The sequence below is a fragment of the Hemibagrus wyckioides genome, linkage group LG06, assembly GCF_019097595.1.
Source record: "Hemibagrus wyckioides isolate EC202008001 linkage group LG06, SWU_Hwy_1.0, whole genome shotgun sequence".
NCBI lineage: Eukaryota > Metazoa > Chordata > Actinopteri > Siluriformes > Bagridae > Hemibagrus > Hemibagrus wyckioides.
Genome location: NC_080715.1, coordinates 24,784,262 through 24,890,377, shown reverse-complemented (window position 1 = coordinate 24,890,377; position 106,116 = coordinate 24,784,262). Strand labels below are relative to the sequence as shown.

The window sequence follows — 106,116 nt, the reverse complement described above, 5'->3', positions numbered from 1 at the left end:
CCACCATACTCCCCACCGTCATAATGGGCTTAATTTCAAAGCAGAATGTAATCTATCCCCAGTAACCTAATAGGTTAGATTAGATTAGATTGCTGTTACATAATACATTGAAATATTCAGTGTCTTTACAATCCATGAACAACATTTAAGCAAGGTGACTGCTGATGACCAAAACGTACACTGTTTGTGTTAGTAAGTCGGTAGTTTGCTAACACAGAGAAACTGATCAATTGCGGTACAATAAATTAAGTCCATTAAATAAAATTACTTCAGAAAGATAAATCCTATATCACATTCTGACACGGGGTTTTCATTTGCTAATTTTAAATACTATTAAACAAAATAATAGGAGTCATTGTTTACAGGAGTAATATAATATAATAATATAATAATTTATAATCACACTTTCCGGTGTCACCCAAAAGAGGATGAGGTTCCCTTTTGTGTCTGGTTCCTCTCAAGGTTTCTTTCTCTTACCATTTAAGGGAGTTTATCCTTGCCACCATCGCCTCAGGCTTGCTCACTAGGGATGATTTTGTCTAACATTAATCTAGGACTTCTGTACTTTTGTATTATACAAACAAAATTAAATTGAATTGAATTGAAATTGAGTAATTGACAATTGCAATCAAATTAATTAACAAATTAGTTTGAAGAAAAAAAATGTTCAGCTTTTTTCCCTCTTTTTAACATTACTTTATGTCGTATAGTATTTATTAGACAGAGTTGCACTGCACCAAGTTGCTACTTGGAAATCCTAAAAACATATAAATATGATTATGATTGATTTCATATAAATAAAGAACACCATTCATGCTTAACTTGCAAAATGTCAAAAGTTTGCTTATTTACAAAAAAAATATTTTATATATATCCTTTTAGACATGGCTATATATATATATATATTTTTTTTTATTATATATATTATTATTATTATCATTATTATGTTATCAGCTACAATTATTTTGGGGTAATCTGCATACCTAACACAAAGGCCTTTTAATATTCTTAGTTTAAATGCAGGACAAAGTTGTATCCCTGTTAGAAAAACACGAAATTTTATTTTGAAACAAAAAGTGTTACATTTCAAGACATAATGATTATAGGCATGACTAATGATAATTATTTTTGATGATGCCTTATATCTTGGCTTCATTCTTCTGAGACTCCCAATACATCCAGTTAAAGACTATGATAGTGAGTGAATTTTTAAACATCACTGATCTAAAGACTCCTAAATCAAGACTAATTTCCATATGCTTATCTGGCCATTATTGTGCCAATTGGACATGCAAAGATGTGAAAAGAAAGCAGTGATGCAAAGGTAAAGAAAGAAAGAAAGAAAGAAAGAAAGAAAGAAAGAAGTAGGGATTGATGTGGGTGGATACAAGGCAACAGGATTAGTTCTACAGATCACCACCAGTACCGGTCATCATATGGCATGTTGCAAGAAACACACACCCCAAAGTGATGTGGAGTCTGCCCACACACACTCTCTCATTTCCTGGTTATCCATCCACATCTTATTAGTGCATGCTTTGTAGGAAAACTGTTGCATGCCCTCTAATCCACAACACACACTTTCACACATAATTTGTTTAGGTGAAACAAAGAATTTAAACAGCCATATTGCAATAACATCTGATGCTATATGTTGTTATCATGGTTTTCTAATAATACCATTAATGTAGCAAAAATAAGCCTTATTTAAATGCACCAAACCTTTGCATAAAGAATTTATGTCCCCCTGGGATAAAAATGCTGATGTTCAGGGGTCATTTCACATAAAAGTTCCCGCTGCACCATGGACTAAGTCTGGATTAAATATCAATCTCTTCATTCATTTCAGCTGGTTGTTTGAAGCTCTTACTTCATCTCTGTGCTGTTTTGTTCATTCTCCCTCCTGCAGGGTGATCTGGTCTCCCAGAGAGCTGTAATGCCTTTCTTTCTGTCACTTGTTCTGCTTAAGGGTCAGGCAGATGCAATCTTCCTGCCTGTTACTTCACACTGCGAGGAAGACCTGCTCTCAGCCCAGGCCGTTTATTTCCCCAGTTCCCAGGAAAAGTGTGCTTTGATGGGGTGTCTTCTTTACTGTGTCACTTCATCCATATATCCACTCTCTTCCCACAGTCATGCAGGGGGCCTGAGCAAACAAGACTCAGGGTTTTTCTCAATTTGTTTGGACAAAATGGGGGGATTTAGGGCCTACTGCCACTCTCACAGGGACAAGTGCTAAGTGTTTGTGTGCGAAGCTGACACAGCAAACACACACACATACCTTGGACTTCCTCACTCAACTATGGGCTGCTTGCCTTCTCTCAGCAGTATCACACCACCTGCCCTTTGACAGGCTTTAGCCAGACACTTGCTTTCTTTTCCACCCTCTCTTCTAACCTAGTCCAGCTCTTGTGTGGATATGTGGCTTTCATGTGCTCTGGTCAGCAGTGTCTGTTTGGAGCTTTTGCCTGAGTTGAATTGTGTGTGTTAGTGGAGTGAGAGGCTGGATGCACTAGCAGGAGTGTGAATAGGCTAAGGCCTCATTGCATTAGTATGAGAGGACCAGTCAATCAGGGGCCAGCCCAGGGCCTCAGACCCCGCAAACCTCTTGGCATCCTGATCAGCGGATTAGTCAGCATACTGCTCTGGGTCAAGAGCATGCCAGTCGCTCTCTCTCTCTCTCTCTCTCTCACTCACACACAGAGCACTTCTCAACCTCATACATTTGTGCAGAAGTGGCCTGTGACATGCTGGTCTGTGGATTAGGCCCAGTGTGAAAGCTTATATTCCTCATTCTTATTCTGATTGGCTTATGCTGTTGAGTGTCTGTCCTGCTACAGTTTAGCTGTCCTACACAGTATGCAGAGAAAGAGGACTATTTTTCTCATGACATCATGTGCAACCTAATTTGCCTACTGATGCATTTTAGGCCAACTTAAGTTTCTATGACATAGTAATGAATTAAAGTGATTTTGATGGTGACCAAGGTTGAAGGTTCTATTAATACTAATAGACTGAAATCACAGTTATAACTTCCGAAAACAAAACGTCATTTTACAGTGATTCTGTTTTGCATGTAGCTCAAGGAAATAAACAAAGGAAAAATGCAGATTATACTTTTCATGAGATGACGTATAGATGACTCCTGTTTTATTTCTGAGTGTAAGTTATGTTGCGAAGTGTAGTGCAATTCTCTATCCAGTCATGTGTTCTAGACAATCAGCAGCTGGTCAGTGGATTTGGCAAAAACTATTGAACCCCGGAACTGGATGGGTGAGAGGGCGGGGAGGTTGATATGCCCAGGGAAGTGTGTCCTGTCTGCTTGTGTAGCCCTGCTCTGACCCCTGGCCAACCCCCCCATGTGCCTCAATAGTGGGACGTCGTGTTGCTCTCAGCATGATGTCCCAGCATCCTCTGCATGTGATGGTGGGAGGCGCACAGTGAGGGGCCTTTGGAGTAAAGAAAGCAGGAGAGGGGGAATTAGCAGCTAAAATAGATGCTCCAATCTCCATATGCATGCTGGTGACAAGTGTTATACAGAGAAACCCGGGACCAATACGTGTGCAAGGTGGCCCAATGCAGCGCGGCTCTGAGGGGGGTTTGGGCAGCAGGGCCTTTGGGGGAGTGGGCAGGGGGTCTGCAATATTGTACTAATTCACGAAAGAGACTCACTATCAAAGAGAAAGACACACGATAATTAGCCAGGGCTAAGAAGGAAAAAGGGGGGAAAAGAAAGGAACAAGAAGAATAGAATAATAGAAAGAGAGGAACAGACTTTGGTGATTTTGACGTGTAAATGGCGTGTTGAGGCGTTGATTAGCATATGGTTGTTTGTGCAGCTTATTCATAAGGCAAGCTGAATGCATCCACTGTGTGGATGTGACTTTCTCTTCCTAACTACTTTTCCAATCTTGTGCACCCCTTCTCATACATCACTTTTTTTTTTTATTTCTTTGTGTTGCACCAGTCACTGTTGCCTTTTTCTTTTATGCATTTGAATATTAAAAAGCTAAAATATTACTGAAGCCTTACAATAGGGGAAAAAAACAGGGATTTTACTCTTTGATACCAAAAAGACGACAATTTGAAAAAGTATGAATGCATATTTCTATTTATTTAATATAATTATAATATTGACATAATAATAAGATTGCTGTTTGAAAGCTTGCTGCAGACAGCGAAAGCATTGATTATAGACTAACAAGCCGAAGACTACAGGCTTTACTGAGTAAAAAGTATGTTTAAATTTAAACATAAAGTAAGAACCTATGTGAGCTAATATGCAACTGAATGTCTACTTTGCTAATTTAATGAAAATACTCACTAATAGTCGTGCAACATTAGCATATTTAACCCGGCACTTCCCAAAGTTTTTTAAGCTGTTGTGAAAGTGTTTATTGTTTACGTTTAGTTCCTGTCACTGTTTCCTTGACTGAGCTCTCGGATTCCAGTTTTGGGACTGGAAGTGAGCAGGGCCGCAGACCCAGCGTGGTGCCTCTCCTCTTTTGTGTATGGGTTTCCTCATGCCAGCTTTCTGCTGTCACATTAGTGCATGTCAACCTCAAAGTCCCTTCTACACAAGCACACACACTCAGATAGACTATTTAGCCTATGTGAATATCTGCAGACACGAAGCAGTGGGTGCTCATTTTGTTGTTGAACTGATGAATAATCAAGCATTAAGAATGATTGCACTGTGCACAATTATTGATTCCCTTTTTTCCTACATGACTCATGGCCTGAATTGTCAAGTGTGATTTGAGTTTCTTTGTATCTGTTTGTTTATGTGAGAATTTTAGGGTTTGTGTGTGTGTGTGTGTGGGTGTGTGTGTGGGGGGGGGTGTTTGAGGGGCCTAGATTTTTAGACATGGTAAGGAAAATCTGACAGGTTTGACAATTGACATTTGCCTGGTCCCCAAAACTTTTAGAGGCATGGTTAAAAGGTTAGATTTTCATGACAGTGGAAGTTTCTCAGAAGGAAAGTAAGACAAGTGTGCGTGTATGTGTGTGTGTCTGTGTGTATGTGTGTGTGTGTGTATGTTTGCCCTCCCAGTGTGATCTGTCTGGCTAGCAGAATGAATGGTCAGGCTGTTTCAGGTCAGAGTTCATAACCATTTTGGCCAGAGAAGGACAGCTCTCCATCTGGCAGGGGTTTTGCCCATGAAGGTCAGAGTCAAGGTTCAGGGGTTGAGATAATGTAATGTAGTAGCAGTGGATGGTTTGGATATGCACACAGGTGTGTGAGTGTGCCTTTCAGAGTATCACACAATGTCTAAAAACACTATTATATATCAGAGATATCCACAATAGTCCAGTGCTTGTATGCCTTTATTTATCTATCCTTTAAGCTATCCCTCCTTCACTTTTTTTTCTGCATTACAGTCCAGTATTTCTGGTGGCAGAGCTGTATTCTTGAAACTGAATAACCCAATCACACATAACAATACCTGTCAAGCTATTTGACCATTTACAAAACCCATTGAACTGAGCTCAAACTCTCTCCATCACTCTCTTCCACTCCCTCTATCAATATTCACCAAGTATTGTAAAGAATATTTAATTTTAACATTTTAGAGAGAAACAACCAACCTTATTCTTGGTATTCTTTTTTATTTTTGCTGAAACCTCTCTCTCTCTCTCTCTCTCTCTGCCTGTCACAGCAGCACAATGTCAGTGCATTAGTATGCTAATGAGGCGGGGGGTGACAGGTGGCCCAATAGACAGCTCAATTAAGCTGCTCGTTAAAGGCCAAGCTAACGAAGCAGCCTGCACTGCAAAGCCCCAACAAACAATGTGACTGTGCAGGCTACAAATTGGTGGGGAGTGCTAGTGTTTGAGTGGCTGTCTGTGCGCGTGTATGCGTGTTTCAGGGATAGAGGTTGAGAGAAACTATTTCTGTGTGTGTTTGTGTATGTGTGTGTGTGTGTGTGTGTGTTTGGAGTGGTAAATGTTAAAAGATTACTGAGACCGCATGTGATGGACGTGACTAATAATGACTAATAATGACTAATAAGGCTGCCTGTTGGGAGGTAGTCCAACTAACCTGAACTCCCCACCACTGCTGCCACCCCCCACCCTCAACCACCCAAAAACCCACATACCTGACTCTTAGCTGACACCTCATTCTATGCATGAAACTGTAGTAATATACATGTTGAAAATATTGCCTTCCCAGGTTTCTATGGTATTAACATGAGGATAAATAGTTCCATTTTTTAATATTATATATTTTTATTATATTTTATTAAGAACAACCTGAAATTAAGATGGATCTCTTTCACCTCATTAGTTTCTCATAAGGCCTTGGTTATATTGTGCAGGTTCAGCAGTATCAATCATGTAAAAGTGAATAAAATCTATAGAATTTTTCCTGTCTATCAAAATAGACATTTCCAAACAAACAAACAAACAAACAAACAAACAAACAAATAAATAAATAAATAAATAAATAAATAAATAAATAAATAATTAAATAAATAAATAAGTAAATAAACAGTCTTTCACGATTAACAGCAGATTAGTGTTGATTTAATAATCAAACCATAATAGGAAAAATTAAATATAAAATAAATAAAATAAAATAAAAATAATTCCTAAAATAATGTGATATTAAACAAGAAAAATCCATTTTAATTTTTTTTTAATTCATATTTAAAATCAATAACATGTTGATGAAGATCTACTGTATCTGACATACATATTATTTTGGCCTGGGAATGTTTGCTGAGCTGTTTTCATGTCAGGGCTCATTAGACATTTGGCATGATGTCTCAGTAGCCATGCTTTGCTTATTGTGTGCAAATAAATGTGTAACATAGACACAGCAATCTGTGTGTGTGTAATGTGAGGCAGGTAATGTGCTGGTGTGCTCAGCGAGGCATGAAATGGCAGCAGTGGGGTGTGTAAGTGTAACATTGCTCTTCTGTCTGCCTCTCCTGGTGTTGTGGGGATCAGAAGCACTAATGGGGTTGCGAGGGCCCCGACAAATGGGGTTATGTACGGAATGAGACAAAACGACAAGGGCCAAAACAGAGGCGGTCCATTTGCCGCAAAGCTGGCCGCTTCATGAATATGTTAATCTGCGTTTACCCAAATACGTGCTTGAAGAGTGAGAGGAGAAGGACGACCGCTCTCGTTAATTAATAAAGGACAATGGGGCTTTAATGGCTGCATTGTCACTGTGGGAGATCTCAGGATGAAACCTTGAGAACGAGGAGGTCAGAGATATTGAGATCAGGAGGACAGTGATGGGCAAAAAGAGAACGAGAGAAGGGTTCTTCACCTTAGATGACAAAAAAGGTGAACCCTAGCAGACATGCCATGCTGAAATGAATGGAACAGCACTGGGGTAGACAGAAATGGCAGCAGTTAGTTAGACTAACAGACAGGATCGAGGTTAAGGAACTGATCTCTGTCTGGAGGAAAAAATGAGAAGAGACAGGGGCCAGCTAATTAGATCAGGAAACTGCTTCAAGTTTTGTTTATGACAGTAACACCCAGAAGACACTTAACAACAGGACGCTTTTGATCTTCACTGGACTTTGTGACTGCATGGTCACAAATATGCTATGATTTTGACAGCAAAGGAGAAATAAAAGGAAAGATGGAGGGGAATTTATAGGGGTTTAGGAATACAGGTGTCAAAAAGAGGGAAGCTTGAAAGCATTTATTGTTTATAAATTTGTTGTTATAAATGTATTATGTATTACAAGCTCCTTTGTTAAACTCTGTATGCATCACAAGTTTTTATATATCATGATGTATTCATGGAAGGTTCAACCACAGAAAGACAAGTGACATTCAGGAATAAAAGCATTTGTGTTTCAGGAAAACAAAGTAAGTTAGAGTTTCCACAACGGAAACCATGTACGTGCAACATTTCCGCAACAAGTAATGTAATGTTTTGATGCAAAAATACAGTATATTAATTATCAGTATACTGTGTTTTTTTTCTACCACAATAGAATAGCAAAATAAAGGTTTTACCATTACACAATTCAATTTCCTGCCAGATTAACATATATTCATTTGGCAGAGAAGTTTTTATAACTAACTAACTAAACAAACACTTTAATATGGTCAGGTTTTAGCTTATTTCTCATTAGCTTGTGACAAATACACAATGCATTTTGACAGCTTGAAAAGAATCAAAATAAAAGAGGTTGTGAGGTCTTTTCTTTTTTTTATAAACCAATCACAAACTTGTCCATATGACTTCAGTGAAGCTCAGTGAACTGGAATACTAATTTCTGATTCCTGAATACTAAATCCTGACCAAATACAATACCTATCATTTTCTAGCTTAAAAGTGAATTTGCCTATTGCTTTATTACAGTGTAATAAATTATTATTACTATTTTTTTTTTTTTAATTGTATGCCCTGTGTCAACTGGAAAACATATTAAGTAACTCTCAAGGTCATGCACGTCATATGCAATTATTAAATCAAATGTAATTTAACAAAATTAGTACTTGCCAATCTTCAACATCTCTGACTTGTTCTTCCTTTCCCTGTTGTCCCCCCTCCCACTCTCTCCTCCCTCTGTGTTATGACATGGTAATCTGTGTCCCCCTTTTGGTCCCTGAATGGACTTTTGAATGGGCAAGTTTTCTGCCTACATGAACCTATTGGAGGTGGATCAGCCATATGCCCATAAACATGCACACTCAATGGTAGAGGCAGACACCAACAGGTCCTTTCTGATACAATGAGCTAAAGGCACGATGGGGTGTATCTCTTAACCTGAACACCACACACACACACACACAGAATAACCTAACACAATTTTACATGCCACCCACACTGCGATGGGGTGGTCTTAATTTAAAAAAATAATAATTTCATCTCAGCAGGGGGGTGTTTGTGTATGTATGAGAAGAAGTGGATTTCTTCATTGCAGATAGATTTCCATTTCTTAAAATCTTTTAATATGATATTAAACCAATTACAGTGCATAAGTAAAGAGCATAGGAAATAATGATTGGATGAAGTGTGATACAATAGTTATACTAACTTGTTCTTTGGAAGCTATTGTTATCAGTGCTGAAAAATGTACTGAGCTTGAGAGAGAGAGAGAGAGAGAGAGAGAGAGAGAGAGAATGTCTATTGTTTTTGAAGGAGACCAATCTGTTGCAGTGGTGGGTGTAGTCTTGTGATGGAAAAAGAGCATGTTAAGTGACATATGTGACTCAAAAGAACAATAGGATTATGCTCCTTTTCTCGTTCTCCCAGTTTTTGGACACTGGGATTATCATACAGAAAACGAAGCCTTGAAGCCAGTAAGCCTCCCTGCTGCAGCCGATTCCCTCGTTCTATAGATGGGGAGGGAGGAATGGTTTAAGGGTGTCCCCTGGAGAGTGGACCACCACCAGGATTTCCATATTCATCAGAAATCAGAGCTCTTAAGACATGCTGACTATGTTTTTAGTCATGTTCAGACTCCAACCATCATTCTCACATCCTCTTTTAGGTTTTACACACACACACACACACATTTAAAATTGAAAGTGACACACAAATTGAAAACAGTGATCTTTTTCATTTGAAGATTTTCTGTCACTGTCTCTTCACTCTAATGGTACGCAATGATTCCATATATTTATAAAATACCCTTTAGAAAGTAACATCTGTGCTTTCATAGGTGTTTTTCAGAGATACAGTGTGTGACAAAAACAATGCATAGCACATATTAGCATTATATATATAGACAGATATACTGTCCATATAGAACATGCATTTATAATTTCTTAAAAATAGTCTTTCTTCTTAATATTTTTATAGCTCTAACCCTAACCCTAAATATTGTTGTTGCACTTAACTACAATGTAACTTTGAACACACTAAATGCTCTTGCATTTTACGGATGCTCTCTGTGTGTGTGTGTGTGTGTGTGTGTGTGTGTGTGTGTGTGTGTGTGTGTGTCTGTTAGAGAGAGAGAGAGAGAGAGAGAGAGTGAGTGAGAGAGAACTAGAAAATGAGGATGGATAATGATGAACTCATAGAGGAAGTGTGAAGAGGGCAAGTGAAGGTTATCAGAGGTGAAAGGGTGTAGAAAGTGTCATGGAGAGTGTGCAGCAAAATAAGAGGCACTTGTCTGGCTGAGGAGTGTACAGGCAAGCAAGGCAGAGAGAGAAGGAGAGAAACAAAAGATGAAGAGAAAGTGAGAGTGATGGAAGATGCCGGACCTGACTGCTGTGGAGCTCATCGGTGTCCTAATTGATGAGGTCACTTGGAGGGCTTCCCCAAACTCAGGGCATCCCGGAGAGGTCATAACCGGGTTAGGCTGAGGTCAGAGTGCGCTTGTAAGGGCAGCGCAGTGATGCTGTGACATGTGACCCTCTTCTTTCTTTTCGTCTGTGATGCTGAAACATGATAAAAGTGATCTTGTGTGCTTAAATCAATGAGTATCAGGGTTGCATGCCATTAGGAATAAGTAATACATTCTTTTGTGATTGAGGTTTTCACCTTAAAGTAATCAGTATCAGCATGGCATGTTCTTGTTGTTACAGGCTGTCAGAGCCTTTTATTTTCACGGTGTTACCATTTTCTCCATATTTCATAAACAGGTGGTAATGTGGGAGGTGTGTTTTCATTCATATAACAGGCGTGGCAGTGTATAAAAGCAAAAACAAGCAAATACTATGGAGAAAGCTCTATGGAGAAACTTTTGTGCATATTTTCTTTTATTTAGAGAAAGCTTTTAAATTAAAGTGATTTATAATATAACAGAATATAAAGCAGAATACACACTTACACTTTATTAGGAACACCTGTACACCTAATCATTCATGCAATTATCTAATCAGCCATCTGTGTGGCTGCAGTGCAATGCATAAAATCATGCAGATACAGGCAAGCGGCTTCAGGTAACAGGAACATGAAAAACTGGATGGTAAAAATGTGATTTGATTTTGACTGTGGCATTAATGTTGCTAGACAGGCTGACAGAGAGGCTACAGTAACCATTCGGTATAATTGTGGTGAGCTGAAAAGCATCTCAGAATGCACAACACAGTGAAACATGAGGTGAAGGAGATCAGGAGAATTCTGTCAGCCAAGCTGAGTAGTGCAGTGCTGAGGCTGCAGTGGGCAGAGTGGGCTCACCTAAACTAGACAGGTCTGATAAATCTGAACTTCTTTTGGTACACACAGATGGAAGGGTCAGAATTTGGCACCAACAGTAAACCTGCCTTGGGTCAACAGTCCAGGCTGGTGGAGGTGGTGTAATGGGGTAGTGAATGATTTCTATTCACATTTTGTTCCATTAATACCAATCCACCATAGCTTGAATGACACAGACTATTTGAATATTGTTGCTGAACATGTGCATCCCTTTTGCAGCCACAATTTACTTATCTTTCAATGGCTACTTCTAGCATGATAATGCACCATGTCACAAAATAAAATTAATCTCAAACTTGACTTAGGAACATGATACTGAATTCACTGTTCTTTAGAGGCCTTACCAGTCTCCAGACATGAATCCAGGAGATCACCTTTGGGATGTGGAACGGAGCAAAATCTCATCTGGAACAGATGAGGTTTTGATCCTGCAGTTCCTGCAGATCAGCAAAATCTGCAGGAACTGCATGAAGCAGTCATGTCAACATGGAGCAGAATCTCAAAAGGGATGTTTCCATCATCTGGTAGAATCCATGCTGTGAATAACTGAGGCTGTTTTGAGAGCAAAAAGAAGGCTCTGCCTTGTTTTATAGTGTTTTATTGAAGTGCTTAGTGAGTGTAAGTCAATCACAGAGCTGTTACATGAGCGAACAGTGCTGAATGACTAAAGACGTTTTCACACTTGAGGCACCTGAGGCTGTTGCCTGAGTGTGAAAGGGAACCAGGGGACAAGTCTCTGGTTGATGTTGGGTTTTGCTTCAAGTGATCATGTGGGAAAACATCATGTTATGTCATTTTATTAATTACTCATACCCATAATTCAGGGTAATAGTGGCAGGGAAAAGTATGCTGTGATCTGCAGAGGATGCTGAATAACATTTCAATATGGGGTGAAGATGATATTCAAATGTGAAATCATTTTAACTTATAAGAATGATGAACTATTATTGCATAAAATTGGCTTTAACTGTAAGGTTGTGTAACAAAACCTAATTAAATACATAATAGGTAAGGTTAATAATAATAATAATAATAATAATAATAATAATAATAATAATAATAATAATAATAATAATAATAATAAAATTATACCCCTTAATCTCTTATTTTGCAAAAAAAAGAGAGAGAGAAAGAGAGAGAGAGAGAGAGAGAGAGAGAGAGAGAGAGAGAGAGAGAGAGAGAGATAACTGTGTACACAGAACTTCAGTCTGGTAGGAATTGTTAGAAGATTTCCCCCCCAAAAAAATAATCTTAGTTTTTGCACCAAGGGTTAATCAAGATTAATAAAGATATTTGCAGTAAATATAAATGATCAGGACTCTTATACAAACCAGTATTTATGAATGATTGAATGAGGTAAGTGTCAGATAAAGACAGGCTGCAAGGATGCTAGTGCAGTTAAGACAGTTTATTCTGAAAACCAAACGGTCCCAAACAGTCCCCACAGACTTCTAGAGAACTGAGCATATACCACACAATGAGTGAAATGAAATAGAGTCCTGTGACTGTGAATGCATGGTGATTAAGAACAGGTGTGTGTGTGTGTGTGAGCATGAAAGTGGAAGCATCAGTGTTCTGGTTGTTGGAGTCCAGCTCAGCCGTGTTTGTATGAGAAATGGAGTTTGTGATGCTGATGGACCTGACAGTAAGCTTACTGTATATATTAGTGGTAGCATTATAATAGTGATGCAGAATAATAGTGGTAGATAACAGTAGATATTCAATCAAGTACACACAACTGTGCTTGGGTCCAAAACCACACATCGTATAAGTCTGATGAGGCCAAGTTACTATGACAGACAGTCACTCATTGTTTTTGCATTTTTCATCATGCATAATCAACATCTGAAATCAATATAAGGAAATCATCTCTGAAATTGAAAAAAAAAAAACTAGCAACACTACCAAGCAAAAATCTAATGAGAGTGCACATACTTAATATACAGAATAATATATAATATATATCATGTAAAAATGCTCAGGTGTTTGGGGTTTGATTCCTGCCTCCACCTTGTGTGTGTGAAGTTTGCATGTTCTCCCTGTGCTTCTCCCTGGATGTTTTCTTCTAAATCTTCTGGTTTCCTCTACCAGACCAAAGACATGTATTGTAGGCTGATTGGCATCTCTACATTGTCTTAAGTGTGTGAGTGTGTGTGATTGTGCCCTGCTATAGGTTGGCATTCTGTCCAGGGTAGCCCTCTCATTGTGCCTCATCTCCCCTTGGATAGTCTCCATTTCCTAAAAATAGACAGATGGATGGAGGTGAAAATACCTAATTTCCCTATTGGCTGTATATATTTTGCATTCAAATGCCTGAGATGAGCAAATAGACAGATGAAACAGATTCACAGTGGAGTGAAAAAGGCAAATTAACACCTAAATACAAATAGATTTTAAGCAATTACTATACATATTAATATAATCTTGTGATATTGATATTTGTAGCATAGTAATGTGGGATACCAGCTTTTTTGTACGATACCGAGTTTTTCCCCCCAGCCAATTTCTAATATGCTGAGATATTACAATTATAGAAATAGACAAGGCAGATACTTTGATGTGGTATGTTGAGTATGACTGTCTACAGGAGACATGAATATGTGTTGGTTAGTTGGCTTTAGTTCTACAGAGACTTAACTGTCCTTTGATCGTATTGGAGAGGTGACCAAGAGTGTTCTCTATATCCCATGTCCGAGTGAGGTGTGTAGCCCAAATTCCAAACTGAAACTGATGAATGTATTTATAGGTGCTGATACTCTGGCAAGCAAACACACACACACACACACACACCAATGTGCATGCACAGTCAAACTCAGTAATTACACCCTATAAAGTCTTTCGCACTTCTCCCTCACACCTCATTACAGGTCTAAATGCGCACACAGTCCCCTCATTACCGACTACTTGCTAAACATACACACACACACATACACACACATACACAAAGTCACACGCATGCACACTCTGACACAGTGTCCTCATTACCACCTGCCAGTTAAACAAGCAAACACTCAACCTTGGGTGTTAACTTGCTAAACTGTTTGGATATGTGTGTGTGTGTGTGTGTGTGTGTGAGAGAGAGAGAAAGAGAGAGAGAGACAGAGAGAGAGAGAGTGAGAGAAAGAGAGAGAGGAATTTTTCACCTGACATTTGTTCCCACCTCTAAGGGAAAAAAAGTTAAAAACATATATGATACTATAATGCTGCTTTGAGTGTGTGTGTGTGTGCATGTGATTAAAGGGTCACTGTCACACAGTCCTTTTGCTGCCTGGTCATGAGGGTTTTCTCAATCTGGATTGCATCTTAACAATAATTTATTATTTATTATATAATTCATTCTCTCTCTCTCTCTCTCTCTCTCTCTCTCTCTCCCTCTCCCTCTCTCTCTCTCTCTCTCTCTCCACATCTCCACATCTCCACATCACTGTGTGCAGCTGTTGGTAGTGCTGTATGTGTGTCTGTTTGGTATACATCAGCTTCTTAATGCTGTCTGTGTTTAACATCTGATTTAAACTTGTTCCCTCCTCGTCTGTCCATCCGTCCATCTGTCTGTCTGTCTGTTTCTCTCTCTCTCTCTCTCTCTCTCTTTTCCTCTGCCCATCCCTCCTTCCTCTGCTTGTGTTGCCCTCCACAGTGCTGCAGTGTGCTGCTCTCAGCTGCAGGGTCTTTGTTTATCAGATGCTGGCATATCCCCACTGGAGGCATCTCTCTCTCTCTCTCTCTCTCTCTCTCTCTCAAGGTGAATGTGTGAATGTCAGCTTTAGGTGCCAAGGAGAGCAGATGGGGTGTTGAAGAAGAACAGAGCAAAATAAAAACAAATAAGATGCCTGATGGGAATTCTAACTAACTGCTTAGGGTTCTGAAAGTATATTAGACTTCTAGTTGGATGACGGAATACGTCTGCAATGTAATGCAATTTGGTGTATTTTCAGAGAGTTTGACCCTGGTATTGAAAGCCTGCTTATGTAACATGCTGAAACATTTAAAACTAGAGAAACAAAACCTTTATTCTCATCCACATTTCTAATAGCCATGACCCCATAATGATCAAATTAAATTTGGTTAGCAGCTCCCCAGCTTCAGGAGCACTATGCTCTATGCAAGACATACACCTATTATTAACTGTATGTACTGTATAAATGTATACATTTTTTTTATATGTGAATTCACCACTATGCCCTAGGAAACATCAGAAAATCTTTAAAGAGTAGTGTGTTTCATGTTCATATCATGTTAATGAATGTGGTCAAAATGCAGGTAGAGTTTTCTATGAGCTTTACATGCTCTGACACAGCAAGCAAAACATATGATTTTGTGGAGGCACAGCATCAATCACAGATTACTCCAAGTACACACACTTAAAAAAACAGCACTCTGATGCAAAGTATTGTTCATGTGTTGCACCAAGCCTTGTTCTTGAACTTGTTTTTTCTCTGGCTGACCTGACTGAGCCTGTTATTGACTCTGATGCTCCCTCTCTCTCTCTCTCTCTCTTAAATTTATCTGTCAGATTCCGCAATAAACACTTAATCTGCAGCGTTCACTGTTTCTGATGCCTGACACTGTTCATTCTGAATAATGTATTCATATTTAAATACGGGCAGTTTTATAACTCAAGAGCCTTTATGTAAAATGGCTTATTTTAAAATAAACATTATTCACTTCACACAATGACAAAATCACACTATAAGAGCTTATGTTTCCTTCAAAGTCTTCCATGGCTAGAAATTATCTATTGAAAACATATAAACATATATTTTTCTTAGTCCCCAAGAAAACTACTGCTACTCATGAACATGCCCTATTTCTCTGGGTAATAAAAATACATATAAATACATATAAATATTCTTTTGTAATTTATCACAATCATATTAAAATGGCTTGTAACCTAAACAAGTCAGGTAATCCATTCAGCCAAATATTGACACGCACACTAAAACACTACAGACAAATTAAAGATCGGCCAACAACGCATGTCTGTGGACTAGGAGAGGAATCTGATATACACAGAGGAAACTCCTTAAGCACAGGTAGAACATGTAAACTCCAGACAAACACACGGCAGAGGCCAGAAATGAACCCCAACCTTGGAGGCGCGAGGCAAACATATTAACTACTAAGCTACCATGCCCCCCAAGTAAAATAAAGGATATAATAATACATTATTTCCTGATTTATTTATTTATATAAATAATGCCATCAAGCACATACAGCAGCATAATGAAGATATCTAGAGAGACATTTGCCAGAAAGAACACACATGAGCATATATTTTATACTGACACACCTAGACAGTGATGATGCTGAGGGTGGCAACAAAGAGGACAATGATGACTGCTGAATTGAACAACTGAGCTTGCTCTTAGGGTGTCCAGGTTTAGAAAGAAGAATGGTTAGAAATGGACAGTTTTCACAAAAGAAGACTAATAATGGTTTTATAAAACATGTTCATCCAGAAAGCATCCTATTAAATGTAGCACCTGTATTTTGGACGTTTCAGGTATGGACAGCATTAGTATGCTTGTCCAGAAATATACGGCTATATGGCTACATACCAAAAAAAAAGCAGTTATTTAAATATGTAAATTATTTAAAGTATAAGTAAAGTATTTAAATATGTAGATTGCTGAGGTATTGGATCATAGTGGATTGTTGAGGCTTTGGGGCTGTGGTCCAGGGTCCCAGCTACAGATTTATTGCAGCATGAATTACCAGAATGTTTTAGCCAAATCCTGTTAGTCTCTGCCAGGAGGATAAGACTTGGTCATTGATTGGGTGTTTAAAAAAATAAACCCAAATATATACAGAAATTAATGCAGAAAATGTTTAACAAAATCTATGCTTGGCATTGACTCTCTTGTCTTTGAGTTTGAATCTTCAAGAAAACCAGCGGTATGAATTGAAGACAGAAGTCGACATGCACAAACCGTAGAATATAATGGAGTTTGATATGGTCTATGGAGGAATGCACCAAGAGCCCTATACAAGTGGCTTCAACCTTGTTAAACATTACAGAAAGGCTCAGTGGTGTTATTCACAACAGCTGAGAGATATATTAGTTGTGGGAATTTGTTATATAATAATGATAGAAACAATTTAATTAAAACACTATTTTAGAACAATTTAAGTTCCACTTATCAACCTGTTCTGCTCAAAACAACAATAATACTGACCTATTAATGATTTTCATGATCAGATGATTTTTCTTTTTTTAAAAAAAAAAAAAAGATTAGGTTTGATTACGTAATTTGATTACTATCTTTATCACTGATGTACTTTATGTGAAACACAAACCTTTTACATTATGCTTTCTCCCAAGTGTATTCAGGGTTCTAAAGAATAAACCTCAAAGACAAACAGATTGTGTGTGTGTGTGTGTGTGTAAGAGTGTATTTGTGTTTGTCCATCCTCTTAAAGGTACTCCAGGAGAGGAGGGTGTCTTAAAAAAAACACAAACCTGCACTCTTCAGCCTGAGAGTGGTTTGTGTGTGTTTGTGTGTGTGTGTGTGTGTGTGTGAGAGAGAGAGAGAGAGAGAGAGAGATTGTGTGATCAAATTCAGGCATGCTGGGCCAAAGCAGGCAGTAAATTATTTGCTTGTATTGAAAGGACACAGTATTTATTTATTTCATTGTGCGAGGTCTAGGGGCTGAAAAAAGGGGAAAGAAGAGTGTGTGTATGTGTGTGGCATCTTTGGTGGTCAAGATTGCCCCTTTCTCACCCTAATATCCTGTCCCCCCTCACACTCATCGTGTCCACACACACACACACACACACACATACACACACACATGTCCTTAGAGTCCAGAAGCCTCCTCGCTAATTAACAACACCTCAGTCCCGCCTTCTCTTGCATGGCAGTAAATATTCCCACACACACACACACATCCATATCCCAGATACAAGCCCTCCATTACCCCCTCTCTATTCTTTTCCTTTTCTCTTTTCTGGTTTTATCACCTCCTTTCGTTTTGTCTTCAGTGCTACAGCCATCAATCATCCCATTAACCTATCATGTTAGGGGAAACTCTCGGGAACGCCTCCTCCCCTCCCCCAACCCCAAGCATCATCCCACACTCTCATCGCTATCTCTTTCTTCCTCTTTCCTTCACACACACACATGAACAGAAGTTTTAGGAAGTGCAGTCTTGCCTTCTACACCTCACATTTTTTCCATTTCTTGCCAGAGCACCTCTCTCTGTCTCTCTCAAGTAGACAGTCAGGTCAGACTGGGTCCTGGCCTGTGAGGGTCAGAAGGAGTTGGGTGGAGTTTTTGGGGAACACTCTGGGTGGTACGCTGGCCCCTGTAGCAAGCACAATGCCCCCTGTGTCCCCATGCGACTCATAGCCTTGTTTTACAACAGGGGAGGAGACGCCTTCAATGCCCCAATGATGTGAACCACCCTGAGCCTATTCACGGTGACAAACGGGCTCCGCCGCTCCTAACACACACACACACACACACACACACAGACAACAGTGTACCCTGTATGCATGCATACCTCTACATCTGTGCATGATGACCACATATGCACACGCTACTGACACATGCCGATACAACTACTAGTGTATGCTATCCATCCATTTTCCCCTGACATTCTCATTTTGCACCTTTTATTTATCTCTCACTCTCTCTTTCCATTGCTCTAAAGGCCCCTCTTTGGCTGGCTCTCAGCAGGGCTGAATTGGTGTTGCTTTAATTCAATCAGCAAGCTCTTTTCTTTTGCCGCTCTTTGGAGGCCTCAGCAGCCAAATGGCTTGATGACAACGTAATTGCAAAAGAATTGAATGAGGGCTGCCGCCAAAGAAGAGAAAAAGCTCACCGACATTCTCCTGCAGTGATACACATGGTGACACATACACTCTAGACTCCTTTTATCCTACCTCTTTCACAAGATTCTGAATGTCTAGAGTTGAACAGTAGTTTTAAGTGTAAGACACCTGTACTGTAGGAAAAGAAAAACCTATGATCTGTTAAGAAACATTGGCTACTCTATGACATACTTTAGTATCATCGGACTTCCTTTAGACATTGTTGCAAAGCATTTATGAAACCGCTAATGAGCAAGCCAAGCGGAAAGGTAAAATGCCACACGAAATGATAGTGTTTTTTAAATTTTTTGAGGAAGCACACAGTTTAGGAGCTATCCTGAATGAGAACTACACAGTTTCTGGATGAATCCCTGATTTGTGTCATAACTTCACTAAGAGAGGTTGTATTGCTGTTTGCTAATTGTCTTTAAAGTAGCTTTATAAACAAGCCGTGCCAGCATGCTGCTTATTTTAATGCTTCAGGTCTTTGCTAGAAGCATTTACAATATGCATCCAGCCTTAATTTTCTCCTTTTGCTTGTTGGTCTGAATATCTTGTACTCTTCGCATTTATGCAGTTCTACAGCTCTGTCATTTGGCTCAGTTTCCTACCTCGTAGGTTATATCATCAGCTCAGGTCACCAAAAATGCTGTTCATTTTTTGTTCAGTTCCTGCACTTGGATTGATTAAGGGTTGCATTTTTTTTTCTGACTCCATGCTTGTGTTCACTTGGAGCTAGACCAAGACTCAGACACTTTCTGGCCTGTGATTTTGGGCCACACCCCATACTTCTGATCTGTTTCAGGTTCCAAGTTTATATTGCATCATATAAACTTCATATGCATAAAGCATGCTTAAGCATCTATATACCAAGAAATTCTTATGCTACATTAGTACACTTCTGCCTAGACACAGTGCAAAAAATGATGTAAACATTGTGTACAGTCAGAAAGTAGCATAGCATGAGATATTGCACATATTCAGTACTATAAATTATTAAGATAATATGGAGGGTAATGCACATACAAAGATATTCAGAAATATAGTCTGATATGAGTAAAGTAACATGTATCTGGCTGACCAAACCATGCCAAGAGCAGAAATGCAGCAGGGTTGAATTCAAATGCTACTAAATACTTATGTAATATAATGTAATACTTGTAATGCATATGTAAAAACACCTGTAGAAGAAACATACCTAAGGAAACCCATTGCAACTGGAAAGTCAAATTTTATGAAAATTATAACTAAGCTCAGGTCATAGAGAAGAAAGGCTCCCAATAATAACTGTTAAAAAAATACAAGTTTTTATGTCTGAGAACATTGTGAGCCTTAAAAAAGATTTAGCAAGCATGCAACAACTTATAGTCACAGCAAGCGTTACCTAATGCAAGGCAGAAGGAAGAAAATGTACACGCAATTGACTCGATGGTGAAGTAGCAATAGATTACTTCACATGGCATTATATATCAGTGGACATTTTCAGTATTGTTCAGATCTAGAGTTTAAATCCTCGTGAGCTCCCATACCCAAGCTTTGGAGTATCTTTCAAATTGAAACATCTGTGCAGATGGGTGACAGTGGAAGAGTGCTTACCAGTGTGTCCAGAGACATGTAAACCCAGAGAAATGGGGTGAGAACAAAGAGCTAAGAGCCACTTGGACTGGACACAGCATACACACGCCTTCCCATTCACCTCTTTCTTTTGTCCGAGCCCCAATATTGCTCCATCTCTTGACTGCTGGATGAAACGTTGGATGGGGCTGCAGCCCATCTGTCTGGTTAAAGGCATGTGTGTGTGTGTGTGTGTGTGAGAACAAGAAGCTGGAGAAGAGCGGGAATGTAACAGGTGGAAGAGGGGCCATAACAGTGGGGGATTATGATTCATATTCATATTAGCAAAGCGTCATGAAGAATAATTACTAACGTCTTACTGATTTTTTTTTTATTCCTATAAGTTAGCTGTTATCTCTTAGAGATAAGAGATAGAGTTAGAGTTATCTCTTATCTTATCTCTTTAGGTGCAAGGTTCTTTATTCCATACTATTCATTTATTAAACTCATGTGATGTAGTGAAATTGTTTTCCTTGTCCAACAGTACAACAAACAGAACCAATAACAAACTAAGGACATATTCTCAGATAATAAAAGTAGAACAATGAAATAAAATCAAGTATAACAGTCAAATAATACAATATAATAAATATATTTTATACAATATGTATAGAATTATACAATGTGCAAAAAAATTTCCCTGTAGTGCTTTGTATGTCGATCATCAAACTGTAATAATGTTAATCATATTAAGTTTTATTAACTATCCTAGAAAGGTCTATGGGGGGTTTATGGATAAGCCTAGGAAAATAAATTGATGGCATTAATAAAGGTCTGAAAGAATTATTTGTAATTTAATTATTTAATCAGTACTTTTGCTTACACAAGCCGAGATGAGTTTACATTTGGAAATTAATGACCTAATATGGAATGATATATAGAGTGAGAGAGAGGAAAAGATGCACTGTTCCTGTAGGATACTAGAAGAGAAAATAGTGTTGTGTTAAACCAGTTGGGCTACAGAGGGTGACACAGAGGGCAGTCCTCACCCACAATCACCAGCCTACTCCAAAAATAAAACCAAAACCTGCTACTTCTCTGCATGTCTGTGAGTGTGTGTGTGTGTGTGTTAAAAGCAAAGCATAAAGCTGCCAGCCCCCTCGTTAGGCATTACGTGTGTGTGTGTGTGTGTGTGTGTAAGGGGGGAGTGGTGGAATTTTCTCTTTTCTTGAATGCTAATTGCAAAAAAGACAGTATTGATTTTTAATGTGAGCTGCTTTCATCCTGTTCCTATACCTTTTACCATTTTCTCTCTTTGTGTGTGTGTGTGTGTGCATGTAGCTCCAAATTGCAATATTTTGCACACATCTAAACATGAAATGCAAATCTCCTTTCCTATTAAAAGTTTTAAAAAAAGTTATTAAAAGCTTATAAAAGCCAAATACTTCCACACTCCTCAATTTGAATGATTTATATTCATGCGATTAATGCACACATTCCATGCATCTTGCATCAAGAAGTAAAAGCTAGTTAGGCAATTTATTCACTCAACAGTTTTGCCATGAGACATGGTTATATTCACAACTTCACCACACACACACACCCACCCACCCACACACACACACACACACACCCTCCTCCCAATGGGATCAGGGGAGCAGGTTGTGGAAACATTTGTAACATTTGGTGAGAGCAAATCCCACAGCTTTCTCTTGAAAAGAAGTAGCCACCTTCCTTCTAAAAGGAGCTCTCGTTCAGCGGACCCCCTCTCTCCCACACCAGCCTAGAACTCGCGCGCCCTTCACACCCCTCGCCACGGCCCGCAAATCCCCCCTTTATCCGCTGGCAGCCAGATGGGGTGGCAGGAATAATAGGCAGAACCCAATGAGCCCCATTCAATTTGTTCGGGCATGTAAAGGAGCTTGTAAGCCGCTCCATTTGAGCAGGGTGTAATAGTAGCCAAGGGAGCGGAGGCTACGTTAAGACTTAATTACCTACTAATGGTTGTTGTAGGGACAAAATCCCCACCACTCACACTCCCATCAAATCGGGGGGAGGGGGTGATTGGGGAGAGAGAGAGAGAGAGAGAGAGAGAGAGACAGAGACAGAGAGGTTAATGTCAGATGTAAGTTAAGCATGGAGTAGACAGGTACCTTTACATATCACAATTCTGTAGCAATAGATCATGAACTTTACCAAGTAAGAAGGAGAGGGCAAGAGAGAGAAAGAGAGAGCAGAGAGAGAGAGTCTTCTGTAGGCTGAGAGAGAAAGTTCACTCCTTTTCCTCCCCCTTTTCTTCATTTCTTTCTTTTTACTTTGGAGGAAGATTAGCAGGATTAAGAATGACTCACATATGCTCCTCCTCACCATTGGTATTCACAACAACACAGGGCCAACTGCCACCCAAACGGGAAAGTGACATAGAGCTGACTAATTGTGCTAGACATCACTAGACATGCAGACACTCAACATACTGGAACAGATTGGGTGAAAGGTGTATTAAGCAATGTTCAAGTAACTAAAAAGATAAAATAGTGGAATATTGTGTTCAAAAGGATTCAAATGAATTTATACAAATTATTGTTATGGTTCTTCTTGCACTCTCTCTCTCTCTCTCTCTCTCTCTCTCACACACACACACACACACATGTGCATGTGCCATTATCTCATAAATGTAATTGGAAAAAGAGAGGTCTTGATTGAGCCAACATTCAGAATTAACACTCATTTCAAGCACCATCTCAACACACTGCACTCATCCACCTACAGGTGGCAAAAGCTCTCTCTATTTCTCACTTTTCTGTATCTCTCTTTTTCTGTTTCTCTCTTAATGGAAGAACTCAAACTATACAAATTGCTTGATTAGATTAGCAGTATATGTGCTAATGTCTTCTGTCTTTAACGTGTCCATTTTCTGCACCTGAACTGTGAAGGTTGGATCTAACATGCTGGCTTGGTGCCACTTTTATACTATTATGGAGTTGTTTTTTATTTCTTTTATTGTAAAATGTGAATCTTAATTTAACAATAATCATTTTTATATTAAAAAAAATCAAAAGGACTGATAATTCTAGAACTTTTGTATTTTGAACTTTTACAGTATTTAGGAACCATACTATACATATACACTTTAGTGCACTGATCACTGAATACACAGTTCATATTTGGAATAAACATTACATATGTGCACTTGAATATGATAACATAATAATGGACAAACTCTCTGAAATAAATGTACTAAAATGTACTTTGCCTTTATCTGAGGCAGTACCATCAAGCAGGATACCTTTGGTATTTATCTTTTACCTAGGAAAGTGCATATGGTGTTCCTTTAAGTAGCTTATGAAGTCCTTAAGGTTCAAATACGTACATCAACTTATTAAGCTTTCCATCTAAAATGTGGATTTTAATGATAAAAATCATGCCCCCTTGATGTTACTACCCCAGGCAAGGAAAAGTAAAGTTTGGTATCCCTATTTCTGGCAGTGATGATAAAACCAGTAACCAAGCATGGCCAAGTATGACTTTCCGACATTACCTGAATCATAAATTTCATTAAAGTGTAAGAAACACTGAATTTCATACACAGTGCATGTAAAGACAGCCAGTTTTCCAAGGTGAAATGTTGTGGTTCGTGTCCTTAATTAGACAGAGACAGCATCCTCAAGCAGCCCAGGTTAGTGGACTTCCTGTTGGTGTGTAATTGCTCCCAGGGCAGTTGCATCCTCTGATGTACTGAATCTTCTCCCAGGCTGACATTTTCCCATAATCATAAGTACTGCAGCCTGACAAACAGCCTGCTTTTTCCGGTTGTTCGAATTCATCGTTACGCTAATCCAGACAGCCGCGGCCTATATTACAACTCGGCCTCATTTAACAGAGTAAGATTACTGGAATCCATAATGAACAGATCCGCGATTAGACGACTTCTCTCTCAGTTTTAAGCATCTCATTAGCATAAGCTCATCACCGTGCATAAACATGCAAACAGACGGGTAAAAGAGCTGCAGTGGTGAAAACAGCCATACTACTGAACTCAGGTTAGGAATAGTGAGGACCTGTATAACGCATATGCAAGAGGAGCACCTGACTCAGTGAGACACTTCACAGCAACTCACAGGAACTTTTTTTAATGTGCAGTTTATGCAGGATGATGCTGCAGGCTCACTCTGCACTTTTCACCGTCTGATGCTGGTTCAGCGTTCACAGGAAAGAGTCAACTGCATGATGAGTTCATGTTCTTGTGTGTTTTTAAAAGATAATTGTAATTTCAGAAATGAACATCAGAAGTGACAGAAGCGCAAAGCATAAAAAAGGAAGGATACACTAATATTAATTGCATTGCACTGGGAATATGATGATAGAATGCTGAAATAATCAGTTGGATAATAATGAGTTTTCTGAGATATCACTGTTGTGTTTAATAATTCAGCTGATTGGTCACTGATAGTATCAAACATCTTATTACTACTGCTATGCTACTAATAAGAATGTTTCTTCGTATTATTATTATTATTATTATTATTATTTCTATTGTTTTGTTGTTGTTATAATATATTGTGATTAATTTTGTATTATTATTATTATTAGTACTAGTAGTAGTTGTTGTTGTTTTATTCGTTGGAGTATTAGGAGTTTTTTTATCTCTCTGTGTCTGTTTGTATGCCGCGTGTCCATATTGTCCATATTGTGCTAATTGAAATATGACGGATCATAACCGTTAACACAGTTTTGCACGCTTCAGTTATTAACGTCCTAAATGCGTTTTAACGGCTGAAATTAGGCGCGCGCGCCAATCAGTGGCTGGGCAGTAGCGGGGGGTCACGGGGTTAAACCAAGAAGCGGCTCATTCACTGTGCACTGCAGGTGTGTGTGTGTGTGTGAGAGAGAGAGAGAGAGAGAGACAGAGAGAGAGAGATGGTTTAACCATACTATTATTATATATATCATTTTAAAGTTTTAGTACATCAGATTATTACATTACATTACATTAGACATTTTATTATATGTTATATTATATTTTTTAATAATCTGCTTTGTGTTAACCTCCACTGTTATTTTTTTTACTTCCTTTTTTTTCTTCCACTGTTAAATTCGATATTCAAATGAAATGAATTGAATTGAGTTTATTCTATGTTTAAGCTTCTTGTAAGCTTGTCTAATCGACACTGTAACTACAACTTAACAAGTTTAAACTGAATATTTTTACCCGGTAAACTTTAAGCACTGTTTTAAACGCTTTGTACACATTGGGAGGTTTCGCGCTTTGCCTGAGCGACTCTTAATGACTGACTCCACAGTCTGTCGCTTTGCTGGTTCGTAATCTAAACCTAGCCGCTCGCTCCCGGGGTGCCATATGCGAAGTGTGTCTAATTTAGTTAATGAAGCCTCGTTTCTTTGTAATGACATCAGACTTGAAGACCCCCGCCCCGTGCGAGCCTCCTCCCCTCCCTGCGCCTCGCAGAGACCCTATTGGTTGTGCATGGGCCGTCGGTAAGGAGCTGACACACCGTCCCCGCTGACTTCCCTCAGGTCCGCTATAAAACGCGCGCGTCACTCTCCTGACGGGTCAAACACTCCGTCCAGACTGATCCGGAATAACAAAGTCAATACCGCAAGTTGTACTTGCACGCGCTGCACCTGCTTTCGGTAAGTTGTTCAACTAAACCGTTATTTAGTGAAGATGTGGAAAGTTTTACCAAAGTATTTACACTGCGTGGTTTTACATTTAAATTCCCACTCGGGTTTTTGTCTTGTGTCAAATTTTTTTGGAAAGCGTAAGTAACATGTCACGTTAACCTTGAGAGAAACTTTAGGTTTATGTACATGAGCATAGCTGTTAATTTATCAGTAATGAGACGTGTTTTATAATTCATTTACAATTTAGGATTTTTTTCTGGTTTACACAAAACACTTAAGTAGCACACTTGCATGTATAAAATCCAGTTAAACTTCACTGCAACTAATCACTAACTTAACCCAAGTTACAGTGTTAATGTTACTGAGGATGATGGTGTTTAATAATGAATTAGACGTCTTACTGATTTTTTAAACTTTCTGTTTCCACTTTTAGACATTGGTTTCTAGATCTCCTGAAAAGTAGTTGACCTATAAGACATGGACTCCGATACCAGCAGAGTGTCCAGTCGGCCCTCCTCTCCGGAAGGAGATGATTTGTTCCTCTCTGCGGTGAAGAAATCAGCGGGTTTCTCGGGCGCAGTGTCTTCTACGCAGAGTGACTCGCCCCCTGAGCTGAGCGCGGACCTGCGCGGCCTTTCGAGCGGCGACGAGAACGCGCTCGCCCTAAAGATGTTCTCCAAGAAAGATCGCAAGCTTCTGTCCGAGAGTGAACTACAGAGCATCCGCCTGAAGATCAACAGCCGCGAGCGCAAACGCATGCACGACCTGAACATCGCCATGGATGGTCTGCGCGAGGTCATGCCTTACGCGCATGGCCCCTCGGTTCGCAAACTCTCCAAGATTGCAACGCTTCTGCTGGCGCGCAACTACATCCTCATGCTTAGTAACTCGCTCGAAGAGATGAAGCGACTCGTCAGCGAGATCTATGGGGGCGGAGGTGGAGGCAGCAGCGGTGCCCACCACGCGACCTTCCACCCGTCTGCCTGCGGTACACTGGCGCACGCTACAGCTCCACTGGCTAGCCATGCAGCAGCAGCAGCAGCTGCCGCCGCCGCTGGATCTCATCCGGTTCACCATACTCTGCTTCCTCCAACCGTGTCCAGTGCAGCCGCCTCTCTACCAGGGCCAGGCCTTTCGGCCGCGGCTGCAGTCAGACCGCATCACGGACTCCTGAAGGCGCCGTCGGCCGGGGCGAGCCCTCTCACATCGGGCTTCCAACACTGGGGCGCGAGCATGCCGTGCCCGTGCAGCATGTGCCAGGTCCCAGCGCCTCACGTGTCCGCCATGAGCTCGGTCAGCATTCCGCGCCTGACCAGCGACACCAAATGACTCAAGAACCTTTGTTAAACCATGCGGATAAATATTAAGACTTTATATTTAGAGACACTTAAAGACAATTCGTGGTTTGACACAGCCTCATACACTTCTTCGTGCCATAATCGGCTTTGTCTCCAAAAATAAGTTGCGGGTGAATTGGAGCATTAAGAAAGACAGCTCAGTGACACTAACATAGATGTTTTTGCTAACATGTTAGCTGAAGTAGGTTTTACAGCAGGGTACATTTATGTGAGTCTATTCTGTCTCTTTCAAAAAACAAAAAAAACAACATGGGGAGTATAACCCAAACCTTGGCGATACGTGTGTAAATAAATTTGTAAATATGTAGTGTTTGTACAGTATGAGAGCTTCTATATTAGTTTTGGGGTAAATTCGTTTACCTGAGACTGAAGTCGTATTGCACCTGCTCATCTCTCCCATGTCTTTCTTAATTTCCCTCTTTCTCCCTCTTTTATTTCCTTTTTCTTATTTTGCTCCTGGTTTATGTTGTCACTGTCCGACACAAAGAATGGTCATTTTTATTTTTTATAAAAGTGTGAAACGATATTTATTTACTTATTTTCGATTTTATGCTAAATGAATGAGGAATGTACTGAAACTGTAAATGTAGTTAAATAAAATAATTATTAATAATTGCACCTTTTTTTTTTAGTCAACCAAAAACCATCATCTACTCTGAGACATTAATCTGCGCTTCTGACTCTTAGGCTCACACATCACTCAAAACGACCTAAAACGTATTATTATTATTATTATTAGTAGTAGTAGTAGTAGTAGTAGTAGTATTGTTATTATTATTATGTTATTACAATAATAATATCTTATATTACATATTATTAATATTATTATATTTTATTATTTTGCAATAGAGGCTTTATCTGAATATCCAAGAAAAATTGAAAGCACTAAATTAAATGATGGATGAGGGTGAGTCTAGTAACAAATTGAGGGTCAACGAAGCTGTGGTCTTCGAGGCAGACATTATTTGCGCAATTATGTTTATTAAACAAATTACAACTGCACCATCACGCATGAAATTAAACATAGATTAAATTACAGAAAATATAAGCAAGCTATTATTATTATTATTATTATTATTATTATTATTATTATTATTATTATTATTATTATTATTATGATTAAATGTGTCTAAAAATTATAGATCTCATAATGCAGTTTAACAAATACTCAAATCACACCCGACCACAAATATTAACTTCAATAAAGGGATCACTCAGTAAAATGTTTGCAAATACAACAATATCTTTCAATTACAAAAACATTTATACAATTACTTAAATTAATTTTAGATATAGCCAATGATTATATACATAGGCAGTGAATATTAAATCAGTCCATTAGTTCGGCTCTCCAATAAACGAAGGCAACATCATTAAATTAAAAAGAGAAAGCACAAACAAAAGGCATATAAGTAAGCATTCGGTAGTATGGCTAAATTATATAATAATAATAATAATATTAATAATAATAATAATAATAATAATACTTATTATTATCATTATTATTATTATTATTATTATTATTATTATTATTATTATTATTATTATTATTATTATTATTATAATTTAAGTATATAAGTATCAAGGCGGTGCAGTGTTTTTGCAGTGGCCTCACTGTGTATAAGAGTTTCATAAGATCTGTTTATGTATCTATCGTTATTAATCCTCTGAAAGTTAACAGAATAAAGAGCAATAAATAAATAAATACATAAATAAACAAAGCACAATAATAAATTATTTAAAGTCCAGAGGAAGCCAGAAATCACATTTGACTTGGTAAAACACAGAGGAGGCGAGCTGAGAGAATAAATCCAGGAGGATCTAGTGGAATACATAACTAAACTACAACAGCTGGATAGCACATTTTCTCATCTTTTACAATGTTTCCAATGACCTTTTTAGCTGGAACGATATGGAGATAAGATGGAATCTGAATATTCATTTTTTGCATTTGTTTGTTGTTCCTCTGTGCCTAGATTAAAGGATTTCTGAGCACAGAAAATCCTTCAACCTCCAGAGTGCACTGAGTTTGAGTTATGGGAATATACATAAATCTCAGTTGGGCTGTTTTTTTTTATTATTTTTTTTTTTTATTAATTAATTTATTTTTTGTAATTCTGGTAGGCGTGTGTTTTCAGAAATGCGTTATAAAATACCATAACCTGTCCTCATTTTATATGCTTATTTAATCCTAGCCTAGACCTAAATTCTCAGGAATAAGATAGCTGGTCCGTGACCTAACAGAGAAAAGAGAGCATCCCCCAAATAGACCAAGCTGGAAGTTTATCTCGTTGTCGTTATTTGTTTTCCAGAGCTAGTGGAAAACTGTTCCAGTTACATCTTTCAGTAAATAGAGGCGGAAACTCCAGATCCTTAACAGGTAGTTAATTGGTTAATGCTTTCTGTATTCGGGCTATGACAATAACAAGTGCGTAATGTATCTGAAGGCATAAAGCATTGGAGGTTTATGAGTTTGACTCCATATTAAATTGAAGCAAGAGGTCTGCTAAATGTCTTGTCTCCCTTTACAAACATCTGCTTGTTAGCAATCTTCGCCGCCTAGCCCATTTGCTGAGCGTAAAAATGCAATTATCCCGAAAAGTAATGAGAATTACACGCTATCGCGTTTCCAAATTAATCACCGCGCGCCTCCCCCGCCGAGCCACCGTACGCCCTCCACCTTAATAACGTCTCTCTCTCTCTCTCTCTCTCTCTCTCTCTCTCTCTCTGTTCTTCACAGCCTCAGTGCCAATTAAACACTGACACACGGCCAATGAGCCAGGTACCGCCGGAGAGTGCGCAATTAACCGCAAACGAACTGCGTTTCACTGCATAAATGAAGGAGCACAAAGTGCTAATATTAGATTACGCATGGCCGAAATGCCGCGAATGTGTCGTACGAGCTGATGCCTCTACTTAGGCCGTGTTAATTACAGTGTTTGTTGATTGGTAGAATAGTAGTATGTGATTGTGCTGGGTTTGCGTGATCTCTGTGGACCAGAGGAGTAGGCTCTGCATTAAACATGTGAAATCTTTGTGAGGTTTTTCACAGAATTATTCATCCACGAATGCAGCGATGAAACTTTTTATAAGAGATAACACTAACAGAACTTTCAGAAAAGTATTCTGCACGTGCCATGAAATAATCACTCACACACACACACACACACACAGTACCTGTGCGTACACAGGTATATATAATAATAAAAAAAAAAACCACCTGTTGGTGTAGTGGTTTGCTTCACGCAGCTCTTATGTTAGAGAAAAGCATTAAAAAGTAACAAAAAGTTATACATGTATAAAATATCCTGCTGACTTAAAACAATGTAAATTATGTTTGCTTGACTGTGTTTTTTATTATGAATAATTTGCTTGAATTTTTTTTTTTTTTTTAATGAAATGTTGTATGTTACTATTATGTCATCAATCATCCATCCATTTTTCTGTACTGCTTATCCTACACAGGGTCCCAGGGCACCTTGGATCCTATCCCATGGGACTCAAGGCAAGCACAAGGCAAGGGACAAGGTGCCATCCCATAGCATGGCACAATTGCACACACACTAAAGACAATTTAGAGATGCCAATCAGCCTACAACACATGTCTTTGGACTGGGGGAGGAAACAGTCATACCCTGAGAAAACCCCAGATGCATGGGAAGAACATGCAAACTCATGCAAGCCCCCAAACTTGGAGGTGTGAGGCAAATGTGCTAACCAATAAGCCACTTTACTATTATGGCATGTTAATGGGTATAATTGAAACACTAAATGATCATCTCTAAAAAATAAAACATAATGTTATTAACAAAATGCTTGAATAATAATTTGTGAAAGTCATCTTACCTGACCTGACCTAATAAACAATTTAATTAATTGACTTGATTTGAAATATTTAATTTCAGTGTTTCATTCAGGTATAACAAAAAAATGTAGACAGGAAACTACTTGACAGATTTTATCATGCCTATCAAAGACCATGTTCCACATTTGTTGATATCGTGAGAAGACAATGGATATGACATTTTCAAATTAAATGAATGATTGAGATTATTCCCAAAATCAGTCCATTTTCCCTTTATGGATCACAGTTATATTAGGCATTTAACAGTATTTACCATCAGCTTTTACATATCATGGAAGACTGTGTACTATTCTGTCTGTTGTCCATTTAGGGATAGATTTAAAGAGTAAGGACCATTTTCAGTCATCGCCAAGACAGCAGTCCTAACAGATTAAACTGACAGATTGTGTTTTTTACTGTTTGAATATTTATGGTGGGTCGTGTGTGTGTGTGTGTGTTACATTTCTCAAACCCATTTTTAAATCCCTGGTCCAGTCCAGATGCAGGCTCTTTCACACTTTGGTATGTGTTGGCGCAAAGGATTAGAAAGACTTGGCGCAGTGCAAACACCAAATGAAAGAAAGAAAAGAGAAAAAATAAACAAATAAAATAAAGTGTTTCTGTAGCTTTGTAGGACAATCGGCATTGTTTAAGAGAGGATTATCTCTTTATTGTGGTTTGCAACTCCAGTTCTATTGGGATTAGTACAGTGTAGGGATGTGCTTGATTTATTCATCATTTTTACTATTAATATTATTCAGTCACTATGATCATGCCAAGAAACCATCATGAACTGAGGTGGTGTGAATGTGTGTGTGTGTGGGGGGGTGTTGATACAGTAGCCATATGAGCACTCTTTTCCCTGGGGAGGACTAATCGTCTTTCTCGCTCTCTCTCCTTCATCTGTTCTTCCTTAAACGGCACATGGCATGGACATGTTCTAATACTAGAAGATATAACTGGGAGTTCAGGAAGTCTCAGTAATGCTTCTAACTCTGTATTTGTTCCAAACCAGCTGTGTGTGTGTGTGTCTGTGTGTGTGTCTGTGTGTGTGTGTGTGTGTGTAAGGTCATGAGTAGAGGTTATGTGTGCATCCAAAGGTCTATGATCCAAAGCCAACAAACTCCAATACATGATGGATCAATGTGTTTACTGAACGCTTCAGAGCCACAAAGACAGATGGAGAAGAGAAAGATGGACAGAGAGAGATAAAGGAAAGTATAAAAGAGAGAGAGATGGAAAGAGAGAGAAAGAGCTGGGCATTGAGAATGTTTGAGCAGTTAAAGAAAGAGGGGATAATCCTGTAAGAGCAGTGAACTCTTGGATATTCATGACTGGCCAAGTGTGGACACTCTATGAAAAGAGGACATGTCCTGGTCACAACACAACTTCAAAGAGCACCATGGGAGCTCCACAGGCCACTCTGTGTGTGTGTGTGTGTTTGTTACAAGACCTTTGTTAGTGGCTGTCTGGCTTAAACCATTCAGAGTGGAAATGATCTGATGAGTGTTCATCCTTCTTTGAGAAAAGCTGCACCACAAGTGTATGTGTATAAGAGAGAGAGAGAGAGAGAGAGAGAGAGAGAGAGAGAGAAAGAGAGAATGAGTGTGAGTGTCAGATTATTCCCGTTTGTTCTGAAATCGGAGCTTTTTCAAGCATATGCTTCTGTCTAACCCTGAGGGAACATACATGCTAACCTTTTGCAACCCCAAATTATATTAGCTATAACTTTCTGAGCTCATCTTCCAAAAGTAACTGTTTCACTTCCTTAGAAGTATAAAATACATGAAATAATCGGAATTTGAATGATTTGAAGTTGATATAAATTGATGTATTGAACGTATATTTAATATGCTTTTAATTAAGGAAGGGTAACAACATAATATTTCACAGAATTAAAAAAAAATCTGACCCAAAGAGAAAGGCCATGCAAATACACAGTTAGATTTAGTGTCTAATTCCAGTGAAATAAATGAATCAGTGAAATTAAAAGTTCTTAATTTTGGAAGAACTCTTTATTTAAAATATGGTATTGCGTTATATTGATTATATGGCAAGTATTTTACAAATTATTAGTCTGGTTGTTTGCATATTGGTCATGCTGATCATCACTATATGTCTTTAAAGAATTTCTTTAATGATTAAATGGCTGAATATTATTTGCAGTATTATTTTTAATATTATTTTAGTTATATACACATCCACAACATATACCATAAATAAATTTTAGTGTATAATAATAAACTGGGAAATAAAGAGTAGTGCTACCACAAATGTTTGAGCTTGCTTGCATGAAGTTTATTATTAAGCAGCTTCAGTCTTTCCATTCCAGTTCAGTGCTCATTGGAAAAAAGTTAATGTATACACTATATTGCCAAAAGTATTCGCTCACCTGTCTTGACTCGCATATGAACTTAAGTGACATCCCATTCCTAATCCATAGGGTTCAATATGACGTCGGTCCACCCTTTGCAGCTATAACAGCTTCAACTCTTCTGGGAAGGCTGTCCACAAGGTTTAGGAGTGTGTTTATGGGAATTTTTGACCATTCTTCCAGAAGCGCATTTGTGAGGTCACACACTGATGTTGGACGAGAAGGCCTGGCTCTCAGTCTCCGCTCTAATTCATCCCAAAGGTGTTCTATCGGGTTGAGGTCAGGACTCTGTGCAGGCCAGTCAAGTTCATCCACACCAGACTCTGTCATCCATGTCTTTATGGACCTTGCTTTGTGCACTGGTGCACAGTCATGTTGGAAGAGGAAGGGACCAGCTCCAAACTATTCCCACAAAGTTGGGAGCATGGAATTGTCCAAAATGTCTTGGTATGCTGAAGCATTCAGAGTTCCTTTCACTGGAACTAAGGGGCCAAGCCCAGCTCCTGAAAAACAACCCCACACCATAATCCCCCCTCCACCAAACTTTACACTTGGCACAATGCAGTCAGACAAGTACCGTTCTCCTGGCAACCGCCAAACCCAGACTCGTCCATCAGATTGCCAGATGGAGAAGCGCGATTCGTCACTCCAGAGAACGCGTCTCCACTGCTCTAGAGTCCAGTGGCGGCGTGCTTTACACCACTGCATCCGACGCTTTGCATTGCACTTGGTGATGTATGGCTTGGATGCAGCTGCTCGGCCATGGAAACCCATTCCATGAAGCTCTCTGCGCACTGTTCTTGAGCTAATCTGAAGGCCACATGAAGTTTGGAGGTCTGTAGCGATTGACTCTGCAGAAAGTTGGCGACCTCTTCGCACTATGCGCCTCAGCATCCGCTGACCCCGCTCCGTCAGTTTACGTGGCCTACCACTTCGTGGCTGAGTTGCTGTCGTTCCCAAACACTTCCACGTTCTTATAATACAGCTGACAGTTGACTGTGGAATATTTAGGAGCGAGGAAATTTCACGACTGGATTTGTTGCACAGGTGGCATCCTATCACAGTTCCACGCTGGAATTCACTGAGCTCCTGAGAGCGACCCATTCTTTCACAAATGTTTGTAAAAACAGTCTGCATGCCTAGGTGCTTGATTTTATACACCTTTGGCCATGGAAGTGATTGGAACACCTGATTCTGATTATTTGGATGGGTGAGGGAATACTTTTGGCAATATAGTGTATATGATAGCTATCAACTTTAGTAAAATGTTAATTTGATGATATTCTGGTGATTACACAGAGATAAGAGAGCAACTGCTATTAGTGTTAATAATAGAGTTTGCAACAGAACAGTAGTTGGGTTGACGGTTTTAAAGAAAATAATTTACCCTGTTTCTCAATCCACAAAGTTTATCATGATTTATTGTTGAACAATTTGTAAAATACAGCCTCTCTTTATTTATGTCTGTGAGGGCTTCTTCATGGATGCTTGAATGACAGCAGAGCCCAAAATTGTAAAGCATCTCCCTTTGCTTGTCCATAATTTATCTTAATTTCTTTTCATTAATCCTGATCAGTGTCTGAGAACTTGAGACTCATCACACCATGCTGTCTTCACCATCCACCCAGCTAATGATCTCCTTACATAGTTCAAAGCACTGGTTACTGTGACTTGATCAGTATACAGCTGTGATGGAGATGGATATACAAATGGCAATAAAATCATGCTGTATAATATCAATAATATTTTGGAATTTTGACAAAGTGTGCCGAATCACTTCGTCCTAAGTAACTCTCCGCCTATTTCCTCATGACCTTGGTTATGGGCATGGTATGGTTCCGGTTTTCCTTTTCTTGTTGAATTGCCTTTTTCAATGGTGCATTCCTTTGCCAGTGTGTTTTCTGTTCAAGTGTCTATTCTTTATTTCCATCTGTCTCTTAATGCTTGTTCGCTCATCTGTAGACCAGCCCTTCTCATCCATCATATCTTTCACTCTTCTTTTACCTCCCTAACCTTCCTCTTGCCCCCTTTGCACAGAGTGTGGGAGTAAACTGCCATGCACATACACACACAAATGCAAACGAGAAACTTTATTAGAAGATACAGGGTTGACCAGGGCCCTGTGTGATTACTTTGCGGCTGTGTTAAAGATGTCAGTGTCAGGCAAAGATTCATCACTGTCGGAGTCTGGATGAAAAAGCAGTCTGCCTGGGGATAACTTTTTGATCTCTCCATATGGATAGTATAAAAGAACTTAAAATACCAAACCTTTGTGAAATGTTTTGACCTATAAGTTTATAAGAAGTAGATACTTTGCCGGGCAAGATATATTATGTCTGCACTCAAGAAGAAGATGAATCATTAAAGTAGTACATAGTCTTGTCTTCCAAACAGTGTCCACCAGTGTTGATGCTCAAGCTCAGTTGTAAGATGCACATGTTCCTTGAGTGAGAGCTCTCATTAGTGAAATATGACACGTCCAGCAGCTGTCACTGAGTAGTTAGTGACAGCTCTAATCAGTGTGTCCTCAGCAGGCTATGACTAACTGTGAGTGTGTGACAGCAAGTTTTTGATTTGGGATCTGCTGTGACGACTGTGCTTCGGCCATGGGGACAAAAGACCCACAGGTCATCCCTCCCTGGCTCCTTCTCCATCTGAGTAGGCTCCAGCTCTGCCCAGGCCAACATTTCCCACAGCATGCTGAGAGGCACAATGCCCAGCCTTCAACCCATTGGTTCCGCTCTATTAACAGCTTGTAAACTTCTCATAGCTATGGCCCTGAGCCTGAAGCCACATAGCAAACTAAATTTCCATAGATCTGATGTTGTCCCCATCACTCACATACTCTTTTCCCCAATCTCTACCCTTTCTCCCTCGATTGAAGGGTCTTTTTTTATTTGCTTTGTGTCTGAATCAACCGTCTGACTTAGAGGCCCTGTGGTGTGTCTCTGCACCTGTCTCCCTATAGAGCTGGAAATGAGAGAACATAGTTGTTGACATCTGTTAACTTCTCATTAGAACTTTGCTTTATGCAGGTTATCTGGTGCACAGGACAGCTCAGTACAGCACACCGTGTGGCCACAAGCTGGCGAGGGCCCAGCAGCCGGCGGGTGAGTGAGTGCAGCCGGCATTTAGCAGACGCTCCGAAACGTCTGTGTCCTAGCTATGAATATGGAAACAGACGTTCTCTGTTTCCTTGTTGTTGATTTCCGTGTGTTATCTGTTTTGACCTTTCAGATGGTAGGAAAGGGAGTTTGCATTAACTGTCAAACTTCACAGAACTTCTGTGAGGCTGGTTGTTTGTTTGTTTGTTTGTGCATTTGCTTGTATGGAGTAATTAAGCTGACAGAACTGGCAGCATAGCATTTTTGCAGCCATATGCAGGGCATCATTAGCCAAATTCCATAGCCAGTTTTTTAGAAGTTGGTGTAAATCTTGCTGCTGGACTGTGCCACATTCAGAATCCTTCAATGGGTAAATGCTGCCAGCATAATTAATTTGTTCTGCAATTATCCTGTTAAAGTGAGATTTACACTCACTTTAGCAATAGAGCTATTTTAGCAATTAAAATAGCTGCCTATGGACTTAAATGGTCTAAATAGAATAGATAGAATTAGTTTCTCTTGTGTTTTTGTGTTCTCTTGTGATCTTTATATATGCAGGGTTTAGGCCATTTCAGTCAAATCCTGGTATGTCCTTGGTATGGTCTACTTAGACAGATGATGTAGTGCTACATACATATGATGCATTCTGCATAACTAGACCACTAAATAAAATAAATGGTGGACTCATACACAATTTTTAAACAGATTATTTATAATAATTATATAGCAATTTATGTTTTACTGGCTCTGTGTTCTCCGTGTTTGAGTAGCTTTGATAGCTTCTACACTCTTCTGGCAATGGTTCATATAATTTTTCCCTAGCCCATATATGTGACCAATAAATGGAAGGTTTGTATGAGAACATTTTCAGCGCTACACACCATCCAGCCAACATTTTTTTTAATTATGTGCTAAAAAACTAAAACAAGTAGCAAATGAATTAAAATATCAATTTCAGTTTCGACTTGGCAAATAAACTTAAAGGTGTGGAAGCTATCAAGCACATTGTTCTGGAAGGTAATATACAGAGGATATCCGTTTTGAATAGTTTAAAAAAAATGTGTGCACGTCTGCTAGGGATTAGATTTATAAATGCACTTGTCTGTTTAAGACCAGCCAGCAGTGCCCTGCTCATCCAGGCATGCTGTAATGTTTAATAGTGTCCACAGGAAACAGGCTTGGTGTGAATGAGCTGATTGAAGCTCCAGGTGCAGCTCCAGAAACCCAGGCCTGGCTGGCCAGCTTGGCCCAGCCGGAGCACACCGAGAACCCCACAAAGACGGCCCTCATGTCCCTGTCTGGCTCCAACGGGCCCTAACCCACAGCAGCCTGGTGATAAAGGGGAGCAGTGGATGCTGGGGGCAGGGGTACGGATGTGATCCCCCCACACCACCCCATTCAGCCCCCGCAAGCTGGAAGGAAGGATGGAGAGAGTGGAAGGGGGGGACGTTGTTGTGGGTGGACACCAGGTTCTTTCTTTGCCCCTCTTTTTCATCTCCTCTCTCTGTCTCTGTGGCAGTGCAGGTGTCCCTTTCTGGCCTGTCCCTCGCTCCTTCTTTCTGTTTCTGTTTCTTTTCATAGACGCACACACAGACATGTATATACACACACACACACACACACACACACGCTCACACACAAAACACACACAGCGGACAAACACCCAGCTCTAATCCATCACAGGCTGGCTTTTATAGGTTAGATTGTAGAAAAACACACAGCCCCCCACACACACATCTATATAATACAGGCAGGTTGTGTTCTGTTGCTCTGCAGGTGCCTGGCATGGTGATTGCTCTTTTAATGCAGTTCCTGTCTCTGCTCATGTGTAAAAGTGTGTGTGTGGATGCCATAATACCATTCACCAGTCAGACAGCACCGGTTGCTCAAACCATTTGCTATAACCTCCTCACCATTCCCATCCTTTCATTTCAAAAACACTTCCTTCATTTCCTTGTTTTGAACATGTCATCATTCACTCGTTCTCTCTCTTTGTAACTTCCCTTAAGGGGCAGGATCATAGACAGAATGTCAAAATAGAGGATGCAACTGTTTTGTAGCTTTTTGCCTTCAGAGGAGAGGGGGAGAAGACGAGTTAATTACAGCATTAGCTCATTACCTGTGTCTTCTCTTCCTCATTTGCTCCCTATGCTCTGAGAGAGTGTGGTTCAGCCAGATAGAGACTGCGTGACAAAGAAGTCTACTAGGATAACTGTCATTCTAGCACTAAAAGATCAGCTAAAGGATATCATCTTGGAGGATCATATTTTATTTGTCTTAGATTCCTATATTTTATTCATTGATACAGTATTTTTTTAACTGGCTACTCAGTGGATGAGTATGGACTTCAGAAACTGCTTCACTGGAGGGTAAGTTCTCAAAACGTTATTGGATTAATCTAAGAGGAAGTGTTTAAGGATCAAGAGTTATTGCTTTCCCGGATTGACTTAGACTCTCCTGGATCTCTTGCTGTGATCTAGATGTGCATCTGACTTTAGTGAGCAGATCATCGGTTTGTGGTGCAAGTGTAGGTTTGAGCCTTTGAGACTTCAGAAACATGCAGCCTGTGTCAAGTTTCAGGTGCAAGGGACAGGGAGAGGGCACTTTTCATGAGCTCATGCCCAGATCAGGAATGGTTACAGGAGCAGGAGGATCAGGTAGTAGTTCTGGGAGTCTTCATAGCCCGCAGAGACACCCTAAATTTCCTCGAGAGCTCAGCCTGGAAGAGCAGCAGGAACTAAGACGGAAAATCAACAGCCGTGAGAGAAAGAGAATGCAAGACCTAAACTTGGCCATGGATGCTTTGCGGGAGGTAATGGTACCATACTCTTCCTCCCCAACCTCATCCTTGGCTGCAGGAGGAGGGCTGCAACACCCTTATCTACCACTTGGAGCTTCTCCGAATGGCCGCCGTCTTTCCAAGATCTCCACGCTGGTCTTGGCTCGCAACTACATCCTGCTCCTTGGCTCCTCCCTCCAGGAGATGAGGCGGCTGCTAGGTGAGGTCAGCATCGGAGGGACTGTACCGCACCTGCTCCTGACAGGAGGGTGGCCATTTCTGACTGGGCCAGGACAGCTCTTGCTCAGTTCACCAGAACAGTCACTTGGACTGACCCAGTGTTCTTCATTGCCACTGAATAGTGCTCTGGCCCCGGAGGAGTCTACACCATGGGGTTCACGGGGAGTGGCAGGGACACCACTCTGCCCCTGTCGAGTGTGTCGGGGACCCAGAGTGGTGCATTCAACTCCTACATCTCGCTTCCAGAAATAATTTTCAAAAACTTATGAGTGAATGACAATAATTGCTCATTTGAAAAAAAACAAATGTTATTATACAAGCAAGTTAGTTATTCTCTCTTTTTCTGGTTTTCATATTGACTTTCCTGTTGACTTTTTTCTTATTTTTTTCTTATCTTTTTTCAACTTTTATTTTGTGAAAAATAGTTTTTTCTGAATCTGAAACTCAGTAAAATAATATTATAAACATTTTGACAAAATATACTTGCTTCAGAATTGAACTGTAATAGATCCAAAATCTGACAGTTAGTTAAATATGCAAAGATGCAAAAATGGCAGCTTTTTATGAACTTGATTATGATTATCCTCTTTCTAATACAATAAAAGTTGCTGAAGAAAGATGTGTGTATGTATTTTTGTGTGTATGTGTGTACTCCTGAAGTATAGAGCTAAATAACACCGTAGATATCCACTATAGTCTTTTCAATATTGTACAATTTCCTCCATCCTCTTTTTGTGCCCATTTCATTGTGTGTGTGTGTGTGTTATCCTCATATAAGTGAATGCAAGACCTAGCAGGTTGAAATAATTACTACAACCCTCTTCATGCAATAAGGAGGTGCAGCTTACAGGAACACTATAACCGTCTTCTAACCCCCAGTCTTACTTCTTTATCCCACCTCAAACCTCCATTCAGTCCTTCTAAATAAAACCCCAACATCAAAACCTGCCCCCATAATTGCTGCACACTCCTTCTGTTGCTCCCCTCCCTCCTTCATCCCTTACTTGGAGAGGTAAAGGGCCGTTTAGCTGGGCTGGTGTGCTGCATACTCATTACTCATTACACTCTCCTCACAATACGTTCAAACGCCCAGAAAATGTGTTTCCATCAAAAGAGTTCGCTCTGTGAAACTAGAAATAAGCACCCAAGACTCTGACGTCTAGCACCCCAGTGGTAAAGAGCAGCCCTCTTTTCACTCAGAATAGAAAAGGAGGCAGCGGTGAAAGCGAAGACAGTCCCAGCTCTGGGACAAGGGCAGTGTGCATGATAATGCTGATCATAATCATAATAATGATGATAAAATAGTAGGAATAATTGGCCCAGTGGTGAGAGGGGGATTATCTCAGACCAGCAAGTAAAAGAGGGCAGCAAGCTGAATGGAGGGAGCCTGTTACCCATAGGGTGAGACAAAGAGTGAGATAGATGTCATTAAGCAAGATTAGGCCTAATAGAGCTTTATTTTCTTACAAGGGACAAGAAGGAGGGGGTGGCTAAGAAGTGTGAAAGATCAAAGATTCCGACTTGAAACCTCAGTTCTTGCAAGGACTCACATAGATACACATTAACTTGTGCTCCTTTATATTTACATATAGCTGTCCTGATTTGGATTGCTTTAAGTTTTACTCTCTTATTCAACTCAGACCTGTCTCTCGTTCTGATGATGCAGAGCTTTATTGTCTGAGGGATGTAGAGGTCTTCGCTCTCTTTCTTTGTGTTCTGGCTTTAACTCCCAAGCAATGCTCAATTCAGCCAAAACAAAGACAAGCAGGCAGGAGACAGTAGAACAGGGCCAATGCCAATATGTCATTGGTAGCTTACTTATATATGACTGACTGCCTGTTTATTGTATATCATAATAATATAAGTGTATCATATATTACAAAAGGGTCAAAAGGGTTTGATTCATTCATGGAATTCAACCATACAACTTTCTGTGTGAGTTGCAACTACAGAAATGATAACATTAGAAAGAGTGCATTAATATTGAGATATATTGGAGATATATTAGTATCAATAATGAACACCTTCGGTCCAATCATAATTGACCTTCAACACAACAAAATATTTTTTAATGAAAAAGGCAGAGCCCATCCAGGCTTTTCAGATGTTTTAATAACTGAGCATGTTCATAATTGGTTTGCAATAACTTCATATGTCATGCAGATTTTTAATGCAGTATCGTAAAAATGCATAGGTTTATTTATTGTTCTGGATTATTTACAACTATTTTACGTCAATTCACGTTTGGTTTAACTTTGTAAATGTGTGTGTGCACGTAGTTGAAGACTAATTGAGGGCCATCCATCGTTTGGCTTTTGGGTGAAAGAATGAGTGTGAGAAGGCATCCACTCCTCCTTTCAGAGCCGCTGGGCATTTTGAAGATTTATATCTCTAGCCTTGGATTCTTTCTTTCGTTACTTCAGTAAAATCTCCAACCTCCCACTGCCTCAAACAGGATGAGAAAGTCTTCGATATATCACCGCTAACACATACATGTAGAAGAGGGAAAGGCACCAAAAGTGAATGTATTTCTTTAAAATAGATTATCTTGATTAGCAATTTCTTAGAGGGCTGTTGAACGACTCACAGATTAAGCCAGATTTAAGCCTTTTCTGGAGATAAGTCCTATTGACAGTGTAGGTTGGGAATCCTCTCCTCTTTTTCTAAGCTTTTCTTTTTTCTGTACTGTAATAAAGCCTCTCCTTCTTCATCTTCTTTTTGTTGAAAAAGCTAGTCTTATAGCTGTGATTTTTTCTTTCCCTCCGTTCTCTCCTCTCTTCCCCTCTGACTATCTTTCCACCTTTTCTCAGAGTCATTGGATACAACGTGGGGAGTCTCGGGGATAGGAAATGCTGAGCAATAAATTTGAGCATGTGAATAGTAAGGGGGGAGGAGAAGGAGGAGGAGGGTGGACCTGCAGGCCCTGTTTGTTTCCCACCCCTCTTATTTATCTCTTTAACTTAGCACCTCCTGTAAAGCCCCCCCCCCCACCCCACCCCACCCTTAAATTCCTGACCACAGCACAGCTCAACCCAGTACATGCACTATACTGGAACTAGTTATGACCCGTGTCATTTACCCTCCACTTTGCTCCCAGTTCTAACAGACACACACACTCAGATTTCCAAAACCAGTTTTTATAACCCAGTTTCCCCTGTGGATCGAAGTATAGCATGGAAATAAACTGGCTTAAAACTAAAATTAATTCAGAATTGTGAATATATTAAATCTCTTGTTTTGTAAATCACATTGGATGGATTGAAGACAAATGTTGTTATTGTTAATAAACCTAATCCACATGCCTTAACATCATAAGCATCAATAGTGCCAATTATTTAAATCTTTATGTCATTCAAAGCATAATTTAAAATGTGCTTGAATATTATAATGAGATTCTTAAGTGTTTCAGTGTTCAAACTGTCTACTATGTGGAGAGGAAAGCAAACACACACACTTTTCTTGTGTCCATTCTGGCACAGTTAACCCAGCTAACGTGAAGAGAAGAGCAAACACACGCACACTTACTAACACACTTTCCAGCCTGGGTGTCTCTGTTGGCGTGGCAATGACCTGTGGCTCCCAGTTTGACCTGTTTCCCTGAGATTGCCCGAGGGCAGCAATGCCAGTTAACACATCACAGAGCTTGGCCTCTATTCTCACTCTCCCTTTTCTTCCATGCTCCACTCTTTTCTCTCGGCGAGCCCCCTTTCACCCTGGCCGTGCAGCTGACAGGGAACAGGCCGCTTTCTTTCGCTCCCCTTCTCTCACTCCTCTGTTCTCTCTCGGCTTTTCTTCCCCTTCTTTTCTGCTTAATTGAGTTGTTTGGCAGACAGGCTTGTCAACCCGCCGCCACATCGTGGGGAGTCTGTGTGTATGTGTGTGTGTGTATGTGTGTGTGTGTGTGTGTGTGTGTTGGAAGACACTGAGCAAGGGTTAGCTGGCCTTTGTGCTCCTCTAGACGGGTTAGTTTTTCACAGTTAGTGCTGCTTGGGTAGACATTCTACAGGGACAGAGTTAGGATGACAAAATTTTATCACCAAATTCCTAATCCAGTTTTAGGGTCTTGTAAAATTACTAAGACAATACAGCCTCATCGGCTACATTTTACTCTCAGAACATTCCATATACAAGTCACAGTTAGCTTGTTAAATGCAAATTTAGTAATGATTAGCCGTATGTTCCTAGTGCAATTTATTTATAGGGAGCAAAGCTCTCACTTATATTTACAAATTTACAAACATCTTTTTAATAGGTGCTAATGGAGCTTGTTTAAAATAGTCATCTATTAGTATTAACTATTAATGTCTTGTTCAGTTGCTTCTTTGCTTTTTTTTTTTTTTTAACAAAATACACTCATTTTAATTTGTTGAACTTTAGAGCTTTTTTAAACATAGATCCTTTCCTTCAAGCATTCCATTTTATTTGCTATCATTAGCTGTAAGCTATACTTCACTGGAAATGCATACTGTATTAGAAAAGAAAACATGAAGTAGAGAGGCATATTTTATGAGGTTGCAATGTATTAATATAAGGAATGTCACAAATCGTTGTCAATATCATAACATTCATGAAAGGTTGATCAAATTATTATTTCAGTTGCACCTGAAATGTCAGTAATGATCAGTGACTCAGTATTACATAAGCCTGTCACCATAAACTGTACCAATTTGAGAACAGCAGAAGAGTTTTGCTTAGGCTAAAACACATAATGAACCAATCCCCAAGAGCTTACCCTAGAGGTCCATCTCATTAATAGGGTCTAGAGAGAGAAAGAGAGAGAAATAAAGAACTCAGCCTAGCAAACACCATCTATCTCACTTCCCTACAAGTGATTCCCAAACAGCATTAGCTATATATCTCACTTCACTATAAGAGCTAAGTAAATACAATAAGTACCGGTAGGAGAAAGGCACAATACAGTACTTGAGAGCATCGTAAACAGTTAGTGTGTGTGTTTGTGTGTGTCTACACACCATAAGACAAGAAGTCACATTTTTTACTGTAATAATAAGCTAGGTAAATAGATTAGTCAGTGCAAATGCATATATTTTTTTTATGTCATTTTATCTAAACAGGTAGGGTGTTTTTTTTGTACATAAATAGCTTATATAACTTATATAAGTGTGAGATATTTTCTGCTCTGTTATCATTGTACAAATTTCAGCATTTCTAATTTAAAATTTAATTAATGCATCTTACATTTTGCCTGTTATACAGTTCAGAAAATATACACATGGATTTTACTGACATAGTTTAATTAAACATAACCTAAAATAAATAATAAAAATGAAGTATTTGTGATTTCTATTTCTTAAGTGAAATTTTAGCACAAAAAGCTAGATTTTTATATGATTATTAAAAAGTGGGGGAAAAAATATCTGTAATTTTGGGTAGACAATTTAGTCAATTAGTAAATTTTCATGTCAAAATGTTTTATGAAACTGTACTATTTTCTAATGATTTCTATTATTATTATTATTATTATTATTATTATTATTATTATTATTATTACCACATTTGTAGTTTTAATTAGTAATTTTTTTAATCTAAAACCTAAATTGTTTTATTATAATCATTATTATTTTAAAGGACACGAGTGAAGTGTATGAGTGTGTGTTAGTGAGGACATGTTTGTGTGAACGAGTGATGCTGTAAGTGTGAGTGATGCTGTCCTGCCCTCCTCGTTCTCCCTGGTGCACTCTGGTGCACATCAGAGATGGAGACAGCAAAGGGCAAACGGTTTCTGTGTGTGAGTGTGTCATTTATAGACAAGGTCTGGACTGGAGCCACTTTACTTCAACCTTCTTTCACACTCCACCATTCCCCCACCTCCGCCCTTCCCAAACATGTACACCTCTTTTCTCTTCTGGGGCAAACTGACATCAGTGCCAAACTACACACACACACACACACACACACACACCCTCTGGAGTTGTACTGACAGCAGAACTCAGCCAGAAGGCAGACAGACGTTGTGCTGACCAGCACAAACCTGAAGACACAGCGGCCCAAGGGCAGTTGCAGGGAGGGAAAGAGGGAAAGTGAGGGAGGACAAAGAGAGAGAGAGAGAGAGAGAGAGAGAGAAAGAGAAAGATGAGAGGAGCAGGGTCAGACCTTCTCTTCTCCAGCCTGCTGGAATGCCAAAACCAGCCGGCAGGGTCAAAGCATGATGCTCAGCAGAATTCATAAATGCGGCCGTCCTCTTTAACTGGGCCACAATGTAAATTACTCCCAACTTTACAAATTATGGCGTGGCTGCACATTTGTATAGACAAGATAGACTGAATTGTTTTAAAGTGGTTATAGCGACTTAATTAACATGTGTAATAATTCGTTTACAGGCATTTAAAGAAATCAATGATGGTTATCAATCTCTACCTGTAAGAGACACAGGGTTTTTTAAAACGAATAAACGACACAATGCCTTTTTTCTCGTGTTTGACTCTTTCACTAACAATCGATTTTTGGTTAATAAAATACTTGTAAAATCTGAATATGAAGAATACAGTAAAACCATTTCTGAATTGCACAGCTGTATCAGGAAATGACATAACTGTCAGGACAAGTACAGTCTAAACATTATGTGTTTTTCTTTTATTTTCTATTACATTTTCTGGACATGCATTTGTGTTAACATTTAAAAATAATTAGGCAATCATGTTATAGCATATCCATAAAAATCATTTTCAAAACTATCAAAGAGCTGATAATAAAGTTACTGGCATTTCTATTGATGGCTTTGATATACAACAGCAAAAATAATACATCCAACCATTAAATTTCTTCTATGTTTGCAGACACAGCAACTTGCCTTGACCAAAGATCATTAATTGTCAACGAGAGCTGTCAATTTCCAGCTACTAAAGTGACAGAGTCCAGTTGTGACTAGATGTCGGCTTGACCAGCGACACTATAAAGTTAAGAATAGTTTAACTTTATGTAAATATATAGTGACTTGGTGCAGCAACTACCAATGGGAGTGAAGATTAAAGAGCATACATTATATATGGCAAAGAGCACACACTGCTTTTCCTTCATCTTCTATGATATGATGCAGATATTCACCGCTGAATTTTAAACACAAATCTTTCCTTTTAGAGGCCAAAAACTGATTTGTTGTCAGCAGTAAAGCTAGGTGCATCATCGACTGATGAGCATTATTCTATGGCAATATATTATTCGGCCTATACTTTTTGCTGACATGCAGCGATACAATCTGTGTATGTTTGAATGTAGCATCAGACTGGTCAGATGTAGAGCCTCCTTACATTCCTACATAACATTACATATTTTATCTTAATGGCTGTTTACTTTTTTATATTTTATGATTAAGAGTTGACCATCTGTCAGGATCATGTTTGTGAGTTTTGTAAGATCATGTAGTGATTCTTCATGCATGTGGAAAAGTGAACTGTTAAAAGTCCTGTTTTTTTATATTTGTTATTTCTCCCAAAAAAACACAAAATATATACAGTATATAGTGCTTAGTGTCTGGTGTCTGGTGTCAACCTAAAAATCATAATTCACATAGTATATGTGTTTAATATGCAGCAATGCCTTCTTTAAAAAGAAAAGCAATTAATAATTTCTAAAAAACAATCTGTGGAACTGTTCATTTGTAGTCAGTTTCCATAACTAGGTAATCAATTCTGACCTTCACGTACAATTACTGCATTGTTGCCATGCTTAGGTGAAAGGCACAGAATGTGGTAGGTGTCTTGATGTCCTTATGCATACGCAAGACTCTGAGCAAAAAGGGTGGTGTGGGTTACAAAGTGCACTCTGTTAGACGGGGTATGGTCACTCTCTCTCTCTCTTTTCTTTCTCTATTTCTCTCTCTCTCACACACACACACACACTCATACACACAGCAACACACACACAGGTCACTCCCGGTCTCTGCAGGTCAGGTGCCGCTTGGCTCGCCTGGAGCCTCATTTACATGCATTAGCATACTGACAGAAAGCGTCAGAGAGTTGGAGTTGACCCAAAACCAGAGAGATAGACAGAAAGAGAGTTTGTGTGTGTGTGTGTGAGAGAGAGAGAGAGAGAGAGAGAGAGAGAGAGAGAAAATAGTTAAAAAATAATAAACAAAAATTAAATGACTAACGCTGCATTGAGTTTTTGTTTTTTCCATACAACAGTAATAGAAAGAACTTGTGAAACCTTACTGCATGTCATTGTCCTGTGATGAATTCAATATGATTGAAGTGTTATTTAATATCTCTCTCTCTTTCTTTCATTCATTTTCTCGTACTCTCTCTGTTTGTCCTCTCCTGCTGAGGGACACTGATGTGTGTTTACTGGTGTTGTGTCTCTGTGCAGGGAGGCTTGTAGCACAGCGAGGGTCTCACACAGGTGTGAAACACACACACACACACACACACAAACAGATTGTCCTGGAATGATAAACAGAGTATGAATATTAAAGAAGGTATAATTGCTGGAATACAGCTTAATGAACAAGCCAAAGAATATAGACCAGATTGTGAGAGGCTCGGCAACTTAAAAATACAAAGACAGAAATATAAACCAAGATACCAACACTGTAAATACAATAGGCATCATGGATCACGTTTCATCGAAAGAGAGAAGGTTATATAGCAAACATTATTTCTTTATATAAATAAAAGTGCATTCTTTACAGAACAAGGAATCATGCACATACTTTCTCAGGTTGAAGTTACACCAATCAGGTGAATGTTTTAGAAAATGCTTCCTAATAAAGGTTATAAATTCATTATTTTTTTCTTAAAACTAACATTTTTTCATTTTTCCATGTTACCCAATTTTGTAACAATCCATATGAATGCTACTCTTACCCATCACATGTGTATTAATCAACCTAGAGGAACAGAAAACTTATCTTCAGCATGTTCTATATGCTGAATGTCATAATATCACAAGCATAAACTGCATAGAAACATATCATGCACTGTAAGTAAGTCTTGGAATAAAACAATAATTTTTACCTCATTTTTTAGCATACTGAGTGAAGCTAGCTTCAGGTGTAAAACTGTTGTGCTTTACAGCATTAAACTGATTAAACTTAAAAGGTTTATGAAACTAATTTTATATGTTACAGTAACATGGATATCATACAGTATCAGGATTTCCAAATGGATCATTTTTAGATCATAAGTTCTTCAGGTTTTCACACAAAGATCATACAAAGATTACAGAGAGAATACAATGATTTCTTCTGATTTGTTGAATTTTTTTTTGTGTGTCAGCCATTCTGTATTCTAAACATAAGCATTAAAAAATACATAGATAAATAAATAAATAAATGCATTAGACATTAACTATACGCTATCTATTGGTCTGGAGGATCTAATTTTCCTTAAAATGGACTAATATCATCTGTTTCTAAGCGCAGACACCGTGAAAAGCACAACCTTTCTGCATAAAGTGAGCTAAATTAATTTATTATATATTAATCTTATTCAAATAGCATAGTGGTAACCTCTACCACTGTGCTATTTGAATAAGATTAAATATAAGCTTGGTTAAAATATGTTAACCCAGAATATGGCACACAGAGTGAAAGTTTGATATGTTGCTCTGCAACATATACCTGTGCAGGGATGATATTATTTACTAAATATAAGATACTGCAGATACCTGTATGTTGTATGTGGAAATTTTTCTGTGAGGCTGTGAGGGTTTGAATTACTTTGAATTTGATCTGTTTTAAATACACTCATAAAATTCGGTTAAAATTAGAAGAGTTGTAAGTGGCTACGTCCTCTATCACTATGTTGTCACTTTAAATGAAGGTCTTTTAAATTATTCTCATTATCACTTCAATAACGGTTACATCTACAGTTATAACAGGTCTATGACATTTGTGTTAATTAAGAATCATCCCAGTTTACTGCAATTTAAGCTCCAGACAAGAGTAAGTCAGAAGAAAAGTTTTTGAGAGATGATGTATTGCTGCCACAGTGGACTAGGCAGACAACCATCTGTCTACAAACTCCCACAGTACAAACATTGTGTTATGGCACTGACTCACACACAAACACACACACACACACAAACACCCACATGCACCTGACAGCACAAACTATTACATCTCAGCTTGAAGTTTCGCCAGAGGCCCAGAACAAAAGAGGGCATGTCCACCTCGTGCGGTGATATCATAGATACTTAGGGCTCTTCTTATCACTCTCTTTCTCTAACACACACACACACACACACACACAAACTGTTTGTGGGAAGCACAATAAGATCTGGTCACCATACAGCGAGGCTGACAGTAGAGTATTGAAGAGCTATTGGAGAAGAGAGAGGCCTCTGTGTGAAGGAGAACAGAGAAGAGATGGCATGTGAGGAGGAAAGACAGACAAGGACAAGAAAGAAAGAGAGAGAGAGAAATAGCTGTCAGACAGTCCTCACATACTGCTTTTTTGAGCCCTCCATCACTAAGATGCTCATTCTGAATTGGTGTGTGTGTGTGTGTGTGTGTGCACGCATACGGGTGCAGGTGGTGTCTTGTTGCCAGGGGGACGTGTGGTGCAGTCTGGGGCTTTTGGTCCCCTCACACCCTGTTCACAGCTGTGTGTATGGGAGAACCTGCTGGAAAACACACACATCCATACACAAATCTTCCACTTTTGAGACTTGACAGGACTAAACTAAACAGAGCTCCTCTGTCTCGTCCTTACATCACACAGAATGCTTCAGACCGCACACAGTTGACAAACAGTCTTTATGGACATGGGTCAATGATCCAGTTAAGACATCATGCGCAGAAGCTGAAACAGATTCAGTCATTCAGATAAATTCAATTTTGGGACATCTGATTTAAGCAAGAAATATTTTCTGTCTAAGTGAATTTTATTTCTAGACACATGTCTCCTTTTGACCAGTAAAATCAAATTTAGTCTTTTTTGTCTGCATTTCTTTTGTCATTTGCATTTGATAAAATGTGGAAAATCTGAGACAAATAGATCAACATGACAAAAAAAAAAAAAACCTGGTTGGGGCCTGGAGCAATGCCGCAGTGACCCACAATTTTACATTAAACCTTTTTTTTTTCAGAATACCTTCAAGACTTTGTGTAAAACTTAATCTATGGCACAATTTTTACATTGTCAGTTACACTTAAAAATATTGAAGTATACTATAGTTTCCTCTGAAAGAAGTACAATAAAAGTAAGTTAATCTGAAATTTACTTGGATATACTAACACGTGCATTAGATAATGTTGAAATGAGAGCCAAATAACCTTAGTGTGCTTTTAGATGTACGATTAATAATATGGTTCTAAAAAGATTTGCTATTTATTAAATACATCTAGATTAGATCCACATATTTCTATTAACTATCATATTAATATTTACATTATATTATATTAATAATGATTGTTTCAGCAAATTATATGTTTGTGAATCCAGTTGTATGCTTGTGTGACTGCAAGCTCAAAAGTTCTAAAAGATGTGGTGTTTTTATGTCTCAGAAAAAATACCAGCCCAGGATTTTAAACCTCATGTGATTGGAGAGAACATGCAATATTTTTTATTAGTTTTGTGGCTAGTTTTGTGTACTGATGTTATCTTTAGTGGAGAATTCAAACATAAGGAGAAGGTGTAACAAATGCAGTGGGAAAATCTATCTAAACACCTTTCCTTACATAGTAAATGTCACAATTTGAATAAGGTGGTGAAATTACAAAGTGTAACTGACATAAGCCTAATCAAATTTGTTTGTAATCAGAAACAACTTGCCAAAATGTTCCTGTGCTGCAGTCAGGATATCTTCAAATGCAATTTATCTCATTTCTTTTGATTTTTGGAGTAACCACACCAAATGCCATAACTTGCAGTTGAGATAAATGAAAAATTCAGAAAGTTCAAAAAAGCCTGTAGATTTCAGGACAATATCTAGTTGGAAATGTCAAAATTTCACTATGTGAAGGGTTTTCCCAGGTTTTCACACTGCTTAATCCACTTACAGTATATGTCTAAAATTATTTGTTACTGCTCTGCAAACACACAATGATATCATTAATATAGCAACCAGTGTGGATATGTGAGCAAATATAACAACAGTATGAAAAATTTTGAGAATTTTCATTCACAGTTGGTCTCTAGTCGTGTGTGATGCAGATTTAAAAAAATAAATAAATAAACCAGATTTACTCTGCTGTGTGAACAAAGTCAAAGATACAACTAGTGACTTTTGGTAATCTGATCCTCTCTACAGATATTGACTAATAAATCACCGAACATCAGTGCTGGAAATGTGTAACAATGAAGAATTTATTATGACAATGGAGGACGAGGAGTTTGGGGTTGGATGGCTCACTGCTACACATACACTCAATTGCAACAATAACAAGGCAAGACACCAAGTCTACAGGGCTTAATTTCCCCAGTGACCCTGTATGTCCACACACACACATATATGTATACATGCACATCCAGTATAAATGTTGTTAGGTGTGATTCTGTGCTTAAATTCTAATTCTAAATCTCGGGGTGTTTACCTCCACTAATGAACTGCTCTGACTCGGCACAAGAGAGTTAATTTAGCCACTGGTTTGAATGTGGTTTGTGTGTGTGTATGTGTGTGTATGTGTGTGTGTGTGTGTGTGTGTGTGTGTATGTGTGTGTGAGAGAGAGAGAGAGAGAGAGAGAGAGAGAGAGTGGAGGAGGTGTGCAACATGGGTTCATTTAGCAGAAGAAAATTGGCAACTCAGTGGCTATGACATTTACAAGCAATTAAGCGCTGGTGATGGAAGAAAAGAGGAGAGAATGAAGGATGGAGGATAAAAACAGGGAGGATACCTGTGACCTGTAGCTACCTGATCTTCAGAAAATAGAAAAACTCTTTTGTGGGCAAATACATTACAAATGTGTGTTAGAGAAGACTTTTGTATCTGTTTGAAAGCTATTTTTAATTACAAATAAATGTGTCCATGTGATTCCTTGCCTAATTTCATGGCATATATTATAATGACCCCTATTTTTCTAGCCACAAATCTTCCTTTGCATAGCTTATCTAATCTAAATAGCATCTAACAGCTAAAACAGGTGCAGGTAATTCTATTTCTATTTTTATTGAAACTCTATTTTTATTCTATCCTATTCTGTTTTAGTCTACTTTAATGACACGGCCGTAAAAAAACAAAAAAAACAAAAAACATTTCACTGAGTGAGTATGTGCTTTTTTATGTTGTAGTGTGTATGGTTGTTTATGTGACAAAAAAAATTGAAACAGCTAAAACATCTAAATAGAAACAACTAATAGTCAGCAAACATTTGCTAAATCTTAAGCTAGCGTTTATTATGATTGCCTTGTTCTTAATGAATTGACTAAACAAAACAAGTCTTTTACAATTACGAATACAGCCCAAGCAATACATACACTATTCAGAACTGACCAGTATTTTTTAAACATTATGTAAATTCTTGAAATAACTTTGAATAAAATGTTTAAAAGTGGCTGACATGAGTGATCTGAGTGTAAATAATTTCACATTGTATTATTTCAGCAGATTACAGGGTGATTTTTTTTTTTAAATAAAATGTTTTAGACCAGTGTTTTGTATTTTAAAGACATAACAATTATGTACTTAGTCTTTAGTCTTATCTTCATTATTTCAATTTATTCACTGAACATTAATTAATTATAATTAATAATTACATAAATCCAGGGTTTTGTATTTTTCTTTCTTTACAAGTATTAAATAGTCACCGCACACTAGGGGGAACATATGGGGTAAAGTAGTTGCCCATCATGTGTTTCATTTAACATTACATGGGCAAGTACAACATAATCAGTGAATTGTTGTATGATTGAATCAGAACATGGCACCATTTAATCAGACAGTCTAAAAGAGGCTCCCTCCACGCATATACACACACACACACACAAAGTGAGCATACAAAAACATGCGCCTCGTGCCCGAGCGTTACTCAATACATTGCGGCTGACTATGGCGCCCGCCTCCATCAGCAACAGCTGCTGTGAAGCGATGATGTCGTGCGGCACAATACGGCATGTGAGCGCCTACAATGGCGGTAGTGTGCGGACACCATGCTGTCACGGCCAGCTCTCCGACTCGCACCCCTTTCTGCTCAAACTGTTGTGCTGTTTGTTTGGAGGTCTGTATTGGAGGACCCGGTTCCCCCAGTGGCCCCTGAAAAAGGAGGAGGCTTGTGCATTCACTGGCCTGCAAACACACCACAATGCAACATACAAGGGGGGGAAGTAGGTCAGAGGAAGGTGGTCTGCAGACGTGGAGTGTTATTTTATCACTGCTTTTAGGACTGAAAAATAATTTCTGGCGTTCTTGGTATGATGGGTGAGAACGATGAACAAAGAACTGTGGGGTCTCTTGAACCACTGTTACATTGTAATCTTGTTAAATCCTCCTCGATTATTACCTACTGTGTTTTGATGCCCATTTCTAGACCTCTAATGAGCCATAGGTGGCATCTCTCTCTCTCCTTTTCATTCTTAGGTCTCTCTCTTTCTCCCATGGGTTCTGCAAAGGGGACATGCAGCACAATTTTTAATTGTGTCTTCGTTATCATAGCACCTGAACTCTACTGGCTCATGTCTCATCTCTCTCTAGTGCCTTTACAGAATATCTTGTTTGTTTCTTGCTGCAAAACTAATTGCCACTTAATGACATTACTGTATTGGCTTCAGAGTAATACACCATTTAGAGATGTCTTAGCCTCCCAAACTCCTGATACAAGAGTCAATATTTAGTCTTTGAGATTTAGATCATTTTTCATAATTTTTCTGCAGTTATATTTGATCTACTATACTACTTATATAAGTTTATTGTTTTTCTTTTCACAGCTCATTTTTCTTCAAATTTGAATATTTTACAGGGTATGGTCCATCTCGTCTGATTGCCTCTGTCTAATTGTGATCATAATGCACTGCTTACTGTCACAACTTGGGAACAGCCTGTCCACAGACAGACTGGCCTTATCTTATCTGCCCCAAAAGACTATCTCACGCACCTCACAGCTACACACATATTCTCTTTGCCCCCCCAATCCTTCCCAGACACCACTATCCTCACACACACACACACACATACACACACACACACACACATAAAAACAGGAAAGTCACCAGGGGCCAATGAGGAACCATGCTGTGACAGTGTAGCTAACAGGCAGTGTTGGGAATAGGCATTCCCAGGTTAGGAGACTATGAGAGGTATTGTAGAATAGAGTAGCTAACAAGGCCAAACTGGGAATTATAATGTGCAGCAGTGGGAAAAGGGGACTGGTGGTGGAACCTGACTGCGAAAACATGGTTAATTATGTGTCTATTTATGAACAAGTGGGGAAATGGTACTTGTGCTAATTTATGTTGCTGTTCATTGATTTAGCAAAGGTCTTTATGTTTTGAGTTGTCAATTCTAATAACAGAGTAGATGAAATGCATAAACATATGGTGAAATTCAGTTTAAATCAAGAAAATATTCAATATGAATTTGAATACACAGCAAAGGGTTGTCCATAGGGTAAAGTGGAGGTGTGAAAGCGTGTGTAAATTGTCTTCATTTAGCTAATGAAGCGAGATGGTATTGTAAACATAAAATCCTTCTCAGCCTCCATCTAATATAGCAAAGAATCAAACAGTGAAATTCAATTATCCAGTTTTGTAGTGCATAAAGTTTCACAAGTAGCCTACAGTCCCCAATATGTGTCTAAGTGCTCTGAGAATAAGTGTTTCTGCACTGTAAAGAATATAAAGCAGCTGTATATAACACAGATCCTGACCACAGCACAGGTCTTATGATCAGCTGAGCAACAATCATAGCAGAGGTTTTTCTTTTTTATTTAGATGAACATGTAAACAAACTTTATTTAATTAATTTATTTATTCATTCATTTATTTATTCATTTATTTTTTTTTTTTACTTTTATTTTTTACATTTTTACACTTTCTGATTACAGACATTCTTGAGACATTCTCAAGCTCTTCATGACAACTTTTATGTCTGCTTTCCGTCTATATTTGCACACTTCCTTGCCAGATGCAAACTCTTTGCCAATTTAATCATTAAATACTAATTTTATACTAAACACTGAAAAAAAATACTGACAATTTTACAGTAATTTACGGGCTATGTGGTTGCCAAATATTTTACTAGTAAATAAACAGCTGTAAACATTTGCTGTAAACTCAGAAAAGTATTGTAATATTTTAAATAGTATAAAATTACAAATAATCCAACACACTGGGCTACTTGATGCAGGCCGCAATTGAGCTGAAGATTAAGGGACTCAAGGAGACAACCATAGCAGTTTGGCAGTATTAAGATTTGAACTCCTGAACTGCAAGGAGCCATAACACCTCAGCCACTGTAAATAGCACAACTCGCTATAGAGAGAGAGAAAATTAAGTAAAGTTTTCCTGACAGAAGTGGAAGGTTCAACCCTTGAGTCTGGCGCCTTGGACCACTCGTCCATCCTGACACTTAAAAGACTGCTCAAATGATTCTTCAGAGATACTGTAAATTTGTTTTCCAGCTGGCCGTTAGGTATACTTTTATACACGGATCAGGCATAACATTATGAGCAGTGACAGGTGAAGTGAATAACACTGATTATTATCAGTGCAGATTATCAATTGCAGATATTAATCAGCAAGTGAACATTTTGTCCTCAAAGTTGATGTGTTAGAAGCATGAAAAATGGGCAAACGTAAGGATTTGTGTGAGTTTGACAAGGGCCAAATTATGATGGTTGGATGACTGGATCAGAGCATCTCCAAAACTGCAGCTCTTGTGTGGTGTTCCCGGTCTGCAGTGGTCAGTATCTACCAAAAGTGGTCCAAGGAAGGAACAGTAGTGAACCGGCAACAGGGTCATGGGCGGCCAAGGCTCACTGATTCACATGACGATCAAAGGCTGGTCAGGGCTGTTTTGGCAGCAAAAGGGGGACCAACACAATATTAGGCAGGTGGTCATAATATTATGCCTGATCTATATATATTGCAAATTCAAAGACTTGTCTGTTTGTTTCACAAAATATAATAACATCACTCTCAGTTATTATTATTGTTTTATTAATCACATTATTACATTATTATTAGTAGTAGTATAATGACAACAGTAAATAGTTTGTATATTTGTGTATGCATAATCCATCATACTCTGTGTGTGTGTGTGTGTGTGTGTGTGTGTGTGTGAGTGTGTTGTGTGTATTTTAAGAGCAGGTTGACTGCGGTCTGTTTATTGCCCCATGGGTAAAAACAAAGGTCGTAGCACAGTTTGGCACACTTGGCACAGGCACGTATGTGTGTGTGACTGAAATGAATATGTTACAGTTAGGAATTGGAGTGTGTGTGTGTGTGTGTGTGTGTTTGTGCGTGTGCTTTAACTTTGTATGTTTGGTATTAAAGGTGGAAGTATAAGCAAGGTTTGTCTGTTTAATGCTGTGTGTATGCCTGTATGTGTTTCCTGTGTCTGTGTGTGTGTGTGTGTGTGCGTGTGTGTGTGTGTGTAAATGTGTATGATATCAAGGCATGTGGTAGCCTCAGTAAGGGGTCTTGCGGGGCCTTCAGTCGGACAGCTGGAAAGCCAATCTGTCCTCTTTTTCGGCCGGCGACGGCAGGGCACACAGACACCCTGTACGACTTGAGCTGTTACACCTCTGCCCCCTTGCACACACACACACGCACACCCACACCCATATCCACACACACACACACACTCTTGCAAGCATCCGGGAGCAGGCCGCAGCCAGGGGCTGACAGCTCGACACAGTCCGCTCAGCATGCAGACAGGGTGGGGAGGGGTAGAGGGAGACCTAGGGGAGAGACTGCAGACCTGGAGGACACCATTACTGCAGTAAACAGCCAGGCAAAGTGCCAAAAGTGAAAGAGAGAAAATATAAGCTAGAGCCACATAAGTGCTAACAAAACAGTAAATGGTATATTGCCTGGACCAGAAAAGGATAAAAGACTATCCTACAACATTACTTTACATTATATCCTGCAATCTTGCAATCTTGCACTTTATGGTGGACGAAAGAAAGACTGAAGCAGGAAGTTTTGTGTTCCACACTTTTCCACTGAGTTAGAGAATAATTATAGCATTGGCATTACTGTAGACAAAATGTAATTAATATAATATTTATTAATGCCCTTATTCTAGTAATTGAAAGGTTTCTCACACAATTTCAGACTGAGGATGTCTTTGAAATATATAATAGATAATTTTCATTAAATTCTTATCATTCATACTTCCAGCATATAGTATCATAATATAGGATTTAATAAATCATTCCCTACCAAATCAAGTCCCCAGTTATCAGATAATACTGTTATGTCAGTCTCTTACCTCTGCAAAACACTCTTGAAAGGATGGAAATTGCATGCTTTATTCAGGATTTGTTGTTCTTTTGCATTCAGGAATTTTTATTCTGTTTCTATATCACTGACACAGTAAAGGTATCTGATTTTTATGTGAAACTACATACTAGTATTTATACTACTACTTATGTTATACAATGCAAAACATATTCATATTTGACCCATTTACTTTGTCCTATATGTGATATGAATATCAAATTAAAATCATGAGGTCAGATCCAACTTTTACTTCGTGAAATAAAAACTGATTAAGACAAAGGGTTAAGATCATGGTTCGATGTAAACCAAACTGTGTTTAAGAAACATGAAACATTTAAAGGAAACTCCTATAAATATAGTGATGCAAAGTGTGTGTGTGTGTGTGTTGTACATTTTTGACATTAACTGACATGTTTTGGGGTCATGCCAAAGGTGTGTGTGTGTGTGTGTACGTATTTTGGCAGAGATAACCATGTTTTCAGAATGAAACTGGCACCATCTGCCTGAGGGCCCCAGTGATGGGATGTCCTGAATCCTCCTGCGCACCATATACAGACGCACTCAGCCCCCTACAGTGTGTAAAATACAGCTATGTCAACTTTAGCTCATTAATTAGATAGCCTTAAAATTTAACTTAAAAGCTTGTATGTATCTATATATAGAATATTATTTAGTGTCTTCTGCACTTGAATGACCTCAGAAGCAGTCATTTGAAGTTGGGGATGAGGCCATTTTCAAAGTCCATGCTTGTCTTTTATTTAATAAGTGATAAGTGAATATGTCTGGATGTTGATTGATCTAAACTGTACTGATCTAAATACTTGTATGTACAAGTATATTAAATTTACTTTAAGTATTTTAAAGAGTTGTTACTTTGCTGCTGATACTGTACAAAGACATGTTGATTTAATTTCACTTGCTGAACTCAGAGTTCAGGCTTCTTGTACTTAGAAGTCAGAAATTAGAAATTGTGATTTACAAATTATTGAAATGCATCATATGTCCAACTGCCCAGGTTTAGGTGTGTGTGTGTGTGTGAGAGAGAGAGAGAGAGAGAGAGAGAGAGAGAGACTGTGTGTGTGGGTGTGTGTGTGTGTGTAAATTAGTAATGGAGAAGGACTGTGTGATCTAATGCGTAGTGATCAGAGGTGACAGGCAGCTGATGGTCTGGGTGACATCACTCACATTACTTCAGCCAGTGCAAGCTTGATACAGGCTGTTAGCATGCTGCACTCAGCTGATCATGTGGCTGACGTCTCTAAAGGGCTCAACAGTCACACACTCAAACCCAGCTTTAATGTCAATGTAAGAATTTCTGACTGTTTCTTTCACAGAATTGATCATTTTTGCACAACAGTGACATTTGTAGGACATGATCATATTCATTAAATCATCGGATAAAAATTTGTCGATAAATAAAGGCATTAAACCTGTAAGCTAATATGTGCAAGTGTATTATTCAAAGGATTATTATTCAGTACAAAGCAAGTGACAGCATCTAGGAGACCCACATGCAAACATGAAAAAATATCCAAGTAAAACTTTAGAGTACTTTAACCAGTATGCCACACATATTCAATACAATGCAATACATATTCTCTATAGAGAATATGTATTGACCTATAGGTCTTTATTTTTAAATAAATAAATGTTGCATTAATGATAAATCTATGGTCATCTTATTGTGGCATTAAGTGTGAGCAGAAATGCACATGCGAATGTTTCAGTATATCTTGTCTTTGTATTTTTTCTATTTTGCAAAGAATCTAAATCAATCAATGTTTCTTTTAATGATCAATTGTAATTTCTCTCAGATTATCAGCTATACCAATTAACATCCATAGGAAATGGCACTGGCTCGTTATCTGTTTATGACATAAGGAGGATTTTCATCAACTGTCTAGCAAGTTACACAAAGAGAGAAGTAGAGGCGACCCTTAACTACACCCATATACACAGATCAGGCATAAGATTATGAGCACTGAGAGGTGATGTGAATAACACTGCTTATCTCCTCATCATGGCACCTGTTAGTGGGTGGGATATATTAGGCAGCAAGTGAACATTTTGTCCTCAAAGTTGATGTGTTAGAAGCAGGAAAAATGGCCAAGCGTAAGGATTTGAGCGAGTTTGACAAGGGCCAAATTGTGATGGCTAGACGACTGGATCAGATCATCTCCAAAACTACAGCTCTTGTGGGGTGTTCCCGGTCTGCAGTGGTCAGTATCTATCAAAAGTGGTCCAAGGAAGGAACAGTGGTGAACCGGAGACAGGGTCATGGGCGACCAAGACTCATTGATGCACGTGGGCAGTGAAGGCTGGCCCGTGTGATCTGATCCAACAGACGAGCTACTGTTGCTCAAATTGCTGAAGAAGTTAATGCTGGTTCTGATAGAAAGGTGTCAGAATACACAGTGCATGACGGGTCAGGGCTGTTTTGGCAGCAAAAGAGGAACCAACACAATATTAGGCAGGTGGTCATAATTTAATGTCTGGTCAGTGTATACCTCTCCCAAAGCAATATAATACGGCTTCTATATGAATTCAACATTTTTATTTGATTTTATTTTGCATGCTAATACTGTTTACTGTCTTTTACCACGCTTCCAAACAAAAGTTTAATATTTATTTTATCACGTCCATACTCTGTCCCTCCTTCTTACTAACGACTGTTCGGGCACTCATGATTGGTCAATACAAACTGTGATTGAAAGGCACAAGCTGTTATATGATTGGTTGATGCAACAAGCGATGCCTAGTGACTGGGGTCCGTTAATGTTTCTGAGACAGCGGGACGGAATGTGAAGTCCTCTGGCGCCCTCTGTTGGACAAATGTAAACGATGCAGTTTGAGGCGATCAGTGTTTCTGCAGTCGGCACACAGCCTGGGCTTGATTACAGCCGGTATTGTTTGGATCACCTGGCGCTGGAGTGGTGGGAATGGAAAACAAGAAATTTAAAATTAACCTGGACGATTCTGCGTTCAACAGAGAAAGAAGTCCGGTTAGTAGGCTGTACCTAGACCTTATTACAGACTCGTAATAATAACTACACCACAAGCCTGTTAACTACACTTGTTTGCTCGCTAGCTAACTGGCTAACTAACGGCTAATCCTGGATAAGTGGCAGAGTTACACATCAGTACAAAGTGATAGCCACAGCAGAGAGACAGCAACGTTTGCACAAGGCTTGCAATCATGCTGCACTGCAAGTGAAACTTTAACTGGGTTTTTGGGGTTAACGGTTTCAGATTTTCTGCTCGTATGGGTTCTGTGATGAGCACAAAATGTACCCTCTTCTCTAAAATGCACATTGACTCAGTTAATGTTTGCTGGATTGCAGGTTATCCACAGAACACCTGTGATTTGTGTAATGCGAATCAGCATGTTTATGTATGAAAAGTGCTGGTTTATTGGTTTGTCTATTTGTAAGTTTACATCCCCCCCCCCATAGTCTCCACCATCAACTGCTCAGCTGTACCCTGTCTAACTTGTACAATAGTTTGGAGAAAAGTGTCCAAATGTAAATGCAGCATGTTGTAACACATCTACTGTACCCCCACAGGTCGCCTCTCTTTTCAAGCCCTCCTCCAAAAGAAGCAATGACGAGACATCGACTACCCATGGTGCACCTCAAGTCGGTGGCCAGCCGTTATCTTACGCCGAGTTCGTCGTTCAGAGCAAAAGCAGAGCTAAAGAGGAGTCTGGCCACGGACCACAAACAGGAGAGAACATTCCCGCAGGACAGAGATCTGACTGTGCCCTTGAATGTGGTTCAATCACAAAACCTTCCACAGATGCTGGGAAAACTCAGACTAGCACAAAAGAGAAAGGGAGTCCAGTGCCAGCTATAGCAGGATCGGAGACCTCTGTGATTCCAGGTAGACTGGAGGAAGATCTGGCACCAGGGCAAAAAATGGACGAAGGTCAAAGCACAGAGGAGCGCACTGTTGTAACACCAGCATTAGGGTCAGGGAACAGCATTATTGTCAGCCCAAGACAGGTACAGAAACGTTCAGGATCATATGGTGTAAATGTGTATCTGGATTCAATAGTTTGTCTTGGATTTAGGGGAATGTCAATTTGTCCAACAAATTAGTTTTGAACAGTGGCGTATGATTCATCCAAAACTATTTACCATCTAAAAACAGCTAATTTTTAATAGTTTTGGAATTACTAAAGTTCCACCTACCCAAAGCTGATGCAACCTACTTTTTTTTTATACCTAACACATTTCCGTTATACCTAACACATTTCACATATGTTTATTGGTACAATAGAATATTTAACATTTATAAATATTTATACAATATATAATTTCAAGACCATGTTCACATAAAATATAGTTTATGTGATGTTCTGTTTTACATAATAGCCCATGTGTTTGTTTGATCATACACTTCTACATACAGAGGGGAAACCCTATTTTAAAGTTTGTCCGGAGTGTGCCGTGGGAGTTTGGAGAAGTGGTGCCTGACTATGTCTTGGGTCGAACGACATGTGCACTCTTTCTGAGGTAGTGTGTGTGTGTGTGTGTTCAGAAATGTTCCAACACTAGCTAAGTGTGAAACCACAATGGAGCTGTCATGCTCTTGCAAAGAAACTTGTCAGAATTGAGGAATAGCATTATGAATAATAAGAAGAAAGCCCACACTTACAAGCACAAACCTTTTATCAAAGGTTACACTAAGAGTATTGCTAAATCTAAATGTATTTGGTTCGTGTTAAACAGCAGACTTAATAAACTGCAGTGTGTGTGTGTGTGTATTTTCAGTGTGCGCTACCATACCCTCAATCCAAACTACATCCATGAGCGGTTAAAGCAACTAGGCCAAACTTTCACACTCCGAGTCCTGCTTGTGCAGGTTGATGTGGTGAGTGTGTGGTACACTTTCAAATGCTGCCCTTATACATCAACTACTGAAAATACACAAAGTCTTCATGTTTGTGTGTTTGCAAAACTAGATCAGGTTTTCCTCAACTGAAATATGTGTCTGTTTGTGTGTCTAAACCGGACATAGCAGCCAATTCTGTCTTGTGTTAAAAAATGTGAAAAGGACATCTTGTGTTACATGTACATGGTAACACACCCTTAATATTAAATTGTAAAGAATAAGTTTTCAGAAGGATGGTAGGATTATCCGCATCATCCACATCTGTCTCTGTCTCATCAACGGAGGTAAAAGTCACACACTGCATTTAAACACGAGCCTCATCATTGCCTCTTCACTCTACTGATCTGTGTTCATGCTAATATCAGTGGGGAAATAATCACTAATTAAGTCAGTGAGCTCTGTTGTAATGACATCACTCTTATTTTATATCTGTTTGTCCATTTAACTGTAACTTGCTCTTCTCTGTTTTGATTATGATATAAAGGCGCAGAAGCACTGTAGGTCCAGTATCTGATTAAATATCAAATTAATTAGGAGTTATTTATTTATTTGTCAATCTACAGCTATTTTATACACATGTCCTGATGTTGTCTGTGTGTCTCTTTCCCTCAGGATCTGCTTATTCTGTTTATTTCACAACCTGTAACTTTACATCCGTTCCACAGTGTTGCATGGTTTCAAGCTTTATTAACTCAGTCTTGCTGTTCAAATAGAAAGATCCTCATCATGCACTCAAGGAGCTTGCTCGGATCTGCATCATGGCTGACTGCACACTCATCCTGGCCTGGAGGTGAGCTCAGAAAAGAATTTATTAGCACTTATAGCGTGCCGCGTTGCAATGTCACACGACAAAATACACAACACTATATGTGTATGTGTGTTTTCTGAAGCCCCGAGGAAGCTGGCCGTTACTTGGAGACGTATAAATCTTATGAGAAAAAGCCTGCAGATCTGCTTAAAGAACAAGTAGAGAAAGATTACCTGTCTAAGGTACCACTCTACTCCTTCCCTCCCTTACTCACTCATTCACTCCTCTCATTCCCACTCTCCGTCATCCACCTCCCTCATGCACTCATTCACTCCATCCTTCACTCTGATCTCTAAACACACTGTTCTTTGATAACTTTTTGGATTGTTTTTGGTTTTTGCAGGTTACAGATTGTCTGACCACTGTGAAGTCCATCAACAAAACTGATGCAATAACACTGCTGTCCACGTTCTCTGTGAGAACCTCCTTCTCATTTTCAAACCTATTATAAGGACATGCTGTGAACAAACGTACATGATCATAACATAATTCTCACTCTCTGTTATCATATTTTACCATACAATTTAGTGTTAATGTACATACACTACCACTCAGTATATTGGGGTCACTCAGAAAATTTCACATTTTTTTTTATGAAAACCCATATTTATTCATCTAATAATGTCTACTGTACTTGACATGTTGCTCAGTTGTGCTTCTTTCCTGTTTATGGTCAGTTTGCGCTGGTCTTTAAAGAGAGTAATACACACTGTGTGGCAATTTGTCACATTAAGTATCTTTCCTTTCTTGAAACAAGTATAGAGTGACGTTTCAGAAGTGACATGTTTTTCTGGCCATTTTTGTCGATAACTCACAAATGCCGATGCCCCTGATTAATCAGCACAGTGCTTACAGCTGTGCTAACATAATTTCAAAATGGATCAGTTAGCCTCTTCACCCCTATGTAGATATACCATTAAAAATCAGCATTAACAACATTACAACATTAACAGTGGTCTTTGATCAATTGAATGTTATTTTATCGATACTGGAAAAAGTGTGCTTTTCTTTTAGAAGTAAGTGACCGTAAACTTTTGATTGGTAACGTATACTGTGTAAACTTTGTGTCCTTTTTTTGTTGAATTCTGCTCTCTGTAGTCATTAGGGGGCATCATTAATGCATCAAAGGAGGAGCTGGTGCTGTGCCCAGGACTCGGGCCACAAAAGGTTAGTTACAGTGTGTGAGAGCATTCTGAGCATGAGCTTTCTAAAAACTTTTTGTGTGTGTACTCTTTGCAGTAATGCAAGTCTTTTAATTTTATTTACTTTCATTTAATACAATCTGGGTTCAATTGTTGTCTTTTTTATTTAGGCAAGAAGGCTGTATGATGTCCTTCACCAACCCTTTCTGAAGTCTAATAAGAAAGAAAGCGGGTGAGATGCAGACTCCAGTCAAGAAAGTGTCAACCATTTCACAACTGGAGCGTCGCATGCTTTCATCTGTGAGTGCAGGGGATGGAGGGATATGAAACATCTGCAGTGACCTCTCTCAGATCACACCTTCACTCTGGTGTGATCTATTTTAAAAAAAGACTCTAAGGAGAGTTTGAGTGCTCTTATTTTCCTAATGATCTGTTTTAATTTCAAAAGTATGTATCTGCAAAACTATTTTCATATAATTCTGTGCATTGTTACAATAAAGTTATATATTTTTAAAACAAGAGTCAGTTTTTAAAAAAGCATGAAACAAAAGATATAATGAATTTGAGATATACTCCATTTTTTGCATATTTTGTGATTTTGAAATGACAAACATTGTTAAGCATGTTGTGTGTATAATACAGCGTTCAGCTTTTGGGGTAAGAATCTACCAACTTTACCAAGCACATCATGATCTGGCAATTTAATTCCACTTGTTCTTGCAAAAAAGCTCTGTATCCAACTGCAAGGGAATCTTCCTATGCGCAGCCCTCTTCAAGTCATTCCCCAAGTTTTTGGTAGGATTTAGACCTGGACATTCCTTTGTTAACTTTGTTTCTGAAGCCATTCCTTTGTTAACTTGGATTTGTGATTTTGGGCCATAGTCATGCTAGAAGGTGAATTTGTTCTTCAACTTCAGCTGTTTAATTCTATGTTCATACACACATACAGACATTGTGTAAAGAGATCATTCATTTTCAGTGACATCCGGCAGCGGCTGTTAGTGACTAGATGTGGGCGTGAAACATTTTTAATAGGTTTCGAATACAGAGTTTATGATATTTATTTATTTTTTTTCCCAATATATTGATTTTCTTCCTGCAACCATTTCTAGGTTGTTTTAAATCTATATGGGGTGGTCTATCTTTTTGAAAGATCTGTCAGTGGTCAAGTTTTGGTTCATGTGTCTTATTTATAGAACTTTTTAAGGGTATTTTACTGTATAGTATATACAGTAAAACATGGGGGGGGGGACATTTGTCTATTTTGTGCTGAAAATCTCTTTGGTATTGGCAGGCAAAAGGGTGTTACATTTTTGCAGCTTCAGCATAATCTTCAGATTTTTGTCATTTTCGATTTTTTTCTCTTCAGAGAATACTATTTGAATTAAAAAAAAAATATTCTTTTTATAATGCTTGTATTGCATTGATCCATCTCGAATAAATATGTTGAATTTTTATTGCAAGCAAATCATTTTGACCCAATATTTTAGTGCCAGTAATTCTGTAATTAACTGTAATATATGGATAAAAAAATAAATAAATAAATAAAAGCCTTCAAGCTAGTTCTAACAAGTGCATAATATCTGGAAGCGTTTTGTTAAATAACAAATAGTATTCACACTAATTGTTTCCACTCATCTACTTTCTTTCTGAGTCATTTCTGCCACCTCAAGCTCCTCAAAAAAAGATGCATGCCTGTGCATGCATTGTGCAACCTATGAGGTCAAAAATGTGGAGGATTTCAAAGCCCCCACAGGGGAGGGGCTATGATTGAAAGTTTGTTGAACTGTAGCAGAAATCATGTGGCTTGGTCTACAGTAGTAGACATGTTTTTCTGCATCTCTCTCCTTGTACTTTCTGTCCTCCCTTTGTGTGGTAATGTATTCAATATTTTATTATTATTATCTTTTTTTGTTGTTGCTGCTGTTGAGGTCATACATTTACATACACCTTGCAGAATCTCATAATATCTTATGAGATCATTTTTATGGGATCATAAAAATTGCATTTAGTTTTTTTTATTTAGTTCTGCCCAACAAAAGCTATTTCATATAACAGATGTTTACATGACAACATCCACAAGACAAAATAATAATAATAATAATAATAATAATAATAAGGAGAAGAAGAAAAAGAGGAAGAACAGAACCAGCTAAAAAGTTTACATATGCTTGTTTCACAATCCTGTGTTACCTGGAAGATCAATGACTATTTTCTTATTTTGTAATGGTTGTTCATGAGTCTCTGGTTTATCCTTGGCAGTTATACCACCCACGGCTAGTCAATATTTTCCTTTCTAGCATCTTCTGCATAATTGGCCCCTTTCCAACAGGACTATATGATTTTGAGATGTATTTTTTCACACTGAGGACAATTGAGGTACTCAGCCAAGATGATATATTAAAGCCAAGAGAGTTGTAAATGTTTGAACGGGTGTAAATTTTTATTATTATTATTATTATTATTATTATTATTATTATTATTATTATTATTATTATTATTATTATTATTATTTTCTTTGTTTGTTTTTGGAAAACATAAATAGTTCATGTTGCTTCTGAAGTAAAGTACTGAAAGTAATGAAACAAAATATTCATTTGTATAAATTCAGTTGATTCAGATTCTGCAAGATGGATATTGCTGTATAACACAAACTACATATGTTTTATTTTACTCAGGGGCTTTGGGGAGTGGTATTATTGGAGGAAATGAAGTGAAAGCGCACTCCCGACCTTACATGGTGTCTGTTCAGATTAATAAAAAACACAAGTGTGGTGGTATGCTTATTCGAAATGATTATGTGCTGACTGCAGCCCATTGTGTAGAGTATGTTATTTTGTTCGCTTTTTCCATTTTAAAGACTATGCTAGAATTTTCAGTGCATATTCACACAATATAATAAGTAAATATAGTAAAATATATGCTATGCATTATCTGTGACACTAGTGACATTGAATACTATGGAAAAGACAAGTTGGAAGTGGTACTGGGAGCTCACAACATCAGTAAAAATGAGTCCCAACAGCAGAGAATCCAAGTGCAGAAATGTTTCAAGCATCCCTGTTACAAGAGGAAAGAACGTCCTAATGATATCATGCTACTGATGGTACCTCTTTCTACATTCACATCATTTGCTTCTCATAATTTTGTACAAACCAGCTCTGACCTCAAACACTATTTAAACAATCTGTTATAGCTGAAGTCCAAAGCCAAGCTGAACAAATTTGTACAGATCATTCAGCTTCCTAAGAAGAATGAGAAACTTCCAGCCAATCAGATATGTTCAATAGCTGGCTGGGGCAGAACAAGTCAGAACAGTGCCGCAACAGATGTCCTACGAGAGGTGATGCTCAAAGTACAGTTTAACATTGAGTGCAAATATATATGGAAGGACAGATTTGACAGTGATAGCATGATCTGCACTGCTGCTGATGGGAAAAAAGGTTTTTGTCAGGTACTGTGTTATAGCATCCTCTAAAGACAATCAATACCAAAGTAAAAATGTTGAAGTTATTCTTTTTAAACTGCTACAATTTATCAACATGTAAAAATCTTTGACTCAGCACAATTTTATCTACTTGGCTTTTTATAACATCCTAATCTCATAGCACCAATAATTTGTATATTTTTAATCTCTATATCTTTAATCTCTAATGCTCTCTCTTTTTAATCTCCAGGGTGATTCAGGGAGTCCTCTTATCTGTGGCAGTATAGCAGAAGGAATCGCTGCATATACCTTCCGTGAAAACTGCGTAGACCGCAAACATCCAGAGGTGTATATGAAAATCCCTTACTTTACACCATGGATAAAACAAGTAATACGCTAGAAAGTGAAGTAACCACAATCAAATAAAATATACATTGCATATGAAATAAGTGTCGTCCTCTCTATTGTATTCCATTGATGGACATTTATGTTCTAAAATAAAAATGAATGAATATTAAAAGAAACCTAGTTGTCCCATTAAACTATTACTGGTTGTAAACCATAACAAAAAAAATGTATTAAACTACTGTATGCAGTCTCACCCACACTATACTGTGCCACAAGTCTGATACAAAGATGTAGTGGTAGTGGGTTTGATAGACAGGAAGAAAAAACCCCACAAGTCTTCAGGTTAAGTCGAGTCAAGTCAAGAGACAAGAAGCTTTTATTGTCATTTCCCCCATATATAGCTGGTGCAGTACACAGTGAATTAAAACAACGTTCCTCCACAACCCTGGTGCTACATAAAATGCAGAGCTACGTAAAACAACAAAGAGCTAAGGATTAAGTAAAAATTAACACAGGTTCACATTTACAGTCACTCACTCAAAAACACTGGGGGAGAAAACAAGCAGTTATAAGCATTAGAGTTATTTTTATATGTGCACTTTGATTTGTAACTATTATAAAGCCATTCATCATGTGTTCATCATTCTTGTTAAGTAGTTAAATGCTGCATGTGTAATCACAAGGTTAAAGGTTACAGAGGTGTAATATCAAATGCTTGACACAGAAATAGAACACACTCTCACCTTCATCTCTTTTCACTCTGAGAGGTTAGAATAAAATGTCAGACCACAAATCTATAGTTATCTTCTCAGCTTTAATATGAACAACAAACAGATTTCATCCAGATTTCTTAAAAAATTTAAATGTTTTAATCATCTAATAAAGCTTGCTTGAACATACAATACAGTGTAAATGATGCCCAGGGCCCCACCAGGTTCATCCATCACTAGACACTAGAAGCACTTCATGGTTCTTGGCAGGATTTGACCACTGAAATGTTCAAGCAGCATCAGATCAAGGATTCCTATGGTGTCCTGCATCCAACACGGGCAGAAGAGCTGCTGCATGAAGATGAACAGGAGACCAACTACCGTAAGTTTCAGCATGCTCAAAGAACTCCACAACGGCTTATGTCCTTATAGGTTTGCTCCAGATTTTTCCAGTTTTCTCCTACCTCTCAAAAAGTCACAACGCCCCTAATTGTGAATGTGTTTTTAGGGTGCCCTGAGAACCTGCCCAGGATATAGCAGTTACTGAAAGTGAATGAGCAAGTGACAGAATGATAAATGAAACATGTGTAGTAATATATTCATAACTCCTGTGATTATACACATTTCTGTGTATTAACTGTGTAGATTTCCTTCCTAATAGGTTTTTGCCAAACTTATTAAAAAGTTTCTTTATTCATCAAATTTAAGTAAATATTATACTTCTAGATCGTTTTCATCTGGATGTTTTCATCTGTGTATATTACACACCCAAGAAATGAACTGAAAATAACTGATCCTGGGTGGATGTGTAAAATATATAAGCACACCTAAATAAAGTCTATCTCACACTAAAGAAAACAGTACACAAGACTACTTTTAGTGGTTAGTTTAGTGGTGTTACTTTACAGTTTTTTATGATTGCTTACACACTAAAACTGAAAATAACACACAGTTACTAAAACCTTACACTCAAGGAGCAAAACCTCAGCCCAGATCTGTGACCATAAGCACATTCTCAGTCTCACACTTTTTGCAAAACACTAAACACACTTCTCTACATTAGACACAGAAATCTAACATAATGTCACTTCTTTGCCATTTCAAGACACTGCTTTCCAAAATACCACCCCTATAAACCAATTAATCAAACATGGTCGTCACATGTGCAGACACTTGGGTGCTTAACTATAAACTCAATGATCAGGTGTAAGCACTATAAAAAGGCAACAGGTGAGTTTACCTGTCTTCAACAAAAATTGAAGGCAATGTCGCAGTAAGAGAAAGAGTTAGGATGAGAGGGATAGTCCATGGAGGAAGGAGGGTAGGGAGAGGAAGAGGGTGAGGAAGAGGTAGACCTGGAGGACGTGGACAAAGAAGGTGGGGGCCAAATTTATCAGATGCAATTCGAGCAACCTTGGTTGATGTTGTAAACCATGGGTTGACATTGAGAGAGTCCAGAGAGTTCAGCCCAACCTCAGCAGATATACTGTTGCTTCAGTAATTTGGACATTTCGACAAGAGTACAGGTATAAAAACAACTTTTCTCTGCTGTCTACAATACAATATAGCCTACTACATGACCTCCATCAGTACTATTTGGTACCATTCACTGTGTTCCATGTTTGAGACAATGTCTTGTGTGCTGTCTTGTGACATGTACTGTAACATGTATTTCGATTGATCTACATAGGATTGAGGGTCGAGAACATAGAGGAGGAAGGGGCCCCATATTCACAGAGGAACAAGAGAGAGCTATTATAAACATGGTTTTGGCCAATAATGCGATATGTCTTAGAGAAATTCAGACAAACATCCTGAATGACCACACAGTTTTCAGTAATGTCCATCAGGTCTCTTTAACAACACTGGGGCGAATCCTTAAAAAGCATCACATCCAGATGAAACAACTGTACCGAGTACCATTTGAAAGAAATTCTGAAAGAGTAAAAGACCTATGGCATGAATATGTGGAGGTAAGTAATGTCCACTTCAGTATTGTCCACTGCACACAAAACCTTTTTACATGTTCTCCATTTTTTTTTCATTATTTTTTTGATGGTGATCCAATCTCACATGAATTTATTTTCATAGATGAGGCTGGGTTCAACCTGACTAAAGTAAGAAGAAGAAGGAGAAACATCATTGGCCATAGAGCTATTTTGAATGTCCCGGGCCAACGTGTAGGCAGCATCACAGTGTGCGCTGCAATCACACAGAATGGGATCCTACACCGCCATGCCAAGTTAGGTCCTTACAACACGGCCCACATTATCACATTTTTAGACAGACTTCACAACATTGTCACAGCAGAACAACAAATGGATTCCAAGCAGATGAGATACATTGTCATCTGGGACAATGTATCTTTCCACCGATCTGCTCTTGTCCAAAACTGGTTTCATGATCATCCACAATTTTCACTCCAATACCTCCCACCATACTCTCCCTTCCTCAACCCCATTGAAGAGTTTTTTTCGGCATGGCGGTGGAAGGTTTACGATCTCCAGCCCTATGTCAGGATACCCCTCATTCAAGCCATGGAGGAGGCCTATGACCTAATTGATGCAGGGTCTGTGCAAGGATGGATTCGCCATTCAAGAAGATTCTTCCCTCGCTGTCTTGCGAGAGAGGACATCGCCTGTGATGTAGATGAAGTGCTATGGCCAGATCCAGCTAGGCCAAGAGATGCTTAGGTTGTTTTTTCTTTTTCTTTTTTTTTTAAACTTTATACTTATGCTTTTGTTTTGTCTCCACATGTTTTTGTTTGTGTACTATATTGTATTTCGAATATGTTCTGATTTGAAATGCAACCTTTGGAAAAGCATGAATGTATTGAATGGTTTTACAATGTGGTGAGATAAATATTTTCATCAATGTACCGTACTGGTGACGTGTTTTTTGTGTTTTATGTATTTTACACTAACAAAAAAATCTAACCCAGACTATATCATTAGAAAAGGATAAAAGTTATAAGTGTTTAAGACTGAGCACAGCAGTGTGTAAATGAATCAAACAGAATCAGAATGTATGAACCATGTGTGTTCCATATGGTGTCAAAGTTGGGTTTTGTTAAATTAATGTAAAGTTTTGAACGAAGTGTTTCATTTTGCGAAAGAACTGAGGTCTGCTGCTATTTGTGTGTGTGGATCTGTGAATTGTGTGTAGTGTTTTGACAAAATGAGCCTTGTTTTTAAAATTGTGCTTAAGCAATTGTTAAAAAAAAAAAAAAAAAAAAAAAAATTCTGTAATGTCAAAGGTGACAAGATCATTCTCAGTGCTGTTAAGAGGTTTTGGTAGAGAAGAGAATCAATATTATAATTACTAAAACATCATAGTAATTAATTAATACTAATTATTAGTACTAAATAAATAAGTTCTTAGTAAATAAGTATTAACTAATAGTAATTATTAGTAGAATTAGCTTGTTTAGGTAGAAACGTATTTTTCCCAAGTGGTTGCATGGATAATTTAGTATAATATTTCTTGTAAATATGCCAGTTTGGTCCACTATTTTTGAAAGGTGCCAGTAATTGTGGATTTTATTGTACATCACTATATGTTCATAGCAATAAAATAAAAGAAATAAATCTAAAAGAAAAGCCTTAAGCTAAATTTGAAAATTACCTGAAACAGTCTTCACCAGTAGTTTCCACTCACCTCTACTTTCATTTTGCATCTTGTGTCCCCTCAAACCACCAAAAGTGTGTGTGTGTGTATGTGTGTGTGTGTGTGTATGTGTGTGTGTGTGTGTGTGCGTGTGCATTGTGCACCATGTGAGGTGCACAGTGTGGGAGATTTCAACGGCTTTAAAGGGGAGGGGCTCTGCAGAAATTTGTTGAAATATAAGAGAAAAGAACAATCCGGTTGCACAGCTCTGTGAGTTTCTTGTACAACAGACATGTTCTTCAACATATTTCTCCTTGTACTTTCTGTCCTCCATTTGTGTGGTAATGAATTCTGTTTTAGATATTTAAAACATAATTGTTGATTTTTAATGTTTTAACCTGTGATTGAAACATTACGGTGTTTCCAATCTCACGATTCTGTTCCATGTTTTTTTTCTCAGGGGCAATGGAGAGTGGTATTATTGGAGGAAGGGAAGCAAAACCACACTCCCGACCCTATATGGTGTCTGTTCAGATTAACAATGAGCACAAGTGTGGTGGAATGCTTCTCAAAAAAGATTATGTGCTGTCTGCAGCCCACTGTGTAAAGTATGTTGTTTGGGGGTTTTGTACAATTTTAAAGACAGTTTTATGCTAGTACAGTATTTTGAGAATGGAGTGGCAAAATATAGTAAGTAAATATAGCAAAATATATGATGATGTAACTGCAGCATTCCTGTTCACATTATCATACAGAAGCTAACATTTCAGTATCTATCAACATACATGTGATGCATATTCTGTGACTCTAGTGAAACTGAATACCCTGGAAAGGTCAAGCTGGAAGTGGTACTGGGAGCTCACAACATCAATAAGAAGGAGCGCCAACAGCAGAGAATCCAAGTGCAGAAATTCATCAAGCATCCCTGTTACAAGAGGAAAGAAAATCAAAACGATATCATGCTACTGAAGGTACTTCATTCTACATTCACTTTTTCTTTTACTTCTTGTAATGTAATACAAACCATCTCAAACACTATTTACACAATCTGTTACAGCTGAAGTCCAAAGCCAAGCTGAACAAGGTTGTGCAGGCCATTAATCTTCCTAAGAAGAATGAGAACCTTCTAGACAATAAGAAATGTTCAATAGCTGGCTGGGGCAAGACAAGTCAGAACAGTGGCGCATCAGATGTCCTACGAGAGGTGACGCTTAAAGTACAAAATAACTCTCAGTGCAAGATACTTTGGCAACAATATTTTGACACAGACAGCATGATCTGCACTGCCCCTGATGGGAGAGATGCTTTTTGTCAGGTATTACAGTCAATCTACAAATAAAAAGATGGGAGGTGCTGTTAAAGGAAAATAATAATTAACAGAGTGGTGTTATTATTTTCTAATAACTGCACAGCCCATGCTGTTTTATTCCTCTTTTACAACAGAATTATTTTCAACAAATACATTATTATTTATTTATTTATTTATTTATTTATTTATTTATTTATTTATTTATTTATTTATTTATTGTTACATAAATGTTTGTGTTCTGTCAATAAATCAACATATTATTTTACTATAAAACAGCTATAAACAGTCCCAAAAATCTGTTTATTATTAATTTTATATTTTGTCCTTGTAAATTAGCTGTTACTACTGGTTTGTTCTCTCTGCAGGGTGATTCAGGAAGTCCTCTTATCTGTGGAAATAAACCACAAGGATTAGCTGCATATACCTACCCTGATGACTGCTTAAACCGCAACTATCCAGAGGTATATACGAAGATCTCCTACTATCTTCCATGGATTAAAGAAATAATAGGCTAAAGAGTGAATGAACACAATGCATGTAACCACGATCAAATAATGGAAGTAACAACAATCACAATAAAATGTACATTGCAAACATGAAATGTGTGTTTTCTCATCTTTTGTGTACATCTAACTTTTGCATTTATTTTATAAAATGAGTAAGAAAATGAAAATGCTAGTTGTCTCAGTAAGTTAAAGCTATACATAAAGATTTATACTGAAATAAAATAATGAAACTCTAAACAAGTTTCAAGCCTTTGACAGGAACAGGAAAAAAACCCACAAACCTCTTTAATGTTTTGTACACACTCAGTGCATCAAATCATCATACTGATTTTGGATTTGCTTTCTGGTAACAATTCTATAATACATGACTGAAGAAAGCTTTGCAAATTTCCAGTCCCAAAAGATTCAGAATTTAACTGGCTAATGGCATGTTAATGATATCACTTTATATACACTACAGTTCACTTTGTCACTTTATACAATAGCAATATGGCATGAATAATTTTATACTTTACAATATACTGTATACATTTGGCTGTGTGGATTATTAATCAGAACAATAGACAAATCTGGTAACAACATGCACAATAATTCAATACTTAGTAAAGACAATGGTGGACCGTCAGGGCCAGCAAGGCCTTCTCTGCTGGCCTAAACAGCAGTGATCTGAGTCACTGACTTGCATGTTGATATATTTAATATATTTTTCCATGAATGTGTATTAAATTATTCCCAATAGTCTATTCTCTACATTTCATAGCTTTTCTCCCGGTTGCACTGCTTCCAGTAATGTATATTTATGATAAGAGTATTTATCCAATCATATTTCAGCTAGTGGCTGACATCATGTCTTGCCCGGCCTTAAGGCCTTCAGAATCAATAGTGCAGGTGCCCGTAGCTTAAAATAAGTGGCAATGAAACTGTTCCATTAACCAATCAGATTTTGAGTTGGCGTCACTGGGGCCATCTAGCAGGCATACGATTACGTTAGCAATTTCCTGTCCTTTGATTGGATAATTGGAGTAGTCAGAGGCAGCGAACTGCACAAACTAAATAAAATATATATATTCTAACTCACAATGGCAGAGGAGAAGAAATCGATTTGGTCGAGGACATCCTTACAAATGTATTTTTAAGGTGGACTTTTAAAAAAAATCCTTCTTCAAAATAGTTGGTAAGGTTTTTCAAGAACCATTTATGCTTTTGGGTTTTCTTTTACACAAAACAAACAGTTTGCCTTCATTCCAGATCCCCGGGGTGGACTGTGGGTTTTTTTTTTTTGTTTGTTTGTTGTTGTTTTGTTTTGTTTTTTTGCTGCAGTGAAAGGAAACTTGTGAGACTGAATTGTGTTAATTTGTTTTTTTGCCATATTTAATGTCATTTTATTCATGTTCGTTACAAGAGCCTGTGACACAACGCACTGTTATACATTGTTTTTATATTCATTGCGTCTCATTTCGGATGCTGCGTCTTCTGGAGATTCCAGTTTGCTGCACACGTCATCAAGAATGTCTTTTTTGAGAAAAGTAACTGTAATAAAAATGACTATTCCTTGTGAGGTGTGAAATACTGTAGCCTAATTTCTTTTTTACTTTGTTATTTAACGGTTGATTAGTATCTAATGCTGTGGCGTCCTAATGATGGTATAGAGGTGGATTAGTTCAGGTAGGACACCAGTGAAGGCCTAGGTGTGAAATGCACAGCCCACCACTGAGTAAAGATAGTCTGTGATAGTCTATGATCTGCAGAATGCTCATCCTGACAAACTGTTTATTATTGCCTGAGATTTCAACCACGCAAATCTCAAATCAGTGCTCCCTAAATTTCATTAGCATGTGAACTTGCAACGAGAGGGGCAAACACATAGGATCTTGTTTACACAACATCCCCAAAGACAACTTCACCTGCCTGTGACAGTGACACCTCCCTCCCAGATGCACTGAACAACTTCTATGCCCGGTTTGAGGTGCAGAACAATGTAGTGGCAAGGAAGAACATCCCTCCTCCCAATGACCAGGTGCTCTGTCTAACTACGGCTGATGTGAGGAGAACTCTATGCCATTAGAGTTAACCCATGGGAGTCTGCTGGACCAGACAACATTCCTGGCAGAGTGCTCAGGGAATGTGCAGAACAGCAAGCTTATTTCTTCACTGACATCTTTCAACATTTCAATGGCTACGCCATTGTTCCTACATGCCTCAAGACAACAACCATTGTCCCCATGCAGAAGAAGTACGGGGGGTATCCTGCCATAGTGACTATCGTCCCATCGCACTCACACCCATCATGATGAAGTGCTTTGAGAGGCTCGTCATGAGGCACATCAAGACCCAGCTACCACCCTTACTGGACACCCTGCAGTTTGTGTATCATCCAAACCATTCTGCGGATGTTGCCATTGATCCTCCATCTGGCCCTCAGTCACCTGGATAATAATATGAATGCTGTTTATAGACTTCAGGTCAGAATTCAACACAATCATCCTTCAGTACCCAATTGAGAAGCTGAGCCTGCTGGGCCTGATCACCTCCCTCTGCAACTGGATCCTGGGAGACCACAGTCAGTCCAGATCAGGAACAGCATCTCCACCACACTGAGAACTGTGGCCCCTCAGGGCTGTGTGCTCAGCCCACTCTTGTTTACTCTGCTGACTCATGACTGTGCAGTAATGCACAGCTCAAACTACGCCATCAAGTACACAGATGACACAGCTGTGGTTGGTCTCATCAGCAAGAACGATTAGTGAGCATACAAATAGGAGCTAACAGCCTGGTGTAGCACCAACAACCTGTCTCTGACTGGTCATGTGGGCAAGCATGGCATCTCACTGCCATTGTGTGCAGCAAAGCAACGGCTTAACCTGCAGGATTGTAGGCCTTCCCTATAAGGCTGATCTGGCCTGACAGTGGGAATGCAGAATTTCTCCATGCAGCCAATGAAGGAGAAAGATAGCCTGCAAGTGTCTCTTAAACCTTAGGCATTGCTGCATACTGTACCTGTGTTCATTAAAGTCCACAATGGCTGAATAGTCAGCAGTGGCTGAGGAGAACAGTCAGGCAGAATAAGAATTATTCCTCAACCTCGACACCTCAGTGTGGAGGTATGGAAAAAAAAAAGGGAGACGTCAGCATGGAGGTGAAAGGCGGTGTGAATTTAGTCAGAGATAGTCAAGCTCATAGCGGACAACACTAACCTTTCATCATGCCAAGCTAAGCTGAGCTTAGCAACAGCATGTGTAATCACCTACAGAAGCTTTTTGAATACCACAGAATGCGGTGGCAATTCGAATGCTGTTCGCTACTTGTTGTCTATATTAAGCTCCTCAGAGTCTGAAGCAGATAGCATTATATCCTCATCTAGATCGTGAGAAATCACAAAGCGAGCTCCCGGAACCAAGGCGGTGTTATTAGAGTCAGCTGAGAGGACGAATTCACAAAGCTGTGAATCAATTATCGAATCCGGCACGCTGCCTCGACAGACGCGGGACTAGAGACAAAGAAGCTGTAGTAATGTGACATAGATGCCCTTTTATGGTCTTGCTGGCACGCTCCACTTTGTCACATGACCTACCCGAGCCGATAAATCGGCATGATTTCACACAGAGCTTCAGACACAACTTCCACATAGAAGCATTCCCATAGCATCAGCCATGACGCCACGTCGAGTTCCCTCGAAAGGAAACTCACTCACTCAGTCACTCACTTACTCAATTGTGTGAATTGAACTGTTGAGTTTAAACTCAAAGATACAAAAGATGCAAACACTCTATTTAATTTAATATTCACCCATGTCTATAGCAACACCTATATTATAACTGTTTACATGCTGTTTTTTGCACATTTACTCTTCTGCTTCTATAGCTGTTTTGCACACATTTCAAACTACCACCAAATGATGCTATTAAGTGTTTATGTTTACAAGAACGTCTCCTTTGTTTACAGTTCTCTTGTTTTTATATGTACTGTATGTACTGTATAATATACAGAAAGCACACTGGTCAGCACTATTTTGTGTATCTGTCCTGTACTTTTTTGTTTTGTATTGTCTGTTTGGACTGTCTTTTCGTCTTACACCATTTGTACTAGGATGCATATGATGCACTTTAAGTGGCTAGGACAACTTACTTTACGTCCTTAGCTCTATGTTGTTTTATGTAGCACTGGGATCTTGACAAAATGCTGAAAAAATGCTGCATCAGCTATATATGGTTGACATGACAATAAAAAGCTTCTTGACTCTTGACTTGATTATGATACATGAGTTCAGCAGATCCTGAAAAATTTCATTCATGATAGCCTGGAACATGAATGCCTGCAGGCATGTTGGTCAGGCCATATGGCATTACCCTGTACTCATAGTGCCCCCTGGTGGTGTGGAAGGTTTTCTATTTGTCCCCCTACTTGATCCAGATCAGACTGTAGGCACAGCGGAGGTAAATATTGGGCCTCTTGGAGCTGTTTGAGCGCGGACCCCTCATGACCCAGAATCTAGGAGGGATGAGAGGGTACGTATTTAGAAATTGCAATACTTCTCACAAATGCCAGTGTGAGCATGGCTTAAGAGTGCTAAAACCCAGAATTGCCCCTTGACCCAGAAGTTGTTCGGTATTCGGGTGATGGCTCCCTCTGGTGGGGCAGAGGAGAAATTGCAGCTGGAACAGTTACATATACATGTGTATCAAGTTTATTTATTCTTCATTCTTCTATTTTTTATTTAACTTTACCCTATAATGAATTACATAATTCACAAAAAAATCTATTTTTTAATTGTTTAGTGGGTATTTAAACAAAAAGCATTTTTTAAAAACCATTTACAAATATAATTTTGTATCAGATAAGATAAGATAAGATAAGATAAGATAAGATAAGATAAGATAAGATAAGATAAGATAAGAATTTATTGATCCCACACTGGGGAAATTCATATGTTAGAGCAGTTCGATCATATTTGATACATCAGGAGTTTATGGCAATTTGCTGATGAAAACGATGATTATTTTAAAACAAAAACAAAAACTGTTCATTGGGCTTAGTACATTTCAAACATTTCTGTTAGTTTGGTTCTTTTTCCCCCAAACAATGTTTTTATTACCTTTTTATTTTGCATTTTTGCGTTTCTGTCATCTTTCTGAGTCTCATGTTGCAAATTTCATAGAATTGGCATTATAAGGTTAAATTAAATATCTTTTAGAGTGTTATGTTTTAATGACAGACTAAATTTATTTGTATTGTATACAGTACATTGACAATAAAGTATCTTACCTTACCTCTCAACCACCAATATTAGATTATTAGCTGTCCATATCTTCCATAAACGGAAGTTGAACTGATTTGATCATCGAAATCACAGAACAGTGGAAAATATTTTATAAATATGTACATACAAACATATGTAAACTCTAGGTGTAAATAAAAGTTTTAAGAGATGATATTGATTATATAAAGAAAGTTGTGACAATTATTACAAAGGGTTCTTATATGATTACAAAGGGTTCTTATATGATTATACAAATAGTTGTTATATATTCTCTCTTCTATCTACACTGTAGAATCTTTTTTAAACAAAGGCATTGCAGGTAAAAGCTAAGACCTACTTTATGTCACACACCTAACACATCTTATTGAAAGTACACTATATTGCCAAAAGTATTCGCTCACCCATCCAAATAATCAGAATCAGGTGTTCCAATCACTTCCATGGCCACAGGTGTATAAAATCAAGCACCTAGGCATGCAGACTGTTTTTACAAACATTTGTGAAAGAATGGGTCGCTCTCAGGAGCTCAGTGAATTCCAGCGTGGAACTGTGATAGGATGCCACCTGTGCAACAAATCCAGTCGTGAAATTTCCTCGCTCCTAAATATTCCACAGTCAACTGTCAGCTGTATTATAAGAACGTGGAAGTGTTTGGGAACGACAGCAACTCAGCCACGAAGTGGTAGGTCACATAAACTGACGGAGCGGGGTCAGCGGATGCTGAGGCGCATAGTGCGAAGAGGTCGCCAACTTTCTGCAGATTCAATCGCTACAGACCTCCAAACTTCATGTGGCCTTCAGATTAGCTCAAGAACAGTGCGCAGAGAGCTTCATGGAATGGGTTTCCATGGCCGAGCGGCTGCATCCAAGCCATACATCACCAAGTGCAAATGCAAAGCGTCGGATGCAGTGGTGTAAAGCACGCCGCCACTGGACTCTAGAGCAGTGGAGACGCGTTCTCTGGAGTGACGAATCGCACTTCTCCATCTGGCAATCTGATGGACGAGTCTGGGTTTGGCGGTTGCCAGGAGAACGGTACTTGTCTGACTGCATTGTGCCAAGTGTAAAGTTTGGTGGAGGGGGGATTATGGTGTGGGGTTGTTTTTCAGGAGCTGGGCTTGGCCCCTTAGTTCCAGTGAAAGGAACTCTGAATGCTTCAGCATACCAAGACATTTTGGACAATTCCATGCTCCCAAATTTGTGGGAACAGTTTGGAGCTGGCCCCTTCCTCTTCCAACATGACTGTGCACCAGTGCACAAAGCAAGGTCCATAAAGACATGGATGACAGAGTCTGGTGTGGATGAACTTGACTGGCCTGCTCAGAGTCCTGACCTCAACCCGATAGAACACCTTTGGGATGAATTAGAGCGGAGACTGAGAGCCAGGCCTTCTCGTCCAACATCAGTGTGTGACCTCACAAATGCGCTTCTGGAAGAATGGTCAAAAATTCCCATAAACACACTCCTAAACCTTGTGGACAGCCTTCCCAGAAGAGTTGAAGCTGTTATAGCTGCAAAGGGTGGACCGACGTCATATTGAACCCTATGGATTCAGGAATGGGATGTCACTTAAGTTCATATGCGAGTCAAGGCAGGTGAGCAAATGCTTTTGGCAATATAGTGTATGTCTCTAAACAGTAAAGAGGCCATTTCTTTATTTAAATAATAAACTTCTATATAAAGCTACAGAGACACTAATCAGAGTTTAGGATCTAACTGAGGTGCTGTGAGCTGTGAGGTGGTAACGTTACATCTTAATGCCTGAAAGCAATATTTTAAAACCTTCATTGATTTTTATAAGTGTAACAGTGTTATGAACAATAAGCAAGTGAAATTAGCAAGTGTAGATCTTTATAGTACCCAAAAAAGTCCATATGGGGCCTGTCGGCACCAAAGATGTTCAAATTCTTAGAAGACAAAGAACTTTTATTTGGTGCCATTTAGACTGTATACTATGTTTAGCCTAAATCAAGGACCCACATGTTTTCTTTGCTTTGTCCCTCTGAAAAAAAAAAAAATGATCCAAGTTCCTTTTTTAAGAGTGTGTGTGATCATTCTTTTGGCTGATTTCTGGAGGAGTCTAGTTGTAGGCTATAAAATAAAAAAATAAAAAATAAAAATAAACTGACATGTTTCCCATAAAACAGTGAATGCAAATGTGTGGCACTATACTTCCAACACCTCTTCACTCCCTGTTATCGCTGTCAGTAATTCACTGATATTAGTATGATCTATGACAAGATTCCGAAAACCCTCAATGTGTTTATGAGTGTGTTTTGTTGTAGGTGAAAGAGTGAGCAGTTATGGTAAACAGTGTTGGGTTGGAGAAAGTAGGTGTAGGTGCAAAAAGTGAGTATAAGAGTTCAATTGTGTTCATTTTTTTAAATGCTGCATGTGTAATCACAAGGTTTACACGTTATAGAGGTCTATTATCACACACTTGACACAGAAATAAAACACTCTCACCCATTTCTCTTTTCACTCTGAGACATTAAAGTAACACATCAGACCCCAAACCTGCACTTCTCAACATTAATATGAATAAAAAACAGATTTTGTCCAGACCTGGAGTTCAACAAAAAGTTTAAAATGTTTTAATCATCTCAGCAAAGATACAATACAGTGTAAATGATGCCCACTGCTCCACCTGGGTCATCCGTCATGGTTCTTGGCAGGATTTGACCACTGAAATGCTTCAGCAGCATCAGATCAAGATTCCCATGGTGTCCTGCATCCAACACGGGCAGAAGAGCTGCTGAATGAAGATGAATAGGAGACCAACTGGCTTAAGTTTCAGCATGCTCAAAGAACTCCACAAAGACCTCCAGATCTTTGGTGGAGAACTTCTTCGTGAGAGTCAGGTGCTAGGTGGCTGTAGTTTTCCATGTTCATCTCATGTCCTTGTAGGTTTGCTCCAGATTTTTCCAGTTTTCTCCTACCTCTCAAAAAGTCACAATACCCCTAAGTGTAAATGTATGTGTACATGGTGCCCAGCATATAGCAGTTACTGAAAATTAATGAGCAAGTGACAGAACAATAGACAAACCAGGTAAAGTAATGAAGATCATTTAAGAGCAAGTGAGAATTAGCAATGTGAGTTCTTAGTGAGGTCTTGTGCATTTTACATCTAATCTGCTATCTTCAGGACTGCTTGGCAAAAACATTCTCTGTATACACTGACTGTTGTGTATATATAGTGAATATTTTGAGTGTGTGTGTTTGTATGCATTGTGCACCATGTGGGGTGCAAAGTGTGGCTATCAACGCCTTTAAAGGGGAGGGGCTTTCATCAGATCTTTGTTGAAATATAAGAGATAAGAACAATCCGGTTGCACTGCCCTGTCAGTTTGGTATACTACAGACATGTTCTTCAGCATCTCTCTCCTTGTACTTTCTGTCCTCCATTTATGTGGTAATGTATTCTGTATTAGATATTTAAAATGTAATTGTTTTTTTTTTAATGTTTTAACCTGTGATTGAAACATTACGGTGTTTCCAACCTCACTATTCTGTTCCATGTTTATGTTCTCAGGGGCAATGGAGGGTGGTATTATTGGAGGAAGGGAAGCAAAACCACACTCCCGACCCTATATGGTGTCTGTTCAGATTAACAATATGCACACGTGTGGTGGAGTGCTTATCAAAAAAGATTATGTGCTGACTGCAGCCCACTGTGTAAAGTATGTTGTTTGGGGATTTTGTACAATTTTAAAGTTTTATGCTAGTATTTTGAATATGTAGTTGCATAATATAGTAAGTAAATATAGCAAAATATATGATGTAATTGCAGCATTCCCACTGCTCACATTATCATACAGTGTCTTACAACATATGTGTGATGCATATTCTGTGACTCTAGTGAAACTGAATACCCTGGAAAGGTCAAGCTGGAAGTGGTACTGGGAGCTCACAACATCAGTGAGAAGGAGCGCCAACAGCAGAGAATCCAAGTGCAGAAATTCATCAAGCATCCCTGTTACAAGAGGAAAGAAAATCAAAACGATATCATGCTACTGAAGGTACTTCATTCTACATTTACAACATTTACTTCTTGTCATTTAGTACAAACCAGCTCTGACCTCAAACACTATTTAAACAATCTGTTACAGCTTGAGTCCAAAGCCAAGCTGAATGAAGTTGTAGAGATCATTCACCTTCCAAAGAAGAATGAGAAACTTCCAGCCAAAACAGAATGTTCAATAGCTGGCTGGGGCAGAACAAGTCAGAACAGTGGGGCATCAGATGTCCTACGAGAGGTGATGCTTAAAGTACAAGATAACTCTCAGTGCAAGAAAAGCTGGCAACACAATTTTGACATAGACAACATGATCTGTACTGCCCCTGATGGGAAAAAAGCTTTTTGTAAGGTATTACAGTCAATCTCCAAATAACAGCCTAAGCTGTTTTATTCCTCTTTTACCACAGAATTTTTTTTTCAGCAAATTTGTTATTATTATTATTATTTATAGTTACATTTATTATTGTGGTATGTCAGTAAATCAACTAATTATTTTACTGTGCAACAGCTATAAACAGTCCTAAAAATCTGTTTATTATTAATTTTATATTTTGTCCTTGTAAATTAGCTGTTAATACTGGTTTGTTCTCTCTGCAGGGTGATTCAGGAAGTCCTCTTATCTGTGGAAATGAACCACAAGGATTAGCTGCATATACCCACTATGGCAACTGCTTAAACTATCCAGAGGTATATATGAAGATCACCTACTTTCTTCCGTGGATTAAAGAAATAATAGGCTAAAGAGTGAATGAACACAATGCATGTAAGCACGATCAAATAATGGAAGTAACAACAATCACAATAAAATGTACATTGCAAACATGAAATGTGTTTTCTCATCTTTTGTGTACATCTAACTTTTGCATTTATTTTATAAAATGAGAAAGAAAATGAAAATGCCAGTTGTCTCAATAAGTTAATGCTATACATAAAGATTTATATTGAAATAAAATAATGAAAATCTAAACTAGTTTCAAGACTGATGCAAACAGGTAGACTGACAGGAACAGGAAAAACCCCACAAACCTCTTTGTTTTGTACACACTCAGTAATAGACAGAATTTTTTTTTCAGGACAAAACATTAGAGGAAAAACATAATTGTAAGCTATGAGTTATTTTGACGGTTGCAATGAGAGTTGAGGCTAAGAAGCCAGCACAGTGTTCATCATTCTCAGAAAGACTTCATGATTCTGTTCAGAGTAAAACAGTGCATGTGTTACTGCAGGCTTTGATGGGGTCTCTGCTGAAAAAGCTCTTCTCTATAACCTGAGGCATAAGAATGACACATCAGACCAACATATCAAAACAAATCTAGAATTATTAAGATCTTAGAATTATTTACTCTTTAAAGGAATTTTAAAATTAAACCGTTAAATGGGAGTCATTAAGTGCATCAAATCATCATATCGATTTTGGATTTGCTTTCTGGTAACAATTCTATAATACATGACTGAAGAAAGCTTTGCAAATTTCCAGTCCCAAAAGATTCAGAATTTAACTGGCTAATGGCTTGTTAATTATATCACTTTATATACACTACAGTTCACTTTGTCACTTTAATATGTCTTGAAAGGTTTTATACTATGTGCAAAATATACATATACACTATATTGCCAAAAGTATTCGCTCACCTGCCTTGACTCGCATATGAACTTAAGTGACATCCCATTCCTAATCCATAGGGTTCAATATGACGTCGGTCCACCCTTTGCAGCTATAACAGCTTCAACTCTTCTGGGAAGACTGTCCACAAGGTTTAGGAGTGTGTTTATGGGAATTTTTGACCATTCTTCCAGAAGCGCATTTGTGAGGTCACACACTGATGTTGGACGAGAAGGCCTGGCTCTCAGTCTCCGCTCTAATTCATCCCAAAGGTGTTCTATCGGGTTGAGGTCAGGACTCTGTGCAGGCCAGTCAAGTTCCTCCACACCAGACTCTGTCATCCATGTCTTTATGGACCTTGCTTTGTGCACTGGTGCACAGTCATGTTGGAAGAGGAAGGGGCCAGCTCCAAACTGTTCCCACAAAGTTGGGAGCATGGAATTGTCCAAAATGTCTTGGTATGCTGAAGCATTCAGAGTTCCTTTCACTGGAACTAAGGGGCCAAGCCCAGCTCCTGAAAAACAACCCCACACCATAATCTCCCCTCCACCAAACTTTACACTTGGCACAATGCAGTCAGACAAGTACCGTTCTCCTGGCAACCGCCAAACCCAGACTCGTCCATCAGATTGCCAGATGGAGAAGCGCGATTCGTCACTCCAGAGAACGCGTCTCCACTGCTCTAGAGTCCAGTGGCGGCATGCTTTACACCACTGCATCCGACGCTGTGCATTGCACTTGGTGATGTATGGCTTGGATGCAGCTGCTCGGCCATGGAAACCCATTCCATGAAGCTCTCTGCGCACTGTTCTTGAGCTAATCTGAAGGCCACATGAAGTTTGGAGGTCTGTAGCGATTGACTCTGCAGAAAGTTGGCGACCTCTTCGCACTATGCGCCTCAGCATCCGCTGACCCCGCTCCGTCAGTTTACGTGGCCTACCACTTCGTGGCTGAGTTGCTGTCGTTCCCAAACACTTCCACGTTCTTATAATACAGCTGACAGTTGACTGTGGAATATTTAGGAGCGAGGAAATTTCACGACTGGATTTGTTGCACAGGCGGCATCCTATCACAGTTCCACGCTGGAATTCACTGAGCTCCTGAGAGCGACCCATTCTTTCACAAATGTTTGTAAAAACAGTCTGCATGCCTAGGTGCTTGATTTTATACACCTGTGGCCATGGAAGTGATTGGAACACCTGATTCTGATTATTTGGATGGGTGAGCGAATACTTTTGGCAATATAGTGTATATATATATATATATATATATATATATATATATATATATATATATATATATCAGTAAAAATATATTTTTTAATTTAAGTATTTACTAAGCTTTTAAACAAAATACAATTTTGTTTCCTTGATAACCATTTCCACATATGATTTTGTATCATATTTGTATCATCAGACACACACACAACACAGACACACACACACACAAAGAGAGGGAAATTCTTCAGGCGTCTAGTGGTAGGCTAACTTATGACCTTATGCACTTTGTCATTAGGAAAATATTACTGACCTCCTGTTTCCTATAACACAACAGATTTTGATGTAAATGCACTATACTTCAACACCTCTTCACTCCCTATCAACACTGTTAGTAATTCACTGGTATTAGTATGATCTATGACAAGATTCCGGAAACACCCGATGTATGTGTGTGTGTGTGTGTGTGTGTGTTTTTGTGGGTGAAAGAGTGACCAGTTATGGTTAAAGGTGTTGAGACGGAGAAAGTATGGTGAAGGTGCAAAAAGTGAGTTAACTTTTGTTCCCCACAAAATACAAAATACCCAACTGTGACACTTGTGGGGTTTTTTTTTGTTTGTTTGTTTTTTTAGAAATGCAGCTGTAAATTGTATCAGTTTTAGTTTTGGAATCTCTAGCCTCAGAGCTCTTTAGAAATTTTGTGGTAATCACCAAGTAATTACTTGGAATAAATATGTTCACTGCCTCACACTACAATACATCTGATTGTATTTCAGATAAGCTAATTTTGCTTTTGTGGGCCAAATATATTTAGAAGTATTATGCATTATAATTAAACACATTTTAGACCATTCTTCTTTGTAAATTTCCTGCCTAATAAGTGTCTTGCCAAAATTATTTTAAATAAATTTTATTTGTATAGCGCTTTTAACAATCCATATTGTCACAAAGCGGATTTACAAAAATATAAAAAATTTTAAAATTTAATTCATTTTAAAAGTATAATTCTATCCCTAATGAATAACCCATAGGTGACGGTGAAAAAAAAAACTCTCTGAGATTATATGAGGAAATCTTGAAACCTTTAGAGGAAGCAGACTCAAAATGGAAGCCATCTTCATCCGGGTGACACTGGATAGTGTGATTCTAAACCATTTTCTAAAACTGTGTACAATATGGTGAAAAAGTGCAATTGTGTAATCAGGAAGCAGCTGTTCACTGATGGAAACGTGAATGCACATCTGATCATAGAAAATGCAGTCCAAAGCCATCTTCATATTTAAAAAAGTAATAAGGAAATGCAGTAACAGTGCTGCAGTGGTGAAAAGTTTCTTTATTTATGTTTCTATATTTATGTAAACTTCATATACAAAAGTACAAGATTGCTAATATAGCAAGAATGCAAATTTATAAAACTGCATAAATTAAAATAATTAGTATTAATAAAAAATTATTCTTGTTAAGGATAAATCATTGCCATTATGTAGCAGATACAGAAAAAGTATTAGTGTATTATGTGGCTCATGAAAGCTGAATACAGAACAAGTATCTGGGTGTTTATGAATAAAAAAAATACAGGCTCCTTGTCTTCATCTGCGTTTGATACATTTTCACAATTTACACATGTAAATGTTTAACTGGAAAGATGTATAAAATTAATGGATGTGTAAAGTATGTAAATGCACCTTAACTGAGTCTTATTCTGTAGTTTTATTCTGACTCACACTAAAAGAAACATGAGAAATCTTTCAGTGCTCAGTTTAGTAGTGCAACTTTACAAACCTACCCAGGACCACCTGCACCTGCATACCACATGCACAAAGATATAGCAATGATAAGTTTGGTAATCATACAGGACTCTAAAACCACAAGTCCCTGCAGTGTTTTCACACATTCAGTCATAGTGGAGACTTTTGAAGTTGAATCGCTTCCTGTCCGTGAAGCCCGTCATCTACAAACAACAATAGGGCAGAATGAGAAATTCCATCCACAGCAAAACATTACTAGAAAGTGTAGCAAACAAATGGGTTTCGTAGTCTTCTTTAACAAAACAAATTATTTAGGCTACAAAGACAGCATAGTGTAGTGACCATGGAGGTCATGATTCTGTTCTGAGAAACGCTGCCAATACAACACAGAGACAGAACACACTCTCACCTGACTCGGGTCTCTGCTGAAGTATCTCTTCTCTATAACCTGCAACATCAGAAAAACAATTCAACATTCACTGTTGGTTTGCACCAGATGTGGGCCTATGTAATAGCTACAATATTATCCCCAAAATATTCATATAAATCAATAAAACTTAAAAATAAATGGTTTAAATAAAAAGTGATGTGAAAATTAAGTGTGTGTGTATGTATGCATTGTGCACCATGTGAGGGGCAAAATGTGGGAGATTTCAATGGCTTTAAAGGGGAGGGGCTCTCATCAGACCTTTGTTGAAATATAAGAGATAAGAACAATCCTGTTGCACAGCTCTGTCAGTTTGGTATACTACAGACATGTTCTTCAGCATCTCTCTCCTTGTACTTTCTGTCCTCCATTTGTGTGGTAATGTATTCTGTATTAGATATTTAAAATGTAATTGTTGTGTTTTTTTAAGTGGGTTAACCTGTGACTGAAACATTATGGTGTTTCCAAACTCACTATTCTGAAAATGTTTTTTAGGGGCAATGGAGAGTGGTATTATTGGAGGAAAGGAAGCAAAACCACACTCCCGACCCTATATGGTGTCTGTTCAGGTTAACAGTGAGCACAAGTGTGGTGGAATGCTTATCAAAGAAGATTATGTGCTGTCTGCAGCCCACTGTGTAAAGTATGTTGTTTGGGGATTTTGTACAATTTTTATGCTAGTATTTTGAATATGTAGTTGCATAATATAGTAAGTAAATATAGCAAAATATATGATGATGTAATTGCAGCATTCCCCCTGCTCACATTATCATACAGTATCTTACAACATATGTGTGATGCATATTCTGTGACTCTAGTGAAACTGAATACCCTGGAAAGGTCAAGCTGGAAGTGGTACTGGGAGCTCACAACATCAATAAGAAGGAGCGCCAACAGCAGAGAATCCAAGTGCAGAAATTCATCAAGCATCCCTGTTACAAGAGGAAAGAAAATCAAAACGATATCATGCTACTGAAGGTACTTCATTCTACATTTACAACATTTACTTCTTGTCATTTAGTACAAACCAGCTCTGACCTCAAACACTATTTAAACAATCTGTTACAGCTTGAGTCCAAAGCCAAGTTGAACAAGGATGTACAGATCATCCATCTTCCTAAGAAGAATGAGAAACTTCCAGCCAAAACAGAATGTTCAATAGCTGGCTGGGGCAGAACAAGTCAGAACAGTGCCGCATCAGATGTCCTACGAGAGGTGACGCTTAAAGTACAAGATAACTCTCAGTGCAAGAAACTTTGGCAACAATATTTTGACACGGACAGCATGATCTGCACTGCCCCTGATGGGAAAGATGCTTTTTGTCAGGTATTACAGTCAATCTACAAATAAAAAGATGGGAGGTAAAAGGAAAATAATAATTAACAGAGTAGTGTGATGTGGTGTCATTACAGTTATTCTAAGTTATTATTATTTTCTAATACCTGCACAGGCCATGCTGTTTTATTCCTCCTTACAACAGAATTTTTTTCAACAAATCCATTATTATTATTATTATTTTTTAAAAATGTATTTATAGTAACATATATTTTTGTATTCTGTCGGTAAATCAACTTAATGAACAGTCCCAAAAATCTGTTTATTATTAATTTTATATTTTGTCCTTGTAAATTAGCTGTTACTACTGGTTTGTTCTCTCTGCAGGGTGATTCAGGAAGTCCTCTTATCTGTGGAAATAAACCACAAGGATTAGCTGCATATACCTACCCTGATGACTGCTTAAACCGCAAATATCCAGAGGTATATACGAAGATCTCCTACTATCTTCCATGGATTAAAGAAATAATAGGCTAAAGAGTGAATGAACACAATGCATGTAACCACGATCAAATAATGGAAGTAACAACAATCACAATAAAATGTACATTGCAAACATGAAATGTGTGTTTTCTCATCTTTTGTGTACATCTAACTTTTGCATTTATTTTATAAAATGAGAAAGAAAATGAAAATGCTAGTTGTCTCAATAAGTTAATGCTATACATAAAGATTTATATTGAAATAAAATAATGAAAATCTGAACTAGTTTCAAGACTGATGCAAACAGGTAGACTGACAGGAACAGGAAAAACCCCACAAACCTCTTTGTTTTGTACACACTCAGTAATAGACAGAATTTTTTTTTTCAGGACAAAACATTAGAGGAAAAACATAATTGTAAGCTATGAGTTATTTTGACGGTTGCAATGAGAGTTGAGGCTAAGAAGCCAGCACAGTGTTCATCATTCTCAGAAAGACTTCATGATTCTGTTCAGAGTAAAACAGTGCATGTGTTACTGCAGGCTTTGATGGGGTCTCTGCTGAAAAAGCTCTTCTCTATAACCTGAGGCATAAGAATGACACATCAGACCAACATATCAAAACAAATCTAGAATTATTAAGATCTTAGAATTATTTACTCTTTAAAGGAATTTCAAAATTAAACCGTTAAATGGGAGTCATTAAGTGCATCAAATCATCATATCGATTTTGGATTTGCTTTCTGGTAACAATTCTATAATACATGACTGAAGAAAGCTTTGCAAATTTCCAGTCCCAAAAGATTCAGAATTTAACTGGCTAATGGCTTGTTAATTATATCACTTTATATACACTACAGTTCACTTTGTCACTTTAATATGTCTTGAAAGGTTTTATACTATGTGCAAAATATACATATATACATACATATATATATATATATATATATATATATACATATATACATACATATATATATATATATATATATATATATATATATATATATATATATATATGACACACACACACACACAAAGAGAGGGAAATTCTTCAGTCGTCTAGTGGTAGGCTAACTTATGACCTTATGCACTTTGTCATTAGGAAAATATTACTGACCTCCTGTTTCCTATAACACAACAGATTTTGATGTAAATGCACTATACTTCAACACCTCTTCACTCCCTATCAACACTGTTAGTAATTCACTGGTACCGGAAACACCCGATGTATGTATGTATGTGTGTGTCTGTGTGTAAGAGTGACCAGTTATGGTTAAAGGTGTTGAGACGGAGAAAGTATGGTGAAGGTGCAAAAAGTGAGTTAACTTTTGTTCCCCACAAAATACAAAATACCCAACTGTGACACTTGTGGGGTTTTTTTGTTTTGTTTTGTTTTTTTAGAAATGCAGCCGTCAATTGTATCAGTTTTAGTTTTGGAATCTCTAGCCTCAGAGCTCTTTAGAAATTTTGTGGTAATCACCAAGTAATTACTTGGAATAAATATGTTCACTGCCTCACACTACAATACATCTGATTGTATTTCAGATAAGCTAATTTTGCTTTTGTGGGCCAAATATATTTAGAAGTATTATGCATTATAATTAAACACATTTTAGACCATTCTTCCAAATAGGTGACGGTGAAAAAAAAACTCTCTGAGATTATATGAGGAAATCTTGAAACCTTTAGAGGAAGCAGACTCAAAATGGAAGCCATCTTCATCCGGGTGACACTGGATAGTGTGATTCTAAACCATTTTCTAAAACTGTGTACAATATGGTGAAAAAGTGCAATTGTGTAATCAGGAAGCAGCTGTTCACTGATGGAAACGTGAATGCACATCTGATCATAGAAAATGCAGTCCAAAGCCATCTTCATATTTAAAAAAGTAATAAGGAAATGCAGTAACAGTGCTGCAGTGGTGAAAAGTTTCTTTATTTATGTTTCTATATTTATGTAAACTTCATATACAAAAGTACAAGATTGCTAATATAGCAAGTATGCAAATTTATAAAACTGCATAAATTAAAATAATTAGTATTAATAAAAAATTATTTTTGTTAAGGATAAATCATTGCCATTATGTAGCAGATACAGAAAAAGTATTTTGTTTGAGCAAGTGTATTATGTGGCTCATGAAAGCTGAATACAGAACAAGTATCTGGGTGTTTATGAATAAAAAAAAAATACAGGCTCCTTGTCTTCATCTGCGTTTGATACATTTTCACAATTTACACATGTAAATGTTTAACTGGAAAGATGTATAAAATTAATGGATGTGTAAAGTATGTAAATGCACCTTAACTGAGTCTTATTCTGTAGTTTTATTCTGACTCACACTAAAAGAAACATGAGAAATCTTTCAGTGCTCAGTTTAGTAGTGCAACTTTACAAACCTACCCAGGACCACCTGCACCTGCATACCACATGCACAAAGATATAGCAATGATGTTTGGTAATCATACAGGACTCTAAAACCACAAGTCCCTGCAGTGTTTTCACACATTCAGTCATAGTGGAGACTTTTGAAGTTGAATCGCTTCCTGTCCGTGAAGCCCGTCATCTACAAACAACAATAGGGCAGAATGAGAAATTCCATCCACAGCATTACTAGAAAGTGTAGCAAACAAATGGGTTTCGTAGTCTTCTTTAACAAAACAAATTATTTAGGCTACAAAGACAGCATAGTGTAGTGACCATGGAGGTCATGATTCTGTTCTGAGAAACGCTGCCAATACAACACAGAGACAGAACACACTCTCACCTGACTCGGGTCTCTGCTGAAGTATCTCTTCTCTATAACCTGCAACATCAGAAAAACAATTCCAAAACATTCACTGTTGGTTTGCACCAGATGTGGGCCTATGTAATAGCTACAATATTATCCCCAAAATATTCATATAAATCAATAAAACAGGTATATAGGAGGAAAACAGAGATTAAAGTTAATTCCTAGTGAAATTTATTATAATAAAAAAATTAAATTAGATTAAATTAATTTAAATAACATTGTTTAAATCAAAGTTCCATAAAATACATATACATGAAGACACACACACATTATATATATATTTTTTTTCTAATTAAAATCTACAATAATCACTCCCACAAGGATATTACAAATTTTGCGATTAAAGCACATTTTGAACAAGGACAAGGCAAAAATCAAGTATTTTCGGCCCACAACAAATCACAAAAAAAACTATGAAATCCTGGAGGGTATAAAATATGAAAAATCAATGACTATTCAAATATTTTACCCTGTAAATAGAACCTTAGTACATAAATAAAGAAAAATAGCAGTCTGTCAGTTTAGGAACGGGTAAATCAAGTCTACTCTAGCTTTGTCAAAATGTCCTGAAGCACTGAACCATATATGTAAATGATGTAATATCCACTACCTGTTTGACTTGTAGTGATAAAAGGACCTTTCTAAGTTATTCATTACAATTCATACACGTTATCATAAACTGTATTTCCAACCATATACAGTTTATCATTATGGGCTAAGAAGATTAAAGTTATATTTTTATGCCATATAAGGCCGCTTGATTGAAATAAATCAGCAGAAAGTGTGGACCTATAGTAGATCTATTACAGATACTAAACATATCTTACCTTGTCAAAAAATCTGCTCAGTTTTACAGCATTAGATGAACCAGCAGCAAAGTACCGTGGATTTGTGCAGTCCTACATGACAGACAAATACGATAAAAACAGAGGTAGGAAACATTGCAGAATAAATTTCTTCATGTTGTTCAGGTTTTTCTGAGATCACAAAACTGTCCAAATCACCCACCAGGTTGATCTCCTCTGCGTTGAAGTCTTCAGACAGGAAGGCGGTGCGAGTCAGGACGTCATTTCGCTTGTTTTCAGGGATCTGATCGTACTTGGTGCCAATTAGCAAGAGAGGGATGGTGTTGTCTGCAAACTGCTCTCTGTCATAATCCCTGCATATCCATAGCAGTCATATTTAGTGCCATATGCAGGTATATGAATCAATGCAGAATTGCTGAAGCACTCTAGTTTAGTACTTACTCCAAAACAACTACTGCATGTGATAATGCTTTACAGGTCTACACAAGGAGACAAATACTAATACTCCCTTTTAAAACCACTTCCAATTCACATTAACTGAGGCTGACTCACCCGTTCGACACAATGACCCCTGTAGGAGAGGAATCTTTGTTTAGAGCCTCCATTGACCAGCGATACAGATTCTGGGAGGATTTTTTGTTTGTCAGATCATGAACTAGAATAATGCCTGTAAAAACATTTCAGTATCACTGATCTGTCATTACACAAGAACATATTTATTAAATAATTCTAGATCTACTCCTAGATGTTAGTCACGATTTAATGACCAAAGCCATTTTTATACACCATTTAACAATACTTTTAACAGTTTACCATTAACTGAATTGTAGAAAACAGCTCTGGTGCTTTTAACACTACTGGCACTTCCCACGGAGCCTCCAACATCCCACAGTTCAATGTAGTAGGTCTTTTCCTCAGGAGTGCCTTCTTTGTAGTCATGGACCTGCAGCAGAAGGCAGTGAACAAGGTGCACACACATGTTCCTTCAGTATCAAAATGGCCACACGTGTGCTAAGATAAGAAACAATAAGAGATATTTATTTATGTGGACGTGGCCTTGGAAGTTATTTGTATACCAGCGTAAACACTTATAATGGGGCAGGTTTTTGAGCTTGTTACTAAGGAAAACTTATCTTACTTGCTGTAATATTTAAACAATATTGTCAGGGTGTCAATAAAAGATTAAATCTGTTTTGTTTTTTTTTTGTTTTTTAAATTGTAAAAACACAAAGTACATTCATTTTTTCCCCGTCCCCCTTTCCCCAAAAAAGGGGGATAAGGACAGTATAGAGAAGTTATAAGCCTTACCCTGACGTCCACAGAACATCCTACTGTCCATGAAGGATTTCCCAAAACTTGGTTATGGCACAACAGATGAACTAAAGACGACTTTCCAACACCTGGAAGCACACAGTCAGTATAAATAATTAAGGAGGAGGATTAAGTTACAGCTAGATATGTTGGCCTGCTCGTTCAATTCAGTTCAGTTCAATTGGTCTGTATAGCGCTTTTAACAATGGACATTGTCTCAAAGCAACTTTACAGAAATATAGAAATGACAGATCTAAATTTTATATTGCCATAATGAGCAAGCCAAAGGCGTGCGTCGGCAAGGATAAACACCCTACAGTGATATGAGGAGGAAACCCTGAGACTCAAAAGGAAACCTATCCTCATCTGGGTGACACTGGATAGTGTGATTAGAAATATTGTGACAAAGTTAATTAAACTTTTAATTATTTTTATTATTATTATTATTATTATTATTATTATTATTAATTATTGGATCCGGTGTGTTTCTCCTGTATCCTCTCAAACCATATCAAAAATACTGACACCATTAATCAGAAACGTATTGAACTAGCTATAGAAGTTGATCGCTTGAGAATGTTTAGGAGAATCGAGAAAATCTCATATCACACAAATCCACAAATGAATGCTTCTTCCCCTTTATTGTGCCTTACCTGAATCTCCCAAAACTAATACTTTTACTCTGTCGAGCGAGGACATTTTTATTTCCTCTACCACTAGCAAGGCTGAGGATGCAAAAATAAGTATTTCCTGTCCGTCAGAAACATTGGACAAAATAAAAGTACAACTGATCGTTCAAATGAAGTTGTAGCAGCACGAAAAATAATTGGTTGGATATTATAAAATAGCCAACCACTCCTTATAAGCGTACTTGTACTTGCTGTATCATTTTACTACTTCGTGTAAAGAATAAAATTGCTGGTATGATATGTTTAGCAGTTGTCGATGGGACTCTTGTCTTACTTCCGGTTGATGTGAAAATGGGGGTGTGGCTTGAGCGAGAACAGGAAGAGCTCCCAGATAGACAACACAGAAAGCCGGTGTATTTTTTCTACTGGATTTCTGCAAGAAAGAAAGCCCTATGGCTGCGGGAGGGATGAAACTGTGGAGTTTATGCTGTCTGCTCTTGTGTTTAGTAGTGACAGTGCTCGCCGGGTAAGTGACAGTCGTTTTGTTTGACGTTTTATTATTTCCTCGTTGGTATAAACCGAGCCGCCGGCTGGTCCACATGTTCTTCTGTGATTGGTCTGCGCCGCCGGGGCGCCCTGGTAACGTTACAGCTGTGTGTATGAATAACAGCGGATTAAGCCAAAAAACGCTGAACTAATCGTGTTATTTAATGGCATTATAGTGACTATAAAGTCTAGAGACTACGACGGATATGTACAGGATTTGAACTTTTAAAATAAAGTAGATCACTTCTCCTGATAAGTGTTGATTGAATGGGAGTTTCTTGGCAAAGTCTCGCAACATTAACCTTAACACGCTGTTAATCAGAATAATTCCAGCCCGTGACTCTATCGGGGTTATATTTTTGGCTAATTTACTTCACATTAAATAACTAATGACAAATTACACTCTTTAAGAAGAACTCTTGGAAATCTTGAACTGTATAGTTTTTTTTCTGTATCTTAGGAGAGATTTCTACAAGATCCTCGGAGTCAGTAAATCAGCATCGATCAAAGAGATCAAAAAAGCCTACAGAAAGCTGGCCCTGCAGCTCCATCCTGACCGAAACCAAGACGACCCCAAAGCCCAGGACAAATTTGCAGATCTTGGAGCGGCTTACGAGGTTAGTGTGTCTCTATTGTATTAGAGTGATCTCGACTGTCTGAATATAAAGCTTCACTGTCTTGATTTTAATGGTTGAACTCGTCCAACATTGATCGTCGTGTGTCTTTTTTTAGCGCTGCATGAAAAGGGCTTCTTGTTCTCTTTCAATTCTATGTGTTCATGTGTTCAACAAACTCTACAAGCTGACTAGAAACAGTACATTGTGTGCTTATTTATAATAAACCGAGCCAAACGTATTTATTTTTGGTTCTTAGCGAAACATCTCTAGAGCTATGTATGTGACGGGCATGATTTCGTTGCTCGTAGAAACCATGGAATAATCTGATTGGTGGAGAGAAACGTGTGGCTTCTTCTGATTGGTCCGAACGCCAGGTCACCGGTATTCGTAAAATCCCGACATGGATTTGTGATGGCGTTCCTCAGGCAGTCACGTTGAACTGAATGCAAATGTGGAAAAAAAAGCCTTCTCTCATCAAATTTGCGTATGGTTATTGTACCGTGTAGTTGAACTGAAAGAAGGCAGATGGCATCCCTTTAAAAGTGATTTTGAAGAATAATATTTATTCAGATTATTTCTGCTGCCAACATCTGTGCTTTGGTGTCTGTTGAACTCAGGTGCTGTCCGATGAGGAGAAGAGGAAACAGTATGATGCTTATGGAGAGGATGGACTGAAAGAAGGTCATCACAGCTCACACGGAGATATATTTTCTAGGTATGCATTTTAAGTTGTTCATAAAATACCAATAAATTTGAAGGTTTGTCATGTATACAATAAACCACAAAATGATGCATGACGTGTTACCAACAGTAACTCGGATAGCCACTCTATACAATTGTGAGCAACACATTGGATCTTAAGGTAGATCAGCTATAACAGCAGAAGACCACATCAGGTTCCTCTTCTGTTAGCTAAGAACAGAAAGCTGAGGCTGCAGTGGACACAGACTCACCAAAACTGGACAGCTGTAGACTAGGAGATTCACAGCATGAAAGTGCACCTGAAAAACCTGCAGGAACTGCATAATGTAGTCATGTCAACATGGCCCAGAATCGTAAAGGATTTTTTGTGACATCTTATGGAATCCATGCTATGAAGAATTGAGGATGACATTAGAATCATGTTCCAAAAAAATTGCTTAGTGAGTGTATTTCTTTAACATCATATCCTGTAGTGTTTGGTTTCTCTTATACCACAGGAAATTGGTATAAAATTATTTACACACGCATAATAGTATTAGACATATTTAACTTTAGTCTCTGTTTTAAACGGTGCCGAATTATATTTTACTTTACGGCACGTCTTCATTGCGATGTGCGTTATTGGGTGTAGCAAACCTGTAAGGCATTATAAAGATAAGGGAGCATGTGGCTACTCGCATTATTCATGTTTTGTTCTTCTCTTCACTGGATTTTGGAAGAGCTTGATTTTCTAGCTTGTTTGCTAATGGGCATATTTACAAATGTTCACTATTAAAAGTCTAAAGCAGAATGAACTCACAAATTAAAATTTAATCATTCAATTCAGGATACTTTGCTCAGTACTGGAGATTTCAAAACTATGAAATAACACAGATGGACTTAAGTAATCCATAAGTAATGACAACAAAAAACAGTCAGTTTGTTCTGGAATAGTTCTTGCAAGAACAGTATTGTCAAGTGCATTTGCAAAACCCATCAAGCACCAGGATGAAACTGGCTCACATGAAGACCATCGCAATAAAGCAAGACCAAAACTTACCTCTGGTGCAGAGGAGAAGTTCATTTAGAGTTACCAGCCTCAGAAATCACCGATTAACAGCACCTCAGATTAGAGCAGTTATGAAGGCTTTACAGAGCATCAGTACAATATCAACTGTTCAAAGGACATTATTGTGTATTTCGGCCGCCTTCAGCATTGTTTTACAATGTAGAAAGAAATATCTAACATCATATATATATATATATATATATATATATATATATACACACACACACACACACATCAGGAAAGACCATGGAATTAGAAGATGTGTCCAAACTTTTGACTGGTAGTGTATATACAGTGTTGGCCTAATTTCTGGTGCCAAACATATACGTAGACTGTATATATTGAGCTGTTCCTTAGCATTTTCTGTTTATATTTGTTGCAGTTTCTTTGGGGACTTTGGGTTTGTGTTCGGTGGAAACAGACAACAGCAAGACCGAAACATTCCAAGAGGAAATGACATTGTTCTGGATCTTGAAGTTACACTGGAGGAGGTTTATTCCGGAAATTTTGTAGAGGTATGACTTTGCCTAGATACAAATTACAAAACTATGTTTGACATAATTTATCATTTTTGTTGGATTATTATGCAGAATAATGTATGTTTTTCCCTTTTTCTTTTTCGGCTTCATTTGAAGTATGTAAAGTATCTGTACAGTATAAAATACCTGGTCCTTAAATTTACAGCTAAATCTTGCAGATTGTGGATCAGTGTTTCTTGCATGTTAATAAAAACAGTTCTTATAATTAATTAATTAATTAATTATTAATAATCATATAATATAGATTATACTCTCCATTTACACTTTATACGCATTCCCAACTATACTGTCCAAGTATGTTGGGCTACAGCATTGTGCAGCTTTTGACACCTGACACATGAAACCTTAGTCGTTACAATTTTTCTGGTATTATTTATATTATAGTTGGAATCATTTACTTTCTCTCACCAGAACTGAATTTGGTCAATATTCATAATGCACATGCAAACAGTTTCCAATAATGTGTACTTACATGGTAATTTACAGGGATATATAGTAGGTAATTAGCCCATATGAAGGAACAAGTAATTATCTGATGTGCTTATTTAGATCAGGAGATCCAATAAACCATGCAGTGTCTCTCCCAGGAACTATAAGTTGGTTGCTCTTCTCCCACACTGTAGGTGGTGCGAAACAAACCTATTCCGAAAGAGGCTCCAGGCAAAAGGAAATGCAATTGTCGCCAGGAGATGAGAACCACACAGCTCGGGCCAGGCCGCTTCCAAATGACCCAGGAAGTAGTCTGTGATGAATGCCCCAATATTAGGTAAGTCTTACTACATTTGTCAGGAGAATATATACTGAAGTAGCACACACACACACAGAGCAAATAACGCTGCCATTGTTTGCAGGCTTGTGAATGAAGAGAGGACACTAGAGGTGGAGATAGAGCAGGGAGTCAGGGATGATACAGAGTACCCCTTTATTGGTGAAGGTGCGATGTGACTGTAAAGAAACTGTTCGATTTATCATGCTTTAATTTTAATTTTTTAATTTTAATCTTTTCGGTGCCTGGCAAATCAGTATTGTCTTTTTGTTTCCTTGCGTGTAGGTGAACCCCATATCGATGGAGAGCCTGGAGATCTTCGCTTCCGCATCAAAGTCTTGAAGTAGGATCATTGTTTAACTTCAGTCCAGATGTTTCTGACACTAGAAAATTGTTTTATTGTACTTTTTGCTCCATGTTATCGAGATAATGTGGTCTTCTCAGGTGCTTGATGAGTTGTATTCATAGTTCATATACACAAATGTTAGAGATCAGAGCTGCATTATTATAGCCATAAAAGGGTATTTAAATCAACATGCTACAACAGTATGCTGTCACGCAACAGGCTAAAACATAATATATATATAATATATATCATCCAGTAGAGTACCTAAACAATATCTGATGATAAAGATATTGCAGTTGATTGTTTAAATAATTAAATACAGTTTGAATAATTGCATTAATTGTACAGTCTTAACTGAGGTAATAAAATATCTTGAAAGTGGTTAAATTCACATTAACAATCAAAGGGTGAACCTGGGTTATGTGTGATGAGATTTTATTTGTAACAGTGAGGATATTTATTGGAGACAGATGTGTGTCCTTGCTTATTCTATGTGTTTGGTACTCTAGGCACCCAGTGTTTGAACGGAGAGGCGATGACCTTTACACAAACGTCACCATCACTCTGGTAGAGGCTCTGGTTGGCTTTGAAATGTATATCCCACATTTGGATGGCCACAAGGCAAGCACCCCAATCGCTATTCACATTACCATTTTATGTTGTGGTGTCACTTTGCATGATCTATTATATATATTGTGTTTTTCTTGTTTTACAGGTTCATATTGTTCGAGATAAAATTACCAAGCCTGGAGCTCGAATCTGGAAGAAAGGTGAAGGACTTCCCAATTTCGACAACAACAATATCCGTGGCTCGCTTATAATAACCTTTGATGTAGACTTCCCCAAGGAGCAGTTTAATGACAAGGAGAAAGCTGGTATGGCAATAGTAATGATTTATTAATCTAGATTTTTTTTAATGTGTATTGTATAGTACATGACCTGCATATTTTTTTGCACAAAATCTCTTCCTTAATTTAATTTCCTGACTGATTTAACATAATAATCGTTGTCCATATCTTTTCTTGTGTAGAATTGAAGCACCTGTTGAATCAGACACCGTCACAGAAGGTTTACAACGGTTTACAGGGATACTGACACACCAGCCAACAAAACCAGGACTGATTACCCTGTCAACTTCCATACACCATATAAACACACAAAAAGAAGCAAGCATGGAGGGTTTATTTATTTTCTAAGATTGTACTCAGGAGAGGTTGTCTGTACGTGTGTTTTTTTTTTTTGTTTGTTTGTTTTTTTTTTTTTTAATTTTCGATTTGGGGATTTTTTAAAAACAGTAAGGTTATGGAAAGCAACAAATTTTTTTTTAATCTTTTTTCTCCCTTTGGTGATTATGGATTCACTGTTTGCATTACAGTTTAATTGTCTTTTCTTCTTGGCCAACCACTACCTATTAATGAATCAGCACTGAACAGGAACTGAGCTGCCACAGGAAAACACAACGAGAAAGACCGAAGCTTTATTTCAGAAGACACTTTTTTTGTATGTTGTCAAAGCCGAATATTTCTCTTCCTAATTTTTCAGAATGGATTTCTATGAATGTTTTGTTTGTTTGTAGAAGTTATACTTCCTTCTTGGAGTATTTTTTTTTTTCCCTTATTCGGACATGTTTGTTCATTGTAAGATATTTCATTCATCCTTTTCAATTTTTAACATGTCAGACGTTGCCTCCATGACCTTGCCTATTATTAAAATTTTGCATCTGCTCCTGTTAAGTCCCATCCCGGTATGTTTCCACCAAGAGACTACTGCACTAAAATTGCCCAGGTGGCTGATAGGAGGAAGGTTTACAACAATCACAAGAAGACCTCAATTAAAGGTTTATAATGATGTTTCAATCTGACTTTCTTTTAAACACATTTTCCCTTATCAGGCCACATGTCCAGCCCAGGGTTAAGATGGGATAGTAATGATTAATAGATCAGGTGAATATTTCTGTATGGGAATGAGGTGGCTATGAGAAACATAAGGTTTTGCACACAAGTAATTATTTTGTACTTGTTTATCAACTAAAATGTATAGATGGTAAATCAGAACACCCAACGAGAAAAATTGTAAATGATAAAATCACTGTAAATGATCACTAAATGTGTTTTGGATGCTCGTAGAAAACAGATGTATGAAGTAAGACCATGAGTGAGGGTGATACAGTTAGGTGACCTTTTTTAGTAGTAATCCATAACAGCAATCTGAATTATGTATAAATGTGCAACCACTTTAAACTGAGAGCAAACATGTTCTCAGCAAAGTTAATGTCAGTGTCATACTGCATAATGCTTTGTCAGGGATCTGTAACAGGATATCATAAGAGTTTTCACATTTTCACTTCACAGATATGACATAAGTAATTTTTTAAGATGTTGTAAGTGTGCAATACAGAGGAGCTGCAAAGTGCAATCCAAGATGGGTAGTGCAAGCAAGGTAACAGGAGCTTTCTCTTGGGACAAGAAACCAGGGCACAGAGATGATTATCTGGTTAGAACCTTATTTCGACAACAGAGGAGCAATTATTCTACCATATTTGAAACTGAGCAAAAGACTGAAGGAGAAAAACTAAAAATGGCATGCATAACTAATGATTATAGTTATTAAACTCCTCAGTAATGTAGACATCACTAACACTAATTTTATAAATGAAGTAATAATGATACATTTTAAAACTTAGGCTAATATTTCCACTGGTGACCCAAGCTTTCCTTTCTGTCTGACCACAACATTTTTCTGATGTCTGCCAGCTTCATATTCATAAATTATGATGTTTAGAGCAGTTTTTTTTTACTCAGGCCTCATGACATGGTTTATGGTCTGAATATGGTCCTATAATGCATTAGCTAACGTCTGAGGTGTTGTGTAACGTTGAAAAGAAACGTAATAATACTGTAATTTCAGCTCAATTTATATCTATCAATTTAATTGAAATTAGAACATTATCAAATCACTGACACGAAACACATAAATATCTGTCTGGGATACTGTTTTATGTTTGTCAGATTCAGTATGTTTGAGAGTAATACAGTTTATTAGCATAGCAACATAATCTGTGATGTGTTGAGAAAGGTTTATAACATTATAAGCAAATGAGCAATTCGTGTGTAATAAACATAGAGGGCACGGAGAATACTAACTTAGCAGTTCCTTTGTGTGCCTAAGCAAATTAATGCTAACTAATTTTGCAAACTAACAAAACGTTGTGCACAGGTGAAATCTTAAGTAAGTGCTCGCCTTCTCCAGTAGAGGGCGACAAACGTGCATTTAAATTGAGCTCTGTCCATCTATAATCATAAGTTAATAAAAGTTTTAGTGCCCTAGAGGTGTACATTCTTGAAAGAAACAGTCTGTGAGTTGGAAATACAGGTGAATGTAGGTTAAAGTTAAAACAAATTAATAACAAAATGAGATTTGTTGAAGGTGGCAAGTTGGAACAGTGCCTGGTAGCGTTGCCACTTCAACTCTCCAGGGACCCTGGTTTGATCATGGGCTCAAATGTCTGTCTGTATATGGAGTCTCTGTGCATTTTCTTCCCATGACTATGTAGGTTTCCTCTTAATTCCTCTGATTCCCACCTCCCAGAAAACCTAGTAGATGGCTTATGCTCAATTGCCACTACTTTGAATGTATGTGTGTACTTGTAGTGCCCTACGATGGACCAGGGTACATTCTTGCACATTAGGAGACATTCAAGTCTCTTGAGAATCTAGCTGGACCTTTCAAGGTAACTTGTTTCCGCATTACGCGTGTGCTATCTCGGCTGTTTCAGATTTTGTTGTGATGGAAGTTTTACCTATTTCCCAATTTGAGGTCCTGAGACCTAACAACAAAATCCTGTCCCAGATGTTTATGAATATTTCTTGTTTCTTGCCTGAAAGAATTATTTAAATTTAAGTAAGTGTATAAAGGTTTGTTTAATCTTGAGTTAGTCTGAATAATTTCAGAATGCACTGTATTAGAGTAACTGTAAGTATAACTGAAATGTCAGCACTAATTACAGCATCAATTATGTAATTTTATTTAAGTGGGATCTGGGCACAACAGGAGTGGAGCATTTTAAGAGGAGGCAGCATTCTCCTCTGAGAAACACTTCCTATTTCTATATTCCAAACCTCACTAGTTCACATGTATTACTGCATGTGTTAATTTATGCATGTGTGAGTCAACCCCACAATGTTATATTAAAAGTGTAGGATAAAGAATTTGTTCTGGTGGCCTGCTACACAAGGTCAGTCGTTATAAGGGTTGAATCTTGGGGTGTGGAGGTTTTACCTCTAGCTGACACCAAAACACCAGAACAGCCTAAAACTGACTCATGGAAATTGCTTTCTGTTGTGGATATTATTCATGTGGTTCTTATATTTAGACAAAGTAGTAATTCTTGAAAGTGATTGATTATCTGATATAGAATGTTTAAGGGAAAGTCCTTTGCTGTGAGTATAGCAGTGTCCGTCATTTACAGACCTGGTTCCTATGGGTTTGTGTCCACAGGAGGGCAATGTTTCCCTCAAGATTGTTTTGTATGAAAGCAAGATGCCACATGTCTTCAGGATGCAGTTCACTGAGTGAACTGAACTTGGAGCTTGGCCTGTGCAGAGTGGATGTGATCACAGAGTTCAAAGGGGCACTGGCAGGCTGTGAAGCTTTTAATGGCACACATAGGGGTTAAAGCTTCCTGGCAGAAGTGGTGGAGTGCCTCTGCTTACACTGCCTTGGCAGCACTTTCAGCCTTTCACTGCCTTGGCAGTAGTTTTGGTTAATGGAGTCTGACTTTGTGTGTGCGTATAATCATGTGTGTGAGAATGAGAGACAGAGTACTGTAAATTCAGTTCATAGGTATACAAAATTTCTTGTCTGTTATATCTCAGCCATTACAGACTTTAATAAAATTACACCTTGTAAGTAGTATCGTATTTACTACTTCCTGAAAGGGAATCAGAAATCACTTAACAGTTTCTGAAGTTGAAATGTCTGTTGTTGTTATCTATCAATGTGCTAACCAACAAAGCAGGGACTGGGAAAAGACACAGCTCAAAAAAGAGATCTGATGGACAAATCCTGCAATTTTGTGG

At 38.2% G+C, this 106,116-nt stretch overlaps 8 protein-coding genes across 8 annotated transcripts; 7 read left to right on the top strand and 1 right to left on the bottom strand.

The window, feature by feature from the left end:
• Positions 1 to 25,979: 25,979 nt before the first annotated feature.
• olig2 (oligodendrocyte lineage transcription factor 2) lies at positions 25,980 to 28,094 on the top strand. The gene is made up of 2 exons (XM_058392806.1): positions 25,980 to 26,132; positions 26,557 to 28,094. Exon 2 carries the CDS (start codon positions 26,601 to 26,603, stop codon positions 27,450 to 27,452), a length of 852 nt encoding a protein of 283 aa, XP_058248789.1. The 5' UTR covers positions 25,980 to 26,132; positions 26,557 to 26,600; the 3' UTR covers positions 27,453 to 28,094.
• Positions 28,095 to 38,643: 10,549 nt separating this feature from the next.
• Positions 38,644 to 40,373, top strand: olig1 (oligodendrocyte transcription factor 1). The gene has a single exon (XM_058393118.1). The coding sequence runs from the start codon at positions 39,361 to 39,363 to the stop codon at positions 40,072 to 40,074; it is 714 nt and encodes a 237-aa protein (XP_058249101.1). The 5' UTR covers positions 38,644 to 39,360; the 3' UTR covers positions 40,075 to 40,373.
• A 20,642-nt stretch (positions 40,374 to 61,015) lies between these two features.
• On the top strand, positions 61,016 to 66,458 carry ercc1 (excision repair cross-complementation group 1). Its single transcript, XM_058393585.1, has 9 exons — positions 61,016 to 61,160; positions 61,722 to 62,159; positions 62,569 to 62,672; positions 62,931 to 63,030; positions 63,765 to 63,841; positions 63,942 to 64,041; positions 64,203 to 64,274; positions 64,958 to 65,026; positions 65,172 to 66,458. Exons 1-9 carry the CDS (start codon positions 61,098 to 61,100, stop codon positions 65,235 to 65,237), a joined length of 1,089 nt encoding a protein of 362 aa, XP_058249568.1. The 5' UTR covers positions 61,016 to 61,097; the 3' UTR covers positions 65,238 to 66,458.
• A 317-nt stretch (positions 66,459 to 66,775) lies between these two features.
• LOC131354803 (granzyme B(G,H)-like) lies at positions 66,776 to 68,892 on the top strand. The gene is made up of 5 exons (XM_058392842.1): positions 66,776 to 66,876; positions 67,680 to 67,827; positions 67,948 to 68,107; positions 68,198 to 68,455; positions 68,679 to 68,892. Exons 1-5 carry the CDS (start codon positions 66,828 to 66,830, stop codon positions 68,826 to 68,828), a joined length of 765 nt encoding a protein of 254 aa, XP_058248825.1. The 5' UTR covers positions 66,776 to 66,827; the 3' UTR covers positions 68,829 to 68,892.
• A 4,434-nt stretch (positions 68,893 to 73,326) lies between these two features.
• LOC131354880 (granzyme B-like) lies at positions 73,327 to 74,987 on the top strand. The gene is made up of 5 exons (XM_058392966.1): positions 73,327 to 73,433; positions 73,553 to 73,700; positions 73,904 to 74,063; positions 74,150 to 74,407; positions 74,767 to 74,987. The coding sequence occupies exons 1-5, from the start codon at positions 73,385 to 73,387 to the stop codon at positions 74,914 to 74,916; spliced, it is 765 nt and encodes a 254-aa protein (XP_058248949.1). The 5' UTR covers positions 73,327 to 73,384; the 3' UTR covers positions 74,917 to 74,987.
• An 8,487-nt stretch (positions 74,988 to 83,474) lies between these two features.
• On the top strand, positions 83,475 to 91,021 carry LOC131353809 (transmembrane protease serine 9-like). Its single transcript, XM_058390883.1, has 10 exons — positions 83,475 to 83,576; positions 83,697 to 83,844; positions 84,024 to 84,183; positions 84,274 to 84,531; positions 84,780 to 84,921; positions 89,481 to 89,555; positions 89,673 to 89,820; positions 89,996 to 90,155; positions 90,246 to 90,503; positions 90,840 to 91,021. Exons 1-10 carry the CDS (start codon positions 83,528 to 83,530, stop codon positions 90,987 to 90,989), a joined length of 1,548 nt encoding a protein of 515 aa, XP_058246866.1. The 5' UTR covers positions 83,475 to 83,527; the 3' UTR covers positions 90,990 to 91,021.
• A 1,847-nt stretch (positions 91,022 to 92,868) lies between these two features.
• rabl3 (RAB, member of RAS oncogene family-like 3) lies at positions 92,869 to 96,625 on the bottom strand. The gene is made up of 8 exons (XM_058393421.1): positions 96,499 to 96,625; positions 95,843 to 95,934; positions 95,348 to 95,477; positions 95,087 to 95,201; positions 94,737 to 94,887; positions 94,556 to 94,627; positions 93,702 to 93,740; positions 92,869 to 93,500 (listed from the first exon to the last, which is right to left on the bottom strand). Exons 1-8 carry the CDS (start codon positions 96,542 to 96,544, stop codon positions 93,444 to 93,446), a joined length of 702 nt encoding a protein of 233 aa, XP_058249404.1. The 5' UTR covers positions 96,545 to 96,625; the 3' UTR covers positions 92,869 to 93,443.
• Positions 96,626 to 96,831: 206 nt separating this feature from the next.
• On the top strand, positions 96,832 to 102,894 carry dnajb11 (DnaJ heat shock protein family (Hsp40) member B11). Its single transcript, XM_058393420.1, has 10 exons — positions 96,832 to 97,000; positions 97,481 to 97,637; positions 98,255 to 98,352; positions 99,770 to 99,902; positions 100,550 to 100,692; positions 100,778 to 100,860; positions 100,978 to 101,035; positions 101,548 to 101,659; positions 101,754 to 101,913; positions 102,069 to 102,894. Exons 1-10 carry the CDS (start codon positions 96,927 to 96,929, stop codon positions 102,131 to 102,133), a joined length of 1,083 nt encoding a protein of 360 aa, XP_058249403.1. The 5' UTR covers positions 96,832 to 96,926; the 3' UTR covers positions 102,134 to 102,894.
• The last annotated feature ends 3,222 nt before the right edge of the window (positions 102,895 to 106,116 follow it).

What these genes read in the sequence shown, in the direction of transcription:
- olig2 (XM_058392806.1), top strand. Translation starts at nt 26,601, where the DNA reads ATGGACTCCGATACCAGCAGAGTGTCCAGTCGGCCCTCCTCTCCGGAA.
- olig1 (XM_058393118.1), top strand. Translation starts at nt 39,361, where the DNA reads ATGCAGCCTGTGTCAAGTTTCAGGTGCAAGGGACAGGGAGAGGGCACT.
- ercc1 (XM_058393585.1), top strand. Translation starts at nt 61,098, where the DNA reads ATGGAAAACAAGAAATTTAAAATTAACCTGGACGATTCTGCGTTCAAC. An exon ending in ACATGTGCACTCTTTCTGAG is followed by an intron (nt 62,673 to 62,930) that starts GTAGTGTGTGTG and finishes GTGTATTTTCAG; the next exon opens with TGTGCGCTACCATACCCTCA. An exon ending in TGCTTGTGCAGGTTGATGTG is followed by an intron (nt 63,031 to 63,764) that starts GTGAGTGTGTGG and finishes CTGTTCAAATAG; the next exon opens with AAAGATCCTCATCATGCACT.
- LOC131354803 (XM_058392842.1), top strand. Translation starts at nt 66,828, where the DNA reads ATGTTTTTCTGCATCTCTCTCCTTGTACTTTCTGTCCTCCCTTTGTGT. An exon ending in TTCTGTCCTCCCTTTGTGTG is followed by an intron (nt 66,877 to 67,679) that starts GTAATGTATTCA and finishes TATTTTACTCAG; the next exon opens with GGGCTTTGGGGAGTGGTATT. An exon ending in ACTGCAGCCCATTGTGTAGA is followed by an intron (nt 67,828 to 67,947) that starts GTATGTTATTTT and finishes CTGTGACACTAG; the next exon opens with TGACATTGAATACTATGGAA.
- LOC131354880 (XM_058392966.1), top strand. Translation starts at nt 73,385, where the DNA reads ATGTTCTTCAACATATTTCTCCTTGTACTTTCTGTCCTCCATTTGTGT. An exon ending in TCTGCAGCCCACTGTGTAAA is followed by an intron (nt 73,701 to 73,903) that starts GTATGTTGTTTG and finishes CTGTGACTCTAG; the next exon opens with TGAAACTGAATACCCTGGAA. An exon ending in ACGATATCATGCTACTGAAG is followed by an intron (nt 74,064 to 74,149) that starts GTACTTCATTCT and finishes AATCTGTTACAG; the next exon opens with CTGAAGTCCAAAGCCAAGCT.
- LOC131353809 (XM_058390883.1), top strand. Translation starts at nt 83,528, where the DNA reads ATGTTCTTCAGCATCTCTCTCCTTGTACTTTCTGTCCTCCATTTATGT. An exon ending in TTCTGTCCTCCATTTATGTG is followed by an intron (nt 83,577 to 83,696) that starts GTAATGTATTCT and finishes TTATGTTCTCAG; the next exon opens with GGGCAATGGAGGGTGGTATT. An exon ending in GATTAAAGAAATAATAGGCT is followed by an intron (nt 84,922 to 89,480) that starts AAAGAGTGAATG and finishes CCTGTTGCACAG; the next exon opens with CTCTGTCAGTTTGGTATACT.
- rabl3 (XM_058393421.1), bottom strand. Translation starts at nt 96,544, where the DNA reads ATGTCCTCGCTCGACAGAGTAAAAGTATTAGTTTTGGGAGATTCAG. An exon ending in GATGTTCTGTGGACGTCAGG is followed by an intron (nt 95,478 to 95,842) that starts GTAAGGCTTATA and finishes CTTCTGCTGCAG; the next exon opens with GTCCATGACTACAAAGAAGG. An exon ending in GGGGTCATTGTGTCGAACGG is followed by an intron (nt 94,888 to 95,086) that starts GTGAGTCAGCCT and finishes ATGGATATGCAG; the next exon opens with GGATTATGACAGAGAGCAGT.
- dnajb11 (XM_058393420.1), top strand. Translation starts at nt 96,927, where the DNA reads ATGGCTGCGGGAGGGATGAAACTGTGGAGTTTATGCTGTCTGCTCTTG. An exon ending in ATTCCGGAAATTTTGTAGAG is followed by an intron (nt 99,903 to 100,549) that starts GTATGACTTTGC and finishes CCCACACTGTAG; the next exon opens with GTGGTGCGAAACAAACCTAT. An exon ending in GTACCCCTTTATTGGTGAAG is followed by an intron (nt 100,861 to 100,977) that starts GTGCGATGTGAC and finishes CCTTGCGTGTAG; the next exon opens with GTGAACCCCATATCGATGGA.